We start from the raw sequence: 143,197 nt of genomic DNA on the forward strand, positions 1-143,197 counted from the left end.
AGCCGGACGTTTGACGATGACATAACACGTGCTCAGCATCTCTCTCTCTCTCTCTCTCTCTCTCTCTCTTTCTTGTTTGCTTTATTTTGCAAATATTACTTGCACAAAGCAATCAAGGCCAGAAAATAAAGGAACGGGAGCTAGAAACCGCTTGTACGATATACGTTTAACGCTAGTTACCTTCGCGAGTCGAGAAGGACGCCTCGACTTTACCATTTCCGGCTTTTTACTAGTTTTTGCTAGCTATTATTGTCCTCGTGTCCTTCTTCCTTTTTTCTTTTGGGACGAGGAGGGGAGGGGGGCTCCTAAATTAGGTCATTGTTTATGAACAATGTATGGTGCTGTGAGAGAGAGGGGGGGATAATGTATCGAGCAAACGCAGAGAAGTCAGCCTGAGGTATACAGCCCGCTTATTCTCAAGCGTCCGTCGGCTCTAAACTACTCCTCCAATGAATGCGCTGGAGTAAAGCGAAGACGCGCATTTGTTTTCCCACCAGCGGCAAGAGGTGTCTTTCTCTTCCACTTTCGTTACCGTTATTACTTTCCGCATCTCAATTTAAATAAAGAAAAACACGCAGTTCGCCTCAATGGTGCCCTCGGTTTCGTTGTCTGTTGGTGTCATACGATGGCGTTTTATATCGTTATCGTGATAGCAGTTCGAAGCTTGGAGCTGGCTTTGCTAATCCGACCGCCATTTCCGTTGCGCCGCCATCTTGACTCCAGTATCGTCGTTCTCCTCGCAGTGCCCCTCCTCGCCCTCAGATTAGCCCTCGTCGTATGGCGATGAAATAAGAAAAAGAAAATTACGGACTCTACCACCACAAGGCTTTCGCCATAGCGGTTTCTGGATTGCCACGTGCGATTTCCTTCTGTAACGCGAAAAAAGAAAGCAAAATGCCGCGGTCCTCATTTGGCATTAGCCTTTCTTTCTTTCATTGGCAAAACGAGCACAGCGTGGAAAACGGGCTCGGGTTATAGCTCGTGAACTTGAGTTGTGAACTTGTAGCTCATGTGACGGCACTTGTGACCTACTCGGGGAAACTCGTTCTCGAGGGCTCTTGCGCGGATGTATAGCTGCGTTCTTGCTAGAGTGTTGATCTGTCTTGTTGCACGTCGGAGCAGGCGAGTAGGCGGAGCCTCTAGGAGGTGATGACATCTTCTTCGTACACTTCGTTCAAACAAAAAGAGACACGCACATGGCGCTGTGCCTCTTTCTCTCGTCTACCCCGTCTTCCGCTATGTGCTCGACATGCGATGAATTACCAATTCACACAAACCACTAATCCTGTCAGCTTTCTTTCTTTTTTCATTCGAAATTCCCATTCTTCATTAGTCATGAGCTCTAGTTAACTCGTTTTTAAAGAATTCTGGTATCTCTTCTACTCCTTTATACCTCTTCTTTTTCCAGCTTTCAATTGTTTCTGTTTTTCCTACAAGGACTAACTGCTGAACAATACGATCTCCTTTCTAGTGCTCTATTCTTGAAGGTATCTATTTAGAAATAAAAACAATATTACTAATAAATTCTATAACTATAGGGAAGAGTGGGCGGCTTCATTGTTTTCGATGCTGCTCTTGTGCCTAACCCTTTCCGTTTTATTGATTTCTGTAAGAATAACAATACGTGACAGGGTACGTCTGACCGGGAGAGAAACCGAAGTCACCAGCAGTGTAACAAATAACAGTTCCAACAACACTGACTATAATACTCAATGAAGACTGCGTGCCATTGATAATTACCTTTTCCCGAAGTTTCGGAAATGTCCACACGTTGAGGCCCACCGAGCTCTGGCATTTGAGTTGTACCTCTGTTGCCTACCAACTAAAGCAGCCGACAGAACTTGCATCGTTGCAAATGACCTCCAAAGGATTTGTGACCCTAATTCACACACTTACATCTGAACATTTGAGAGTTAAATATGTAAAATCCTGCATACAATATGCATAGTTCGTGATGAAAGGCTTCAGCGCATTGCGTTAAACTATGCGGAAATTTGTGCCAAAAATCAAAATTCGGGCCATAAATTGTCAATGATGCGTTTTATAACACGTGACATGTGCAGGCATTCAATAATTGACCCAAAAGCCAACGTTTCTTGTCGTTTTATTAAGCGAGGAAAGTCAAGGAAAAGAAACTGCGGAAGGTTCGGTAACGTCAACAGTGGTGAATGTCACTGATAGAGAAAGGAAAATCAGAAAACGCTGCAGTAAATGAATATAAAACAATTGAAGGATAAGAAATAGAAAATAACATGAAATGTGAATGCAAGTCTTGATCGTATGAGTACACACGAGAAAAGTACTTCGGTATTTCATGTAAAAAGAATAAAAAAGACAGACTGCGCTAAGCAGCTCCATTACAATGTATCCCTCCACTCAATCTTGCAACCTTAGTTTAATGACCAAATGAATGTTCATTAAAGAAATGCTCTGAATTAGACTTCATCTGTATACCACTGTGCACTGCTCAGTACCTGTTGTGACATTCGGACCCCTAAAAATGAGGTAAATTCAACCTTAGTCACGGCTCGTGTGAGGCTTGACATGGTGAAATTTGCAGTTCTTCGGTCCATTAAATAAGTGACTCACGGAGAGGCATGCATTCCGAATCTAACGAGGTAACAACTCCTCCAAAGCCCTTCAGCCTGGTTGCTCGCTACTTGAGAAGTAATGAAACTAAAAAAATTGGGTGAGTCATGAGCGTTACGTGCCTAAAGTGCGGCGCGTACAATAGACGACGGACACCGGCGAAGTTGCACGAACTAGCGCTGACTTGCGATTTCGTTTCTTTTTGGGAATCATCTTTAAAAGAAAGTGGCAGGGGTTTGTCATCTCTGGCGTCTCTCGCGCGAGCTGCAGCGTGGCCGTGACGTACTACATCGTCTGTCATCGTATGTCTGCAACAGCTACAAGGAAACGAAGTGATGTTGCGTTACTGCACATTAATGTTCTTAATGCTAACGCGCACTAAAAGAGAAGGTTTCATGTTAACGATTACGTCGCAGTCCACACTTTACACAAGCATCTGAGTAGAATATGGTCTGTTAATAATGACGTGGCGCCTGCTCTGATTAAACTCTGAGCCACCAGGCGGTGCCACCAACCTGGCCGATCACGCTTACGTCTCCGCCAGCAATCTGGTGTTCAGCAAACGGTGATACGTCCACGGGCAAGCTAAAACTGTCGCACACTTCGCTGGCGCGCCAGGTCGCTTTCTTCAGCGGTCCTCGCGACTGACGAGCGACCGCACGATGGCCTTCAGGGGCGAGATGAAGTTCCTGGGCACGGTCCCGTTGTAGCGCGGCAGGACATCGAGGGAGCGGCACGGAGCCGAGTCCTTCTGGTAAGTCCCGCAGATGACGCTGAGTATGTTGCCGAACACGTTGTCCGTCGTCTCGTGCATCAGCTCGATGGCGTCCGGGTCCTGGCAGTGTTCCGCCAGGGCCTCCTCGCAGCAGTCGTAGAACTCGTGGTACTGGCTGAAAACGTGCGATAAAGAAGCGCAAAGCGCGGGAACGGTAATCAGTTGGCTACAGACCCCGTGTTAACGTAATCAGTCAACTACATAGCCCGTATTGTTTTATAGCGCAACTCTTAGGCGGCCGTTCCAGCGGCGAGCGTCGGCGTTGTCCCATGGCGTCGGCGTGACCGAACTAACACGAGCTGCGCAAAGAATGAAAGCGAACGCGGAGTGCAGCGGGAGACGAAAGAAAGGCGACAACTCCGGAGAACGGTGCAGCAGAACCATGAGGCGGAAAGCGGAGGGGAGACGATCCTGCGCATGCGCAGAGTTGCTGGTGGCCTAGGCATCCGCAGCCGCGTGGAGGATCTCATCTGCGTTCACGAGGGTGGCGGGAGGGAGGGGGGCAGGGTGCCGTAAGGTGGGGACGGCGACGCTCATCCTCGGCGTCGGCTGTTCACGCCAGTCCGCGATACCAGTGCGTGTGGCGGGGGTCACTGCTTCTGCAAGGGCTGATGGCGAGCAGCTACGAGTAAGGCTCGCTGTGACGCTCCCTTATATATAGGCGTTGTCGCCGCTGACACAGGCAGCACGACTTCCCCGCTACGAAGGGCGGCTATCGTCGTTTTTCGAACGAAAACGTGAGAGTAAAAGCCTAGTGGCGCGCAAGACGGGCTGTGCGCCAACAATGGCTACGATATGGGGAACGAATGGGGAACCAGCTGCAGTCATCAGGGGTGAGGACGACTTGACTGCCCTGTGCAACTGACCTATTTTGTCAGCGTATCTGCTTGTGTAACGTATTACACGACTTGCAATGGATTCCTTAGGATGTATTACACTCACTGAATTAGTCCGAGAATTCGATAATAAGCACAGGGGTTTTCTTCGGTGCTTTCACTTAAATGTGCAGTCCATTGGAAACAAGGTCGCGGAACTTGAATGTCTTTTCGAGAGGATGAATCACTGCTTTGATATTATCATGTTAACAGAAACCTGGCAATCAGATGACTTGGATGTTTTTCAAATTCCCGATATGAAAACGTTCTTTGTGCGTAGGCTAACCCGACGAGGTGGAGGCGTTTCTTTGTTAGTCAATAGTTCTCTTAAAGCAGTTCTGGTTGACGAGTTTTCTTGTGTAACTGCTGATTACGAAGTAGTGTGTGTTCTTTTTAGCAATGTCGTCATTGTATCCTGTTATCGTCCTCCAGATGGCAACATGCGCTCTTTTCTTGTTTTCTTAGATAACTTGCTTACATTTGTAAATGAAAATCAGTATAATGTTGTCATCGGCGGAGACTGCAATATAGATATGAATTGCAATAATGTAAAAAAATTTGAGTTCGAAAATTTGCTTTCATGTTATAACTGTGCCAACGTAGTAAATATTCCTACAAGGGTTACCATGTGCTCGCAGACCATTATTGATTTGTTTATAACAAATTATTATAAGTCCTTGGTTACAACAGGAGTGCTTTCGTACCCAATCAGCGACCATAGGCCAATATGCTGCTGTATTAAGACCGACAGTCCAAGAGTGGACACTGATGTTGCTTCTGGTTTCCAGCGTGTCTCGCAAGCTGCTCTGGACGCTTTCTATTTGGATATAAGTAACGTGTGTTGGGACAATATTTTTCACTCTACTGATGCCAATGTGGCTTATGATACTTTTTTGAGTTGTTTTTCGGCAGTATACAAAAAACATTTCATCTACAAACGACTGGAAAAGGTGAAAGGCTGTCGAAAGCCATGGATGACACGTGAGCTTTTGCACAAGATTGACAAAAAAGATCGTTTATTTAAGAAGTTTATGCGCACGCGTAAAGAAGTAGACCTAAGTGCATTTAAGCGGTTTAGAAATGCCTTAGATAAAGAACTTAAAAAATCAAAGGAAATGTATTACTTTCATCTATTTTCTTCCTGTTCTAAACGAACAGATGTATTATGGAACAAGTTGAATTCACTTATAGGACGGAGTGACAGGAAGGAACCGGTGACAGAAGTCTTGCACGGTGAGGGAACAGTCAGTGGTGACCGTATGGTCAACGTGTTTAACAACTATTTCGTGCAGAGAGATTTTGACACTGGGCCACGTGCATCCTACACAGCTCTAGATCCTCAAAATGCAAATACATTCTTTTTGGAAGCAACAGTAGAACATGAAGTTAGCTCTGTTTTCTTGGCGTTAAAAAACAGCCGAAGTTGCGATGCTGATGGGTTGCAAGTAAGGCCAGTAAAATACGTAATAAATAAAATTGCTCCTGTGCTGACATATATCTATAACTTATGTATTTCAACAGGTATTTTTCCATCCAAAATGCAAGTGGCTCGTGTAGTGGCTTTATATAAGAAAGGAGACAAAAAAGACGTCTCGAATTATAAACCAGTGTCGATACTGCCTGTATTTTCTAAAGGTTTCGAGAAAATAATCTATAATCGACTATATCCTTTCTGTAAGAAGCACGTGATAACGAAATGCCAGTACGGATTTATGAAAAATCGATCAACAGAACTAGCTCTTCTCGACCAGAAAGAATATATATTGGACAAATTTGAACAAAAACAATTTGTTCTTGGTGTTTTTATTGATTTTACGCAAGCCTTTGATTACATAAATCATAAAATTTTATTTGACAAATTAAGTCACTATGGCATTCGTGGGCTTCCCCTGATGCTTCTGAAAAGTTATCTTTCAGAAAGACGTCAGTTTGTGTCAATGAATGAAATGGTATCTGACAGAAAGCAAATAAGCTCAGGAGTACCGCAGGGTAGCATTCTCGGGCCTTTGATCTTTAATTTATATATAAACGACATAGTCCATATATCTTCAGAAGGTAAATTTATAATTTATGCTGACGACACTAGCATATTTGTTTCGTCTTCATCAGATGCCGAACTTTTTCATAAAGGTAATGTCATTTTAGAGGAACTAAGCACGTGGGCAGATAATAACCAATTAAAGATAAATGCAAAGAAAACAAAGGCTGTGATGTTTCATTCTATAGGCAGGAAGGTTTCAGTAGTACGTAACCTAGTTTATCGCTGCTCAGAGATAGAGCTAGTTAGGTCTATTACAGTACTTGGTGTGCATTTTTCAGAATCGCTGCAGTGGGATGAGCATATCAATGCGATATTACAAAAGTTAGGTGCAATAACGGGAATTCTGAACAGAAACCGCTACCTAATTCCGAAGTCAATAAAATTGTTAATCTATAACGCCCTCTTCGCTTCCTATCTAAACTATTGTCATTTGGCCTGGGGGAATACAACACAATCGAATTTATCGCGGCTATTAGTCATGCAAAAAAGAATTTTGAGAATAATTGAGAATGTGCCACTCCGGCATTCTACTGAGGAGCTCTTTAAAAAATTTAAAATAATTAGAGTACAAGACACATATGAGTATAAATTGTTGCGTGAATATCGCCTTAACTATGACTGTCATAATTCTATCTTCATGGGTTTGGTGAATCTCCATTTGAAGGAAGCATCATATGCCACTAGAACAACAGAACTATGGAATGTTCCATATTGTCACACTAGCTATGGTCGGCAAATGCTCCAAAATAAACTTCCACGTCTACTAAATGAGTTTAATAAAAAACAAATCGATATTCGCGAAGCAACATTATCTGACTTGTACACATTCTTTCTAGCCTAACATTGACCACTAGAGCTGTTTTACGATTACTATTTAATTATATTGTTTCAATGTCACTATTACTAAGCGTACATTGTTATGAAATGTGCTGTCATTCGATGCTGAGGTGAAGTAAAGTATGTTAACGCATGATGCCCTACGTAGGACAGTAACTAATGTGTTTAATTTTGTGGTTTCGTCAAGGTTTATGGCAATGTTGTGCTTAATATGTTTTGTAAAAGTGTACGACCATGTGAACAAGACGTGTGTGCCTCTGCTGTTGTCTTTCCAGCGTGGGGGCGAAGGACTCCCTCAAGCCATCCTTGAATGGCTTTTCCCTTCGCCTCCCATCACATGTATATGTGATAAACCAATAAAGATTCAATCAATCAATCAATATGGCACCAGAGGAGCGTGCATCGTCTTTATGGAAACAGAGCGCTGCATGAGCGGAGGTATGTCTACGGCAGCTTATCGTTACTTATCCTTACTTAGCATTATTTATCCGGTGTTAAAGAGGATATGAGCGTCACACTAAACCTACAAGCCAAAAGCGTTCCATATTTAGCTATTTCTATTTTCGGAAGTTCTGGTCTTCTTTTTCTTCCTTTACACTGCCAGGTATGGGAAGTTCGGCAATGCCAAACTATTACGAAAGAAAAACAGCAGACAGAAAGGCAATGAAATCGCAGAGAAGTGAGAAAACAAGTCTCTATTCTTCGTGCAGAAAAAAATATAAACAACCAAAATTGGTGTCTTGAAGCACAAGAAAAGCATAAGAGTGAACAGGTTATGGGAACATCAGGGACACTAAAAGGGCACGTGAAATACTGTTCACAGTGAAGCGATCAAGTCACTGTATGCTAGAAAATGTCGCGAGCTTTCTGGAGTTCCGATAGATTGCAGGGCTCCAAATTCAGCGTGGTTACGCACAAGCAAAATGAACGTATACATCACCGAAAGAGCATACAAATTCTCGAGAATTCAGTTTTGTAATTGGGAGGAAAGCATTTACTCACGCACCATGCACTTGGCAGCACGTGACTATTTTGAGCGAAGGAAACTTCCGAAATAGGTAACGTCGTGGCAACGTCTAGCCCTTTTCGTCGCATATATGTGCCAGCTTGAACATTGTCAAATTCTACCATATTGTCGAAGTCGCCATCTTGTCGGCTCTGATTGGCTCAGAGGCCTGCTACGGCTTCCCTGATCGGCTCAAAATGTCACCATTGCAGAGTTAATTTGGCATTACGGGGAAGCTTAAAAGTGTGCATAAAAGGTGCTCCAGACAGCACACCGCACGAAGACGCGCTCAAAATCGAGAAAGGACTCCACCCAGCAAAGAGTGAACACAATCGCCTGCCCGGCTGTTGCCAGCTGACGCGACTGCGAAAGATAGCTCGTAAGAGTTTCCTGGAATTACTTACTCCCTTCTCAAATCTTTCGGAAATCACGTACGGCGTTCACTCGCGTTTATACCGAAGGTCTACAAATGCATAAGAAGGTCAATGGAAAGGCGACGGAATTTCTATAACTTTTATTGATACGATACTGTCCTAGACTCTGCACGATGGCCTTCGCTTTGATGATATAGCCACAGTCGATCGCAATAACGGTGTGAGAAAACATTTATCTGCCGACATCTTTTGATAATAAATGGCGCCAAACGAATATTGGATCCAATATCAGCGGACGACAGTTTTGACTGCGATATACATATTGAACCAGCGTGGCTCCTTTGGTGCGCCTTTGATACCGCCGCCCCTTTACCTGCTACCGCCGCTGATTGAACACTAGAGCGTGTATTCGGTAAGGCCAACATTGCGAAGTTAGTTGTACCGCCGAACAGTGCTGGGCACCAGTTTCCAAACGATCCTCAGTGCTGCATCAGGAACGACATAAAACTTGTTCTCTCGTTCGTACACATCAATGTCTTATGCAATTACGCACAAGTGGACACCTAGCGTGACATCTGTCTTACCATATATGTGATATCGCCTTTAAACAAAGGTTCACGTTCTAACGCGGGAGTTTATTGCACCCAGGCTAGAACAAAGACGTTGGCTTGTTTCTAATGAGGTGCCAATCCGCTCCCTTGTCGCCGAAGAAAAGTGAACGAAGCGTCTTATACCGTATACTATAGCGGTACAACGAGCGCCTGCAATCGTTAGATGCGTGCCTACATTGGCATTTTACGATAAGAACGTGAGTTGACTTAGCTGCCGTTGGTCAGCAATGATTTTCTCTCGATGACATACGAAGTTAAGCCAAGAGGGACTATGAGGGTGCATGTCCCACGCTAGAAGCAGCCCACGCATAACGTTTACTCACAAACAAAATAAGGAAAGAAACACCATCGTAGCTACAGGCGCTGGCACTTTGCCACACGACCCATCCACGACGGTAGGCTATCTGTAGCTGCCTGATTGATGAACTTCGCCAATTATCCTGTCCAACTTGTGTCATCGGTATGTTCGCGGCGGTGTACAGAACTTGCGTGCGTAAGACAAATGGCGATACTTCGGCTCTACTGAACATCTTGCGTAACAAGTGTAGTAGGCCACGTGTTTGTGTCACGGAGGCTATTTCTCGTCTCTCTCGGTGAAAAGGAAAATTGTCCTCCACCCGACTAGTACCACGGATCTATTAATAAAATCCACATACAGGTGTTTATTTTTTTCTTCAAAAAGGAAGCTACTTAGTTGAAGAAATATTCATCCTCATCCGGGCATTGAACCCGACACCAACGCCATTCTTGGGTGGTTATGTATCATCTCAGCTAGTCGGAAGGCTTGAAGATAGCAGAGAGAGGCCGAATTTATCGATAACTCGAAACACAGGGCCACATATTATGGCAAATTGGTACTGCAGAAGCCCACAACGTGGAGGAAGCTTCATGACAGGGAAAAATTTTCATCAACTAGAATGTAGCACTAAGCTACAAAGGAAACCTATAGGGGTTGCTCGGAAAGAAAATCCCCATATCCGTATACAAAATACAGATAAAATTCAGAGGTCAGATAGCATTGAGGCGTACAACTGCTTTCTGAAGACAACATTTAAAAAACTAGCATGCCGGGAACGAACATATACGTGAACTTCAATTTGCCCTGTTGTCGGATTTCAGCGCTCAGTATTGTGCTTTTCACAGAATTGCCACATTCGGGCCTCTTTGTCTTACTTGTACGTATGCACGAACAGTATACAAGTATACAAACGTTTACAAGATACAAGATAAACTACCACTCTTTTAATAAAACCGCTTCGCTATGGGTACGCAAATGCTGCTTGTACAGGAACTCTAATTATACGATTTCTCGAGCACAATTGTCGTGAACCAGTCTAGCAAACAAACACATAATTACGGGCTGGGTATGTGCCAGTCGGTCATTGGGGGTCTTCAATGAACCTCTTTAATGCAAACGTCGGTCATGCAAAAATCCTTACATTTCTCCGATGCATAGCAGAATAGAAACCACTTCTCAAGGGTTCCTCAAGGCCAGCAACTCGACGTGTTAGCAGATCGCGCTGGGTATATGACACTCTCAAAGAGCGTCCTTCAGGGCAACGCTTCAGCGATGTGCGCCACACGATACACTGGTATGTGCAGCTCTTCAATGAACCTCTCGCCAGCTTGGGTTACCGAGTATGTGCCACGGAGTGTGCGGTAAGCGAGAGAACAATTCTCGCTGCTCGAAGCCACCGGAGGGTCGTGGTTCTCTTCTGGGAGTCCACGCGCAGGCTTTTCGGCAGTGCCACTGCACGGCGTACCACTCCAGAAAGAAGCGCGAAGGAGGAGCCCGGTTAACGCATGACGTGTGTCTGAGCGTTCGCACGTACCGGCGCGCCGCGCATTTCTGAGGCCAAACGCAGGCTTCGCAGTGGTGGCACCAGATGGCGCCGAGTGTTCTCAGGGAAGCACGAAAGAGGAGTCGTTCATAACACTGCATGCATAGCTCGTTTTGACTGGCAATATGCTGCGTCAGTACAGTGATTCAATGCTAACGTATTTCCTTCGACAGTAATGGTGAGTTGGGTTATGCCGCAATTTTCGCTGATTGCCTATGCTGCTGCGCGACCAAGCAAGCTGTATACTGCTCCCATAATACCAGGAAAATATTAGGGTCTGGTTTCTACGAAGCTTTCTACGAATTTTGTTTAGTGTCATACAGTAGAATAGGGAAAGTAGCGTTTAACCACAAAAGCGTTCTTTCTTTATGGCTGTCGCCTTCTTATGTTCTGTGCTATTGCCGTTCTTGATTGCATTGGTGTTTTGAGAGTTTCTTGATCACTGTGTCATTGTGTTGTCCTGGAGGCCTCACCTTAATGTCATTGTGAAGGCATTAACTGTACGTCTACTCGTTCTTTTAACAACTACGTACATAAATGCGTAAAACTGCGCCACCCATTCAATGAAACCAAGAGTAGCCGGCGCAGTACTTCTGCGGCCTACTCTTCTTCTATCATGTCAATAAAGAAAAACAAACAATAATGGAGGAATAGAGCGACCACTTTACAGAGCATACTGGAGAGGTTATAAAAGTGAGAAATAGTCAGGGTCACAAGACTGTCGCTAATTCGATCGCGCCGCACATATCACAGAGAGGCTCAATCGGTAACTGTCTAAAACCTGAATATCACTTTAGGGAAGGTAAATTTGGCACGTATACGAGGGATATTTTTACGAAATCTGCTAACATAGTTTTCCGCGTGGATCACGCAGAATAAGCACGAGAAGTTAATAAACTACCGAGGGAGATGTAAAAAAATTATCGCTGTGACCAGGAGAATAGATCGAAGCCCAGATTTTGAATAGGTATGGCTGAAACCTATCTCAACAGGTGGGCATTAGACGCCAACTCACCCATTCTGTTACCTTTCAAAGTTACATTAAATATTGCTTGGGAACCTTTAATTAAGGCCACTAGTACGAGCTGCATGCACTCAACTCCGGCAGTAGTGGAGAAGGGATTACACTGATAGCCTGTGTCGTGGGTGCTGAAACTCGGGACTCTGCCGGATTGTTGCCAGTGCTTTATTAAACCCTTTCGGCTATAGTGTACACATATGGAGACGCCACCTACTCTTGAATTCTGGTACTAGTGACGGCAAGATAAAGACCTTGTTCATAGCATTGCAGGTAAGCCTCTGCTGAACAAAAACAATACAAAAAGTCAATTTATTACAGAGGGTGACGCGAAACATTGCCATGTTAGAATGTGCACTGACAGGTTCGACGAGAAGTTGGACGTCTTGCTTTGCATCACTGCTGTTGATCAGTCTATTTCCTTGCATCGCGGGGGCCCTGGACCCAATAATAACCGCTACATCTGCGTGTAACAAATGTTCTTCTTTTCGTGATATGATGCATAGCGTATGGGATGTCAATATCCGTAATCAATTATGTCTCGTAATTGTGAAAGCTGTATGCACGCTGGTGTAATAGTCAGGTTGTAGTTCGAACGTTTTAAAGATAAAGTCTTTCTTGGCAAGTTTCCCGCACTTTTCCTTATTGGGTATGCATTCTTTCTTTTTTTTTCTATTTTGTGGGCCGATTACGGAGATAGTGCAGTCTAAATATAAGTGCCACTGGAAACACAGGGTATGTGACATTGGGTATGTGACACTGGGGCCTCTAGGTATAGGGTGGCTATGATAAGGATGATAAAGATGGTGATGAAAACAGCTAACAAAATGCGGGAGCATATGTAATCTCCAGTTGTCGTCAGTCATTCATTGTCCCTCCAGCATGGCTCTCACGAAAACGTTTATGGTTCACACACCCCGTTCTCAGCCCCAACTCTCTGAGGAAGGCTATCTGCCTGAGCAAGTTGGATGCGAGAGTGGGTGTGGTGTCAGCGTCTAGTTGTGTCACGCCGTCTTTCATCGACGTGAAATAGAGGATGAATCGCCTTCCAAGATTCTTTTTTTAGACAATCTTTGCATCCAGCTTTCCGAAACACATATAAAGTTGAAGTTCTCAAAACCATGCTGTCATATGTCGTGAGTGAAGGAAATTTAGTTTCAAAGGAGCACGGCGGGGCTACATTGGCATGATCCGCTTTGGTGGGTAAGTGCCTTCAACGGTCCTTCAAGCATTGCCCGCGCGCTTAGCTCATTCTGACTGAAGACTGTAATCAAGTAATCTTACCAACAACCGTACGGAATCTTGAGCTTTCGGGGCACACTGTGGGCCGTAACGTATAGGTCTTCCTGGTACTTCGCCACACAGCCGTGAATTTTTTCGCCAGCCTGGTTCATACACTTCACGTGCCGGAAATAGCCTGCGTTGATGCACAGAAAGAAATTGAAAATTCGCTCTTACCACATAACGTAAATTAAGCTTCGGACAAATAGGAACATTTGAAGTTTATCCCATGCTGTAAACGCTTAATCGACACAACTTCAATGTTGTCGGGAAGAGCGTCACGACAATCCCATCTTTCATACTCTCTTTAAAAGGGGATCCATTGTGAATGCGCTTAGCGTCTTCTTACTTTGTGAAAGTTTCTGGTTTTATGGGAACTTGCATAATTTTTCATGTTTTTCATGCTGTGACCCCACAAATAGAGGCATTTCCGGTAACGCACGCGGTGACGTTCATATGTCACCGATACAGAAGACTCTTACTAGGCCTATTCTATGGAAAGTGTCGCGTATGTTAGCTGAAAAGATTTTTGGTGTAAAAGGAAATCACTATCACAGCAGCTTTCTTCGGGCGCAGTCGAACTCATGGTGCTGAAATCGCGGGATTCGTTGCTTGTTCGAACAACAGAAAGGGGTGCAGGAAACCGGTAGGCTAGTGTCCGCTCAGAAACTCACCTGACGTACTAAAGCAATGTGACTGGTTATTTACCTACACCAAGTCCTGCGGTAACCTAAAAACTATTTAACTATAAGAAAACAGGCCTGCAAGGGATTTCTGCTTTCCTCCTGTTCAACAGCCAGCAAAATTTAGCTGGAAATAAACAAAATATTGTTCAGCAAGAGTCCGTCAACACAGGAAACCTCAGATTCGAAAAAGAAATTTCCTGCCACCGCAGCTATAGTGACTAAATTTATCCGCCAATATATGGCATGACGTGAGGATATGCAATTATGCGTGCGTCTAATAACAAAACCGATCACATGCATGTAACCTACTGTCACACGTAGCTTTTAAGGCCATAGTATTATAGGCGAACTGCCCCCACTTTGTAGGCATGCGTCCGATGAAAAGCATGCGCCGATCCCGAAGGCAGTGCAATCTAGCACAGCGCCTCAAAGCACAAGCTGTCACGAGGTAAGAATGCCAGAAACTGTCACGTGACGCACGCGCGAGTCGTTTTCAAAGAGCGGCTTGGACACGGCAGAAGCGCGCGTGCGATCGTGCTTCGATCCCAACATCATTGCAGTGCCATTGCGTCATCGACGACGCATTTCGTTGCAGCATTACAGGCGAACTTCGCCCACCTCTGGAGGCATACCTCACAGAAAACTCGAGGTGCGTTGAGAACACGTGAGCGCCCCCGTCCGAGTGTGCACGGAATCGCAAGTTCGTAAGAAACACGAGGTACGGAAGCATCACTCTGATAAATGAGGCAGTGCAAGGCGGCGTGCATGAGGCACCAGCGCGCACCTGTCGAGGCGTCACAGTGCTCACGATTTAAGTACGTTATCGCGTACTTAGATGCTCAGCAGTGTTAAGTTCTGTGCGCGAAGCAAGCGTACTTCTTCCTCCGCCGTTCTAGTCTGTATCTACTTTAATTTTGATGAAGTGGACTACCAAAACCTTAAAAGCAGGAATTTTCTACGGTTCCGAAGCACACCAATTTCACCAAAAAAAAAAAAAACACTGGCGTGGGCAAGGCTTAGAACCCCGTCGGAGCAGGTTTTTTGGGTAGGTGTAAAGTTAAAAGAGCATTAATTGAGGAGCCGCGCTATACTCACGCTTGTGTGCTGGGTGCGTGACGTCGCACTTGCCTTCCAGCTCTTCCAGGACTGCATTGACGGCCACCAGGGCGGCGCCTCGCGTGAATCCCAGCAGGCACTGCGTCGTGTAGTCCTTGGCGCAGGTGGCGCCCTTCAACTCCTGCCTGTAGAATGCGGAAAAGAAAAGGTTTATGCGCCATGCATGCTTACTGTTCACATGCTGCCCTCATCCTCGATCCTCGATTAGGCGCCTGTGGCGATTCCAGTTAAGCGCAATTGTTTTAGCGTTATCTAACTGGTCGATTCAATTCCAGAATATTTATGCTCCAACCTCGTCACTAACTGACCAGCTGCAACAAAATTTCACATTTGCCTAAATCCGTTATGAATGACCAGAATATGCCACTCAAACAATACTGCCAAAGCCGCAGGACTCGTAGTTGTTTACTTTATTGTTTACTAGACTGCTGTGCTGAGGCAACAGGGTTAAAAACTGACCAATCGGACCAACTTGGATCACTGATTAGATGACAATATGCATACGTATCTGCAGCTGTTCAACGAACCTCAATTACGCAGACATGGGTCACCGGAAACGCGGGACTTGGTAAGCACCGCTGTTCGCAGAAACTCGTTGACGCCAGTATACTTGAAGTACTGGGCAGGTGTCACTCGGTCTGTGGTGGTCCAAAGTGAACCTCTTAGATGTCACCTTGGGTCACTGGGCATATGCGTGTGCCGACCTTCAAGGAACGTCTCTGACGCCAACTTGGGTAACTAGGTATGTACCACTGGGAATGCGCCACTCTACATTGGCGAGACAGATCCCTTAAGTTTATCCGATGTTGAGCGGCATCGAACCCACCTCACAAGGGTTCCTGAAGGACAGCAACCCGAGACGTTAGCATGCTACGCCACAAATGCAATGAGTATGCGCCGCTGCTCAATGAATGCCTTTCACGCCACCGCTCTACAGAGCTGCGCCATGAATGCACACTGGGCAAGTGCCGCTCTTAAATGAAGCTTTCGACAACGTGGGTCACTGAGTATGCGGCAAGCGAGAGAACGATTCTCAACGCTTGCAGGCACCGGTGCGCCACGCTTGTCGTCTCGGAGGCAACGCGCGGACTTCTCAGTAGTGCCACCAGATAGCGCAGCGTGTCCAGAAAGAAAGTGCGAGAGAGGAGTCCGGTTGTCGCACGACGCGTTTGCCCGCGTTCGCACGTACAGGCGCGTCATTCATTTCGCTGGCTACGTGCATGCTTCGCAGCGGCGGCGCCAGATGGCGCCGAGTGTTCTTAGGGAAGCGCGAGAAGAGAGTCCGGTTGCGATACTGGCCGCACGCATAGCTCGTTTCGATGGTCGCAATACGCTATGTCCCTATATTTAATCAATACTAATTAATTACCATCGACAATCATCGTGAAATAGGTTCTGCGGCAATTTTCTTATCTCATACCGCTTCGAGTCCTACTATAGCACTTGGCATGGATCCGACGATCTTATCCCACTACGGCAATGACGTGCGCGCATAGTAGATACCAATGTAAAACCAAGCTGCAACTTATGTAAAAATTACGTTGTCGGTCCTGCAGCAATGTACGGGTGCAATGACGTCACTCACTTGCAACTCTGGGCAAGTTTCTCCGGCGTGTCGGGTATCTCGGGGCCCTTGGCGAACACGACGAAGTCAGTGCCGCAGGCATCGAGGACGTCGTCGCTGCAGCCGGGGTCGTCCTTGAACTGGGCGCGAGCGCACTCTGCGAGCGTTTACGTATTCTGATATCGATCGCCGTGCATACGCCCCGTGTGTAAAAAAAAATAACAACAATAAGTCTGCGCTCACACACTACGCGAGCATTTCAGTGGACTAGGCGACGGCCATATCTGGGCAGGCGTCTAGCCGTTATATGCTGTGTAGTTGTTCACGAAATGGGGAGGTAAAAACATTTGAATAAGTCTTGGTAAACGTTCGTTGGAGACGCATCGAGAGCAGCGCTTAGAGAGTTTCCCTTTGGACTAGTTTGTGCATGCGGTGAAAATGAGAGTCAGAAGAGAGAGAGCAAATGATAAATGAAAGGTAGGGAGGCTAACCAGGACTGAGTCCGGTTGGCTACCCTGCACTGGGGAAAGGGAAAGGGGGATGGAAAGATTAAAAAAAGAAGCGAAAGTCCACTGGGAATATCATTCGGTCACTCAGTCCGGATCACTGACGCTGACTCAATCCGGTAGCTTTCAAATATCGCAGCAGCGCTAAATAAGCGTCAGAAAGTACCAGAAAGGGCAGGGAGGTTAACCATGCAGACGACCGGTTCTCTGTCCCAAAAGTATTGAAAGAAGAAAAGGCCGAAGGAAAAAGCAGAGAGAGTTCGCGTGCATAGTAGGAGACGCAGGGTGCCTTATAAGCGTCTGCTCGGGTTCGTTTACTTTAGAGAAATCGACAGAGTTGGCACATACAGGGTGTTTCAGCTAACTTTATCCAGAGTTTTAAAAAATGCCGATGTACTCTAAGACGACGCGACCAAGTGCTTGTTGCTCACTTTTGCATGTAGTGTGTCACGTTATATTTTTGTATTGTGCCCAATTAGATAATTAGTCAATATTAGTTAACCATCTTCTGAAGCAACGAAGTTAGGCAAAAAAATTCTAATTTGAAAGTTATAGAGCGCTTTGCAAAACTTCCGACTAGACAGTTTATAACTTTCCATCTATTAAGTATTAGTGCTTCTCAGCTTACTCCGGATGCCCATGAAATACGAAAAGATACCACGTGGCATACCATAAGTTCGTTTGTGCGCGGAACGCTTGGGAGCAGTGCTATCAGGACGCGCAAGCCGGCATGTCACGTGGTGTATATATATATATATATATATATATATATATATATATATATATATATATATATATATATATATATATATATATATATATATATATATATATATATATATATATATATATATATATATTTCGCGGACATCAGCAGTAATCTGAAAAACACTGATACTTAATAGAAACTGTTTATTCGGACGTTTTGCAAACCACTCTGCAACTTTCGAATTGGATTTTTTCGTAGCTTCGTTGCTTCAGAAGCAGGTTAAATAATCTTTAGTAATTACCTAATTAAGCAAAATACAAGAAGTAGCGTGACACACTACATACAAAAGTGAGCAACATGCATTTGGTCGCGTCGTCTTAGTGCATCGGCGTATTTTTAAACTCTGGCTAAATTTAGCTGAAACACCCTGTGTAAGCTTTCTTTGTTTATGATGGGTGAGGCCAAGCATCCCGGATTTATGCTTCTGCAAAGGGTCGAACGTCCGATCAGGCTGACTGCGCTCCGAAGAGGCTGACATCGTCAGTCCAAGTGAGTGCAGCGGCAGAAGAGGGGCTTGAGGGCCTCTTCACATTCGCAGTGGTCGCATGTGGTGGAGTCAGCCATTGCAATGAGGGCGTAGACAAGAGAAAGTGGTTGCTGGAAGGTACAGAAGCACCCACAGGTAACTTACACAGTGAAGAGTGGTTACGGGTTACTGGAATTCGCACATGGGTATTCAGAAAGAAACAGGGCGCTCTAAAGGGACGGGAAAGGAGGGCAAACACTTCAGCTGCATGTGCGAAAGCTTAAACAGCCGCAAGAACTTTCACATGCAGTTTCTATGTATCAAACTATGTATGTATGTTTGCACCTAACGTTTTCTCGCTTACCTGAGTCACTGCATACTCAATGGTGGAATGACTAGCGCATCGGACTGCTGTGCTGAGGCAACAGGGTTAAAAACCGACCAATCGGATCAACTTGGATAACTGATTAGATGACAATGTTGTTGCCCCTTCATGGAGACCATCTAGTACCCCGACAACTAAAACGCCAGAATTTATTTAATTAATTTTAAATATTACAAATAGTATGTTTCCTTTCCTTCGTTTGTTATGGCACACGTGAGCTACGTTACAGGAAAACAACTTTTCGCGGAGCTTTGGGCAAATAATTCGTATTAACAGAGCTAGCAAAAGGCAAGGACAAAGAGAGCGGTTGGTACGTTTTTCGTGTCACCTCGTGTTCACCTTCAATTGCTGAGCAATTGGTTGTCCGGTGCGACAAAGCCGGCGATGCAGCAGCTACGAAAATTTCCAATTTCATCCAAATAAATTACTCAGTCGCACAGGACGAGAACTTTCTTTGTACTTGTCTTATGGTCGTGCCGTTAGTAGATTATCATTAATTGCAAGCTATAACCCAAAGCAATACTTCCTTTTATTAAAAGAGACTTTATTTGCAGCTTAGCGCGGACCATGTTTTCTGCCTGCCGCGTTCAAGGGAAAACGTACCTTTCGTTCACAGACACTGATCGAACTAGCCAAGAGACTCGGTAACATTATAAACAGCGTTAGAAAGTTCGTCGGCCGATAATGTGGTAATGTCGTCTTCTAGCTAAGCTGGCGCCATCTTTCGGCGTCGCGTAATTTTTAACAAACAATCAAAGGCCATGCCAGACAGTACCTGGCGAGTCAACGGGAACTACAAAGGAGAAAAGTAAAATGAACACGAATGGAAAGGAAAGCTAAGATGGACGTTAACGATGCACAGAGGCAATGCATTTCCTGTGCTGACATACTAATGGGCTCGAAGTTGTGAGTCAGTCTCGACGTTCTCCAGAATTCCGGTCCCAGTCTTTCGCTCGTTTTCTTTCTTTTTTTTTCGCGGAAAGAGGCCACTCGCGGTCAGAGCTTTTAATCTTTAGAGGAATCTGCCAGCATACTGTTGAGCGCCAGGCAGCTGCTCTCGGTAATGTCAGCTCGCGCCGCCAGCAAAAAACTTTACCGCAGCTGTTTCCACTTGCTTGGCATGCAAGTAGCACGAAAGTTACGTTCGCAAACACAACCTCTACCACTACAACTTCGCTCAACGCTAATAAGAAAAAGAGCGGATTGCTTTCGTGCCGATTCTTTAAATAGGAAAGTATAGCGTTGCAGACATAGAAAGACGCAAGAGACAAACACCACGAAGAAGGCCACTGGACTCGACATATTTGTGCTTAAACTTGGCCGTATTTGTGCGTATTTCGAAATGCGCTACCAGACAATTTCATCCCTCAGTGCGCAGGGAAGGTTTCCTGAGAAATGGAAAAGTGGAAGACCAGTTCATTATCTCGACGCTGTGATCGAGGAGTAGGAAAGGAAGGTAGGGCAGGAAGGTCAACCTGGCTTGCCTTTTAAACTGGTGTTAAGGATGGTGTGGCGAGATTAAGGTAAGGAATACATATGATAATGCATTTCTTTGTTCTACGGAAAGAAAATACAATGATGCACTGAAGTAAACAGACAGAGCTGGCGTGACCCACAGCCCAATCAACATCTGATTAGTGCTTCGACAGCTACACAAGAGCGAGATATATACTTTACCGTCTGCAACCTTTGTCCTAGGAGAGAAAGAGAGAGAGAGAGAGAGAAGCCCTCTATGTACAGATATGGACAGAAGGTACACACGCAGCTCCGAGTTAGCTCTGTCCACAGAACAAGATAGAAGATGCGCTACTGCGTATATCCTCACAGGACATTATTGGTCACGAAAACCCATCTAAGCCAGTGTCAACTAAAACGTAATTCAATAAGATGACAAACCCGCCGTGGTTGCTCAGTGGCTATGATGTTGGGCTGCTGAGCACGAGGTCGCGGGATCGAATCCCGGCCACGGCGGCCGCATTTCGATGGGGGCGAAATGCGAAAACACCCGTGTGCTTAGATTTAGGTGCACGTTAAAGAACCCCAGGTGGTCAAAATTTCCGGAGTCCTCCACTACGGCGTGCCTCATAATCAGAAAGTGGTTTTGGCACGTAAAACCCCAAATATTATTAATAAGATGACAGATTCCTGCTGCAGCTGGCTCGGCATGCCCGAACCCAGTACTTTGTATATAAGCCAAAGTTCCTCAAGCTATGACTCGGCGCCGTTGCTCAATTTGATAGATGGCTCGACAATAATCAGATCGCAATCAGAAGTATTACGTAAACGTATAGCTCGAACGCTACGTTAAATTTCTGATACCCGTCTTCGCTAATGATGGGCCGCCAAAAAAAAATTCCTGTTTAAAAATTTTTGAAACATTTCAAAAACTTAAATACATTCAGTTTTCTTTTTATTCTTATATGGTACGTAGGAGATGTTGTCGCCTTCAGTTCGCGCCGGCCACGGCTCTCCACATGGAGATTTAGAAGAAAGATAATTAACTTAAACGCATAAAAACTAAATATCAACTCCAAATCATAATAAGAGAAAGTCCAGTCACATAAGTACACTAATGGCACACTAAAACTTAACATAAACTAAAACATAAACTAAACATAAGTGCATTAAATGGCACACTCAACTCAGAAACACAGAAACAAAACGTCCAATCACACTGGTGCACTGGCGAAAAGATAAAGTCCGGTCACGCAACTACACTGAAATCAGGGCACATAAGAAAGCAAGGATTGGATTCAAATGAAGGTGCATGAGTCCAGACATTGAATTAGCCATATTCGTCATACTCGGGCAAAATAAACTCCCGTAGAATGAGCTTATCGTATTTAAACACTCTACTCAATAGTTTCCGCGAATATTGCTCGCTTCTAGAAATCCTTGAAGGGCCCGTAACGCTCGTCTTTCCAATGAGTAAAAATGTTGGCCAAGGACCTAAGATCTTCGCGATGCTCAAGGTCTTGTTGTCTAACTTCACTAAATCACGTGCTAAGCGTTACCTGTGTGTGCAGTGTCACGTACATTCCACCAGAATATTATTTGCATCCTCATCTCCATGGCCACAAGTGCACTCCGCACTATCAACTCATGCAATTTTACGTGCAAAGTGCTTTGTGTATGCGGTACCGAGCCGCAGAAGGTGAATGAGCGTTTCAAATGCTCTGATTGTATCTACTGAGGACGGGAATTATAGTTGAAGCGATGGGTCAATGTGAAATAAATCTGAAGATTTCGAGTTCTAATGAAGCCATGCCGCTTTGCAACCACAGGCTGAGGCACGTACGTCTTGGTATGTGCCGCAATTCACCTTACGTTAGAGGGAGATCATCTGTGGCGTTATTAACATGCGCTTGTCCAGTTGTCTTGCCTGCTGCAACATTGCCAGGCAATGTGGCGCCTACGTGGTTGTCTCGTGTCGTATTCCTTCGTACGCCGTTTTATTTGGCGCCTTCGTTCTAATCATGCATAACCAACTCGCCCACCAGTGCGTGCTCAGTTTCCAGGCACATTGCAGTTGGCCAGGCGTCGATTCTAACTTTATTGTGCGATTCCCTTCAGTTGCTTTTGTGAATTCTTTTAGTGTCTCGTAAACTAACGCCATGTTTTGGGAATGGCTGATGTCACGATGAAGTGAAGACAAAGCTGCCTGCGAGTCACAAAGCATGACCCATTGTTCCCCTCTTCGCATTGAATTTATGTATGCATGGTAACAAATACAATATCGGAAATAGCTCTGCTGTTGTTTATGATGTCATGTGAGATAGTTTAGACGTCTGTTCAGGTTTTGTCATGCTTAACAAGATGAATGGAGTATCTGTGATATCTTCAATTTCAATCTCTCCACTGCAAGATATTTGTAGCAGAACATAAGGAAAGAATAAAGGGAAAATCAGACATCCATCCGTTTGTAGCAGTTGCTACAAAAGAAACCCATACGGGTTCCTCGAAAGAAAAGAGTACAGAGCCCGTTTGTTTTATAATTATTATTGTTATGATTATTACACCACAAGTGAAATGGGCAACAATTCTTCTTCGGTGGTGTCTTCTTTCGATACTTGTCTGCAGTCGCATCATGTCGACAAAATGCACTACTGGTGTCGCAAGGACTACTGCAATAAGCCATGCATCCGCAGTCACGACTGCAACGACGGCGAGTCATGTGCCAGCAATAGTCTCGTTTCGCGATTTCTTCGAACGATAGTTGTAGTCGCGCGTAATGTCTTTCCTGTGGCGGTCATCTTTTTCTTTTTTTCAGGCGGCAAGATAAAGTTGGCTCCAAACCAATTCCCGTCATTTGCGTGCATCGAGTGTCGATAAGACGAGCGCTCGGGGAGCGGGCAGCCTTGCACGAGCTCGTCTTGTCGCACTCGCCCATCTCGTGTTCTTGCCTCCTCTGTTTTCAGATGCTTATTTGGGTCAACGGCGTGCGTCCACCGAAGCCTTCGTTTCTTGGCACTTGCTGCTACGTGTGCGGGGCTGGAGAATTTTCTGGCGTTTGCGTCGAGCGTCGCGGAAATTGAGAGTAGCCTCCTGGTGATGCAGTGCATTTTCTGTTTCTGTTGATGCCTTGATAAACATGAGCACGTGTGTGTGTGTGCGTGTGCGTGTGTGTGTGTGTGTGTGTGTGTGTGTGTGTGTGTGTGTGTGTGTGTGTGTGTGTGTGTGTGTGTGTGTGTGTGTGTGTGTGTGTGTGTGTGTGTGTGTGTGTGTGTGTGTGTGTGTGTGTGTGTGTGTGTGTGTGTGTGTGTGTGTGTGTGTGTGTGTGCGTCAGCAGAAACTTGCAATTCCGTTTTTTTATTGCCTGTGGCAGATGGCGCTATTCTAGTAGATAATTTGGTCCACTCCAAGAGGTGGACATTACCTGCACAAAAAATTGCAATTCATAATCGAGTATTCAAAATAAGTCCACTACATAAGTTTTTGACTAATTACCTTGTGACACATTGCAATTCACACATTCTATCGGGTGAGACTGCTAGGCATATCCGCTAGAAAAGAATTGTGTGGATGACAACATTTACGTGATATGTGCCATCAAACTTTCGGCAAAATGCAGTGTTATTCCACTTTAAAAAAAAGCGTCGATTCACGCACTGAAGCACAAAAGTAAGTGGAACGTCAATGCATTTTCCGCAACGTTGGGGAATTGATATCTCGAAACTAGTGTCATTCTGAGAATTCGGTCCAAGTGGATCTGCCTTGCGAACTTCCCGGCTAAAATTTGTAAACGGCAATAAGTGCCATAAGGTAATTAGCTAAAAATTTAACTAGTGAATTTTTGTTAATTAGCCGATTATGCATTCCAACTTTTCTTGCAAGTAGTGGCCGCGTCTTCGAATAGACCAGCTCATGAACTAGAAATGTGCTATCTTCCTCAGGCAGTCTAAAAAATGTTGAAAGTGTTCGCTGAAACACCCGATATATGAAAAAGCAGGCGCAATATCTATGCTTACTAGAAATATTAAATATCGGCATATGAAATATACTGTTAAGTATAGCCTCTTTTGGTGTGGTATTGTAAACTCTAACCTCTGAACTCGACATCGTCTAAAATTGCTTGTAGCAAGCTTAATGTGAGCAAAGCTCACATAGTTCAAGTCCTCAGTGACAGCTGGAGCAAGAACGCACCTCTTTTTCTTCGAGTTCAATCATTGTGCCTTGAATTCCCCATGTAGAGCATTAAAGCAAGTTTTAAGTCTCTATAGACGACACTCGAAAGGCGTTCTGGAGGCCGCACCTAGATGCAGCATTCTGACACATCGTCGGCGCCTACAACTTTACCGCTTTCTCAAAAAATGCCGAACGATCGGTGACCGACGACTAAGGGAACAGTGGCATTAACCTGCAGCAAAAAAAAGGATTTTTTATATGTTAGAATTCTTCGCAGATCCTTCGCAGAGACTTTAGGAGACCGCCGGGACGTACAGGTGCGGTCATAAGTTCCCAGGCCAAAGCGTGTTCGACAACGTTCACTCTCAAGCAAGGTGCGGAGCTCCTGGAGTAATTTTGCCGCTCGGAAGCTGCGGGTGGTGAAAAACAGTGTCCCTTACCCTCTTCACGAAAACCTTGGGGTTCTTATAACCCGTTGCATGACATGCTACATGGGCACGAAGCCAACGTGTTCGCGCAAGTTGTGGCCTGGAGACTTTTGACCACCCGCGTACATTCGCTGGGACGTTAAGTCTGATTCGCGGGCGACGCTGAAGGGAACAGGCGTGCCCACTGAAAGCGCCTTCCCAGCGCAGCAGGATTAGCGCGCGAAAGCGATAAGATTTTGACCTGAAGTTTCGCTCATTTGTTCGTTAGAAGTGTCAGGTTAAATGTGCAATGCGGAAAGAAGAATGATAGGTGTAACGTTAAGGGATAAGAAAAGAGCAGATTGGGTGAGGGAACAAAGGCGAGTTAATGACATCTTAGTTGAAATCAAGAAAAAGAAATGGGCATGGGCAGGACATGTAATGAGGAGGGAAGATAACCGATGGTCATTAAGGGTTACGGACTGGATCCCAAGGGAAGGGAAGCGTAGCAGGGGGCGGCAGAAAGTTAGGTGGGCGGATGAGATTAAGAAGTTTGCAGGCACGGCATGGCCACAATTAGTACATGACCGGGGTTGTTGGAGAAGCATGGGAGAGGCCTTTGCCCTGCAGTGGGCGCAACCAGGCTGATGATGATGATGAAATGTGCAATGTCTCTCTCTCTCACTCAGCTTTCCTTATTAGGCAAGCTGCCCCAAGTGTCCCGGTTGCTTACACATTGCCAACGCTGCGCAGAAATCCGTGCATTACACGGCCCTAGCCCGGACCCGGAGCCAAGGTCTATTCCGCTGGAGTCGCCCCAACCGGGGCCAAGCGTATCCTTCCGGTTATGGCGGGGCCATCGTCCCAGTGGAACTAGGTCCTAGGTAGGCGCCTTACGAAGCGACGACCACCAGACCCAGCTCCGGGCCGTCCAGAGGGCTCACGAAAGGGCGGAGGCTCACGGGCTTCCCGTCCTAACGTGGGTGCGGCCCGCGACCCCTGCCGACCACTAAACCAAGAATGGGTGGGGAGGGGTTCCTCAGGACTCAAAGAAGTTATTTCCTCCTCCTCCTCCTCCTCCTCCTCCTCCTCCTATCTCTCTCTCTCTCTCTCTCTCTCTCTCTATATATATATATAGATATATATATATTAATGCTTTTTCAGTTTCTTGTTCTTTTTCGTTAGATACAGATAGGAAATGAATAATTGTAGTTTTCTTTATTCCATATTTTTCCACAAGTAGGGTTACTTTTGTACGCCGCCTTGTCAGCACAAGATAATGGTGGATAGCAGGCGGAACCCAGGCGTGCGTTGTTCTGACCGCGAGCGTTCCTATGCGCATGCAGAATCACGGTTTCAGTCGGTAGAGGCTAGTCAAACAGGGCTGATTGTCTCTCTATGATACGTGCGTTAGGGTTGCGGCTAGACCACCTGGAGCTGGAGGAGGATAGCTAAGCGGGTTGGGAAGCTAGAAAAAGGAACTCAAGAGTGAGCAGAAGCGGAGAAAGGCGGTAGAAGACGAGTTAGTCGACGTAGAAGTGAAGCCAAGGATTGCCATTCCGCAAAACAATGGTGAACGCTTCGAGGCGAGCACCGCGCGCAAGGCTGGCTCCGAAGGAAGAACAGCCAAGGAAGCCAAAACCACCACTCCGAAAAGCAGTGGTGGACACATCAGGGCTCATCATCATCATCATATGCCTGACTACGCCCACTGCAGGGCAACGGCCTCTCCCATACTTCTCCAACTACCCCAGTCATGTACTAATTGTGGCCATGTTGTCCCTGCAAACTTCTTAATCTCATCCGCCTACCTAACGTTTTGCCGCCCCCTGCTACGCTTCCCCTCGAACTCGGGAGTTATTGGTTTCGAATGGCAGTGCCGCCGGAAACCCACTTTCTTTCTTCTTTCTTTTTTTTAAATATAGAGACGTGTTCTCCGGCCTAGTGTTCGGCTTCTTGCGGGGCTTCGCATTTCGAATAGGGGCACTGTAGCGATTCCTGGGCGTGGTCTTTGGGTGCGCCCTACCCAAACACAGATGTTCGCCTTGGCTGGAAGCGTCCGGTGCGGCTGTAAGGAGGCAGACAAGAGCTGCCTCCTCATATACCCACCGGTAAAATAGGCAGAAGCGAGTTTCCTGCCCTGTGCTTGGCCACGGCGGGACCTCAACGCTTGGAGTGAGGTGTTTCTCCCCAACTGGAGGAATTTCGCGCACGAGAAGTTGCAGTCGTTTCCACTCGATCACGTCGTCGGATACCTTAAGTAAACGTTTAGAGACACAGGGCTAATCTGGCGCAGCCTGCTCTATAGCGAATCGTCAGAGCTCTCTCGGAATATCTTATTTTGTTATAGCGCAAGCTTGACACGGACAACAGAAGGCACATCTGACACACACAGCGCTGTGTGTGTCAGATGTGCCTTCTGTTGTCCGTGTCAAGCTCGCGCTATAACAAAATAGGATATGCCGTACCAACAAGCTCCTATTGCTATCCTCATCGACTCTCTCGGAAGTTCGAATAGCGGGCAAGGCAACAAGTGAATGCAGGCGCGTCCGATTGCGGGTCAGTAATAGGATGGCACAGTTCAACTCACCCTGACGACTCCACAGCGTGAAGAACACGATAATCAGGCGCAGGTATTCCATATCGGCAGAACAGGCATAAACCGCTATAGTACCAGCCACCCTTCTCCTGGAGTGACGCTTCCCTTTTGCACCGGGCTAACGGCCCGGCACATATTCCAACCAGAAGTGACTCTACGCTACGCCTTACTCAGGAACACATTCGTATCGACTGCCCACGTCTCGCGCACTTTCTTTATTCGTCCGCTTATTCCTTAACCAGGGGCCGCTAATATCGGGACGCGATGACACAGTTACGTGACATGGAACCGCCCATTGGATAACGTTCCTTCCCGTGCCACGGCCGCAACCAACTTTCGCCGTCTTTGCGGGCACGCATTACTTTTTTTATATGTATTATTCGCGCTCTGTACTTTATGCTCGCCTTGACTTCGTTCCGAACGCGTTTTTTCTCGAAGCCTCGCGAGACCCGTGCACCGAAGCCTGTCGGGCGCAACTCGCACGGTGTTTTTTTTTTTTTTTGTTGGCAGCCGGCGTGCCCCGAAGCCGCAGCTTGCCTCTCGTCTAAAGCCCGTCCGCGATCGCGAAACCGCGGGAAAACGCGAGAAAGCGCGTCCAAGGTCAACCCCGCCAGGCGCTCGCCGCTTATTTTCTTGCGCTTTGCCGCGCTCTCGCTTGAGCGGTTTCGCGCGCTTTCCCAGCCTTGGATAGAGATTCTTAGGTAAGGTTGTCAAGAAGGCGGGGTATAAAGTGCAGCGCAGTAACTGTCTCTCAAGAGAGGACGCTTCAACCGTGCGGCACAAGGGCTCTCTGCCTTGCCTTCTATTTTCGCTTTCTTTCCCTCGTCATCGTCTTCCCCCCCCCCCCCCCCTATCGCGCCGTTTTCGTTCTTTCCCGCTCATTTTCTTGTTTCTTCCGGCGGGCACGGCGCGTTTTTAGGCTTTGAGCCGGCGACAGTGTGTTTTCTCGCTGTCGTCTCGGAGCGCACGTGAAAATGGGGCTAAGTGAGGACGCCTGTTTTGCCTCAGGCGTGGCGTGGCGGGAGCGCTACGAGGCATTGCAGACAAGATTAGATCTTTTTGTTTTTTTGTCTTTCGGTCTCTTCGACAGCTTACGTCGTTCCGATGGTGTGTCCTAAAGCACTTTTTGGGTGTCCCGGTTAGCAGTTAACGCTGACTTGTAAAACGCGTGCGCTTAGGTACAGTTGTCGTTACGGTCGCCGTTTTCGTCGCTGTCTTCGTCGGCTGTTGGCAGCGTTCAACCACGCTACCGAGACCTGTGCGTTCGTTGGACGGGCTGTTTGCAAACAGTCGCCTTTTCGTCACATGACGCATGCTGCAGGACTCGGCGTGTCGAAACAATATGCCTCGGAAGGCACGTGTTGCGGGAAGTTCATTATTGTTCTTTGTTGCGTATACTTGAACAAGATTCCAGAGCTCCTATAGTTCGTGTTATTCGTGTGCGTCATCTGTCGGTGTGGTAGTACAAAAAATATTTAGGCAACAAGTTCTCTTCCATATCTGCTGACGTGACCTTTGATATTTACTAATGCAAGCAACAATGCTGCATACTATATGAGAGCATAAGAGTTGTTTAGACCCGAAAAGATGCTCTAGGATGTCAGTCTATCCGGTATCATTAAATAAGGGAGGTACGACGATTTTTGTGATATTGTATTAGCTTTACAACTAGTGTATTACCAGAAAAACGTTTCAGTATCCCAGGCAGACGGCAGCGATAAAAGTTCCGCTCAGTGGAAATGCTTTGCCCGCTTCCCTTTCCGAACAAGTCGGTATTATCACCTTGAAGCCCTCTTCACCTGACTTCAGGACATCGGACCAACCACAGCAAGTTAAAATAAGGTTAAAAGGAGTGGTGAAGGGGCCAGTCATAAAAACTTCACCCCAGAACCACACCGCCCTGTTTTAACACTAAGAGTTCTTGGCGTTGCTCTACCCATGTTGCGGGTAGAGCGACAGAGAGGATAGAAAGGAAAATCAGGGAGGTGGACCAGACGCCTGTCCAGTTTGCTACGCTATAAAAAGGTAAGGATGATAACGGATGAAAAGAAAGAAGAGAGGGAGAGAACACTGGGCAGGCCGCTTTGGCTGAAGGTGCATATCGACACAGCGGTTGATCGTTGAGTCAAACCGCAATCCGATGGAAAGTTGGGCGATTTGGTATAACTGGACTCCCTAGACACAATATGCGCTGTTGCTAGAAAATGTTGGTAACTGATGTCTGCAGACTTCGGGAACTGCGGCTTCGCGTGTAGCTTCCCGAGCTTCACACATTGACTGCGAGGACAAAGGTGCCAAGGACAGACATATGTCAAGGACAAGGAAGTTGTGGAGATCGCGACCGCTGATTCTTTGCCTACACTCCCAGGGCGATATCCATTTTCTGGCTTGCAAAGCGCAGCGACAGCATGAAACTTCCCATCAGCTCCTGAGGAACTGCCAGACCAATACCGGGCAAGTGTTGGTCCCATTACAGTCACTAGTTGATGCTCTTCGCATGTTTTACTGCGTAAGCTGTTATTGGTTCGTTCCAATAGCCGTTCTGGTTGGCGATGTCCGTCGCTGGTTTCTGTCGCAGCTATCGCCGGGAATGAGAAAAAGGAAAACACCCAGTTCCTGCCGGGATGGAACCCGGGAACGCTGCGCGGGAATTAGCAACTCTAACACTGAGCCATGCCAGCGCTTGCTAACTTGCAGCGGAAGTATTCCCTACAAATGCGTCCTGGCGCGCAAGGAGACACTCGTTCTCACATGCGTGCCACGTAGCGTCTAAAAGTGCGCCTTTTGCATTGCAGTTGCCATATTACTACACCAGGTGGCACGCCATGTAGCACTTCACAGGTAGCGGTACAAGGTAGGTAGAGAAGTCGTTAGGAAGAAAAAGAAGATCATGAAGATGTATACGCAAGTCCTAGGATGAAGAACGTGTAACTGCATGCAGCGTTTGCATGCTGCATGTAGCTTCACCTAGTTAACTCAAGCAGGTTAGGCGGCTATTTGTCACCGCCCTGTTGAAAGTGCATGCCAATCAATCATCGCCATCAACAACAGCAGCAGCAGTGTCAAGGGACGTGACATGTGCGCCGCGCAGTCTTGGTACGTATGTTTATTCTTCGGTGCACGTTATGGGGCCTCCTCGCAAGGTACGAACCGCTGCTGAAGAAGCGAATCGTGCAGCTACGCGCGCGGCTACAACCTGGCAACGTCCGGCTCAGCAGACCGCTGTGCAGAGAGCAGGACAAGCCGAAGCTCGCCCTCGAGGCCGGGCGGACCGTTCACATCGTTCTCGTGCAAACCACGCCAAGAGACTTCGCCGCGAAAACCCTGCGGTGCGGGCTGCCGAAAATGGAGCTGCTATACAGAGCCGCTCCTGGAGCTTACGCTGCGATTGTGCTGCTTGTGCCGCGCAGGCCTGTGGCTTGGTTTACTAAATGGCTTACACCATCAGCACTCAGCATTTACAAGTGCTAGATGCCGCGGCGCATCTAGTAATTGCATGTTTCCGTTAGGCGTCATGACTCGCCCGCTGTCATCAGTTAGCACAAAAATCATAAGTTCATCGACAAGCCACTATAATTCTAGAGGCATAAGTTTTTGTCTTTCTTACGTCAACAGGTTTACGCAAATCGGCTTCTGACCACACTTGGGAAGTTCATTACGTTGTCTTGCTACGAATTCATTAACTCTTCAACCTGCGGCGACCAGAGCAAAGTTCGCGTTTATGCGTCCACGGACGTCCCATGTGTTCCTGACGCGGTGCTGACCCACGACGAAAACCGCGTTGCGAGGAACTATCTAGCCTTGCTTGGAGCTTTGAAAAGTGTCACAAGGTGGCCCTGCATGCACGTGTAAGGCGAACAATTAAGTGTGTGCGACAAGGGCAAGGCGACGTCACACTGATGGCGACACAGCAATGAGCATCACGATGAAGAGTGATAAACAGTTGCAAGAACGACAGTGACATGACAACTACTCATGATGAATGCGATGGCGTGACGAAGAAGACAACGACTGTGACGTTGTGACGATGACGCGCCCATTACGGCAAGAATGCGGCACAAGAACGGTGGCCTGACGACTTAATTGCAGTCACAGCACCAAAAATTTTGTACATTGAAATAAGTGGACAAAGATTTACAGTGACTCTAAGATGGCTATTAGACACTTTACCAATGGCTTTATAACCAAAAGGGCTGCCCAGCTGATCGGTGAGTTGGACAGCCAAGAGATCGAAATCCGCTGGTTTCCTGCGCACATGGGGTCTGTCGATACATCTCGGAAGAATTTAAACGAGATGGCTAACGCAGCTGCACGAGGACTTACTATCCGTGCACTACGTGACCAGGACCTTAATAATATACAGGAGGTGAACAGGGACCAATTACTTACATATAATGAAATCACGAGGCATTACTACATGAACAGAAGGGAATTCCCAGTGCCACACGCTAAGCTCAATAGAGCTCAAGCGGTGACTCTGAGATTGTTGCAAACAAGAACTTATCCAAGTCCAAACTTTATTAACATGATATATCCTGGAAGAGAGATAGCAATCAATTGCGAGAAGTGTAATGGCATCATTACTCTGGATCACATGCTTTGGCAGTGTCCTGTGGCTTTCACAGACTGTGTCAAGGAGAGAGACTGGTGGCGGCGAGTCCTACACAGTGGAGTTCTTTCCGATCAAGTACAGGCCGTCCAGAAGGCCCATGATACGGCGGTAAGGTTAAACCTTACTGTCCCGACGTGGGAGCCGCCTGCGTCAACCTAAGGGTTGATCTTCAGGACATTAAATAAAGTTCATCATACCATACCATACCATTGAAACATGTCCAGCACATGCATCGTAACAACGACGATGACGTAGCTGGTTGCACGTGATGACGACGACAGCGACGACGTCGATATGACGGCTACAACGTCTTGAAGACGACGGCGTACCAACTACAATGGCGCAACGAAGACGTAGTAACAACGACGATGGCCTGGTGGCAATGGCACGAGAATGACGACCAGGGCATCGACACGGCGAAGACGACACGATCGATTAGTTATGGAGGTGATTGGCGAAAGCGGCAATGAAGCAAGACGACGACAACAACGGCATGCGATGACGTCAGTTAAAACCACAGAAAGACAACAACGATGGCAATAACTTAAAATTATGCTTTAGATAACTTTAAAATTATGCAAATGCTACGTAGCAGGACAGAACCAAGGTAATTTTGTTTGCCGTCGATTGGAGATACCCAGATTATGTTTTGCATTGGCATGATTAGATAATTAACCTTGATTAATTAATCAACTTCTCAATTACTATAATCAACGAGAAGTGTCAGCGAGAAAAATTGTACAGCCACATGAGAAACTCCCAATACAGATTTATGTTCCTCAATACGGGCTACATAAATGCGTTCTTCCGAGCGTGAAAGAAGCCCGCGAATGCACACAAAATGGCCGCGCGACAGGACGCTCGACGCACTTTGCGTCGAGAAAGGAGCCCGGTGGCCGCATGACGCGTGAAGCATTCGGACGCTCCGGCGCTCCTTGCATTTCGGAGGCCACATGCAGGCTTCGGAGTGGCGGCGCTAGGTGGCGCCGTGTGTTCTTAGGGAAGCGCGAGAGAGGAGTCCCCCTGCAGTACACGCCTCATACATAACTTGTTTTCATGGTGGCAATAGACTGCGTCGCTATATTGATTGAACGCTAACGCATTACCCTCGACAGTCATCGTGAGATGGGTTATGCCGCAATTCTTTCGCTTCTAGGGTTTGCTGAAGATCCCTCGCGACCCTAAATTACCTCAACCTTCGAACTTTATCATATAATCGGTCCTAATACGCAATGATTAGGCGGTAAAAAAAAGAGCACTTCACTTCCTTCTCTACAAAGAAGAAATGACTGTCCCTTTTATGGGAACGTCCCAGGGAAAACACAACGTATTTCACTAGACTGCGATTAGGTAGAGTAAGGCAAGTTGTCATTTTCGTTTCGCTTCAGCCTTGATAAGCTCGAAACCTATCCTTTTCAGTCACGACGCACGCGTTTGTAGATGCAACCTATCTTTGTCATTACTGTGCAGTAGTTTCAAGAAATAGACAACGACCATCAAGCTTTGAGTAAAGTGAGAGTTCTGCTTTCCTAAAGTGCGCCCATTTCACTTCTGAGTGAAATGTATCGCTTCAGACGACCGGCCTGGTGAATGCACTACCCTGTTTGACGGGCTTCGTCATCCGATTGACGTCGTGCAGTCGGCCTCAGATCATGCATTCATTCATGATCATGCAGGCGTTTTCAGATCATGAACAGCAGGTTGCCATTATCTCTCAAGAGAAAAGTTTATAACAGCTGTGTCTTACCAGTACTCACGTACGGGGCAGAAACCTGGAGGCTTACGAAAAGGGTTCTACTTAAGTTGAGGACGACGCAACGAGCCATGGAAAGAAGAATGGTAGGTGTAACGTTAAGGGATAAGAAAAGAGCAGATTGGGTGAGGGAACAAACGCGAGTTAATGACATCTTAGTTGAAATCAAGAAAGAAGAAATGGGCATGGGCAGGACACGTAATGAGGAGGGAAGATAACCGATGGCCATTAGGAGTTACGGAATGGATTCCAAGGGAAGGGAAGCGTAGCAGGGGGCGGCGGAAAGTTAGGTGGTCGGATGAGATTAAGAAGTTTGCAGGGACAACATGGCCACAATTAGTACATGACCGGGGTAGTTGGAGAAGTATGGGAGAGGCCTTTGCCCTGCAGTGGGCGTAACCAGGATGATGATGATGATGATGATGATGATGATGATGAGTCGGCCTCAACATCATCGCCATACATGAGCCGTCATCCCATGGTCGTCATATATCATCCTCGTTACGCTGCTGTCATACGATCGTCATCCCATTGCCCTCTGCCGTCGCCGTTATACACCTTTCGTCATAAAGTCGCAGTCATTCCGTTTTCGCCACGCCGTCGTATTGAAGCTATCGTCACCCTATAGTAGTCATCGTGCCGTGGTGAGTGTTTAATCGTCATCATTCCAATGTCATACCCCCATTGTCGTCATGGTGTGATCGTCCTACCGTCGTCATTTCTGCGTTGCCGCACGCTCGGCAGTCACAACTTCACGTTTAGCTACATGTTATTTCCCGATGAAAATAGTGTGCAAATAACTAGGTCGTGTGCCCTGTGCCAGCAAATGGTCGTTCAACTAGAACAGCGTTCTTCGCTGACGCCGATAGCTTCGCTTGAACTGATTCCCACAGAGCGTGGGATCTGCATTTCTTTAACGTACGTTGCGCTGTTCAAGAAAGTTGATTTATGCGCTTGTGAAGACAACATTTCTTTTTTGCTTGCTAGAGGTGTAAGTTTATTAAGCTTAGTTTTTACAGGTCGATTGTTTCCGAAATATTAGGAAAAAGCACAGCTGTCCTTAATAAAAAAATTAAATCAATACGTGTAGTGAGCTCTATGAGCGGTGCCTGTGATGCGGACGATGCGAGCTCCTTCCGCAGTTTTATCAACGTGCCAGCAAATCTCATGCTATGTGGTGTTGCGTCGTTCCCAGAAAGTAGCACACGTATACCTTGAGCGGTGTGGTAAAAATGCAGTGGTAGCAAGAAAAACAACAAATACTAAGCAAACGAATGACAAGAAGGAATTTGGTAACATCTAAGCTCTCTTGTAGGTCGCAGAACACAAAACACAACTCTACAAAAAAATCAAGGACAGGGGGGGGGGGGGGGGGCAACTGAAAAGTTTGTACACATTTCACTGACTGACTGGACCACATTTTGACAGTTCCACATTTCACTGGAACTGACATTTCATGTTCACAGAACTGCAGTGTTCTATAGGGACGTGGCTATGCGGCTCTGGTTTATGATTCCATTCTTCTCGGCAATCACTCGTACCAAGCGGTGTGGATGCCCAGAAGAGTAATCGTCTGGGTGTGGCAAGTACCATCGCTCCTCTAGGGCACGTCGTGTCTCAAGAAAATCGAGTCGGTACAGCTTGTCCGCGAGTCGGTCGGAGAAGTTGAGAGTACCGGGAGCGTCCACCAAATGCTTCCAGAGCATCACTCCCCACTGCACTCTGCGGCCAACCGAGCTTTCGTAGGCGAAGTGCTCGTTTACGAAGATCACTCCTCCCTGGAGCAAGCGTTCTGTCTTGTCCCCGGAATCCAAGGCCACACGTGAGCTAATATTTTCGTGTGCAACATGGGCGATCATGGCGAGAGGTCCGCTCACGTAAGTTTCATCGACGGCGTAACCCTTGGCGAGCTTGGAAGCCCTGGACAGCTTCCGCATTGTGTCCATCGTCATGATCATGCAACGACCAGAACAGTAACGGGAGTACCTCTCTCTGTCGAGGTTGTCTTCCGAGATGCAGTGCGTGTTGGGAAGGTTACGTTTTACGCCCGTGTTCACCCGCACGACGCAGTGTATCGAGCTTTTTCTCGGTGACACCTTTTCGGCCAGGTATCGCCGCAGCTCGAACGGTTGTACGCCGATGTCGTCGTCGATCTTAACGACGACGCGCACGTTGGGACAGTGCTCGGTCACCCACCGCATGCCGCCGACGTACTTGTGGGCAGTGGAAACGTTGGTGTCCTTGTAGGGCACCATCACGACGTCCCCCGCGGCCTCCATTTCAAGTTTCGTCCAGAGGTTCACCAGGGGGTCGTCGTGCTCTTCAACGAAGAAGACGCCCGTCCAGTTGAAAGCGACGCGCGCTGCCTTTTCGAACAGAGTCTCGCGCAAGTGGACACGCAGCTTCCAATTCTTCGGCGCCGAGTGCACGAAGAACAGAGTGTCGACAGGTGGGCTACAGAGGTGGCGGACCGCCCAGCCGCCACTGTACGTTTCCTTGTCTGGTCCCGGCCCGTGCAACGAGTAGACCTGGTCCTCGCAGTGCTCCCGTCGCTCGTCTTCTGCACTGTTGGAGGTAGACAGCTTTATGTCGCGTTCATGTTGCTCGACTGCCAGATGGAACGAGCCAAGCGCATCCGTGATTTTCGCCTTCTGCACTACGGATATGAGGCACAGCAAAGTCGTCGCTCCGATGATGAGGAACCTCCGCGTGTTTCTGCTCTGAGGGAACGTCTTCATAATGAGTCTCATTGAGGGAGACGTAAATCATTGGATGTAGGGCCGCGTTGACGCTCGACAAGCCAGCCGCTCTTCTTCCTCTTCTTCAGCGTAGCTTCTGGCACATTCCCCCATTTGTGGCAAGGAAAATGAGTTCAGATAGAGAAAGAGCACAAGTAAACCAACATTATTTTAATTTATAATGTGAAAAGTAGAAAATATATGAATAGAGTTTTTCATTCCTTATGCTCACTTTGATTCATAAAGAGACTTCCGCGAAAGACACGTCTTATAGTGGACCTTTGTGTTTATTGTCATTGTTGTCTTTAATATATGGCACGTACTCACGAGGGGGCATTGGTCAAGGATAGCCGTGACCCGCCGTGGTTGCTCAGTGGCTATAGTGTTGGGCTGCTGAGCACGAGGTCGCGGGATCGAATCCCGGCCACGGCGGCCGCTTTTCGATGGGGGCGGAATGCGAAAACACCCGTGTACTTAGATTTAGGTGCACGTTAAAGAACCCCAGGTGGTCAAAATTTCCGGAGTCCCCCTCTACGGCGTGCCTCATAACCAGAAAGTGGTTTTGGCACGTAAAACACCATAATTTAATTTAAGGATAGCCATGGAAACATACGAGAATTGGTTCTTTCCCGCCCTGCTAGCTTAAAGATCGGTATTACCTAGACTTAAATAAAGTTACTTATAAATATTAAATATAATTTAAAAGTGGTCACGTCAACTTTTGACGAAGTCCCGCTAGAGCATAAAAAATCTATTCATACGTTAAGAGTCAGGAAAACGTGCTTCACATGTCCGTCTCCCTTTCTCAATCATGTGCTGATAGTCTGGCGTAGTTCCTTTTGGGCCCGACCAAAGTAACCCAGAGCTCGCAACCAAAATATAAAATACTAAGCAGCGAGACCGAAACGTTAATGGACGATAACCCTTCTCCTGAGTATGCCTATTTTCGGTATCACCTGTTCGGAAGATGAAGAAAAGTGTTCCGGTGATTCCACATACCCGACTGACGTACAAAAGTTCGATGGCGTGAGCCCACACCTACTCATCTAAAGGTTTAATTGCGCTATTGGACACCGTAGTAGGCTAATCGATACTTCGCATTGTCGTGGGGGACACGACCGGGCATCCAAAGTTGACTCTAAATCTCTTACAGCCCGGCCTTTCGACAGGTTAGTAAGACTTGCAGACTTAGCTAGCATAAGAGACAGAAGAGAATGAAGATGCGCTGTTCGTGGGGTGCGCACGAGCACGACACGGCGGTCACATGATAGGGTTCGGATAGTAAACGAATTAGATGTCTGATCCTGGTGTGGCTTTTCTACAGTGGTGGCCCCGGAAGCGTACACGAGTTCACCAGACATTCCACCAGCAGGAGACCTTCCAACCGCCTCCCGCGCAAGCCAGGCGGACGTGGCGATGGTCCAACTACTCGTGCCCCCGTTTTGCCGATTGCGGCTCGCTCAGTTGGAGGCGCTGTCCCACCTTTACCTCACTACCTCGGATACCACATGGTACTCCCACTTCCTCTCACCTCTGCCATCAGGTGTGGCTCAAGTGGTGGCCGACGTTATTGCCGAGCCACTGGGTGACATGCCTCTACCAACGCCTCAAGCAGAAGATCGTGGAACGCGCGGTGCCAGCCTAACGTGTGCGCCTACAGCAGATCTCCACCGGTAAACAGCTCGGCAACCGACGGCCTTCAGCGGCTGCTTTTTGGGGTGAGAGTGACGTCAGCGCGCACAGCACCCTGCTAAGGGAGTTAGTTGTTCCTGTAGAGCATGCATCCGTCTGTCTACTGTATCCGTTTGTGGATCATTATCTCGGAGTGTGGCGTCACACTGTGGGCCGCGCACTTAACCTGCGCCGGCGCGATGCGTCTCGAAAGCGGGTAACTGGCCTACAATACCGGGGCGTCGCACAGAGACCACGCCGTCGTCCATACCTTCCTAACGAAAGTCCCTTGCGTCGTGATGAGTTGCGAGTATTAGAGGTTGAAGGTACAGAACAGGGGGTTTATTCACATAGGAGAATTAGGCCAAGCTTATTTACAGGAAAAGGCACACTTCGACAGGCAGATGTATGGAGCGCAGTACATGTTACATCGTAGCACGCAGCTAGATCGCTCTCAGAGTATACTATATCCTATCTGAGCACACGTCGGCATTCTGGCAGAACTTGTAAGGTGGCTTCTCGAACAGCGTCCGTCTTCCCTAGGTCACTTGCTAGGGAAACAGGTCACGTCATCGTAGGCCAGTCCCACGCTCGGTAGCCGTCTCAAAACACCACCTCCCAGGAAGAGAAGATCCACACAAAGCACGCGCGCCGCCCCCGAGATGAACAGGGAAACGGGTAAGCAACTAAACCGGACACCAGCGACGACAAGGGAGAGGCCAGCGACAAAAGCTTCTGTGAAGGAAAGCCGCTCCTCAAGATACCCACCACTTCTTCACTGGATGAATGGCATGACATCAAGCCCGACTCATGGCGATAACACCTTGAGAAGCGCGTACAGCTTCGGAAGGCGGCTTCATATTGACGTCATGGGAGAGTGGAGTGGGTGCAAGAGACGCGCCCTTCTGTGGCGTGCCGAATTTGTCAGCGTTTCAGGATCAATAGAATGCTGTCCACGTCATTATTTCAATGAAGACGGCGTCCACTCCCCGGCTAATGCGCAAAACGTAATAAGCTCGTCTCCTCCGTGGGCCGGAAAATCTCGACTGGCCCGCGCTGACAACTGCTGGGTGGGAAATGAATGACTGGTGACCAAGACGACAGCTGGGCTTCAGTCAAAAAATGCAAACTGGAGATGCTTCCTACCATCTTACAACAGCCTGCACGGAAGAGTCGATCCCGGCAAAGAAACACCACACCGCGCGAAAGCTCCCGGCACCAAGTGTTAACCCACCAGGGTTCGCACTTACATGTTAATATAACCCTCTCAACTGTGACGCGATCAATTCGAACCGAGATCTGGTGCCGCCAAAGCATGTGTTCACGTTCCTTTGAGTTCAACGAGATTAGGCTCGCTCATAAGTTTTTATAACTCATACACAGGCTTTCTTGCTTTATGCCCCTGCAGGACAGTCTTTACCGGAACACCAGAACTAAACCTGTTGCGCAGATTACGCACTCGAGAGACACTTCTAAAAAACTGCGCTTACATGTAACTACTTCAGCATACGCTGTATATGAAACTCAAAATGTGGCCGCCTTCAACACAATAGTTGCGACTTATTGTTTCTTTGTGTCCACGCTGGGCCCACGCAATGGGATGGCAAAACGCTTTTTATTCCATGTTATGCACTCAAACTCGACTCCTAGAAACCAACGCGCTTAACCTTAAAGAAAAAATCGAAAGCACTGCTACCAAAGGTCAACTGATGCACACGCGCGTTACCATGGGCCTTGAGCAAGTAACCGCGCTGGAAAATAATTTACGCCCTTATTCACTTTTAAGCGTGTAAACCATTTTACAGTGTCGCTTAACGTTACAAGCATAGGTATCATACATGCACACACAAAAAAGTCTACGTATACTTGAAAAAGCTCACTTCACGAGAAAAAAAATCTTTAATAGCTAGACGCAAAACGTGTCTGTTAAGCATGAGAACTTCTTATACCAAAACCTATACAAATCTCACAACCTATATACTTACTAAAACAAGGTACTCTTGAAGATTACAGAACTATTGAATGGTCAGAAAATACCAAAGCACAACGATACTGTCGTTTTTTGGAAAATGCCCTTTTTCCTTGCCGTTCCGATAATCTCACGAAAAGTTATTTTTGAGCCTTACTCGAGGTGGTCTTGCTCTGAAAACTATTCTGGCTATCCAGGCACAACAAAAGCCTTGACATTCAATCGACTTTCTCCAGTCGCACTCTCCCGCCAATATGCGTCCTGCATCACCTCGTCGGACCACTTCCCGTCTCTTCGCCACCTATGCGTCGTGGTATACCACCTCGTGCTCCTGCGCCATGCGTACTGCACACGGCGCAGTACGCATGGCGGATTGCCCCGTGTATTCGCATAATGCGTAAGTACGCATAATGGCGGATTGCCCCGTGCATTTTCTCCTCCTTGTCGCAGAACAAGCCTCTCTGTTTGTTTTTGTGCTGACTCGGACGCGCTTGATTTCAGAACATCGCAATCGACGACCGCGCCTTTTGTTTCTTTGGGCAATACCTTCTTGCGGCTTTGGCCTTCTTCGGCTTCGTCACACACTCTTCGCCGTATTCCGCTCTTTACGACGCTTCTTTCTCCGGCCACTCCTTCCTCTTCTGAGTCAACCGCTCGCGCCTGGTGCTGACTGGCGCGCATCTCATCGATCTTAAGTAGCTCTCTTACCCGCACAGCCTTGGTGTTTCGTATCTAAATCATCCCTCTCTTGGCAAGCTCGACTGGCGGACAGCTCATACCGACTCGCGAACAATGCAGCAGTCTCTCTTTGAGCTACGCAACTCGCACTCCTGCGAACTGCCCTCTACTGTACCGTCCAGCTCGCGCTGTACTTCGGCGCACAGCCTCACGGCCTCAGTCGCTCTCTCACCCGCACGGTCTGAATGATTCGCACCTGAATTGTCCCTCCTCTTGCTACCTCGACTCAGTCACCAGGAACAAGCGTGAAGCGTTGCGATCGCTGAGAGAGAGAAGTTGGTCCTACCGCACCGCACACTGTTTTGATGTGACGCAAGTACGATGGTACTGGTTAAATAATAAATTGCCACAATCAAGAAAACAATTTCTTTACAGGCTGCCTAAAAGCGGAGCATTATGCTTAAATGACTGGTAATTCTTGAGAGTGGTGGTCTGCCTGATGCGTACGCCCAGGCATGGGTGCATCTGTGCAGCAACAACTTCGGTATAGTAGTACACCAGTCAGATCTGTATACCCACTCGCATCAATCCTCTCCCTCCACACGACAGTAAGTGCTGTTTTTCATTATATTCGAAGATACCTAAATATAGGACAATTTCTAATGGTAAACTCAGCCCAATACCTATCGGATAGCAGAATCTCTTGCATCTGTATTCGAAATTTAGTTTATTCATACGACCCTCGTAAGAAAAGAATGCGGTTGGCGGAATTTCAAGTTTACTTAGATTAACAAGTATTTCAGCATCGCACTTGAGGCTCTTGCCACAGCTTTTCAGAGAGCATTCGTTCTTCGCTTAAATACTGTTTATCCGAAATCTAGTGGTGGCGATGTAATTCCTTACAATATATACATTTCACCTTACATTATCATTTGACGCTAGACACTGCTTTAGCGCATATTTTGGCATGCCTTCGTATTGCGTTACGAGTTGCCACGCGCAATGTCTCCATGGTTCCAAACTTGTCGTTATTCTCTTTCTTTGACTGCTTTATCAATAGTTGCTACATTGCGAATGCAGGTTATTCAGTAACCATCCCCCCCCCCTAGCTTGGTATCCATGCAGTTAGCCAACAGTCAGAGAGCAGCAGTGAGTGAGGCGACATCCGCTCTCGAGCTCAGATGATGGCCATTTCGCCGGAGTACCACGTCCGCCTTTTAGAGCACTTTGTGCGTCCCGGCAGGCCATGCAGCCATTATCAAACTCCTCCACAGTTCACCTCAAATAAATGGGGGGGGGGGGGGGGCAATCATTCCACAGACAAACGAAACCAGACAAAGGTGCGCACTTCTCAGTTTTGCCACGCGGGTCGTTTTTACATTGCGCTTCAGCTTACGTCAAGTTTTGATCTTAACCTTCACGTTAAATGACAGATTCAGACGTCAACATCGTTCAGCCTTACACCTCTGTGTAATAATCAGTCAGATGTCCATTTCAACGCACACTGCACGACTCGTCCTTTTGGCATTAGCAAAGTTCTACTGCCCTTGTAAATGAAAAACCTAGTAGGTACTCCTGAGAGCCTGTTGAATAGTCTCTTTTTTTCTTACTTTCTTTTCTTGCTCTCTGCCTCGAACATTGAGCAAAGTCAGTTACCAGATAAGCAAGACCAGTTTCAGCAATCAAAAAATTATGCACATTTAAGACGTAGGTTGATAATGTATTTATTGCTTCAAGAAAGAAAAATGCGTACGCTGCAGCTGCTTCGCTCTCTGGTTTTGATTTTCCGACGTCAGTTACGTGTGCTTAGAATGTTCCATTTGAGCGTGATAGCGGAACAATCTAGCCAAATTTGGCTCACTGAGCAGTAGTGAAACGACGTGTTATTTTCCCGTTTCATCTATGTCGATAACATTGTTTTACCTGCATGCTGAGCGTGATGCGTGTTCTCTGGCGCCACTTGGCTTTGTTGGTAATGGTTAAAGTAAAAAACAAAAGAGAGAGAGAGAAAGATACGAAGGTTGGGCATGCAATATTGTAACCAAAAAATGCGCACTACTTTGGCCGACATATCAGCCAAGTGAAAAAAGCAGCGGGCCTCAATCATGGTGGCATCGTCTGCTATACGTGACAATGGAAGGAGAAATCGAAAATCGAAATTCCTCGACGAGCTAAATAATGCTCTTCATTCTGGTCGTTATAAATCTCTTAATGCAGGTGTTTAAGCTTAGCGATGGTTCTCGCATGGCGACGTACGTATGCAAAGCGATGCGTTACAGCCTGAAACGACAACTACAGGCTTAGGGAGTCGGAAATCACCAGCCAAATTCATCAAACACGACGCTAGGTTGCCCGATTTTCCAAGTGGGCACGTGAGCAGTAGGGAAGGTCAAAGCCTGCTGCGTATTTCACTTGCTGTGAGCCTAAGGTGTAATACGATAAGTGGCTAATTCATTGTCAGGCGAGAAGCTGCCACTTGGACGGATTTCGCCATCTCCCTTGATTATGCTGAGCAGGACGCTCGCATTCCGCTACGGCGCTTCTTCCACATACGTCTGCACTTGGCGTCTGGCGCGCAGCAGGCCGCTAAGCACTCAGCTAAAGCAATCACAAACCGCGTTTCCGCTAATTCAAAATGCAAACGTGCGTGTCCGGTGATGCAAGAGATGGTACACGCAGACTGTGATCCCACGTGGGAGCTACGAGAGATTGATTATATTACGAAGTAAGAATGTTGACAACTAGATTGTCGCAGTGTTCTCCACAGACTATTTATTCACGAAGACGTCACCATATCTTGGCAGAAACGGAACATTCGTTTAGAACGACCGAAAGTCGAGCAAATTTGTAAGGATAAAAGGTAAGGAAAAGGGGGCGTGCAAACACGTACACAAGTACGCACTCTAAAGTAAGTCTGCACTCTTGGGTAGTACTTTGTCCATGAAACATTATCGTCATCTGTCTTGCTGGCGTTTCCATTTTCGAACAATCCGCGCTCGCTGTACATTCCTGTCAAGAATGCCGTGTCACGCGGATAATGCGTACGCCGTTCGTGACCTGGAAGAACGGGACGCGCAGCGTCAAAGAAAGGAAAGGCACCAAACATGGATGACGATTATTGATGCAAAAGCGTCAAATGGCCCATTGAGCGAAACGGCCGGCGGCGTTTGTAGTAGCAGCGCAATTTCCCATAGGGGGGGAGGGGGGAGGGGGAGGGCTGCGACGCCACGTCACGAACGTGTTCTCGTGACGCTGGCTCTCGCTTGCTGGCTCGGGCCTCGGCGGAGCAGAGCGGGCTAAAGCGCACACTCGCTGGCCGCGGCATCGCGTGAGGGGAGAGGGCACGGCCGCGACGCCACGTCAACCTCCCTCTCGCACTCGGAAGCCTGTCTTATCCGCGCGTTCCTTGTCCGCGCAAGCTCTCACCTAGGTTTTAACTGCGCCTCGGTAAGGTCAAACCGAAACGTTCCAAGCGCCTCAACGCGGCCGCTTGCCTGCGAGGAGTTTACAGCTAGAACGACCGCTCAGTGGCATTAAGTTGGACATTGATGCTTTCGCATTCATAACTCATAAGAAACGCTTAAGTGTCCCCGGATTTCTGTTTGAGCAGTAGATAAGCTTCAAAGCGCGAAATTTATAACTTTTTTTGTGTGTGTGAAGAACGAGAAAATTCTGTTTGTGTTGTCGTTCTCGTTGTACTTGTGTCCATGTTTTCACCCCTGCCTTTCCTTACCATGAACATTCGTTCCTCCAAGCGGCGTCGTCAAATCTTTCATACTTCTACTTCCAGTATCCAGGCTCAGTTCATAATAGTGCTGCTATCAGCAAAGCAACCTTCCCTACGTGAGTGGCTCGACCTTTCTCTGCTTGGCGGGATCGAAATCGCAGAAAATGGATGGCGTTCGGTGATGACAGCTCAGAAACGATTGATCTGCACCTCATAAATGACGATGACATCTGCGATTACAGCAAAAGCAATAGGCTAGAGTTACTCCCAAAAGGGGCCTTAGCATTTTGGGTAAGAAAGCCCTGATATAAGAGATGATAAGTGAACTATCAAGATAAGGATCAGTGCTGCATGCCCGCAGAAGCTATTTAGTGCTTGTTGCACGTTTGGATCCATTTCAATACCCGCTTCAATTTACGTACGTTACCCCACCGAGTGAGTGAGTTATCGTTGAGTACGCCTACTCGGCTGAGAACTTATTTATCGCCTCTCCTTCACCTATGTGAACTAGTTTGTGCGATTTCAGTTAACAGTTTTAAGCTACTAAACTAACAGTAGTTGCTGTTTACCTCCTGTAGCGATTCATGCAGAACGAGAGGGCCAGGGGAGAATTGAAAACTATACCCCCCAGAACATAAAGCGCCGAGAAGCACGAAGATGGCAAGCCGGAACGTGAGTGTTATCATGATACCCAAAAGAAAGCGTTCACACGTGTTGTAATCTCATGAAGCCGGAAGATTATGTGAACCTTCTGAAAGGTTAACAGCTCCACCGAAAGAATGTTCCCTTTCTGCAGTTCTTTTACTGGAGTCATGCTAAAGTGGTCTAACAAGTTTCATCGGAGCCTTTTCAACGGCAATCGTCGATATGACAAGAGAACTGAAATTTCAGGGGAGGTAAATAATCTGATAGGGTTCAGCATAGTGCAGTGACGAACATTATACTGCCAGTTTTTCGATCAGGCGAGTAATGACAGTCGCAGCATTGCTATCCTCCACATTTTTATGACGGGTGGCTCTGGCTGGACCTTTGAGTCTTGAACAACGGTGGACTGCTTCGAATAAGAGCAGTAGTCAGAAGTGAGAAGCGACAGAACTGACGTAAGATATAAAGGTTAAGTCAGAACACGCGCGAAGTCTTCGCGATAGAAGTGCGTTGTAGTTGGAGTCGAGTGTTTTACGATCGTCGAGTTGCACTTTTCTGCGTCGGCGTGCAGTACTCTCCCTCCCTTCTCCTCATCCCTTCAACACTTTCCCTCTGTGTCGGGTAACAAACAAATTGTAAGGCCAGCGTCAAAAGTTTTGACGACCGCGGCATCTGAGAAAACGTTGAATTTCTGAACAGCGAGCAGAACCGCGCACTACAGTGGTTCGTGTATCGTATATTATGTAGCACAGGCTGGAAGTTGGAATACAAGGCTGCGTGTGCAGGCGGCGCAAATATTAAGCTCTTGCCTTATACCGCGTTTTATATAATTTTGTCGCCGACTGTTCATCCAGAATGCAACGCTATACGCCTTCTTTACAGCTACGTTAGCGTTACCATCTCCGACAACATCAACTCCTTTTTCAAAAATAATAAGGTTGTGATTTCACGTTGTTTTCAGTTCTCGCATCTCAACCCTGACCCCGCAGAAGCTGCCCGAAAGTACTACTCTATTCTGCAACACTCCCGCCGGGTTTGCGTTAGCCACGAGTGATGGTCTTATGGCACGCTGGCGGTGAAGGACTTGAGCAGCAGGATGAAGCTCTTGGGTGCGTTCTCTTTAGAGTTGAGCTCGGGAAGCTTCTCGAGCGCGGTGCATTCGTCGGAACCGCTTTCGTAGCGGCCGCAGAAGACCTTGACCAGGTTGTGGAGGACGTGCTCGGCCGTCTCGCGGACGTACTGGATCGCCTTGGGGTCCTTGCAGTTCTCTAACAGGCTGGACTGCTTGCAGCTGAACAGCTTGCTGTACTCGCTGAACAATATGAGAAAGAAACGGAAAAGAAACAGTCAAGAGAGCGAGGAAAAATATGGTGTCTCGCCTAATTGAGGCTGGCACCAGAGCGTCCAATCATTCTTTGCGTATCTTTTGTTAGTGGCGCATTGTTGCAAGTATTCCTAATGCGTATGGTACGGCCGATGCTTAGCTAAAGCTAGAGAGAGACAGAGAATAAGCATGGTTATTAACACCTCGTCCAATGCCTCATTCACGTGCAAGTTTGAAATCCTGCTAAAGGAATAGAAGAATGCGTAAGTTCATGAAGAAATAGCACCAGTCACAGTAAAACCTGCAATGAAATCTTGGTGTAGTGGTGCAAAATCCGTCAGTTTTTCGGCAACAAGTTATGCAGCAACAATGGGCATCGAGGATTGTTCGATTATCGGCAACGATTACATTCTTACCCAGAATCTTCGGTTCAGTGCTAAATAGACAGCCTTAACAAAATGATTTTTTTTAATTCTGTAATTAAGTAGGCGACTCCACGAGGCATCCCCGTCTATAAAAAATTTTGGGACGAGCACACCGCTTAAAAGATGTTCGTCCATATACGCTATCTCGAGTCTCGCATAATTTTGTCCTGCAGTACCAGCTGGAGGCTCCTTGACACAATTCTGACTTAACCCTGAGAACTGAAAGGGAGAATGTGGAAGGATGTCCCATTCGACTTCTTCAGCTACTAATACCGTTTTAAACTAGAGCAACAATAGTTTTGTGGCATATTTTGAGGGCACATATCTTGAATACAGAATACAGAATAATTGAGAAGGTAACACAGAATCTCCATCTTCACTGTAGACGTCTACCATATTCACCTTTTAATAGGGACGCTGTGGCTTACTTTAATCCCTCAATAACGACTTGTTCATTGACTTGACAAGCGAAAATGTTCTCTTTATTGCGGATGTCACACGGCGCACTTTCGATCGCGATTGAGCCCGATCGGAACACAATTTCTCGATCGTGATTGGCCCCTTTGCGCAAGCTGCGGAAAGTAGCACATCGTGGTCGAGACATTTCCGACCGTGAGTGTTCAATCGCGCGATCGAAAGGGCACCATGTGACACCCGTATATCTAGGTAGAAATGGCACCCCCCCCCCCCAGCACAAGAGAACAAAGATAAGACGACAGGACAAGTTCACATAACAGGAGGCACCTGTCCTGTCATGTACTCTAATTTGTTGTCTTGTGTTTTGTTTTTGTACTGAGATGAGCCTGTACCAACTAGGCAAACAACAAGTCCTGCATTCGTATAAATTGAATTAAATATAATTATTCATAATACTCACAAAGGATACGCATAGTTACACCGGAATTTAAATAGCAAGTGCAATTTACCTTCACAACTGCAGGAGCACAAGAAACTCAAGTTTACAATCGCATTATAATGTACCAGTTCACCGCAGTATGGCAGATCCTTAAATGTACGACAAGAAGACGATGACTAATGACACAGTAGTGGCATTTCATGTTCTGTTTCTGCTATTTCGCTAAAGTGGGTTGCACGCTTGAGTAGCCAATTATCATCAGGAACTTCAAACGTTCGTCAAGCAAGTTCACTGTGTGCAGTTAGGTTTCATGTGAATTCGTTAGCAACATTGGCACGTTGTAGTGATGGTGAAGAACACAGTAGTGACAACTGCGAATCACGTACTTAACACTTCATTGGGCGAACCTGTGCCCAGAAAAATAAGTACCCCTCAGACACAACGATAATGGCGAGCAAAGTCTGTGATCGTCGAAACCTTATCTGCGGGACAAGTGCATCGGCTTTTATACATTACTGGGCGATGGTTCCAACGTAATCACTGGTGCTACAAAATTCGCGTCGCGCATACAATCAGAATACACAAGATTCGGGTGACAACACGCACAACAAATACAATCAACGATAACATTCGAGTAAGTTCCCATACATGCAGGCATGTCTTGCGCTGAGAGATGATTTCAAGTTGTTAGTGGGTGAAATGCAGTCCCCTAGAAAAGGGTAACTAAGTACACGTGTCAATATGAGACATAACACAGAGTGCGTTTTTATACAACAGTTACCCGTCATGCGTGGATTTTAATCAGACATGAACCAAGTTGCTTTCCTCTTGAACATTCAGCCTCAATGAACACTTTCATCCGGGCCAAGTGTGATTATGCACTACGCGGCCCTCTTGAAAGTAATTTGGGTTTCCTCTTTCATAGTGCTCGGGTGGCATGTGATGCTTAATTAATCAAAACTAATTAAAATATGGTGTTTTGCATACGGAAACTACGATCCGATTATGATCCGCGCCGTAGTGTCTGCGGATTTAATCTTGACCACCATGAGTTTTTAACCTGCGCCTAAATGTAAGTACAACCTAAGTATACGTAGGCTTCTTTCTTTTTTTCATTTTTCACTCATCGCAATTCGACCGCCGCGACCGGGACCGAATCCGCGACGTCGGACTCAGGAGGGCTGAGTAACAGCCACTCAACTTACCGCAGCGGGTTTAATTCTCAATTACGTTTTTCGGAGTTGTGCTCGCGCTTAAAACAGAAACATCACTCGAAGCAAATTCCTTCAGGTTCAGAAACCGATCAGACTTCAGACCCCTGCCCAAGCTTCCCAAGATCATTTTCAGATATTTATCGCTTTGAAGAGCGCTTGACTGCCGATCACGAACTACCAGCTGAAACTTCCGCTAAGGCCCGTCGACACATCAGCAAGACGAATACTGGAACTCTAGTCTCTGGTCGTGATCAGCAAAGCGCCCTCTATGTTGTTTTTGCGCGTCCCGGAGGATTTATTTCCATTGCAAGTTATCATGGCCGCTATGCCTCAGCCTCTGCCGAGAATGCCGTGCAATAGTGGATGTGGTTCACGGCGAACCCGGCTGCAGCTCTGGAAACTAGAAACGCACGAAAGTGGTTATAGATGTCCGTACTAAGATTACCAAAGAAAATCATGGTGCTGTAGTCGTTCGGCTACTATGGGACTTCGTTTAGTACAGGTATTTCGCTACGATTTGGCGGGCTTTGTAAATAAGCAGCACCGTGGCTTCTTGTATTACTCCTGGTGATTCAGCTGCATTGAGTGCTATCTGCAAAGCGTTACTTCAAAACAGCTGAGCATTCTATGTTCCCTATTAAACCATTGTATTAAATCATTTTCATTGCAGATCTAAGTTATGTGGGCGTCGTCATTTTTACATTATATTTGTACCATGGCACGCCACCGTGGTTGCTTAGTGGCTTTGGTGTTACGCTGCTAAGCACGAGGCCGCGGGATCGAATCCCGGCCACGGCTGTGCCGAAATGCAAACACACCCGTGATACTGAGATTTAGGCTTACGCTAAAGAACGACATGTGGTCAAAATTAATCCAGAGTCCCTCACTACTACGTGCCTCATAATCAGATCGTGGTTCAGGGGCATAAAACCCAATAATCAATTTTTTATTTGGATAGTTGTGTATGACATTTTGAGTACTTCTTTGTAATTTGCATTGCCCTGAAAACAGTAATGTCTTAGAAATTCGACACTAAAGTGTGCGGCTAGTTATTGCCCCATAACAAAGTTGCAATGGTAGATTAGGTTAACTAAGTAAATAAAGATAGCTTGTTGGCATAGCATATTCATAGTTGGCACGCGGGCTTGTTGGCATAGCATATTCTGCTTTGTTCTAGCGTAGGCAGAACAACTAATGTGCCTTATCTATGTGCACGTCCGCTATGCCAGCGCTGCAACAAATTACAAGGTAAACTGTGACGCCAGGAGGATGTGGAAAGAAAAAAAAACAGGTGAGATAAACTCTTAAATTGCTACGAAATTCTACTAGCATGGTTACTGATACCCCACAGTGACCCCGTGATATCAGAGTTTCTGAGGTGCGTTTCGTAATTCAGGTCTTATTCTGCGTATTTCAAGAGTGTAGTCAATGAGTATGTGCGATATCTTCATGTAGCGCCACCATTCACTTGAGCCCATTTGACTATATGATGGGACACAGCCGGACGTAATCAAAACAGTGCAAGAGTTGCAAGAGTACGGTTACTAACAGTCCCGGATTTCGTGGCACAGTGAAAGCTTTCGTTAGACCGTCATTAATTCTGACTCTGACAGCACAGCAATTTCCCACGCAACGGCATTTCCGAGTCCCAGTGCGGAAAATATGCTCACAGCTGCGCGTGATATTTGGGCATCTTGGGGAAAAAAATGTCAGCCAGAACTGTCCAAGTCTTTTGAAACTTGTTGTTTTCTTACTACACTTGTCATCAACACACCAGGGAAGGACAGTGTTATTTTGTTCAAACACTTCGCAATCGCAACTGGAATAACTGTCGAGCAGTTCGTTTGCACAAACTAGAGTCGACCACCCTTGTCACCGTCTAAACTGCCGCAACTGTGATTAGAGTTTAATGTAGGGTCGTGCATCCTAGCTCTAGATAACCTAGGCAAGTGGGCATAAGAATCTCGAAAGTGGTTAATAGATAAAAAGACGCACTTATAAACAAGGCACACATTTCAACTGCTAAGTTTTCGAGTCGTTTCCATCTAAGCCCTCTAATTAATTACCGTCCTTTACTCCACACCATGGGCGTAGTGGTTGAGGTGCCCACCATCGAGCGAGACAGTCGGTGGTAATAATGATGATGACAATCCTCAAGCACGGCACGTACTCATAATGAGATGTCGGTCAAGAATGGGGCATTTGTAATAAAAGTAATAGCGCTGAAAGAAACAAGAAATGAAGAAATAGAACAATGAAAAAGAAATTGAGAACAAAGAACAGTAGGCGATTGAGTAATCAGACAGGATTCAAGTATATGTAAACGAAAGAGAAGATTCATACAATAATTCTGACCACAAATCAAGTAAAAGTTAATAGTGACAATAAACATATAAAATTAATCAACACGGTAAGTGTTTTGCAGCTTGTTCAACGTCACGTACGGAATCCAGCATACCGCTATGGCTAGAATCCTGCCATGAGGCCCCAGATTAAAGTAAGGCAAAAACACATAGACCCAACCTAAGTTACCATAATTTTTCTCTAAAAATAATCACTTTCTCTTCCTCCTCTTTCTTCTTCGGGACTCTCCACAACTTCCAACTTCGTTAGCTTCATGATGCATGCATGCCTCTCAAACAGTATATAATAAAGGACAGCTGGATGTCATTTATTTTGATATCAGTAAGGCACTTCATGTTGTATGCCCCAAAATACTGCTCGAAAGTTGACACAACTTGATCTGCACCACTCTGTCACAGCGCTCATAAGAAGCTACCTACGCGACCAGTACTGCTACGTTAGCGTAAATGGTCAGTGTTCAGAACTTTATGCGGTTACAAGTGGAGTTCCTCAAGGGTCTGTCCTGGGCCCTCTTCATTTCTGGCTGTTTATTAACGACGTTTCGGCAGTCATTCAAAACTCTTCAATTTTGTTACATGCTAATGACACGAAATTTTTCAAAGTGGTAAAAAATATTAATGACTGCGCCGCTCTTCAAAAGGACATCGAGAATCTTGCGTCATGCTGCGCTGGGAACAAGCTGGTCAGAAATGCATCAAACACGAAATCTGTAGGCTTCACACGGCAGACGAACAGGACTTAATTTCTCTATAGCGTTAAAGACGTTCTCCTGCCAAGAGCCCAGGGAACAAAGGGCCTTCGATATAGCTCTCTGAGTTTCTCGCCCCACGCTCGACAGACGAGGCAGCGCGAGGACTTCGAGCGCTCGGCACACTATGTCGGGTGACGCGAGACTTCAAACGACCTAAGCCATCTGCAAGTTTACATAAGAGCGTATGCATTCTAGTTCTTGGAGTACTCCTCCATCGTTTGGGACGGCACTTGTAGGTCAGATTGCGAACTTCTCGAAAGTGGGCAAAGAAAGTTCACATCTATTTTTAAACGTCGATTCTGTCAAGAGGCTTCCATCTCCATAGAGCTGACACTCGCGTTACCCACTCTCACCTGTAGACGCAACAGATTGGACGTTCTCTTTCTTCACAAATAATAACATGGAAAGACCTGCTGTTCGCACTTGATTTCTAATGTGCGCTTTTACATTCAGCAGAAAGGCACAAGGAAACAGGGCGCCTTTCAGCCTTCAGATTTTGGTGACTCGCTATCTAGAGTGCAGGCGACGCATAACGCCCATTCAGAGTGTCCAGATATCTTCATTCCTAATTTTAACATTTTCCTGAATGTAGTTGCAGAGAAATTTCAATAAATGAACAAGAACTCTCATATCTGTGGTGTTTTCCGTCATTCTGCAATCCTTTCTTCTGTTTTTTTTTCAGTTGTGCTTTGTACTCTCTTTGTGTACACATTTTATGCTCTGTTAAAGTCTGTATTCGCGAAATCGTTAATTTTGTGTGTGTGTTTGTGTGTGTGTGTGTGTGTGTGTGTGTGTGTGTGTGTGTGTGTGTGTGTGTGTGTGTGTGTGTGTGTGTGTGTGTGTGTGTGTGTGTGTGTGTGTGTGTGTGTGTGTGTGTGTGTGTGTGTGTTGAGTGTGCGCGCGCGTGCGTGTATTTGCGTGTGTGTGTGCGAGTGTGCGCTGTTTTTCCTGTGCATTGTTTTGGCGAGTGCGCCAGCACCAAGACCCTCGAGGCTGTTCCTGGGCACTTCAATAAACACGTTTCACTGACTGCTAATCCATACCTTGACTGAGAAAGGACACCACGTGACATTTCAGTGGCCTCCAAGTCACTGCGGCGTCATAGGGAACGAACGTGCACGCCGATAACGCAGCTCGGTCGGCTCTTCAAGGCGACGAAGAGGAGCCGATACCGCAGTCAAGGACAGATGCCGCTAGAAAATTTCGAATGCTCATCCGTGATATCACGTTCCCCTCGTGGAACGCAGGAAGTTTTCAAAACAACCGCCTGCACAACCTAGACTCCTCTCCGTACGCCTTTGTATTCCAGCTGGACTCTGCCATTGCGAAGCTACCCTGCTTTTGCCGAATACGGCTAGGGGTGGCCTTCAAGCTTTTTGCATTCCGAATCGGATAGGCCGACGACGTCTGGTGTGATGACTGTGGTAGCGAGGAGTCTCTTGAACACCTTCTCTGTGACTGTCCCCGCTGCAATTTACAGAGACGATCGCTCGCAATCGCGATAGCGCGCTTTGACCAAGGACATGTAACAGAGGAACTTACTTTAGAATGCCGACGTCACAAGGCCATCGCAGCGAAGGGCGACGAGGGCACTGTTGCAGTTGTCAAGGGCAACAGATTTGGACAAGCGGCTGTAGCTTGAACAGGTGTTTATATTGCTGCACGTGCTACAATGCTGTGCGGTGACGGTATGCGGTGACCGTGACCGACTTTGATTGTATGTCTGTGCTCCTTTCTTTCTTTCTTTCTTTCTTTCTTTCTTTCTTTCTTTCTTTCTTTCTTTCTTTCTTTCTTTCTTTCTTTCTGTGTACTTTGCTATCACTTTACCTTCCCCTCCCCTCTCTCCCCAGCGTAAGGTAGCAAACCGGATCTTCCCATCTGGTTAACCTCCCTGCCTTTCCCCTTTCTTTTGTCTCTCTCTCTCTCTCTCTCTCTCTCTCTGTGATTGACTGGCTGACTGGTTGATTCACTGACGGAATTATTATTATTATTATTATTATTATTATTATTATTATTATTATTATTATTATTATTATTATTATTATTATTATTATTATTATTAACACCAAACTTGATGCTCATTCCCCTCCACAGGAATGCTGCCGACGCGGCCTGCAACCAAACCCGCTGCCTCGTACTAACCGGCAGAGTGCCATCGCCCCCGAGACCCCGCCGGTGTCTCTTCACAAACGAGTTGCAAGGCCTTGCTTGTAGCAAACATCGTTACAGAGCCTGCATAGATCCAAAAGCGTGGCACCGTCCTCCGTCGTAGAAGAGCGAAACCCTGACTCCCCATGCTTAAACGTACCAGCACGCGTAGCGTATCTTCTGCTTGGGCGGTGCCTCGAGCGCGATCCGGTACAGGTCCTGCCGGAAGTCGTTCACGCACTTGTGGATCCGGTCACCGGCCTTGTTCAGGCAGGGGGCGCTCTTCAGGTACCCTGCACGCATCGACAGCAATGTGCGAAGCAACCTCGACGGGGATTGATTGATTGATTGATTGATTGATTGATTGATTGATTGATTGATTGATTGATTGATTGATTGATTGATTGATTGATTGATCGATCGATCGATCGATTGATTGATTGCATTTCTGTCGATTAATCTTTAAAGCTTTGCTGCTACCTCGTTTCGAGTACATTTCGCGGCCTGTCTGTTTGAATGTACACAGATGTAGGGACAGAACAATGCGGGTTCCGCGAGCGGTGTGCCAAACATCATTCTAGCGCGCTTTAACGAAGCTAAGCGCCTCCTGTCGAGTCGTGGCAGTGCGCATGCGCACGCTTCAATCGCTCGTGTGCCGGCCGCTAAGCCCACTTTTTGCCATCGCGCTGTCGGAGCCGCAATATTTTTCAGAAGATGCGGAAAGCGCTGTCCCGTTTCGGCCGGCGAAGCGCGCAGCACATTGTCACACGTCACTACGTCCTATAGCGTGACTGCAGTCGTCGCGATTTCGGCAGCGTCCTTGCAAGAACTGAGTGTAGCGGCAGGCACGCGACAACCGAAGGACACGCATGCGCACTACCGCGTTTCGACAGAAGGCGCTTGCTTACAAGAGGCGCAAGAATGCGGTTTTTTGTACATGCTCGCGGGTCTCGTTATTATTTTGTCCCGCCTGTACTTCGTTATTGTTACGCAATGGCCCCATCACGTCCGATCGACAAAAGAAAGAACATATCTGTATAGAGAAGTTTAAAGCGACAAGGGAACGGAGGGGGGAAAAAAGGAATCTGTTATCTTAGTCTGTGTTTTCTCCACACCCACGCACGGAGTATGATGAAGGGGCCACGTTTTGACCGAGAAAAAGTTTGAGCTAAGTACAGGGAGGACTAGGACTAATTTTGTTTTTTCCCCATAGCGTTGGCTGTGCTTACTGGTATACCCAAACACGGCACACGTAGTCAGCCTTAGTCTTGAACGTCTGTGTGGTACTATTTTTATATGTCTTTCACTTGGTCTCCTACCAACACCACGGTAAGCTTTCTTTTCACTGTGTCGTTACCATTATTCTTATTTTTTTGCCTGGATCTTCCATGAGTCACAAAAAAAAACGATATGAATTTATCTCTTGAATTAAGGTAAAGCCGGTAAAACAGTGAAAAAGAAAATCATGCATGACACCTGTTTGCTCACTAGGACACCCGGGCGCGACAGCAGCATGAGTACTGGGTAGTGCATTCTATACGTTACGCTTGTGCTCCGGGTGCGTAGCGTCGCACTTCTGCTCCGTCTCCTCCTGCAGCGTTATCAACGCCGTGACGGCCGAGCCGCGAAAGAAGCCCAGAAGGCAGCGCTCCGAGTACTCGGTGGCGCACTCGATGCCCTTCAGCTGACGCCTGCGAGGGTTTCGCAACGTGTACTCAGTATAATCAGTACAAAATACCAAGGACAGCCAAGCAATGGAAATATAAAATGTGACTTTTTTTTATCGACATCACTCAATTAGGAGCCGTTAGCACTGTGAAGATAATACCGGCGATAAGCTGGGAATGCTAATGTAGCGCGAACAAGAAGACACAAAGAGAATGCACAAATACACATACACGGTGCGCTGTGCCTGGATGTATATGTGTTTACATTAGATATTCCAGGAAGGCATCCCAGATGGTCGCTATGTGATACCAGCCGGCCACTCCCTTTGAATAGCTCCTGTACTTCCACTCATTTTCTGCAATGGGCTCAGACCAATAGTCAAGCTCTTGTAGAGAGAGGCCTGAACATCGCTGCAAAGTGAAACAAGTTTGATTTTATTTCCGACGAGAAACATAGAAAAAAATCACCGACGACCGCGATACTCCCTAATGCGAAATTTGAGCACAGTTGTTTGCATGTTTTCATTATGCCAAATATTTGCTGGCGTGGACAATCTCTCGTTTGGCACGATGCAAGCGGAGCGAAGGGTGACGCGACTGCCTCGCTAAGCGGGAGATCGCGAGAGGCAGCGCTTCGGTGACGCGAGGGCGCGATTCACAGCAGCCGCCGCAGACAGACCTCCGCTCATGCAGGGCTTTGTTTCCGTATCGGGTATCGATGACGTCATCGGTGGACAGACGACGCGTGCTACTCTGGCGCCATCTCGTAGCTATCGTCACCGCAAAGCCCGTCTTGGGCGGCAACACGCTTTTCTTCTCACGCTTTCGCCATACCCTCCTCCTCCGGTTTCCGCCTCATGGTTCCGCTGTACCCTCCCCTTCTGCTTTCCTCCTCACTCTTCGCTATCGCCGTCTTTTACCCGCGCTCCCCGTTCACTCTTTCGTCCTTCGCTGTGTCCGTTCGCTCGCTTCGAGGACGAGGACGAGGACGAGGATGAGGGCGAGGACGCTACGAGGACGTCGACGGACGCCGCCAATGTTGACGCTCGCTGCATGAACGGGCGCCTAAGAGCTGGGCTCTAATATACTACTGTAATGTCACGTAGGCGGTATGGGTAAAAGGGATAAGTAAATAAATAAGCTTCACAGATGTAAAACAAATAAGTTACAATATGACAAGCACAATAAATCCTCAACTCTCGAAAAGCCACAGCAGTGAAGCACAACTCAAGAGGGCTCAAACGTTATAGCAATACGAAAAAATGTCATGACACAGCAGAGTTGACACATATCGCTGCTTCAGAACGAAAATTCCTCAAAAGACCACAAATGCACACATTGCATCCATATTCTCACCGGGAATAAGCGTACAGGCACTTCTTATTCTAGTATCGCTTTCTGAGCGCTGGTTCATGTTGAGGTTTTATAAGCAGCGGAAGAATTTGCTTGCGGGATAGTTAATGTGGCCACATAATTACGTACCATCACGTCAAACATAAAATGAAGAAGTGACAGACAAGAAACTAGCGCTGCCGTTCTGCAAGCTATTAGCAATGTCCTTGCATGTGCTACACTCTAGAGAGAAAGAAGTTTAATGACACGAAATGCCGAGAGGTCGGCCTGAGGTATATTCCTCTAGCCAGCTACTCGGCATTGGGGGAAGGTGAAGAGGGAAAGAAAGAGGGAAGAAAGAAGTGCATGATGGGTGACGATGACGATAGAAGGAAGATGTAGAACATATGGCAAGCAATTTGGCATGCTCAAAGTCTGCAATCCAGGCCCGTAATTTTTAAAAAGTTCAGTAATGCCTTGATGGCCTTGAAACTCGACTGAGCGTCCGGCCAAGGTCCTGTAAAAACAGTTGCACCCTTTGGGGTGTATACTTGTCCCACAACAATAATCGTCATCTGTCTTGCCCGCGTTTCCTTTCTTTAACGCTGCGAACCCGGTACTTCCCAGTCACGAACGGCATGCGTGTTATCAGTGTGACGCAGCATTCTCGACAGGAAAGTAGCGAGCGCCGAGTTTTCAAGAAAGGAAACGCAAGCAAGGCACATGACGATTACTGTTGTGGGACAAATATACACCCCAAAGGGTGCAAACTGTTTTTAGAGTGTAGATCTCCGCCCGGCGCTATCTGCACCTTATTGGGCATGCAGAAAGCCCCGACTGTCAGGAGTGTGATATACGCAAAACTACCGGACATGTCTTGTGCATCTATCTGCCCCGTAGAACACTCAAGTTGGTCAAAGTTGATCCAAGTTGATGAATCTACGTTTGTCTTGAAAGGTTCTACCGGACCTCAGCCGGACCCGTGTCGTCAGCGTGATGTTGTAAAGGCTCTCATCAAATTCTTGCAACAGAGTGTTCTGGATTTGAGACTTTCAAGAGACTGGCTGTTCGTGTTCATTCACCGCTGTTTTCGTCTCCATCATGAATACTTTTCGCTATATTTACACCTACTTCAATATGCTGTTTAGTAAGTCAGACACTTTATTCAGAGTGATCTCTTCCCTTTTCCTCATAATAATTGTTCTCTCTATCTATCTCTCTCTTTGATTTACTGCTTACAAATGTCGCGTGCCGATCTCTCTGAAACTTCAATGCTAAAAATACGCGCAGATGAGCTATTGTATCTTGGTAGATTGGTGCCGTCATTACGCAAACGCTTGGCTGTTAAAAGGGCAGCAAATGCTAACTACAGCGTCAGGCCATGCTTCTGCATACTGATATTTCCTCTTCGAGTCTGAATTCCGCGAAATTGATACTTTTCCACGACAAGACATTCCAGGTGAAGGCCTAGCTCTTGCTCATCTCTCAGTCTGTACAACGGCAGCAGCGACGTGCTTCTGGCCGGCTTAAGTTTGGTCTAATTTCGGTCTTTTTTTTTTCTTGCATAAAACGTGCCTGCAAATGTGCTTAAGATGCACTCTTGCGTGCATTCTTTGTGTGCGTGTGCACCTGCGTGCGTGTGTGTACATGCACGCGTGCGTTTGCGGGCGAAGGGGTGGCGGGGGGGCGCACTCGTGCGAGCAACAGCGTGAGCGTCGTTACAGAGTTTGAACGGATAACAGGTTCCCGCGTTAAACACGAAATATCGCGTTCCAACGCAGCGCCTCTGTATAATGTAATTTGCTGCCACACTCACTTGCAGCTTTCCGCTAGGTGCGTCTCGTTTTCGGGCACACGTGGTCCGTGGCAAAACGCTATGAACTCGGTCCCGCAGGCGTTGATGGCGTCATCCCCGCAGTTCGGGTCGTCACGCACGTACTTGGCTCCTGTCCACAGTCGAGGATCAACAACGCCATCGGTTAGTTGTCAAGTTGTGGAGCAGATACATTGAGACACAACATTACATTACACAATGGACCACTGTCGGAGGACCTCTTGCTAGGCGCATGGCCACAGAGTTGGCAGACGACAAAGACAATGCGTGCACTTTCACGTTTCCTAGGTGACACGAGCCTGGACGCACGCCTGTGATACCAGTTGTGTAATGTGTCATTCACCTCCTTCTTCCCATTATCATCCCTCATTGTGACCCTTTTTCTTCCCCTCTTCCCCTTCCCTTACGTAGAGTAGCAGGCCAGACGCTCCATTATCCGGCCGACCTCTCTACATTTTCCAATCATTAAAATACTTCTTCTTGCGGAGCAGATTTTCTTTTTTTAAACGTTACGTGGTCTCGAGTCGTGAGCGAAACCCAAACGGGAAAGATCAGACACGAGGACAAGGAGATACAAAGTTTCGTTCATTGGCATCGTATGGGTAGTCACTTTTTATTTTATTTTTTTATCCTTAGAATGTTCTACGTAATGCATTAGCGTTCCAGTTGACAGCTTCCCCAAAGCGTCTTTCCAGCAGTTCGCAAATATTTCAAGTGCGAAGTGAGGGCATTTTTGGACAGGTCTTCGTGCAGGATATCTCAAAAGTGGTCAAATGTGGTCATGGGATCTCTGCCATGCAGAGATGACTTCACTACTGCTTGGCTGGAATTTCGCAACTTATCCGTGTGCTCTGAAGTGAATAAATAAAAAGTTAATCAGTTTGTCCTTTTAATTGGCTACCTGCAGGTTACGTAAGGATTCAACGTACAAGTTACGTTCGCCTCTTCAGGTGATCCAGCTTGATTGTTTCAATAGCGCTAAATACTCGAAGTCATATTTTTATATGTCCAAAAGAAAAAAAACTACTGGCTCTTCCGTAATAGAAAGCAGATGTAAGCATGAAATGGCAACCGGCAAAACGGATTGGTTGGAAATTATACTAGCCACAGTCTTAAAATGGGCGTAGTGCATGTTCGCAACGGCACACCCCTCTATACCCTACACCGCACCACGCCATACTGTGCACTGTTCCATATGGACACTGTCCAGCTAGAAGAAGAATGAATTGAGTTGCGTGGTTTTACGTGCCACAACCACGATTTGATATTGAGGCACGCCGTAGTGGGGGGACTGCGGATTAATTTTGACCTCCAAGGGATTTTAACGTCTCCCCAATACAGGGGACACGGGCGTCCTTGCATTTCGTCTCCATCGAAATGCAGCCGGCGCGGACGGGATTTCAATTGAATTCAATTCAATTTTTATTTCCAGAATTACAAGTGTTCTGGTGGATACCAAAGGCTAAAAGCTGTTGGAAAACAGCTTGACTTGGCCGATGGTCCATTACAAGGCATACATGGTGGTTGCATCAAAATTGTAACATTGTTAGACACTCAGAATAAATTAATTACATAAATGCACAATAACGAGACCGAAAATAATATAAAGACTAAGAGAAAAAACATAATTGATACATCAGAAAAATGGAAGTATGTGTGTGAGGGTTACTAACAAAACTAATACAAGTCGCTCTGATATAGAGAGTAGATAATACAGACTAAAAAAAAAAAACATTCGATACACCAGAAGATAGAAATACATGTGTATGGGTTACAAAATCAGTAACACGTACAGTTGCCTCTGAAAGAACGATAAACAATCACTGATCACATGTTTGACCCCTGATCACATCACGTGACCTCGTGCTTAGCAGCGCAGCACCATAACCGCTAAGCCAGCGCAGCGTGTAGAAACGCCTGAAGGAGGCGCCACGCAGCGTGGCGCCATCTCTGGAGATGACACAAAACCTGCGCCGCGGAACTCGCTGGCTGCTGGCGCTCAGCGCTCAGAGCCACAACATGAAAATTAAGTGTGTTGTGCCCTGTATCTGCCTCTTGAGCGTCGCTATCGGAAAGGGCAAATAAAAGTTCAGCGTGCTAGACGTTACACATTCAGTCATACAGTGAAGAAACATTGCGAAGAACTTGGTAGCAATACTTGTGTAACTTGTTTGAGCAGTAACTAGCTTGTGTAATGCGGGCCTGTACAAAGGGTTAGAGGCCGATGGTGGTTTGTCTGGCTGCCCAGGTAATTTCATTTACGCTGTTACTATTTGTGCTTGCGATTGACCCGTTGTTAAGGCGGTTTAGCGAGAGCCTGCTCGTAAGAGGTCTTCCTATGCCGGGAACCGGGTGCATTAAAGTATCAGCGTATGCGGATGAAATCACTTTGTTTTTACGGGATGGGGAGAGTCTTGTAGAGGTATTTCGTACTTATAATCAATATGCTTCAATGTCTAGGGGCCAAAATAAATATGAGAAAATGCGAAGCATTAAATATAGGTCGCGCCGAAACAACGCTACCAGGGGACATTAAACAGACCGAGCATATACAAATACTAGGTATCGAATTTTGTACAAGTAGTGTTTCCCCTCACACGTGGCGAGACATTGTCAGCTCCATTAAAGAACAGCCGGAAGCAGTGGCTGCGTCGCCACTGCCACTGGCAGAAAAGGCTTCCTTCATTAAGAACGTATTGTGCAGTAAACTGTGGTTTGCTGCAAGGGTAGCTCTCCCGCCGTCACCAACAGTACGAGAAGTAAACTCACTTATTTTCTCATGGTTCTGGCTAAACAAGTCGCAATACGTAGCGCAGCAATTATTGCGTCTGCCGAAATCCATTGGAGGACGGAGCTTGCCGTGCATAGTTACATTCGGTAGGCTGTTATGCACTAAGAGTACATGGGATCTACTTGATGATGATGAGTACCCTGGCAGGCCACTGCTACTTTACTGGCTAGGCTATTACCGTCGAACGCTTGTGCCGCAGAGCACAGGCAACTTGCCTCCGACGGCGGTAACGCCAGCAACGCAGTATGCGGCGGCTGCGCGCTTGCAAAGCCAGCTTGTACAACTAAGAATCACAAAGTATCGTGCGACACCAGTTTCCAGGCTTTGTGAAATGTTGTGTGAGACAGCTGTACCTCCACGGACAGCTACTACACAAGCATGGACAGCTGTGCATTCACCTGATTTGCCCTCTCAAGTGAGGGATTTTCATTGGCAATATCAGTGGGGCATTCTACCTACAAGATGCAGGCTTGAACGCGGGCATAAGGTAGCGAATGATAAATGCATATATTGCGCACAAACAGAGACCAACGCGCATGTAGTAAAGGACTGCGTTGTAGCACGCACATTCTGGAAGTTATGCCGCGTTCAGACTACAGTCGCATCCGCTATAAGTGGCGTATTTATTGCAATTTACGCAACTGCTGGAACGACTGTTTACGCAGCTAGCAACCGCCTACGTTCACATTGAGCATTTCAATAAGACACGTTTTTTACGACTGGCCAATCACCGTTCTGGGACAGCCGCGTTTCGCATTTTTTAACATGGCGCCGATCAGCAAGCGGCTGTTAGCGCAGTTCGAGGCTCTTCAAGCCCAAAGTTTTCAGGCGCTGGTCATAGAGTATCGGCATCTGTCGCACTGCTTCAATTAGTTATTCATCGCTGCACAGCGAAGAAGCTTCCGCACTTGGCATCATCACTAGGGACGGGCAGTGTACACAACACAGTGAGACCAGAAAACCGCACTGCACTCAGGGACACCGCGCGCGTTCGACGTGAACCCGGGAAAGCGCGGATGGCGTCGGCAGCACCAGCAGCAAGGAACAGCGTTGCAACGGCGGATGGCTGGGATGGTGGTCACCGGATGAAAACGCGGAATATGGGGAGGCTGGAAGCTCCGTGACCGGAAGATGCAAACGGAAACTGCTTCGTGCATTGGCGGCGTCGTAACAGTCGTGTCTGTGCCTGTCTTAAAAGCAGCGGGTACTCCAACATTTACGCCCAGGCTGGTTGCGATTGTTGCGTACTTTCCGCTAAATGCAGCAGTGGTGTGAACAAAGTAGTTGCGCTTTTTGCGCTTACGCTTACGTTCCTTGCGAACGATCCGCACGTAGCGCACGTAGTCTGAACATAGCATTAGTTGCAAGAATGTTTGGAATATCCATCGCGCGGCCACCACAGCGCCGATATCGGTTTGCGAGTGTCGTCTACTACAGCCCTAGCTACGTTATGTGGTGCTTCCGCAACATCGCAGAACGATCTCGGCAGTCAAATAGACCAATGTACCCCAGAATGCGAAAACTGCGGGTGATAGTATGGGGTCATCTTGAAGAACAGTTGTTCCAACTCGGTGAAGCCGAGCTTGTTCGCCGCTGGTCCACGCGGTACATAACCGTCTCCCGAGGCAAAGTCTTTCTACACCCAGAATAATGAATAATTCTGCTGCTTGAGTTGAGACTGTATCTGTGTGTGCCCCGGGTACCTTTCATAAATTCGAAGCCGACAATAATGCTTTTGCGTGGACGCTGTAATGAGGTTTGTTGTTATTGTTGTTGTTGTTGTTGTTGTTGTTGTTGTTGTTGTTGTCGTCGTCGTCGTCGTCGTCGTCGTCGTCGTCGTCGTCGTTGTTGTTGTTGTTGTTGTTGTTGTTGTTGTTGTTGTTGTTGTTGTTGTTGTTGTTGTTGTTGTTGTTGTTGTTGTTGTTGTTGTTGTTGTTTGTGGCAAAGCCAGTGTCAAGCAGACACCACTTATTATTCCATTCGCTGCTCTGTTTTGTTTACATCAAGTATGATGTATTACACGTGCTGTACCGTATATTGTACTTTTCGTTCATACCACAGTTGCAAGCGTGCCTACGGGTGAATAAATTTCCTTGTCAGCAAACTTGCCCGGATAACGACTCCGGCTTTTGGGTCAAGCTCGCTTGAGGTTCGCCCACAACGGGAGCTAAAACCATTTATGCTTTAAAGAACCACGCAGAGAGCACTCGGTGTACACAAAGTCAAAGTGCGTTCAATTTGTTAGCACCGCGGAATAATTTTCAGAGTGGTTGGAGCGGAAAGGAAGCTTAATTTACCGTTGAATTTAGCAAACCCTCTTTTTATTGCGATGGCTGCAAGTGTACGAATTTTAAGGGACTGACAATGAATTTTAATGTACCGATTTTAGTTATTGCAACGGAGGCGTAATGTGTGTTCTCAGAACGTTCAATTTTGCAGCGGTAACGCGAGAAACATCGCAGAACAGTATTTCATAGGAATTTTTTATTTGTTGTCACGAACGTGTTTATGTAACCCTATGCTGGAAACAGTGATAAGTCAGCGCGATAACGATTGTAGATAACGATTGCAGAAGATGAGAGAGAAATAGACGACAAGTGGCGGCTCTAGCCGTAACGAATTGCTGTTGTTGTTTTATCAAGCCAATCTTTAATGCTTCCTGAATTGTTGAAATTCAGGAAGCCATTTCAGGAATTCAGGAATTTGTCATTTTTCTGTCAAACTGTTCTGGTCCCATTCAAGTCAAGCCTTGAGCCAAGCCATGTCAAGGTTTCCGAAACACCGGTAGATGCTTTTACGCGGGCGTTTACCTCTACGGGTAGCTGCAGGTCACGGGAAATTCCAAGAGTGACCTCTCCTCCTTTCTCTCCATTAAAATTTACTCCTCCTCTCCTTGCAGCGCTGGCACCCCTTCGAAACAGAGCGAGTGGCACTTTCCATCCCACAGAGAGGCTATACAGAACACGGGGTACTCACTCGCAAAATTGCAAGCGAAATGCAAAAACGTTTGAGTACTTGCATTCACGCGCATGCTAAAGAACTAGGGGCGGTCAATACTAATCCTGAGACACCACTACAGCGTCGCTCATAATCAGATCCTAATTTTGGACCGTAAAACCCCAGAATTTATTTAAGCGACCACCACAATACGTCACTTAAGGGGACACTAACGGGAAAAATTATGTAGCGCATTAGGAAAATGCTTCAACATTACCCCCTCCCTCGCCCCTCACCCCCCCCCCCAAAAAAAAAAGAAGAAAACCAATCCTACGGTGAGAGGTGTCTTGTTGTGCAATAAGACAAAAAAATACGAAAAACATTCACCGACGATTACGACACTTCCTATTGCGAAACTTGAGCGCAGCATTATATGTGTTTTCATTTTGCGATATATTGGCTGGCGTGGACAGCCTATCTCGTACGGCGCATTGCAAAAGCAACGAAGTGTGGCGCGACTGCCGCGCCAATCTGGAGATTGCGGAAGGCAGCGCGTGGGTGACGCGTGGATGCGATTCACAGCAGCCGCCGCAGACGGACCTTCGCTCATGCAGGCCTTTGTTTCCATTCATGGTATCGATGGCGTAATCGGTAAACAGACGACGCGCGCTACTCTGGCGCTATCTCGTAGTCATCGTAGCCGCACTACGCTTTTCGTCTCGCGCTTTCGCCATACCCTCCTCCTCCTGCGCTTTCTGCCTCATGTTTCCGCTGCAGCCTCCTCCTCCGCTTTCCTCCTCCGCTTTCCCCCTCCGCTTTCCTCCTTGCGTCTTTCATCCCTCGCTGCGCTTCTCATTCGCTCTTGCATCGTTCGCCAGTTGCGTAGCAACAGGGGGGGCCGGGGGGCCGTGGGCCCCGGGTGCAAGGGGGCCAGTGGTGGGAGGGGGGTGTCATATACGTCTGAAGACACCCCTCTTTCCGCCGGCTACACCCGGGGGGGGGGGGGGAGGTGGGTGAGGGGTGACACAGAAGACCTATGGGCCCCGGGTGCCAGACGACCTAGCTACGCCACTGTCGTTCGCTGTGCTCGTACGCTCGGTTACGCCGATGCCGACGCTGACGTGCGCTGTAGGAACACGCGCCTAAAAGCTGCGCTCCAGAACTGGTGGCGACGCTGCTTTCAATTTAGCGCGCCGGTCCCCCCATGACGTCACGGATTTTTTACGGCATCTGCTGCACAGTCCGCTCAGGCATCGTTAACATTTTCGATGGTCTAAATCGCCTTCTAAATGAGCCAATGACTTGAACTAGGCGAGCTTCATGAACGTTTACTGAGCCATCAAGTACCGATATGAGAAAAGATGCTTTAAAATCCGTGACGTCACCCTGACGTATGGGCGCTGCGGTTATAGCACGAAAGTAACAAAAAAACGATACTTTGACCTTCATTTCGTTTTCTAGTAATTACCCTTTTATAGTAACATCAATAAAACTGAAGTGGTTAAACCATGGAGCAAGGAAAGCGTGGGAGAGGCCGGCCAGCCGGGATGAGTTGAAGAGTGTGTGGCGGAAATAACCTGGCGTTTTTCGCAAAGGAGCACTGAAACTGGTGAGCCAAACATCATCCTTGCCATAGCAACCGCGCTCGTTCATAGAACTCTCGCTATGACTTTCGACCTCCGAAGAGGGAGAGGAGATTTTTCAGGACTGGTCTTTGTCGCAGCACCTTCAGTTTGCGAGACAAGCTGCGCTCTGCGGGTGGTGTGTGAGCTTCAAAGCGGTGTTTTCGCTCCGTGAGTGTCAGCCAGCAACACGTACTCACGGTGCGGGTCTTCATCGTCTTCCTATACAGAGCCACAGAAAAACACTGGAGCTCGCCTGCTTTCCTCAGACTGCTAGAGAAGTTTTGTGGGTTTTGTTCTGACGCGTGGCCAGCAGCGCACACTTCCAGCGGCTCGTCGCAACGCAAGTTCAAAGTTCGCGCCCATTTCCTCGGGCAAGCTGATTGGAGAAGCAAATGGGGACGGCACACCAAAATGGCTACGCTTCCGGCTCCAAGGACATGGCGTCAGGAAATCTCGTATTTCCGCACCCCCCCCCCCCACCTTTGTGGTTTAAAGAATACTTCGTCAGTCTGAACGGCTGTACTGTTTCTCTTTAATGTACCTTTAATTTCAAGTTAAGTTGCGAAGCCGAGAGAAAAGATTACGTACTTATGCTTAAATATATGCGAAATCTCACGGCAACGACCACGAAACTTTGCCTGCGGTGTCCATATAATTGCTATGGCAATAAAATGTTTTTTTTCTTTATATTCACACTCTCGTGCTCCATAAACTTCTGCGGTTGGGTTAGCAGCGCTGAACATGCGCACGCAGGCGTACACAGCAAAAAACACGCGCAAACGCGCTCACCAAACTAAATAACGAAGCAGAACCACGCGCCTACCGGCCTCGGAAGCGAAATGACGTCTCGCTCAGTTAAGCGCACTAACTGGCCCTTTCACTAACAACCCTTTCACTTTCGAGGGCGCGACCCCCATTACTTCCCTTTCACCGCCTTCGCCGCGTGAAGAGAGCTGGAGAAATTGACCTTTGTTTATTGTGCCTCGTTTCTAGAGCGTGACGGGCGCCGTTGTCTCGTTATTTTTCTTCAGCTCGTTCCACCCTGAGACACAAGTTATTTGGCGAATGACAACACCACGTATCCGGCCCTCTCTGCATGCAGCAGTTATCCGCCACAGACGCCGGGGCCGCGCCCGGCTTTGCCTCCGAGCACCTTGACGATGAACACGTGACACGGATGGACTGTGTCGCAGTGGCACCGCTGAGGCGTTCTTTTCGGACGTGAATGTCCAAGACATGTTAGTAACCAGCGTTTTTCATTGAGGTACACAGCAATTATAGGGACACTAGGGCGCGTTCGCGCCGTCATTCTGTGACCGTACCGCATGCAGGGCTCACGCGTGGAGGATTAGGGAACGTCTCCCGAGACGTGCAGTGCATTTGACTGCAAAAGCGACTAAGCCTAGCGCAAGCACCTCAATCGGCCCTGCCGCAGAGCCAGTGCAGCGTTCTGCACCTTCCGTTAAAAGAAATTCAATTAAAAGAAATTCAATGGTTGCACGCGCCAAAGCCACGATGTGATTATAAGGCATGCACGCCCGTGTAGTGGTGGTTGACTCCGCGATAATTTTGACCACCCGCGGGGTTCTCCTTACCGTGCACGCAATGCGTGGTACAAGGTCGGATTTTTCTTTTTTTTTTTCTGCATCTGCTCCCCGTCGAAATGCGGCCGCCGCGGTATTTGATCGCGCGACCTCGGGCTCTGCAGCGCCACGCCAGCGCCACTGCACGCGCCACCACCACGGCTGGTCACGAGCGGTGTGCGCACGACGCGTTTAGCGTTCCTGCCGAGCAGCTGCGTGCTTTATACCACACCCCGGTGCATGCAGTGGTCCCAACTGGATGAAGGTCGAGCTGTGCATCCAGTAGGGCGTTCTGGCGGGCTAGTTGGTTCATAGCTTCACGCGTTTAGATGCGTCTAGCTAATCCCTTCGCGAGGCGCGGACAAACGGCAACCGCCTTTCCGTCGCTCTCACCTCGTGCACCGCCGAATTGCGACGGTGGCCACGCCGTTGCCGGCGTTGGCCATCGCGCCGCCGCTGTGGTGCGTACACCTGGTGCCTTGCCGGGGCGCCGTACCCCGAAGCGTAGCAGCAGTGGTCTCGGGAGTTGCGTCCACGCCGTGTCGACTCGGCGTAGACGCAACTCACGCCGTGTCGACTCGGCGTATTGTTCTACACTCTAAACACTTTTACACCTTTAAGGGTGTTTTAAGGTTGTTTTTTGTCGCGCGGTAGCACCCTTACCGTCAGAGCCCTAAAATATTTATTGAGGACAACAGCGGATCTCTGGCGAGATGTGCGCTGACAAAAGACGTAGTTGAAAACTATGTAATCATTACGACAGCCTTGGGCTCACAGAAATATCCGACAAGAGAATTTCACAGGGAGAGATAGGAAACTCTCCTGTCGGATATTTATATGCGCTGAAGGCTGTCAGAATGATCACATAGTTTTCAACTACGTCTTTTGTCATCGCACGTCTCGTTAGAGCTCCGCTGTCGTCCTCTATAAATTATTGTGAGGCCCTAACGATAAGGCTGTTACAGAGCGACAAGAAAACACCCTTAAGGGTGTAAGAATGTTTAGAGTGTAGAACACTGTGCGGGGTGGAGGTCGAGCGCGATGCTAAGCCTCGCTAACGCTTTCAAGGCTTCGCCTCACGATCGGGAGAAAGCGCCAATTTTTATTAGCTAATTTTTTTTATTGAAAGTTTTGTTTTCCCCCGCTTACCGGCGATGCACCCGTCGCGGTGGCTCCCTGGCTGTGACGTGCGCTGCTGAGCGCGTAGGTCGCGGGTTCGACTCCCGGCCGCAGCGCCCGCATGTCGACGGCGCGAAATGCGATAGCACTCGTGTATACTCACATTCGGGCGCACGCTAAAGATCCCCACGTGGGGAAATTCAGTCCGCAGCACTCCACTGCGGCGCCTATCGTAGCCCCAGTGTTGCTATATAGAACTTTAAACCGCGCAAATAATTACCGCTACTTTGAGTTCGAATTTCGCAGAAAAGTTTCATTTTTACGTCCATTCTTTTTATAACACCGGGTAGAAGCAGTTACCTGCATTGTGAGAAATAAAGCGCGAAGTTGCTTCGAAAGTTACGATTAACGAAGAATAATGACTCGATTTCATTCTGATAGCTTATTTTCCAAGGTGAACGATTATGCCAAAATTCTGCCTAACTGCCGCATTCTCTGTAACTGTAAACTGTGCAGTCATTCGAAGTGCTTCCTCTGCGGGCCGTCACCTAGATTGAGAAGATGCGTCCGGACATTTTTCCTTTACGTGGGAATGAAAGTATATAGGCAAGAATAGAGGCCTCTTTGATGTCTATACTAGCAACTTAGGTAATGTATTTTCCATAAGGCATTGTTCATAGTTATTTTGTTATCCCTACTGTATGGCTTTCTAACTATAGGCGCCTGTGTTAGTGTAGAGGTGTGCAGGCGCGCCACACGTGTCCACCTAACTGCACTGCTCAGGGTGCTTTGCAAGCTGCGCTCTTTCTCGGCTTGGTGCATTGGCTCCCTACATGTTCTACAGCAAACCGCAAGGTCTCGGTACCGGCACTGAGACTATTCCTGAGTGGTTACTGCCGCCGAGAGCTGAAAGTTATGTGCAGAACCAATCTCCCAATGACGTCGGTTGGCATCCTTATTTTCTCGGCATTTATACCCTTACGGAAAATCCTGAACTCGCATGTAGTTAACAATACACTGGATCACATCAATTGCGCGCTTAGCTTTGAGTGGAGTTCCCTGCTCAGAGGCCAGTGACGGTACTTTTGCGCTTTCTGAGAACGTCCGGTTTGTACGAGCGGCTTTGACTCAAGTAGTGTCCGTGCACGTCTCTATACCCTATATCTCTCCCTCCTACCTCTCCGCCTTCTCCCTTCCCCCAGCGTAAGGTAGCCAACCGAACTCTTGGCTTTGACTGGTTAACATCCCTGCTTTCCTTATATTCCTCTTTGTCTCTTTCTCACTGGTGGGATTTTACTGTCCTCACATTATAGCCGTCCCTGAGGGCCAGAGGTCATGATGCCTAGACCCCGTACGCTGAGCAGCGCCAGACCACAAGCCCACAGGGAGCGGAGTAAACGTATCTTGCAGAAGACGCTGCGTGTTCGTAGTGTACGCTTGTCCTTGCTTACATCGGGGCAAGCGTTTCTAGATTCGGCGAAGGTAGTACAACCGTGCGTTGTGTGCATGACCATGGGACTAGGTGGCGAAGACCCACGAATTTGTTTTAACGGTGCTGGGGATATACAACAATGTTTCGCTTAACGAGTTCAAGCAAACTGCGAAACGGGGGCTGTCACGATATATAACTTGACTCCATGCAATGCATACGAGAGAAAAAAAAAGCTAAGCGAGTGTGCGATGTCCAAGTGTGCGATGTCACTCATTAGAGAATGTGATGATTGTAACGTCTCGACCGGGCTACACGAGCTGGCATGCGTCACCGGTGTGACTGTGCGCACTCTTACTTATCGAAGGGACGTTTGCATACATGGCGTCGCTTACAAACTTCCGATTTCGTGCGTAGCTGTACGCGCAGGCTCAACGCACCCTCGAGGGTTCTCTTAGATACCCCCAAAGTAAGTTAAGTCCGTCTATAATGCCATAAAGAAATGCGCGACCCATGATGAGATAAAACCTAACCGTTATGCCAGGATGACGCGGATGCTTCTCGCCTGCCGAAGTGGCTCTTTGAAAGGTCTGGCGCCTGCGTCACGGGCCATTCCCTCGCATTCGTCCCTCATGAGAACTAGTGCTTTGAGACACTCTGACCTCGCTGGCTTCGGGATCAGCCCGCGTTTTTTGGTCACAACAAACCCGGTAGCTCCAACGAGGGTGAAATGCACCTATAATGCTGCGGCATTAAAAAGAAAGAAAGAAATTTCACCGCGTGTCGACGTCACTCACCGGCGCTCAAGAGCGGGCACAGAGCCGCGCATCCGAGAAGGGTTAGCAGGCGTCGCATATTCGTCGTCGCAGGCTTCACCAGCTCTCCGGAACTACGGAGAAACAAATCCTTGGCGTGCACTCGTCGCGCGTGTAGCCCACCGTATAAACAACGACGCACACGACCAGCTATAGCCGGGGCGGCACCGCGTCACCTGCCGTCGTGGTCGGGCGCTTTTTCAACGGCGAGCCAGGCCGGCGATAGTTTCCTTGATTGGGGGGAGCGTTACCTTGACTCCGTTACGGCGCAACGCCGCGCGCGGAGCAGTCTCCGGGACGAAGCGGCGGCGGTAGCTCCTCGAGCCGCCGGGCCCTTTCTTGTCTTACGATCTCTCTCTTACCGGCGACAAGGCAAGGACGGGACCTACATGGGTCCGCTCGGCGTTTTATATCTCCGTTTGTGCCGGCATTCGAGCGAAGGAATAGCATATGTCCGAAGTTGAAACAGCTTTTAAAAAAAAGGGCTATTGATGACAATTGTCGTTTCCGTAGAGAACGATAGCCCGTCTTTACTGTCGACGCTTCTTCCTATAGTTGGTGGCGACTGTAACAGCCGTAGGTTAACGGGAATGCTGTGTCAGTAATAGTAACAATTCCCGCAATAACCAGTGGAAACAGCAGTAGAAGTAGTGTTGTTCTTCTTCAAGAGCAGTAGCAGCTGCATTGTAGCTGTAGTAGTTGGTTGCTTTAAGGCAGCAGATGTAGCAATAGCATAGTAACTGTAAATGTTGTAATAGTAGTGGTAGCGATAGCAAGTAGACGTAGTAGGGGTAGTATCGATAACAGCCCACCCAGCAGCAGCTGTAGAACAGTAAGTAGTAGTAGTAGTAGTAGTAGTAGTAGTAGTAGTAGTAGTAGTAGTAGCAGTAGTAGTAGCAGTAGTAGTAGTAGTAGCAGCAGCAGCAGCTGTCGCAGTGGTAATGGCAGTCGTATCAGCAACAGCAGCAGAAGTATAAGAAGCAACGGCAGTCTTAGTAGTCGTAGTAGTAGTAGTAGTAGTAGTAGTACTAACTAAGATAGTAGTAGCTGCAGCAGTAGGAGAAGTAGCAGCAGTAGTAGCAGCAAGAACAGCTGCGGCAGGAGGTGCACAAGCTGTCGTGGTATAGTTAATACTTTGCGATTACGTCGGTTCATGTGCTGGAGAGGAAAACAAACGAGCCGCACGCGTGACCCGCAGCCGTCTTCACACAACGAGGACACCTTGAACGCATCGCAGCGGCGAGTAACTCATTAGGCAAGGAGTGTCAAGAAAGAAAGTCTGTTGTCATCACGTAACCCAGCGCAAGCGATTAAAGCCAAGGCTATAGATGCACGTCTCCTCACGTCCCTTCGCTGATCCTAACCACGTCCCACCAAACTAGCTGTAATGCCTGAGGCCGTGCAAAGGAAGACAGCCACGGCGGAGGACTCTCGAAGTAAGCGGGAAACCTGGACGGCCGTACAGCGTCGCTTACTTCCAAATGCGTTGGCGAAAACCGGGAAAACGAGGTCGTTATATAACAGACAGCTGAGTCTCGGTGAAGCGTGGCCTGGAACGTGTAGCTGCAGCGCGCAGCCCGTTGACCCCGTATTTATAGTAATAACGAATCGCGCGTTATCATCCACGTAACGGCCACGTTTGTCACGGCGTTCTCGCAAATCCCGAGAATCCACTAAACGCAAAAAATATTAAAAAGTCGGACGTTCGACCAATTCACTGGTGTACTAGCCAGTGACGTGCTTGACAAACTATAATTCATTATCAAAGCTGACTTACGCAAGAAAGTGTGTTAGCCACACCCAACGACTAATCGTTTCTCCTCGTTACATTCATTTATTATCACTAATCTCTTGCGTTTCTCAGGTTCGTGTAGCTCCAACAAAGACATTGGAAAACCAGCGCAATCGTTTGTGAGACGTACGTGCGTAATTAAGGTGGGAGCGTGAGGCACCCAGAGAACTCCCCACTTATAGACACGTGTTTACTGAGAACAAGGCTTCCTTTTTTTTTTTGCCGTTCTGTGCGAGGTCACCCGTCCGTGAAGATGAGGACAAGGCATGACGATGATGAAGTGTGCGCTTCACGTGCGTACACCGGCTATAGCGTGGCGAACGTCTTGAGCAGCACGATGATGCTCTTGGGGACCCTGGTGTTGGAGGGCAGCTTGGGGAGCTTGGGCAGCGCCTTGCAGTACTTGGACTCCGTGGTGTAGCCGCCGCAGAAGATCTTGAGCGCGTTGCCCAGGATGTGCTCGCCGGCGTTGCGAGCGAACAGGATCGCCTGCGCGTCGCCGCACTTGTCGCGTAGGTTCTTCTCGCGGCAGTGGAACATCTTGGTGTAGTCGCTGTTTTTGCATAGCGTTGGAGAGAGGGAGAGAAGGAGACGGCAGCATGATTAGGGCGCTTTTGCTCTGCTGCGTCTATTTATTTTTAACTTCCCTATTTATTTACTTATTCCTTACCTCCTTACTTATAGCTTACATGGCGAAAAGGTAGACCATGTTTCATCCCGACCAGACGGGCTTCCGTCAAACACTGAACTTCACTTATAGCTGCATATTTATTTACCTACTTTACTTACTGACTGCTCACCTGACTGACATTGATGTAGTAGATAATTGATTGATTGATTGATTGATTGATTGATTGATTGATTGATTGATTGATTGATTGATTGATTGATTGATTGATTGATTGATTGATTGATTGATTGATTGATTGATTGATCGATCGATCTTGGTGAAACTGGAAGCGTTGGCAACTAAGGTTTCGCCATCTTAACCACAAACAATACATATTGATACTTGTTGTGCGCAAACAAACAGGGACGAAGAATAGGGGCAACACAAGGACGAGCGCTTGGCGTAGTAGTAGCATAGTAGTAGTAACAATACATCACCTCATTATTAAAATATTATAACCTAAGGTGGTATGAGAGTGTTCCGGCTATTCAGGCACTATTCGCAAACGCGCACAAAGAGTTATCAGAACAAAATAATGAACAAAAGGAAGACGCGAAAAAAGGAACAAGTTACTCGGGGCCCGTTCAGCAGTTTCTGTGTATAAGCTTCAGCCAATTAATTAAGAAAACTTATACAAGAGACCCGAAAACAAAAGTATGCTAAGTGTCATTACGTATAGACAAGCTATCATTGTCATTAAAAACTACTGTTAAAGTTTTTAAAGCAGATTATTGTACTTACGTGTTACTTCATAGATTCACAAGTTTTTCTGCACCGAATGCGCGATCAAAGTGATTGTGGACTCGCCGGCGAATCGGGAAACACAGGAAAGTTTTAATCAGCACGTTTTAGCGTACTCATTTTCGCGGCATACGTAGCAGACCTAGCAGCGTTTCGCGGTGGCACATGGTGACGCTGCATTCAAGCTAGGATATAATGCTGCAACGCGTCCTACTGTTGTGCGAAACTACTTGGTGCTAAAAAAGAAAGAGAAAGAAAAGTTATACTAGGACGAAGGCGTTCGCCCCTGCATAGACACGTCGGCAAGTGTCGAAGGAGCAAGTTATGAAGCTTTATGGCAGCGGAATTTTAATAACTACCATGACACCTTCGGCATGTTGCGTGTAAATTTCCGAAAGTAGCCCTAACACCTAATCGAGAGAGCACCTAGGGAAGCGCATTGCATTTTAGCTACGAGGTTCCACAACTACATTTAGTTTTCTTCAGGCGCTTTTCCCAATAGAGGACCGCGTCTGGCGTAGAAATGTAGTCCCTGAACGGGAGTCCTTGGTTAGAAGATATCCCTGCTGCTCGGCTAACGCGCAGGTATGCGTTTGTCTTTTCTTTGTCATTACAGCCGAACTTATGTCTTAACGAGACGGCTTTCCATGAATAGTGGAAATACCGGGGTATTGGTAAGTCCAATTTCTATGCACACTCGTGCTCGTAAGATGTCCTTTTAATGAAACGAAAATTATCTTTTGAATGATATAACAAACGCTCTCTCTTTTTTGTACAGAACTACAATTAAAGGTATTTCGTGCTGATTAGGCCCTAACCAGGCGAGACGTAACGGGAAACGTGCACCACACAACAATGCGGGGCTACGTCCATTGCTTCCTCGAGCAGAGCACCTTGCTTCTTGACAGAGTTGCCCAATCTGTCGTCCGGTGTCGCGAATAAGTCGGCCGGAAGTGACGACGTAAACTTGTTACAAATGAACTTGCTGACCGCATGACCGCCACCGGTATGAGGGCGCACGGGTTACTGTCGTTCCGGATCAGAGACCACTAATGGCCGTGTCCCAACGGTCGGGCGCTCAGTCTACCGTGAGGACAGATGTCTTTGCGACGTTGCGGCAGTGATCGTATCTACACGGCAAGAATAAGTGGAATGGTAATTTCTATATCACCGAAACACAGGGACGACAAATCATTGATGCCGTCACGTGTTGCCACTTCGAACCACGTGCGACAACGCGTTCGTGCGCATACGCCATTGGCAAGAACGCCGAAGTCGTTTTGGCTTGAGTACCGAAGGGTACAATGAAATGCGAGAATTCTTTAACGTATAAGAAAAAGGAAAACATGTGTTGGTGTGTGTGTGTGTGTTGGTGCACGTGTTGGTGCGTGTGTTTGTGTTTTGGTGTTGGTTTGTGTGTTCTTGTGTAAACAAGTGTGCGAGATCATATCGTGGAGCAGCGACGACTGTTGCTCACGTTTACTTGCCATAAAATAAAGATGATGTACTTTAAACGCATTGATGTACTTTAAATGCATCGCATAGGGTATTTGCTCAGTAAATCAAAAAGAATAACACTTAAAAAGAAGTATGGCTTGTCGTAAAGTAACACCTTCGAGACGAGTGGGAACGATTTTGCACTGAGACGTTCTTGCTTTCCCAGAGCCACTGTCTACAGGCCCCGTAATAGCGACAAATAAATTAACCTTACCAGCAGCCGTAGCGGATGCGGTTCTTCGTCTCGGCATTCCTGGCGGTGGTGAATAACTCCTTCTTGAAGTTCACGATGCACTTGTGGATGGAGTCACCAGCCTTGTTCAGGCACTTGGCGTGCTGGAGGAAGCCTGCGGGAACACGTTCCAGCGTCTCAAGTTTGACGCACACTGCTGACAAGGCTACAGTCGCAATCATTGTTAATGATCGTGTGTAAACACACATCGCTTGTCATTTTTCATTTCAGATTTGTGCGGACATATCAGGAAATGCCGACGAAGAGAGGCAAAAGGAGACTGTCGGCTTCCTGACAAGGCCTAATAACACCACGACAGCGAGAGAAGCGGGTTAACAGTTGTCTCCTAATGTATGTGCAACAAAGTATATGTAAATAAATAAATAAATAAATAAATAAAAACTACACCATGCACACTCGCTTCAAAAGGACAGAGAAAGAAAAAAACAGAAAGATAGGAAGAAGCTAAACAACGAAATAAAAGGAGAGAAAGGGGGGGGGGGGGGGAGCATACCACAACACATCACATGAAACTCAGAGTACGAGCATTACAGACGAGAGTCGATAGTCACGTGGGTGACATGAATTCCAGCGTAGCTTTGGGACCCTCACCTCGAGTTGATCGTTGATCAACTCGAGTTGATCAACGATCGCAACCTTTGGGAACAGAGATCGCAACCTTTGGGAACAAAGAAATCATTAAGCGCAGTTCCAGCTCGAATCACTTGCTGGAACTTTCTCAGCGGCACACAGCGACAACTGTGGTAAGTTATGCATTCGAATAGCAAGTACTCAAGCATTTCTCTGCGCTCTCCGCAAGTGGGCCACAAAGGGCTTGGCCACACATCCTTGTCGGCGAAGACGATTTGCTACACACACGCATCCACAATCTGCCGTCTTGAAGCAAAAGAAAAGAAAGAAAGAAGAAAACCTTCTCGCAAGAGCAAGCAGCATTTCAGGTTTCGATGAGTGTGTGTGAACATGTGGTCCTCAACTGTGTGTACTGCATAGCGGGGGTGCAGGCGTGTTCTTTATCCTAGAGCTTGCTCCACAATTATCGCTTAGTTTTTGTTTGCGCGTATTGAGTGGTTAGAGCAGTGGCACGAACCAGAAGAAAGTTTCCCGTACATAGAAGTCGCGTGTACTATTTGTTTCGAAATATCTCATGAATCTAATGCTCTTCAGACACTATAGCCTCACTGCGAAGTGTGAACTGCACGGTACAAAGTGAAAATTGGGCAATGTGCGATTGATTACTGTCTTCGTTTTCTTTTTTCGGTATTGACGGCAAACCTTAGAGAACGGGCTAGTGAAGGACTGGCCATCTGAACAGAGGTAGAAAAATGAAAGGCGGGGAGGTTAAACAGACGGTCAGGTCCGATTTGCTAACCTTCACTCGGGGAGAAGGGATAAAGGGATGAAAAAAGAGAAAGAAGGGAGAGAAATGGGTGTGGGTGCGTATACTTTGCGCGTTTTCGCCCCAGATCTACGTATCAACCCGCCAACTCGCGCGTTTCATAGACATCATTTCAAAGACACCCGCGTACTTAAGTATAGGTGCACGTCAGAGAACCCCACGTGGTCCAAATTATTCCGCCGTCCCCCCACTTCATTCATTTCATTCCTTGTAAGTTGCACGTGCACATTCTTTACAGTTGCTTAACTTCCATTTTATTATTGCTTTTAATAATGTTGATTTTTTAAAGTGTAACAGTACATATTCCCCTGGCGCTAATGTTATTCAGCCGAATTTCACTGCGCTCGTACTGATTATGCATGTACGAAGATCTATTCATACCCAGGGAAGTGGATTTATACCACGTGTTGTATTAATGAAGCTGCTTACGAAAGCTTATTGTTTGTACAGCGGATGTGTGTGATGCCGATGTTGCCTGGTCGTGGCCCCCTGGCCTCGTCACGCTGTATGTTTACAGCTTTCTTGCCAGGGTGGCCTCCAACACTGTACTTTGTACATGTTGTAAATAAACTTGACTTGACTTGACTACGGCGTGCCCCATAAAATCAGATCGTGGTTTTGGCACGTGAAAACTCATAATTTAAGATTAACGCGATCGCGTTCCAGGCGTACCTGCGTGCTCCACGTGGGTGGTGTTGCACCGGCGGTCGTTCTCCTCCCGCATGGTGTTGATGGCGGTGAAGGCTGTGCCTCGGTAGAAGCCGATCAGGCACCGGTCGGTGAAGTTCAGAGCGCACTGCAGCGCCTTGACTCGCTTCCTGCATACAGCGGAATAGGCGGCGGCATGCGGTGGATTACAACGTCTTATACGCGCACGTTGCTCGTTTAACGGCTTATACACGGGGTATCTACGAACACATTACCGCGCCCAGGCAGGGCGAGGATAATCCCTTAGCGGATAAAGATCAAGTCACGTTTCGGCGCTGCCGCGCTAGCTGGGATCGTCGATTAATGCTCGCGTATATTTTTTTTCTTTTGTAACGATAGGAATACTTTGTGCAAACTTAATCAAAAAGACCAAACCATTTCACCTGTTGAAGTAGCATGCTGTAGCGCCAACAACGTTCTTATCGGTCAATCTTTCGTTTATTTGTTCCGAGAGAAACGAAGGTAGGATACATTTCTGAGTAAAATATTGAAAATCTAGAATGTTATCAATTTCGCTAATCCGTCAGTGTAAGAGTGAGGTACAGATCGAACGTCCATGTATATTGACCCTTTCGCAATGTCTATAAATCTAGCACCAGGTTACCTTGCCACCCGGGTTTCTTTTTCTGTGTGTTTTTTTTCTTCTCCTTTCATCCTGGCTAACCAAGCATCTGTGTTCCTCGCTAAGACAGGCCTGTTGATTCAGTACTTTGACAGCCCAATCTGACAGTCTGTAGCTTTACTTAACTTTTTTTTTCCTTTACTCCCTCCTTCCCCTTCGAACAACACTCGGAACCTTAACACACAGATCAGCCTCGAGTTGCGATGACGTCACTCACTTGCAGTAGTCAGCCATCTTGGAGGCGGTGTCTGGCAGCTTGGAGCTGAAGCCGAACGTGAGGAACTCGAGGTTGCACTTCTCGGCATCCGCATCGCTACATCCTTTGCCCAAGCTCACGACCTGCGCCACGGCTAGCAAACGAGAGTAGAAACGATGGAATATGTTCACAGAATGTTATCAATGTTGCTCTACGCATGTAGTTTCTCTCAACTTGCGACAGTTAAGCGGGGCCTTACATGGAACTCATTTTGGATGTGCTTTAAGTGTGTTCTTTCAAATATTTCTGGCATTCCGGCATTCTTTTTTTCATTTGGAGTGTTTTCGATTTCACTCCAGTGCTGAATGCCTTTTTTTTTTGGCGAATTGTCACCCGGCGTCGGTGTGTCAGATTTGAACCGCCCGATAATCGCACCGTTATCATGGTTGAGTGAATCGGTGGATTATCCGTTATGACAACTGTTGCTAATGTCTTAACAATGTCGCCAGGTCGTGATCCAAAGTACTCCCATTTAGCAAAAAGTCGTTAAGTTATGATGATTATGATAATGGTAATGGTAATGACGACGACTTGCTGGGGATTTTTGTATTTCTCATGTCTTAAGTGTTTTTAGACGTCTTCCTTACTATAATGGCTCGCAGGACGTCGAAGTAGACGTACGTCGGATCATTACAGTGTGTTAAAAACTAATAATAAAGTTGAGTTTTTGTGGTACTTAATTGCCCGAGTGATAGTAATACAAAGGCTGAGAAAGGTAACCCAGGCTGAAGCAGACAGGCTCCAGACAGCAAAGGCGATTATTTGGAAGGTTTTTCTGCACGAAAAAAAAATCTAAACTATTTTCGGGCCACTACAGACGCAGTGTAGATTAGTTGCTGCTATTTCACTGGACTTATTTCACCTCGACACTTTTTTTTGTTCCCTGGCACATCGAAGCACCCGCTGAAACCATCTAGCTCCCGAGACATTGCTGCTGCTAGCGTTTTTACTACTTCAATGCCATAATGGTGCCTTGCTCGTTTTTCCGAAAGCGAAAAACGATTTTCCGTGAATCCCACAGTATGTGTGAGTGTCTTCGTTTCAGATCACGACGAAAAGCGCACTGAACCACGCTCAAGAAACGTTACAGCCGTCCCCTTACGACAAAACAAAATGCTTGGAATCTGGTCACAGCCGACGTCAGCCCGAGCTGTTCTAAAAACAGTACTAGTGCGTGTTTTTTTTTTAATCATCGAGATTGAATGAAAAATTCCATTCGTTGTCAGTAACCTTCCTCACGTTTGGTCGGACAGATTTTCTTCGTGCGTTTTCTGTTTTCTTCATCCTTTCTACGCTTTCCCCAGTACAACTTAGCCAACTGGGCAGTTACTCTGATGAACCTCCCTGCCTTTTCATCTCTTTTCTCTTTCATGAATGCATGCCTTACACTAAAAGGCCACCACGTCACCAAAAATGCCTACCAGTACAGTCGAAAGTAACGATCAATATACACATCTTTTAGATGGACTATCGTTTCACTGAAATGTAGCCCTGGAGAAAAGTGACCGGTTCAATGGTACATATTCTGTAATGGTCATTGTGACCGCGGAGGAGAATGCCACAAGTGCATCGTACCTGGCCCGAGTATGGCTTAGTTTGCTAAACCTAGAGGTCCATGCCTTCTCTTTCCAGAAGAGGGGGATAGCGCCGGAAAAACACAACAGACAGCAAGCGAGACGGGATGCGCCGGTCCCGTCTCGCTTGCTGTGTGTTGTGTTTCTTCGGTGCTATAACCCACTTCTGGAAACATGCACCAACTAGCCCCCCCAACAAGTATTACCCATGTCTTCTCCTTTGTACTCGCTTTGCACTTGCTATATGTCCAGTAAAACTTTCATACAACTACAGTAGCAACTATGAAAGAGAAAAATCACGTCTTTTGGCGCATTTAGCCAGAACTTCAATTTTTCAAAGTGAACGTTCGAAGTTTGATAGCGACTGAAGTGCCATGTTTTCCTTGACCTTTAAGTTTTAACTTTGGTTTTAAGAAACACTTGAGATCATCACCTATTACAGGGAAGTTACTAGGAGAACAGCTTATGACGACGCAAGAAACTGCGCTGGAAAACCGGCATGACAACCGTCTCCCTACTAAAGAAAGGTTTTGCAATTTTTTAACGCGCGCTCGCCGAACATCTTCCACTTACCAGTTCCCACCAGCGCAATCCCAAGTAAACAGAAGAGTGCCGACTTCATGTTTGTGACTCTCTGTAACTCCTGCGTTCCGCTCGTCCGCAGGTGTTTGAGTCACACGAACAACTGTGGTTCTTGGCAGGTCAGCCTAAGAACTCGCCGATCTTTTCAAGGAGACCTCCGCCAGCAAACCCTGGCACAGGATTGGATAATAGTTGCCTTGGATGAAGTAACGGAGGCGGGTTGGCCCTCGACTGCCTGCGGTTTTTTTGTCGCACTCTGAAATCTCATCTCTCGGTGAGCAAGGACAGAAACCACGAATCTCGACGACCAAGGCAAGCGGCTGCCGGAATTGGCTCTTTCGTGACCCATATCTGTTTATCGGAGCGATCCCCACGCAAGGATGTTCGTTTATGCGATATTTATCGATATTCGTTTCTGCTACCTGCATTGGCTAACCTTTACTGCTTGCACCTGAGCAGGCCTTGCTGCGCAGAAAGAAAAAGTCAATCTAACGCCGCCAATAGAAAAAGGACAAGGTCGAAAGAAGGGTAACGTATCTTTATTCAAGGTGCAAAGAATAATTCGCTTACTCACTTTCTGTCTCCTAACGTCATTAACTGAACTTCGCAATTGCTGGACTCTAAACCGCAATTCCTGGGTTCAGCTAGAGAGATCGCGTTTTCGCAGAGAGTCGTGCCAAAGGAGTAAGCATCTGTCATAGAGTGTAGGCGCGGAACGATAATACCTTAGCTAAAAGCAGACAAACGCCTGTTCTCGCGTGTTTTCTAGCATTAATAGCATTCTGATAACGCGGAAAATCAGATAAAGAACCGGCTCTAGATGAACTAAGAATTAGCCGCAAAGCCTTGAATTCACCGCCTTCCGTACACTTTGTTAATGCGTAAATATGAATCAACAATAAGCTCATTGCCAAAGCGAGCGCGTGCGATTGAATTAAATACCTGAATGGAAGCAGTCAATGTGGAATTAGCCTCCTCGCGAGCAGTGAGAAGGCAAGAGATTGTGCAAACATGGCTGCGTATTGCTATCACAAACGCCTGGCAAAGATAAAAGTATATACAAAGTATGGGTTCCGACTAGATGAGGAAAACATATTTGAAGAACAAAAGATACAAGGACAAAGTTGAATTTCGGTTGTTCTTATTTTTCAGGCTGGGGACTTTCTTTAACGGGAAGCATTGTTTAACCTTATACCCCTGTTGAAATAATCTCAGCGCAGTCTCGGATTGAAGAAGAAGCGCCTCCTTCCTGGAGGGAGCCCGTGCTCACGAGCACGTGCAACCAGGGGCTACCTGAACGGCAAAGAGTAAAAGAAGGTCTAACGCTTTGAACCCCGCTTCTTGTCAGTAAACCGTACGTCATCTTAAACATTTGATGCCGAAGACCCGGGATCTACTACCGGAGACCACTGAAGGCTCCGAGTGAACTGACCATCATGGAGAGGCTGCGGTCGAAGCAGACGTCGAGACGATCTCTGAACGCCAGGCTTATCAGCGAGGCAAGAGCTCTTCTCAGCGATGAAACAGCCACCGTAGATCAGCTTAACACTATTTACGGACGTCTCAAGGTGAATAACGATGAGCTGAACAATATCAACGAGCACCTAGAGAGCCACATAGTTGATGAAGAGTTTGAGCAAGAATACAACACCGTTGTGGAATACGAGGACAACGCTACCAGCGTCATGAGTGAGCTACTTAGCAAGCGAGACCGTGTTGTCACGTCATCAACACTGGAGCTTCGGACTTCGACAGTCAGTACAGCGGGAGTCTCTGGAGCCACGCTGCCCAAGCTTACCACCGCCCCATTTGCTGGTGATTTATGTCGATGGAACGACTTCTGGGAACAAATCGACCAGATGATTCACCGCAACGGAAGCCTCACAGCGACGGACAGGTTTAACTGCCTGAGGTTCTTCCTAAGAGGCGACGCAGCCTCAGCTATTGTGGGACTGCCTACAACAGAAGCTTGCTACAAGGACGCCATCGATATACTGAAGAAACGCTTCGGCGATAGAACGAGACTCGAACAGGAGTACTTCTCCAGGCTTCGTACTTTGCCTTCGGTCCGTTCAAGTGACCCGAGAGCTCTTCGCAAGCTGTACGGCCAGATAGTCATCAACATCGGCGGACTAGAGACCTTGGGGGTGAGCAAGATGTCCTTTTCCACAATGTTGAGCAACCTGTTACTTCGGGCTTTACCACACGATATAGTGGTGCAGTACCATCGGCCTTTCGCCATTCAGGCGACAAATTATAGCAGTAATGCAGCGTCTATCATGGAGCTGGAACGCCTATTAAGTTTCCTGTCCATCGAGTTGGAGAGCTTAAAGAAAAGCCAGTTTGCGAATCCAGGAAGGGAGAATGCGCCAAACAAATATCGCCATTTTCGTGACTGGAAACCCACGTCTTCAGTTCTCCACAACAACACTACGAAAGTACCTGAGAACTGTGTGTTTTGTAAGTCGAGTCAACATTCCACGGAAGACTGTGCACTTGATCTTCCACTATCGCAAAAGAAGCAAATTTTATCAGGAGACATGAGGTGCTTTCGATGCACGACTAAAGGTCACAGGGCGTGTGATTGTAGACGCAAGGTTGCCTGCTCTACCTGCCAAGGACGTCATGCGACGAGTGTGTGTGATCCGCAAAAAGAAAGTCAGAAGACACGGGAAAACGGCAGAACAACTGCCAGAATACCAACAAGGAATCCAAGCACAAACACGATTGTGTGCGCATCTTTATGGAAAGATCCGCGTACCATCGAGGATTCATCGAAGAGCGTCCTCCTGCCGACGTTCCGAACTTGGGCAGTAACAGTCTCCTGTCGATATATCAGAGGTGTCATAGACGGAGGCAGTCAGCGCACATTCGTCACAGAACGGCTATCACGAAAGCTGAAGTTGCAGTGTGTGAGCTCTACCATCACTGGGCTCAGTACGTTTGCAAGCAAGTCGAATCGAGCAGCGCAGAAGCGGCGTGTTGTGCAGCTCCGTCTTCGGAGCCAGTTCTCAGATATGGAAGTTGCCTTGCAAGCGATAGAAATTCCACACATATGCCAAGATATCGAGGCAAGTACAACCAGCTCACCGTTCGTCGGGGGAATTCAGAGGTCTGGAAAGGATATCGCTGATCACCTTCTCAGACAGTCATTCTACGTAGATGATTTAGTGGTTGGAGCAAAGTCAGATGAAGAAGACCTTCAAATCTGCAGCGAAGCCGAAGAGATTATGCAGGAGGCAGGAATGACGCTAAGGAAATGGACGACCAATTCAGGTGGTCTGATTAACGCATTGGAGCATGAGGAACAGTCGGCAGGCAAAGAACTGGCTGTCCTCCACGAGACGAGTCTGAAGCTACTTGGAACTACATGGAATACGTGCACAGATACTTTCACTTTTTCTTTGAGGAGCCTTCTCAAATAATGAAAGAAAAAGGTGATACCAAGCGGTTCATTCTTCAAGCTGCTTCACGGATATTCCACCCAATGGGATTTGTTGCGCCGTTCACCATTGCCATCAAGATATTCTTCCAGAAATTGTGGACACGTGGAACAGGCTGGGATGAGCAGCCAGCTCAGGATCTGCAAGAAGAATGGCATGAATGGGTGAGCCAACTACCACTCTTGCAGAATATTTCCATACCACCTTATCTTGTCAGCAGAACCAAATCGCCCCGAGTGCTACAGGCTCACGTATTTTGCGACGCAAGCCCTTCGCCACACGGCGCGTCGCTGTACATCGTACCGAGCTGCTCAGCGAGACCCGAGTTGTTGATCGCAAAAGCACGTGTGGCACCTATCAAGACAACGACACTGCCACGGCTGAAGCTTCTAGGAGCCTTGATCAGCGCAAGGCTACTTAGTTACGTTACGTCTCAAGTTCCCTCACTGACTTTGAGGTCCACTGTGCAATGTTGTTGGATTCCGCAATTACGTAGTCATTGATGAAAGGGGACGCAACGAAGTGGAAGCAATTTGTGTCGAACAGAGTGAAAGAGATCAGGGGAAAAAACGATCCTTCTATGTGGAAGTATTGTCCAGGACAGACGAATCCTGCTGACCTACTGACACGTGGAGTTCCAATGGATAAGTTTGTGATGTTCCGGCGAAGAAGAAGAAGACAGAAGAGACAAGAACAGCAGGGGGGGAAGAGAAAGAAGTGATCAAGATGGATACCTGTAAATAAATGAGTGTATTTTAACTCGTACTTTATATTTGGCGCAGCCGACCATGTGGCTCGAAGTAACGTTGGCAAGAAGAACAGATGGGCAGACGACCGTGAAGACCTACCAGCTTGACGGCGAAGATCCAGTGCTTCTTCAGGAATCAGCGACTTCATCGGAACTGCTTCGCATCATCGCTGAGAAGAGTCAACTGAACGAAGCAGCCCTCGTTGAGAAAGGTGTGGTAAGAATCGATGCTTCTATGTCTGAATTTGAGGTTATGTTTCCGGGACATTCAAGGATAGATTCCAAGAACGAGACTGAGCACTCGCATAACGCCTTGTTGCAAGCGCTGTTTCAGCAGCAGACCACGCAGTATGAGCAACAGCGACTGATTTTCGAAGCAGTTAGCGACTCACTAAGAGCACAGGAACCACATCAAGAAGAGTTCAAGCCCGATAGTTTCGATGGGGTGTCTAATGCCGCCAACTTGTGGCTCAGATTTTATGAATATGCATGTGCGCAAAACCACTGGACGTCATTGGACGACAAAGTGTGTAACATGCGCCGTTTTTTATCTGGCAATGCCAGAACATGGTGGGACATGCGAATCGCAAGTCAATGCCGTGATTCATGGCAGAAGTGGAAAGATAGTTTTCTTTCTGCTTTTGAGCGAAATCCGGTTGACAGATGGGACGACGCATTAGCTTTCAGACACAGAGAAGGGACAGTCATGGATTATTTTTTCGAGAAGAGACGTTTACTCTACATTGCCGACCCTAATCTACCAGACTCTGCAATCCTTCCCCTGATAATTCAAGGCATGACTAACGAATCGCAAAGAGAGGTTTGTGTACACCGTCCAACCTCCACGGATGACTTACTTGCTTGCCTTAAGTATGTGTCCAGTGATTTTCTGATTCACGGTCCCATCAAAAGGCATAGTACTCTACCACTGAGCATTGACGCACATGGCGAAACGGTAGAATATTTTAATACCGAGTCCGACCAATGTGACACGATGGAAAATGTATACCTTCTGAAGTCAAATCTCCTATTTGTTAAAATGATGGTAAATGGAAAATGTCTGGACTCCCTGGTTGATACTGGAGCATCTGTAAGCCTGGTAAATCAGGAAATCATCCAACCGAGCAAGGTTTATGAAGGAAGAATAGTTAGTGTTCAAAGCTATGATGGAAAAACTAGAAGGTTGCAACACTGGGCAGAAGTAGAGGTTGAATTTGGTGGACATCACCTAAAAGTAGATGCCCTTGTCATGCAGGGTGTTGATTTCCTGTTTCTTTTATCTCGGCCTGATATGAAGCGATTGAAGATGAATATTTCTTGGAGAGACGAAGTGACTATTGACGGATCATTTAAGCCTAACTTGCGTGGAATTGAAAATTCACATCGAAGAGTTAGAAATGCTGATGAGATACTGACAAATTTTCCCGAACTTATTTGTGTTAAGACGTACCCGCCAGCAGCAGATGTCTTCGAGGTACCGTTTAAGCTTCGTGACGTCACAGTAGTGCGTAAAAAGCCGTACAGTCTTTCCCTCGAGAAAAAGACCTGGCTAAAGGCCGAACTGCAGCAAATGCTAAATGCCGGTATTATAAGGCCATCAACATCCACTTTCGCGTCACCAGTCACCATAGTACCGAAAGACGATGGCTCATTTCGCCTTTGCACAGATTACCGGCAGATCAACGGCCAGACTGATTTGTTTCCTTTTCCCATGCCCCGAATAGACGAGATCATCAATGAAACTGGTGGATCAAATGTTTTCTCTCGGATCGACCTCTGTAAAGGATACTGGCAGGTGCCACTACAAGAAGATTACAAGCAGTACACTGCTTTTGTAACACTTTTCGATGTGTACGAGTACAACCGCTTACCATTCGGTTGGAAGAATTCTGGAGCTTGGTTTCAGAAAATGATGAATGGCATTCTTGATGAGTTCCTGGGAAAGTTTTGTAACGTATACATTGACGACATCATCATATACTCACGTACAAGAGAAGAACATGAAAAACACCTCTCGTCCGTGTTAGAAGCCCTCAGCAAGTCAAAGTTAAAGATTAACAAGAACAAGAGTGAATTTTTTCAGACAAATGTTGTCTTTCTAGGAAGAGTTTTTGACGGCAAAACTAAAACAACCAAAGAGGAGTCTATACAGAGGATGAAGAAGCTCGTCAAGCCATATGACCTACACTCACTCCGTGTTTTCCTCGGACTCGCCGGTCATTTTCGTGCGTTCATTAAGGATTACGCTGCAAAGACAAGATGCCTCACCAAGCTGACGCAAAAGGATGTGCCATTTATCTGGAGTGAAGAGTGCGAGAAAGCGTACGAGTACCTTGTTGAAGCTATATCGTCGGATCCTGTGCTTGTGCTACCTGACTTCAACAAGCCTTTCGAGCTGTGTACGGACGCTTCACAATATGGTACAGGGGCCGTTCTATATCAACGAGACACAACGGAACAGCAAGGACGCCAGCTCAAGGTGATTGGCTATTATTCTTCTACGTTCTCAAAAGCTCAAGAACATTACACGACCACAGAAAAAGAGGCTCTGGCTGTTGTGATGGCACTCCGGTATTTCAGAAGCTACATAGAGGGTCGTCATTTCCGGCTTTTCACTGACAACCGAGCGTTAACCTACCTCTTGGGATTAACCCAGCCCAAGGGCAGAGTGGCGCGTTGGATCAGTGAAATACAACAGTTCACTTTCGATGTAAGCCATCGACCTGGTGATAAGCTTCCTGACGTAGATGCACTTTCCAGGCTTCACATCACAGAAGTGAGAACATCTGATCATGAACATGTTTGCAGCTTGTGGGAAGGCACCGAAGATCTGACTTGCAATAATGGCAAATTTTGTGTGCCAGGAACTTTGGTGAAAAAGGTTTTGAAGCTGTACCATGACAGCCCAGAGTCAGGAGGGCATGATGGATTCTGGAAAACTTATTGGAAGATAAAAAGTCGATTCATCTGGAAAAATATGAAGGAAGATATCAAGAACTACGTGCAAACATGTCACCAGTGCCAAATTAACAAGGCCAAGTATCGTCCAAGAGGGAATCAAATGGTCATCGCTCATCATTCCCAAGTCCCATTTGAAGTAATTCATCTAGATTTTGCCGAACTAAAAAAGCGAGGAGAGGGAGTCAGTAAGACTCAGGCATTCCTTGTCGCAATAGATGAATGCACACGCATGGCTGCTGCAAAGCCAGGAAAGGAAGACGCCAATTCTGTTTTGACGTTACTGGAGCGGAATATGTTCAAGAACACCAAGGTAGTGGTCTCCGACAACGGGCCAGCTTTCCGCAGTAAGAAGCTTCAAGAATGGGCCCGTGATAGAGGAATTGCCCTGAGATTTGCCACACCCTACCATCCAGAAGGAAACGGCCTAGCTGAGAGGCTCATTCGGGATTTGAAAACATTCATCGCAATTTACCATGATTTCCATGGAGGATGGAAGTGTGCCTTGGAAGCAGCAGTCAGGCACCACAATCATTCTCATACCATGGGATTAGGATGCACGCCTAACTTTGCTGCATCAGGCGAAGCAACTTGGCTACCGGCCGACTACGACCTTGGAATCGTTGGGAAAGTAGATCTGCAGGAAAGGCGCAAAACAGAAGAGGAGCTTTCACGCTACAGATCAACAATGAAGAGACACTTCGATCTGCGACATAGCCCAAAGATGCCTGTAATAGAGCCTGGAGATACAGTTTTAGTCCGGAGGAGTTTAGATGGACCGAAGTCCAAATTTTCTGGGCCCTACACAGTGATAAAGACCGTCAAGCAACAAGGAATCTTGAAATCGCTACACTATTTGGGACCGGAAGGAAAAACTGAAATAGCAACAGTGGGAAATGTCATACCCTATCATCCCAGGAGGGATGAAAACCGAAGTCCGGGAGGATGTGATGTTCCGGCGAAGAAGAAGAAGACAGAAGAGACAAGAACAGCAGGGGGGGAAGAGAAAGAAGTGATCAAGATGGATACCTGTAAATAAATGAGTGTATTTTAACTCGTACTTTATAAAGTTATTGTATAACCGTACGTGGCTGCATGGACCAGACTGGCTAGGCGAGTCAGGTTGTAGATGGCCACTACTATCCCCAGAACCTATCAGCACCGACGATAGGATAATCTGTGACATGACTGCCGTTCACGTTGCGATCTCCGGTGCGACAAATTCGACATCGATTCTGGACATTGGCAGTTACAGCAAAATCGAAAAGCTGCTCAGGGTCACGGCATGGATATTCAGATTCATCAAACACTGTCGATTCAAAAACAGAGCGCACACTGGTTTTCTAATAGCCGAAGAGATCACTGATGCAGAAAAATATTGGATCAGACATGTACAGCAGCAAGCCTTCAGCGAAGATATAAGTTCGATTTCAACAGGTGCGTCAGCAAAGACAACCTCTCGCATCAAAGACCTCAACCCGTTCTTGGATGCCGACGGCATCCTCCGGGTGGGCGGGCGCCTGTTGCACCTTGACGCATCTGAGGAAGTAAAACAACCAGTCATCCTCCCACACGATCATAACTTTTCTACGTTACTGACATGGCGAGCACATTGGGAAATACTACACGGAAGCGTGAGAGACACCCTGTCACACTTGCGAGAGCACTATTGGATCTTCTGGGCAAGAACATTAGTGAAGAAAGTCATACACGGCTGCTATACGTGCAGACGTTTCAGAATTGGCCCTGGCGACGCTCCAACTGTTCCATAGCACTTCAGTGTGTAAGGCCGACGAACTCATTCGAAGTCACTGGAGTCGGCTTCGCAGGACTAATATTTGTTGTGACTCAAGACGGAGAAATAAAATGTTGCATAGCGCTCTTCGCATGTGCCACATCACGAGCAGTGCACCTGGAACTGGTTTCCAGCATGACCTCAGAAGCATTCCTCATGTCTTTACGACGCTTTGTAGCGCGAAGGGGCCTACCTCGCGTGATTTATGCAGACAACGCAAGAACATTGAAGAAGACGCCAAAAAACTTCGAGAAGCTTTTCAAGTTGCTTTCCCAAGAGCCCGTAACGGCATACTTTAGCCAGAAAAGTATCACTTGGAAGTTTATTCTTCCCAGCACATCATGGTGGGGCGGCTGGTGGGAGCGTCTGGTCAGGACGATCAAGCGTCCACTGAGATAGGTTCTTGGCAAAGCTCGACTCAACTTTGAAGAGCTGACGACTGTGCTTACAGAAGTCAAAGCGGCCGTGAACTCCAGGCCTCTCCCCTACGCTGAGTCGGACAGCGAAGAACCTGGCGCATTAACACCAGCAGACCTCATCATAGGACGGAAACTAGTAACGCTACCACTGGGCAGCGACGACGTGTCCGTGAACTGTACGCGCACGCAAGCTGTTCGACGACACGCCTACAGGAAACGCCTGACTGATAACTTCTGGAAGAGGTGTACGAAGGAATATCTGCTGCAATTTCGATCAGCGCACTTTTCCCATGGAAGACCCACCAACGAAATAAAGGCAGGAGATATCGTTATAGTCCACGCCGAGAAATCACCTCGACAAATGTGTAAACTCGCAAGTGCTCTTGAAGACTACGAGAGTGTTGATGGCCATGTACGCTCTTACAAGATTCAACAACAGGGAGGAGTTATTACCACCAGACCAATGCAAAAACTTTATTCGCTCGAGCTCAACCACTGATTTGGTGGCCGGGAGTGTGTTAATTTAATCTGAGCACAGTCTCGGATCGAAGAAGAAGCGCCTCCTTCCTAAAGGGAGCCCGTGCTCACGAGCGCGTGCAGCCAGGGGCTACCTGAACGGCAAACAATAAAAGAATGCCTGATGCTTTGAACCTCGCTTCTTGTCAGTAAACCGAACGTCATCTTAAACACCCGGCACTTCGCGGTAGGTGTTCCTCTGACGCCTCGTTTCGGACCTCTTTCAGAAGCAAAAGAAACTAAGAGAAATTACCCGCTGAATGGTGGGATCGAATCAAGGTAGCCCAGCACGCAAGCTCCAATGGCCTAACCATTCGGCCGCAAGCGCTTGCGTACCTCTCTTATGGTAACGCGACTATAGATAGCGCTTTCAAACGATCGGCGCGCGCTTCAAGTCGCAGAGCAACTGCTTCCTTCAAGACGTCAAATGTTGTGCGAGCTGGTTCCTCACAATTCAAACATGCAACGGTGCGACTTGACAAAACCGAAAGAGCCTTCAAGGACAAGCGCTCGCTAAAAAGAAGCCAGAGCATGTGGGCGAGCCCGCGCCATGGACGCTTGATGGACCGCGCGCATAATTGTCAAACAAGCCAGCGCCTTCCACGTGTGCCAGGTCGCCTGGAAGACGGGCTCTGCTGATGGAAGTGAGAGCTTGCCTGACGGTCGAGCGCGTTTTATAGCAAATTCTCGTCTCCTCTTGACTTTTCTCATCAAGGGTAGACGAGGCAGGCGTATACCCCTGGCACGATTCCCCTCGCTTTGCAACGCATTCGGGATCGGCTCAGGTCGCAACGTCTCTTCGCCGGAGTGCGCCAAATAAGTGCTGACGTCATATCCGTCAAGGGGCGTACTGTCGTCGACGTCTTGCTGCGCACACATGCCCGCGTCACGTGACATGAGCAATCGCTCTCCTTACACGAACACGTTTGTCCATCCGGTAACGCACTGCAGAACTCCAAACGGGTGTCTAGGTAAACAAAACCAAAAAAAGCTACAGGCCTGCGCGGCACACCCAGCACAGTCACAGAGCAAGCTGGAGGAGCGGCTCCATATAGCAGCTCCATTTTCGGCAGCAGACACTAGAGGGTCCTCGCGGCGAAGTCTCTTTGCGTCGTTTTCAGGTGAACGATGTGAACTAGCTGTACGCCCGGCGTCCTGTACGTCCTGTTCTTTGCACAACGACCTGCTGAGCCCGATGTTGCCTGGTCGCAACAGCGCGCATAGCTCTAAGATGCGCTTCTTCAGCAGCGGTTCCTAGATTGCGAGGATGCGCAATAACGTGTACCGAAGAGTAAGCACCGGTATCCAGACTACGTGGCGCACATGTCACATCCCTTGACCCGTTGCACGATGCAATGTTGTTCGTGATGATGATTATTTATTAACATCCCCTTTGACACAGGGCGGTGACCAATAGTCACCTAGCCTGCTTGAGTTAACCAGGTCCAGTATTTGCAACTGCTGAATGTCGGGGCACCTGGCGCAAGACAACGCAACAAAGGATGCACGTATCGATGCTACGCGGCGCGCATGTGGCAAGTGGCACAGTTAGATTCTGAACAAGTGGCACAAGTGGCACAGTTAGATTCTGAACATGTTGATGATGATGCTTAATTATTGTTATCCCCTTTGAAACACGCCGTTGACAACCAGTCGCCTAGCCTGTTTGATTTAGTGAGGCATGCCATGCACTTTTTTCCTTTTAGTATTTATGTATGCATATGCCTAATCTTCGTTTTCTTCCTCAAAACAATCCATACATTTCTTGGCCAATCTCCCATAGTGGGTAGGAGCACATACTTGATAGGAAACACAAACTACGTTGTAGCGCTACCTATGCGACTTTTACATGGCATGCCACCTGGTGCAATATTATGCAACTGCAATGCAAATTGCACGTACAGACGCTACACGGCAGGCATCTCACGTCGCGTGATAAGTGGCGCGGTACGATGGTAATGATGATCATGACTATTATGATTTATTGGCATTCTCTTTAAAACAGGGTAGTGACAAACGGGCACCTAGCCTGCTTGATTTAATCAGATATGCCATACTTGTGTTTGATTCTAGCATTTTTTATACATCTCGTTAACTTTATTTTTCTTCCTCAAGACAATCCAACCACTTCTTGACGGCGATAGCTGCGATAGCTGCGATAGCCCGGCGATAGCTGCGACGGACACCGGCGGTGGCGGCGGCAGGAAACATCGCCAACCGGAACGGCTTTCGTAATAATCCATGACAGCTTACGCCGTAGGAATAAGAAAGACACGTTTCATCTTCAGATAACTGAATTCGTTAGATAAACAAATCAAGCTTATACCCTCTTGCACTTATTTTTTCATTTGCTTTAACGTGTGGCATATTTTTGGCAAGTTGTACTTGTTACAGGCCCGCACATGTGCAATCCTTCCGAAAGCAAGTGTTCCATTGAAACTCACCGTGTTGCTCGTCTATTTCCTTGGCCAAGTGTCTTTTCGTGTTGGTAAGTGTCATAAAAATTGGCACTTTCGCCTGAATGGCGAAGCATCAACAGCGACAGCAAGGTCTAGAGTAGCGCTTGAGCTGCTCGGACGGTGTTCTATAACTACAGGCAGGATGTGAATATATGCAGATGGGACATACGCGAGTATGCCAGAATGTCTGGTTCTCTGTGGCTATAAGCTTTAACACCCCATGAAAGGCCTGTAATGAACGTACCGTACACTGCATTGTATTGCGCTGTACACCCTCGAATATGACTCACCAACTATCCCAAGAAAGTACTTTGCTATGTAATCACATGGCACTGCAAGGGCCGAATCTTTTCGCCCGAGCACGAGCCGGGCCCGTGACTCCAAGCTCGGGCCCGCGACCATATGAACGAGCTCACGAAAGGAACGTAGTCTACACATGCCTTAAAACTGCAGTTGCTTTGGTGGTATATTCTAAAACACTACAATAAAACCGTATGCAGTGAAAATAACACATTGCGGAAGAAGTTCGTTCGACCGAATGCGCGTACGGGTAACATTACAAAGACTACAGAAGCCAAACCTGTGTTGAAAATTTCCGGTAAAGCATCCTGATTTAAAACTCCTACGCAGCACGTAATGTTGCAAATTCCAAGAATTATACAGACTCGTAAAATAACTGACAGTTTCACCCGAATGCGAACCATTGGCAGCGACAATGAAGTTCAGCGTTGCGCTCTATACAGCTCTTCGTAAACGGTGCTCTGACAGTACGTATTGTCCAAGTCGACGCCTCATTGAGTGGCGCCCTATGTATGTTAAATGGGGATCTTGAAGGCTATGCTCTTGCTCGTTTAATGCGGCGAAAGCGAATTCGGGAGCAGGAAACCCGTCATGTACACGCGGAAACGCGCCACCTACCCGCGGAAGCGACGTATTCACCCTTTAAATTAGTATCACAGTCCTCTCTTTCGAAGAACCCAGCACTCTATGCGTGCTTCTGGCTGTCCAGCTGGGAATGGCATTGCCTGCTTGTACCAACTACTATAAAAAAAGCCTCATTCAATTACACAACGTATACCTTCCACAAGTTCCTATAGTTCTCTTCATTTAGTCATGAAATGACTAACTGGAGCAGTGAAGTACAGGAGAGTATAGCGATGTGATCATGGAATTACTCGATTCGATATCTGATCGTCATTTTCCTCTAATATTTGTCTCCGATTCCGTTTCAAATTTGCCCTTTTCGAACATTCCAACTGTAATAATATTCCTGTTATCGCTATGGGCCGGCACGTGCCCCTACGAACAGCTCAAGCGAAAGTGCAGTTTGGTGAAAGCCCGATGGGGCCCGCACTCGCAAAATGCTCTAACGCCAAAACTGCTCGTAAGAGAAACCGCCGGCCACTCGTGATGTCCGACATACTATAGCGAATGCGAGCGGCTAACAGCAGACAAGCTTTACGAACGAAAAAACTTAGTTAATTAGTCCCCTGTGACCGCGTTCACTGAAAATTCCAACTCTAAAACGTATCGTAAGAGAAGACGCCGAACAATCGAGATGTCGGACATTTTACCATCGCAAAGGCCACCGGCGAATGAATGTCAGACGGCTCTTACGATGAAAACCGCTGGTAATGCGACCCCTGGGATCATTTTATGTTTTTTGCTCTTCTTTATTAGTTTTTTTTTCAGCCACGTTCGTTAAACTCTGCTCGTTTTTAGCGGTCAGGCACTGATTTGTCGTAGCCAGAGGAATAATCTGGCCAATAAGCGTGATTTCATAACAAAACTAGGCCAATCGCTGACCTTCGAATGCCTCCCTTCGCGTAATGTGGCTGGAAGAACGGTACCGGCAGTTCTATAAACGAGCATAATTACACGAGCCCCGATCGTCGAGCGTGATATTGCAAGTTTTATGCTTGCGCCAGAGGGGTGGGGGGGCGCAATATTAAACTTGGGTGTTCAGGGGAGAACGGACCTGGCGACTGCGAACGTCGATTTGCGGTGTTCGTAAGAACGGTCGCAGGGTTCTGCTGCCTTTAAAGAGTCGGGAGAAAAAAATAAGGTTTGATTATCTAAACTTTGTGCCGAGCTAACACTTAAAGGACCGTTTAGAAACGGTATCTTTCTTCTCTCTCTCTCTCACTTCTACGGAGACGCCATATTTGTAACTGCGCCAGGCCTCTCGATGCCTGCATCTCCGTTCCCCATCGGCGCTCTGGCAAAAGTGATCTGCGCGCTAAGCACGACGCGCGGTTGCTGAGAGCAAGGTCGTGATCTGAATAGTCGCGCTCGTGATACGGGCGGTTAAAAGAAAAAAAATAAAGAAAGCACTCGCCAGAAGGGCTGTACTGTAGAGAAAAAAACGGGCGCGCGCGAGCGTGTGCACGTTTAGCGCCTCAGGCGCAGCAGCCAACGAAGGAGAGAGAGAGAGAGAGAGAGAAAATACACATTTATTTCGCAAAGCAAGTAGAAAATTTCCTCGATGAGTGGGGCCCTCAGTCCAGGGCTCCATTGCCATGCGCGACTTCGCGTCCCGCTGGATCAGCCGTTGCTGTTCCTGCTGGCTTGTGCTGAGCAGCGCAGACTCCCAAGAGGAAAGGCCATACGGTTGGGTATAGGAGGAACACCTGAAGGGTTAGGGCATTCCCATACGGAGTGATACACCATGGGTTTGGCCCCACAGTGGGGACAATAGGAAGGGTACAGGGTGGGATGAAAGATATGTAGCATGTGGAGACAAGGAAAGGAATTGGTCTGCAGTTGCTGCCAGACAGCGGCACCTGCCCTATTAGGCGAAGGATGAGGAGGGGGATAGTTATGGCGACTTTGTCGACATTTCTCCGGCACGATCGCACGTTCCCGACGCTTCCAGAGCGGCTCGGTTACGTTTTGTTTCGCGTCGCGCGCGAATCGCGGAAGTGCGACGTGCGGAATCGAGGGACCGTTTAAACGGCGCTGCTCGAGTGTAAAGCGGCATCGACGAGTACGGAACACCAGCGATATACCGCATGTGCGTACTCACGTATTTGCAGGCGCCGATCTGATGATGATGATGATGATAGCCTCATATTATGGCTCATACCCACACTGGGGGATTGGCCAAGAATTGCGTGCTGAAACGTTCACCTATTTTTTTTTTTTTTGAAGTGCCACTTATTCGATGATGAAAAAAATATATATAACGAAAGAGAGATAAGAAAACATACAAAAACAAATAAAATACAAGACAAAAGTTAAAAATTTATTCGTTTTGTTGACGTTATGTAACTGCAAACGGCATCAAATACGTCCCTGTGGCTGACCCCTATAACTGACGCACCGAAAGATAGTATGGTTTCTGGTGATAACATTAACCCTAATTTTGCGAACGGAAGTTCTAGATGTCTTTTTCTTAACAATTTGTATCGTCGACATGCCAAAAAATAATGATCTAGTGATTCTGTTTCTTGACAGTATGGACACAGAGGTGATAGCGTCAGACCAGTCCTGTGTAAATATAGGTTTAATGGAGGGACACGGCAGCGTAATCTCGTGACCGCTACTTCTCATTGTCTTGATGGACACCACTGGATTTTCCACGGAAATTTGAGGTGCTGATATTCTGTCCATGTTGTTATTGATTCACTGACATCTGTATGAATTGAATATTTTCTATATCTGATTGCTGTTATCTGGGCCACCAAAGGAAGAACCTGCATTATAGGTCCACTCAGGGATGCTCGCGCTAATGCGTCTGCCATTTCATTTAAATGTAAGCCACAATGTCCAGGTACCCATAATAGTTTTAGAGAATTCAACTGCGGAGGAACTAATGTTAGAAACGTCTTTATTGGTGGCGAATTGGGAGAAGCCGTAAGCGAAGTACAGACCGAAAGGGAATCTGTTATAATAACCGCACTTATTGAGTTCGACGGTAGTTTCCGAAGCGCTAATAGAATTGCTAAAAGCTCGGCTTCAAAAACAGGTGTGAAGTCTGGCAGTCTCAGGGAGAATGACCAGCCAAGCGGAAGCGAGAAGATGCCTACGCCCGCCTTTTCGTTGTTCACTGAAGCGTCTGTAGCTATTATGTTATTTGTTTGCACGTGTGCTAGGTAATCTTGCAACAGGTTATTTAAAAAAGTGGCTGATTGAAACTTAGAGTTTGGGGGGAAAATGTCATCAAAATCTATCTTAATATTCTGATGTGATTCGGTTGACGGAATTACCTCTCGAATGTTCACATTCAGGCTATCTAATTGTTTTTGAACAAATATGATCTGTGGAGTGCGAAATCGAGGCCAATGAGCAAGGAAGAAGGAATTTGGATCATTAATGAATGCGTATTCAGATCGTCTAAGCGGCAAGCTGTAAAATTTCAGGAATGCTTGAACTGTTAAGATGCGAAATCTGCAGGGCAATGTTGGAAGGCGCGCTTCTTGGTAGATAACATTAATAGCCACAAACCTGGGGAGTCCCAGACACAGGCGTAGGGCCTCACGCTCCAAAAGAACCAGAGGTTTTATTTTATAAGCAGGGCCGCCTGAGAACAAGACACACCCAAATTCCAATATGGGGCGCACGTACATTTTATAAATCATCAACAATGTATCCCTACGTAGTCCATATTTCCGGTTACTCATTCTGCGCAGAATACCTAAAGCACGTTGTGCCTTACCTGCTACACTCTCTATGTGTGGACTCCAGTTGAGTTTTCCATTATATGTGATTCCCAAATATTTTAGAGATTCAACCTGTGGAATGGGTTTTTGCTTATAAGTTATAGAAATTGAAACCGGATCTATGACCGAGAACACTAAAATGGCGCTTTTGCTTACGTTTAATGACATACAAATTGTCTGAAGCCATACTTCTAGCATGCTCATGTATCTTTGTAATTTTTGGTATAATGTGTTAATGTCAGTGTCGGCAGCAAAAAATGCAATGTCATCTGCATACACGTAAACGTGCACGTCCTGACAAGTGGGGATAGAGCTCATTAATATATTGAATAATAGTGGGGATAGCCCCGCAGGGGCGTCTGCGCAAGCAGGCGTTTGGTGGGTTGCGACACCACGGACCCGAGCACACGAGGGTTGGACCCTCCCGCGTGTAGCCGTGCGCGGCTTAGCCGTGTCTGGGGAAAAGGGGATCCTGGGGGTTGAGCCGAAGCTGGGTGTTTGGACCTTTAAGGCCCCCCGGCGGAGGCAACACACCTCTTCGGCCTCGGCTTCACATAGACGGCACCTCCAGGCTGACCCACCTGGAGGATATCGGCAGTCGCCTTTTCCTGTCCTCCTCTCCAATCTTCGTCTTTCTCTCCCACTTTTGCATCTTTCCTGTCTTCTCTTCACTTCTTTTACTTCCGTATTTCCTGGCGGCAAGGGTTAACCTGGTGTAACTATCCAAACTTGGGTATCTTATAGTAGGTTATAGTGGCGATGCATGGCTGGCGTCTTCAGGCTTCCAATCCTGTAGCGTCCCCTTGTTGGGCTCGGTGGTGGGTGGCCACCATCGCCGCCGAATTTTCCAATTTTTTATGGCAGAAGCTTTTCCCCCATTACCTGATCGCTCCCTGAAGAGGGGGCGCACCGATGAACAATTCAACTTCTTTATGCAACCGAAAGTGTCCTTCCCTAAATACCACGTTGTCCACAGTCAGCACGAAAAGAAGACAGTCCGAATGATATCACCATTTCTTGTAGCAAAATCCATCACTGAAGCAATAGGCCCAGGTTATAAAGTAACGAAGATGGGAAGTGGCGATCTTCTACTCGAAGTTCGCGACAAGCCACAGTACGACAAACTTTCAAAGCTTGTAGCATTTGGGGACATTCCCGTTTCTGTAGGCCCACACAGGTCGATGAACACAGTGCGCGGTGTCATCTCAGAAGATGACCTTCTCGAACTCACCGAAAGCGAATTATTAGAAGGATGGCAAGAGCAGAACGTCGTCAAGGTACAAAGGATAAAAATACGGCGAGATGACAAAGAAATACCAACCAGGCATATAATCATCACTTTTGGAACTAGCAACTTACCAGATGCAATTGAAACAGGATACTGCAAACTGCGGGTAAGACCGTACATTCCTAACCCACGCCGATGCTTTAAGTGTCAGCGGTTCGGGCACGGTTCGCAAAGTTGCCGAGGGCGCACTACTTGTGCAAAATGTGCATCAAAGGAGCACTCGTCCGAAACTTGCACTTCCGCCGCACGTTGCGCTAACTGTGAAGGGGATCACCCCGCATACTCTCGTTCTTGTCCATCATGGAAAAAAGAAAAACAAATCATCGAAATCAAAGTAAAAATGAACCTTTCCTTCCAAGAGGCGCGCAAACGCTTCTCCATCAATCACTCTAGTCCAACCTACACCGATGTGGCGCGCCGGGGGGCAGCGCTACATCCTTCGGCGGCCGCCCAAATCACACGGAGTGTGACGGCGGTCACGCCATCAGCCCCCCCGGCTGGAACAGCCAGCGCTGTACCGGCCCCCACAAAGGAGGACCAGCAGACCCTCGGGCCTGTTGGACCCAAGGCCACTGCAGGTGCAGATAGGCCCACCACCACCGCGAACGTGCCCGCTGCGCAGGCACTATCCACCGCCTCAGACGAGGTGATGGATACAAATACCAATCCGGCGTCTCAGATGCCGAAGGAACGGCGCAGCTCCCTTGAGCGCGCCCGGAAGATAGAGAGATCTCGTTTCACGGGGCCTGGAAAGGTCTCGTGAGATAATCTAATCCATATTTCTTAGACACACAGCACAAAACACATACATTATGGATACACAAATAATACAATGGAACGTCAGCGGTTTACTCCACAACCTAGACGACATTAAGGAACTTTTACATAAGTACAGTCCAAAGGTGCTGTGTGTCCAAGAAACACATCTTAATCCTTCACGCACGAACTTTCTCCGGCACTATACCGTTTATCGAAAAGACCGCAACGACTCCCTCACCTCGTCTGGCGGCGTGGCAATAATAGTAGATAAGGGTGTCGCTTGCCGGCAACTACAGCTTAAAACAACTCTAGAGGCAGTTGCAGTCCGTGCGGTACTGTTTAATAAACTGATCACAATTACCTCTGTATACATCCCCCCGAACTACCAACTTTCAAAAACAGAATTTCACACCTTTATTTATGAAATGCCCGAACCATACATTGTCGTTGGAGATTTTAATGCACACAACACCCTCTGGGGAAGCCGTCGCTGTGATGCCAGAGGACGCTTAGTTGAAAACTTCCTCCTAACTACAGATGCTTGCTTGCTTAATGGGAAAGAACCTACATTTTACAGTATCGCAAACAAACATTCTCATCTATCGATTTAAGCATCGCATCGAGTTTACTCTTGCCACATCTGGAGTGGAACGTAATTAAGAACCCCTACGGGAGTGATCATTTCCCCATTGTCATAAAACTAACAAAAGGTTATGAGTGCTCTCCAAATGTCTCCCGGTGGAAAGTCGATTGTGCCGACTGGACACGATACAGGGAGCTGACACATTTGACTTGGAACGATATCGGTAATCTTTCTATCGAAGATGCAGTGGCATATTTCACGGCGTTCATAGTTGATGCGGCGTCAATATGTATCCCCGCAACAAATGGATCGCCCTGTAAGCGACGTGTTCCATGGTGGAACGACGACTGCAAAAAAGCGCGTAGAAATCAAAATAAAGCTTGGAACAACCTTCGAGACTCTCCAAATACAGAGAACTTGATAATTTTCAAGAAAATAAAGTCTGAGGGTAGAAGAACGCGGCGCCGTGCCAAAAGGGAAAGCTGGCAGAGATATATTTCTAGCATCAACTCTTATACTGATGAACGAAAAGCCTGGAACAGAGTGAATAAAATCAAAGGTCGGCAAACTCATCCTCTACCGTTAGTAAACATGCAAGGAAATACTCTTCAGGACCAAGCGGACTCTCTAGGGGCACATTTTGAAAACATTTCTAGCCCATTACATTACTCCGATGCATTCCTTAGATACCAGAAACAAGCTGAGAGACTGCCTCTGGACCTAAAAGGAAAGAGCAATGAATCCTACAACCGTCCTTTCAATATGGCTGAATTTCAGGCTGCACTACATAGTTGCAATAAATCAGCTCCTGGAAGCGATCGAATAATTTACGAGATGATTCAACATCTGCATCCTGAAGCACACAAAACACTCCTCTCCCTTTTTAACGCCATATTCTCTGCTAGCTACATCCCGTCAGCCTGGAAGAAAGCAATCATAATCCCTATTCTGAAAGACGGCAAGGACCCGTCTTTGGCCAGCAGCTATAGGCCTATAGCCCTAACGAGCTGCCTATGTAAGTTTTTCGAGAAAGTTATTAACCGTCGCTTGATACATTTTCTTGAAAGTAACAAGATACTAGATCCCTTGCAGTGTGGCTTCAGGGAACATAGATCCACAACAGATCAACTCGTCCGTATTGAGACAAATATCCGGGATGCCTTTGTGCACAAACAGTTTTTCTTATCGGTATTTTTAGACATGGAGAAAGCATATGATACTACTTGGCGTTTCGGAATTCTTCGTGATCTAGCTGGAATGGGCATCCGAGGCAACTTACTAAAGGTGATTCAAAGTTATCTGTGCAACCGCACATTTCATGTTCGGATTGGTAACGTCCTATCTCGTCTATTTACTCAGGAAACAGGTGTGCCACAAGGTGGAGTGCTGAGCTGTACTTTATTCCTTATAAAAATGAATTCGCTCCATACTATCATACCACGTACAATGTTTTATTCCGTATACGTGGATGATATCCAAATAGGTTACAAGTCATGTAATCTTAATATCTGCGAGCGACAAGTGCAGCTTGGCCTGAATAAGTTGTCTAAGTGGGCAGAAGAGAACGGTTTTAAACTAAACCCTGAAAAAAGTACATGCATTCTCTTCTCCAATAAGAGAGGCGTAATACCGGACCCCGCTATTGACCTTAATGGAGAACGACTATCTGTGAGTCATGAACATAAATTTCTAGGCCTCATTTTAGACTCCAAACTAACTTTTATCCCACACCTAAAATACTTGAAACTGAAGTGCTTGAGGACAATGAATCTACTGAAACTCTTGTCCTGCACATCTTGGGGAAGTGACAGAAGATGCCTCTTGAGCTTGTACAAAAGCCTAATACGGTCACGCCTTGATTACGGAGCCATTGTTTATAACTCTGCCACGCCTAGTGCTTTGAAAATGCTTGATTCCGTCCACCACTTGGGTATCCGTATCGCTACTGGTGCGTTCAGGACTAGCCCCGTGGAAAGCCTGTATGCTGAATCTAACGAATGGTCCCTACACCTTCAAAGAACATATTTAAGTCTCTCATACGCCCTCAAAGTGAAATCAGATTTCCATCATCCATGCCATTCAGTTATTTATGACCTGTCTACGGCTAGGCTTTTCCGTAACCGCCCAGGCACTAGACCTCCTCTGTCCCTCCGATTGGAAGCATTGTCCGAAAAAACGGGCGCGTCGATTGTAGAGAATGTTATAATGGCAACTACGGGCCTTCCACCACCCTGGGAGTGGAAGACTATCGAATGTGACGTGTCGTTTGCAGAAATATCAAAACGAGCACCTGAGGCACACATACGCTCACATTTTCTTGAGCTTCAGGAGAAGTATTCTTGTGCTGAATTTTACATGGATGCCTCTAAGTCCCCTTCTGGTGTTGCCTACGCAGCACTAGGACCAGCATTTTTATTATCCGGTACATTGAACCCACATACAAGTATTTATACAGCGGAAGCGTATGCAATACTCTCTGCAGTAAAGCACATCAAGCAAACGAATCTGACTAGGGCTATTGTGTTCACAGACTCATTGAGTGTAGTCCGAGCCTTAATGAATGTTCGTATACATAAAAACACTGTCTTTAATGAACTCTATACATTGTTATGCTCAGCTTATAGTACTAAACAAATGATCATCCTATGCTGGGTACCTGGCCACTGTGGTATAAAGGGCAACGAAGCTGCTGACGAGAAAGCTACTTCAGTAGCTTTTAGTGACACGGACATAAACCTACCCATCCCAGCCACAGATGTTAAAGCATACTTGCGTCACAAGCTGAAAGTACACTGGCAGCAACAGTGGAGTACCCAGATATCAAATAAATTGCACTTGATAAAACCCAAATTAGGACATTGGGTATCGGAGAGAACATCACGATATAACGAAGTGCTTCTTTGCCGATTAAGGATAGGACACACTTACGGCACTCACTCTTACCTCTTGACTGGGGGGCATCCCCCTACTTGTAGTAAGTGCGGCCAAAATCTCACCGTGCTGCACGTCCTTATCCAATGCCCTGCAATAGAAGCACAGAGGAAAAAGTATTTCATTTCTGCATATCGAGAGAATATTCCTCTTCACCCGAAATTTTTTCTTAGCAATGAACCGCTTTTTAATCCGAAACTAGTTTTAGAGTTTTTAGCTGAATCAGATACGCTGGAAATCATTTGGCGAGGGAAGTTTTAGCGCGCGTATGCCAGCCCTGGACTCAAAGGCTTCCTTGAAGCTAACGTGTCTATGTTATGTTGTATCGCATCATGCATTTAACGAAACCCCATTACCATAGCTCACAGCACTACTTGGTCAGTGTCATTATTTTAACAACTGTATATTTTACGCCATCCACGGCAACAGATTTTAGGCCTTTTTACAGCCATGTCACATATACCATGAGAAATGCATTGTATAATTCATTGTCTACACCATTCACCATGCACTGTTAACATTATCTTTGTCATGGCGCTCTTTGGCCAAACCTGGCCCTTGCGCCATAAAGCACCACACATCATCAATAGTGGGGATAGGACAGATCCTTGGGGAACTCCGCGAGTTTGTCTGAATTTAGACGAAGAACATCCGTCCTTAAAGCAATAAAATTCTCTTGATCGCAAAAATTCTGCCACCCACGCGGTTATATAATTGGGGAAATTACGACGCTGCAGAATATCAAGTAGAATTGAATGTTCGACGCTGTCATAAGCTTTAGCTATATCTAATTTCATCAAAGCAGAATATTCTCTCCTTTTCCGTGCAAGTTGGATGCGGCTCTCTAAATCAGCATGGGCACACCATATTGAGCAATTAGCTCTAAAGCCTATTTGATTTGGACTTAATATTAAATTATCCGTCATCCAGATAGTAATTCGGCAGTGTAATACCCTCTCTATGACTTTGACCATATTAGAAGTAAGTGAAATAGGTCTGATGTTTTCTATGTTATAACCTAGTCCTTGTTTTTTAGGTATCGGGATTACTTTAGCTACTTTCCAATCGTTAGGTATCCAGGCTTTGTGTAAGGAATAGTTTATAACGTTTAGAAGGTCTCCAGGAGATAGATCAAATAAAATTTTTATCATGTGCACGGTAATTCCATCAGGACCAGGGGCTGACAAAGGTAAGTATCGAATCACTTGGGATAATTCAGGCAATGTAACTTCAGTATACACTAAGGATGGGGCTACTTTTTGCAAATTGTACGACATCGATGACGTGAATCTACTCTCCAAGCCTTTAGCCAGGAGTTCAAGAGATTTTCTCATTTCATCGGGAGACAGATTGACATAATCAATATAAGCTGGCGATGGCAGAATTTTTCGATATCTCATATATCTAAACAACGATTTTTTGTTTTTAGATTTAGAAAGGAAATCATAGTGTTTCCTATCATAATCCTCTTTAGCTTTAGCAACTGTACGTTTAAAGACTGCAGCTTGAAACTTGTAATCAAACCAATTTTTGGGGCACTGGTTGTAGAGGAGCTGCTTCCAAGCTGCCTGTCGGCATCGGTGGTCTCGCGTGCAGTCTGTATTCCACCAAGGGTTGTAAGATGTTTGCTTTGCAGATGTAACACTGAATTCAGCCTTTTTGTATGTTCTTTTAATTACCGCACAAAGTTTCATAGCCTTGGTATCTTCCTGCTCTTCAGAATGAGAAGCCAAATGTACCTTAAGATCGGATTTAAATTTAACATAATCTACAAATACGCGTACCTGGGAGCACGCTGGCATAATCGGGCAAGCAATTTCAACCATTATTGGAAGGTGGTCACTGTTGGTTGCACAGTCCAAGGCTGTCCAGGATGAGTTAATGAAGGACGAACTTACGAAGCTTAAATCCAATGCGGAGCGGGACTGTTTACAAATATATGTAGGAATTCTAGAGTTCAGACAACACAGATTATTATCTATTGTCCAATCCCACAAGCGTTTGCCACATTGGTCAGTTCGAAAGCCCCAGCACGTGTGATGGGAGTTGAAATCTCCAACCAGAATTTTATCCTTACACCATGAAGTCACTGCTGAATTCAAACATCGAGTGTTCTGTACACCCGCAGGAAAGTATGCGTTTACTAAGGAGAAAGGTAGGCACCCTGGCATAGTTATATCTAATGCGAGAATTTCACTTTCGGGGGACATATGTTTATATGAAATCTTTGCTTTAAGGCTAATTCTGTTATTGATAAAGAAAGCTAAACCTCCGCCCTTCGATGGACGGTCCAGTCGGAAAGATCGATAGTTCGTCAATTGAAAACTTTGATGTACTGAAAGCCATGTTTCTTGCAAAGCAATAATATCCGGGGAGAATTTCGATGATAGATACAATAAATCTGTTGCTGCTGAGTAAATTGATCGGCAATTCCAATGAATAATTTTTAGGAGACCTATGGTTGCGTAAGTATGGACTCAGTAACTGCCTTACCTAAAATGTTTTCCTTTAAGAAATCTTCCTTGGTAAGGCTGTCTTTCTGATACTTTTTTGTCTTTGCCTGAGTTAGAGTCGTAGCTTTTTTAGACAAAGGGGACCTACATCGTTTTAACGACCGAGGATCCATGTCCATTTCCTCTGCGCCCTCTGTATTATCGTTGGAGCCTGTACATTGGGTCTGGTTAACATCGACTGGTGGGATTACAATTGGGGCATTTTGCGACGTGTAATTGGCGGTTACTTCCTCGTTTGAAGTAGGTAGACACTCAGTAGTTCGCGAAGTTATACCAACTGCTGTTGTTGCTGCGAAGATCTGCGCCATCTGGCTAGTTAGAATTTGTGTCAGGGACTCACAAAGGTTTCCAGCTAGGCGCTCCATAGATTTTTCCATTGCCCTTTCGATGGCATTAGCAATAGAAATTGAAAGAGCCGCATCCGTTGCTGTCACCTGGCGTGCTGTGACGCCGGCGTATCCCTGTGTCCTAGAATGAATTTCCGCTACGGCTTCTCTACGCGAACAACGTCTTCGTTCAATGATTTCCAGAATTTCAATTTCCCGTGCCTTTGCTGAGCAATTAGAATAATCTGCAGGGTGCGCGTCATTGCAAAGGCAGCACCTTTCTTCCTTGCTTTTGCATTCGCTGGCATTGTGTTCTTCACCACAAATTCGGCATCTGGAAGCAGATCTACATCCTTTTAACGTGTGTCCGTAGCGCCAGCATTTCACACATTGGAGGGGACGAGGGGACAGAGGTTCCAGTCTGTAGATTAGAGGCCATGCCTTTATCTCTGAGGGTCGAAGTGTCCCTGCAAATGTGGCTATGATCGACTCCGTAGGGATCCTGTTTTTCTCGACCACACGTCCACACCGATAAACTGAAATTACACCCGCCGGTGAAAGCATCTCTAATACCTCTGTCGGTGTCATGTTCACGTCGACGCCGCGGACAAGCCCTTTCACACATGCCAAGTGGGGAGGAATAAATGCGCTCACCGGATTGGCGGCAAACAGCGAACACTTTAACAGGTCTTGTACACAGGACTGGTCTGCCGAAAAGCAGAGGACTCCACCTCTGCCAAACTGGCGGACCTCGGAGATGGTCTGGAAATGGGCCGTCGCCGAGCGCAATTCCGCCTGAATCGCTTTCGGATTCTTCATCCGTATGACTCCTTTGTTGGTAGGGACAAGAGCCACAGGAACTGATGAGATGCCGTTGCGTAGAAACAGATCCACAGGTAACTCCTGCGGAGGAATAGAAGCGGACCAGGGGGAGGCCCCTGGCCCTGGTGAAGAAAAGGACATCTGCGTGGTCTTATTAGCTAAATAATAATAGGACTAGCAAAACTGATGAGAAGCGATAAAAGAGAAAAAAAACAGCTATGCAATTCTAGGCCAAAACCCTGCGAGGCAAGAGCAAGAGCAGACAGAGCAGCGGTCGTAAGCGGTCGTAAGCGGTCGTAAGCGGTCGAACGCGAAGAAGGCCGATCTTGACGGCCTTCTTCTTTCTTGTCCTCTTTTCGTTTCCTCTTGTTCGTTGAGGCTTCTTTGCCGTAGCATCGCAGTTGCGCGTAGAAGAGGAAAGAAACTAATGGCAGAAACCATCTACGATGATTATCTGTGTTGAGGCGAAGCGTTTCTGTTTACAGTGAAGACGCGCCAATATAAAGTTTAAACTTCTTATTCATTCCGTGCTGTTTTCGTTGTTCCTTTTGTTATTCTGCTGTAGATGACGCACAATAAGGAAAATAACACTCTCGAGGGTGGACTGGATGCGGAAAGCTAAACATTTTAAAGTGACTGTACTCCTTATGTAAAGGGGTTTATATAAACTCCCTCATCTAAAGGGTGTTTATGCAAAGGGGGTTAACGGGGAAGAAACACCTTTAGTGCCTACTTTCATTGTTTCTATTTCAGGATGCTAGAAGCGTGTTTTGTGCGAAAAAAATGCACTTTACAGAATGTAAGGCTGCTCGGGCACTTGAAGATTTCAAGCAAGTAATATGGCTTAACAGTTTATTTCCCAGTGGTTTGCGGCAAGTCATTGTTCGAGCACGTCATATGGTGACAGCAGGCTACGGATGCCAACCTGCTGCTTCATATAACAGGCATCCCTTGTGGTGAAGCACAGAAACCAAACTGTTTCGTTTATTTCGTGAAGCAGAGAAACCGGGCTTCACTAAGCCTTTCGCTTTTTACGACTGGCTTAGTTTGAACTACTTAAGGTCGGTGTTGTTTTATAGATCAGCTTCGAAACGTCAGCCAATCTATGGTCCTTCAAGCGCACGTTCTTCCTGGTACAGTGTCGGCACTGGAAAGCTCGCATCCGCTTTTTATGACTGGCTTAGTTTGAACTACTTAAGGTCGGTGTTGTTTTATAGATCAGCTTTGAAACGTCAGCCAATCTATAGTTCTTCAAGCGCACGTTCTTAAAATTACGGGGTTTTACGTGCCAAAACCACTTTCTGATTATGAGTGGAGGACTCCGGAAATTTCGACCACCTGGGGTTCTTTAACGTGCACCTAAATCTAAGCACACGGGTGTTCTCGCATTTCGCCCCCATCAAAATGCGGCCGCCGTGGCCGGGATTCGATCCCGCGACCTCGTGCTCAGCAGCCCAACACCATAGCCACTGAGCAACCACGGCGGGTTCAAGCGCACGTTCTTCCTGGTACAGTGTCGGCACCGGAAAGCTCGCATTATGTGAAACAGGCTTCGCTCGATGACGGCGGAAACTCGCTGTCAGGACGCTGGAGTGAGGAAACGCGGCAGCAGCAGCGAGCGAATCGACCTTCGTGCTGCCTCTCGCTTCAACGCGAACTGAGCGATGAAAACAGCGCACACGAAGCTATCAGCACTCGGTGCGCTCCGACCCCATCGCAGATCGCTTTCATAATAGAGCACGCGCGGCTGTGCCATACGCAGCGGCGGCCGGATTAGAAACCCCCTCCTTCCACCCGGTGCCTTGCGCGCGACGCAAGAGGGCGTGTTTCCTCACTGCCTTCCCACCTGACGCGTGCGAGGTTGAGCCGCCGTAGAAGCGTAAGTTCGAAATAGAGTGCCAGCGCTTTGTGACAAACAACGTCAGGCAACAACGCCCGCGCAAGTGCCTTGGAAATTTCGCGTTCCCATGGTTCCGACACATCGTCAGACCTGCGCAAATTTTATTGCGATAGCACTTATACGGGTGCTACAGGCGCATTTTTTTCCGTCAGCGTTGCCGTCGCCGTGATGTTCCGCATAAAGACCAAGGGCGATAACATCGTCGCCGTGTGCCGTACGCAGTATGTGCGAGGGAACGCATGTGAGGGTGAGCCGCCGTCGTCGGCGTCGACCCTGGGTATCACCTCCCCGTCACAAGTGCAAAGACTGATGCTGCTTTCAGGGACTGGCTTCCAATCTTTGGGTCTGCCTCCCTTCTCTTTTCTGTAAAGCAGAAGCTCCGACTTGGCGGGGGAGCATCGAAGTCCGGTGGGGCGGAGATACTCCTCGATCACGTCGATCGCCTCCTGCATGGATTCTTCGAATCTGCCCTCGCAGCCGCCGGAGCACCATAAGGTGATGTCGTCGGCGTATATGGTGTGCTTGACGCCCTCTATGCGTGCCAACCTCTCGGAAAGACCAATCATACAGATGTTAAACAGTGTGGGTGAGATGACGGCGCCCTGAGGAGTGCCCCGCCCTCCGAGGGGCACATCGTCGGAGCGGAAGTCCCCAATGCGAAGCTTGGCCTTCCTGTCCGTTAGGAAAGAGCTGACGTAGCTATGGAATCTGGAACTGAGACCCAGGTCTGAAATGGTCCTTACGATGAAGCTGTGGAGCACGTTGTCGAAAGCTTTCTCGAGGTCCAGACCGAGTGAAGCCTTGACTTCTCTGGAACGGCCATCCACGACCTGATGCTTTATTAGCTTCATTGCATCCTTCGTCGAGAGTCCGGCGCGGAAGCCGATCATGTTGTACGTGTAAACCACGTTGTCTTCGAGGTACCCGTTGACCCAGTTGAGGGCGACGCGCTCCATGACCTTACCGACGCAGGAGGTCAGAGAAATCGGTCTGAGGTTCTCGATGTTCGGAGTCTTGCCGGGCTTGAGAATGAGCACCGTGCAGGCCGTCTTCCATTCTGCAGGAACAACGCCGCTATTCCAGGACTCGTTGATTTTATCGGTCAGAAAGACGATCGACGTGTCCTCGAGTTTCTCAACATTCTGTTGGTGACTACGTCTGGACCCGGCACAGACTTGCGGTTGAGCGCGAAGATGGCCTGTCTGACCTCGGCAACGGAGAAGTCTTCGTCGAGCTCGGGGCGTGGAGGGACTCGGCAGTCCGGCAGATGAGGCGCTGCAATCGTTTGACAGTTGGTGGGATTGGTTGGTTTTTGTGTTTCTTAATGAGGTTACACACACGTTGGGCTGTGACGGAAAGAACGTCAGTGACGGTATGCCCGCAGTCCCCCGTTGTCGCCTGCGTTCGATCTCTCGAGTTTGCTCGGTGGCGTAGTTAGCAGCATCCACCCGGCATTGCTGCTTGCGGCTCTTCAAAATTAAATCTGTCCGTCACGCAAGACAATGTATGGCTCATCATCACCACCATCAGCCTAGTTACGACCACTGCAGGGCAAAGTGCTACCCCATACTTCTCCAACTACCCCGGTCGTGTACTAATTGTGTCTATGTCGTCCCTGCAAACTTCTTAATCTCATCCGCCCACCTAACTTTCTGCTGTCCCCCATGCTACGGTTCCCTTCGACTGGAATCAAGTAACCCTTAATGATAATCGGTTGATCTTCCCTCCTCATTACATGTCCCGCCCATGCCCATGTATGGCTCATATCCCCGTAAATGCGGCCTCTCCATTCCGATGACAGAAGTGAAATCCTACGCTAGAATGACGAGCGGCATTGGAGCCAGCTGTGGAAGACGACGACAACGACGAGACATTGCTGATGATGATAGTTTTAGCGAACTCCGACGACGGCACGAGGTCCACACGAACACCTTTGCCGTGAGACGCCCGTGTACCATGCGTTGGGTGCACGTTACCAAACCCTTGAGGGTCAAAATTCACCGGGAGTCCCCTCCTTATGGCGTTCCTTACAATCATATTGCGGTTTTAGCACGCAGTACCAGAGGATTAAAGCCACCGAGGACCTGAAACGGTTAACTCAACGGTCCTTTATGACGTAGCGGGTTAAGTGCGCATTAGTGCGGCATCAACCCAACAACTAACCGTATAGACGCGGTGATCTGACTAGATGCATGTAATAACAGCATAAACAGCACGCAGATATTACGTTTTCGACGTGTGCCGAAGTAACTATAGTAAACATATTCCGACGCAGTAAATACTTGGGGCAAACAAATCGAGCCGACTGCACCAACGTTATCTTTCCGCATGCCTATTTACGGAAAATTGCGTCTCGCCACCACTTTGAAATGACCATTGTTTAGTACTCGTAATGACCTGAACTGCTTATAACACTTCAGATGAACCATAAATAGACACAAGAAAACACTTGGCGAGGCAGTTCATCGGTGGCCATGCAGTCATGCGCTACTCCTGAAGCCTTTGCTGCTACAAGTGCTTTGAACAAGATACCTTCCCAACATAGAATACAAAAAGCCAGGGTAATATAGCGCTCTCAGACTAAATATCCCATAGTCTGAAAGACGTAAACTATATAATGAAAACAAAAGAAAACCATTGGGCTTCACCAAAAGCCAATGCAGGATCCTGAACGGTATCGCTGCTGTTAAGGCCGAGGTAGGTCTCGCCGAACTTCAGACAAGTGCGAACCCTGTGCTGCAATAAATCAGAGCGCGCTTCTACAAAAGGCTAAGCTCGGCAGTTCGAGAATAATGCTTAAATACAAAGCGAGGTTACGCACACGAATTCAGTTGCATCCAAGCAAGGGCCTCAGCTTGGCTACCAAGGGCGCTGGCGGAAACAAAAGAGGAAGTTCGAAACAAAGGCAAAACAAGAGAAATCAAGAAAAGCAGTACTAAACACTGACAAGACCCAACGTGAATAAAGCAAACAGTAGAAGAGCGTAAGTCTGTCAGCAACCATTTCGTGCGCAGTGTCTCACTTTACAGTTCCCGCCTCTCGCAAACGGCTCTACACGAGGAGGTACTCGCACGTCAATCGAGTCTCCGTCTACGCTCGTACGCGTAAGTTCTGTCGGCCGAGACAGATCAGGCGGGACAGGAAAACGCCTGCGCGAACGGATCGAAATTTTTCACCGCATTGTAGCACACCAAGGAGTACTTTTTCTTGAAGTCGTTCGTCCAGCAAGTGCAGTGGCAGAAGGTGGCAAAAAAGACTTGCGCGGGGCTATATTGGGGCAGCCCTTTCAGGCGGAGGTCCGAGGCCTCGTCTCTGAACCGCGTGTACGCCGTGTAGGCGACATCCAGCGCGGATAGATGCGGAAACGTTATCGAGTCTTCGCTGCTGTCGGCACAACACGAGGCGTTCTGGAACTCCGACGTCGTCACCGCAGAGTCCGTTGGGTTCATCGAGCCGCTCCCGTTTAAGAGGTGCGCCATAGCGTTGACAGCCCTGAAGATTCCGTCCGCGTAGAGAAACCCGAGGCCAGCGTAGAACACGGCGCTCGTGGCATCGCGGTAGTAAAACGGCGGACTAAGGGCGGCGACACCGATGGAAATCACGTTCCGCACGGGATTGTACGTGGTCAGCGTCGGCGCCTCAATCGAGAAGGCTTCCGAAGCGGCCACGTAGTACTCTCCGCCGGCCGCCTTGGCACTCCGGTTGTACATCTGCCAGCGGCTCCATTCCCACTCGCCGTAAAAGCCGCCCTCTCCCGATCGGTACGGTTCGCCGTAGTACTGCTCAAAGCCGCCCGGTCTTCCAAAGTCGTCCTCGGGCCAGATGACAGTCGACATACTTTCAACGGCTGCAGCGAGCGCTTGCCTAGTCTCGGCGCTGAGCTTGGAATACGCGCGCAGTTTCTCGACGGCGACTGACCGGATCTTGTCCAGCCGGCTGGTGATGGCGAGCCGCTCGCTCGTCGACAGCATTGCTTTGTTGATGGACGCAAGAAGGGCGTTGTAGGTCGTGTCCACCTCGTGGAAGCAAAGAAGTCGCCTAAAGTACGCACCTTCCGGAATACTGCCCATAGAGACAAGCAGCCTAGTGTTTACCATGGCGCCAACGGATTGCACGAACCACCAGATCGTGTGAAAGAAGATGTCTTGCGCGGTGTTCGAGGAGAAAATGGCGCGCGTGGCTTTGATGAGGCCGTCGTTCGTAGCCAAGACAAGGTCGCTGGCGGTGATGTTCGCCCCGACGCCGTACACGGATCCAAGCGCTCTTACCCAGTCGTTCGCGTTCAATTCCCTCACCAGCTTCGGCAGGGTTCTAATTTCCACGAGCCTGGGGTGGGAGTTGGGAGCGTAGAACGCGGCCGTTAGCTCACGAAAGACTTGTGCCTGTACGGCGGCGCTTCTATTCTTCAAGAAGATCGCGAAGGACTCCGACAAAGGTCTGAGCTCGAATAGCGTGTTCATGAAGAAGCCCGTGTAGATGGAATAAGCGTCTTCGTATTTGGATATCGCCTGATGGATAAAGTGCCAGAGTAGCGGCGGCGTCGACGGACTCAGGACGATTGCCCGATCTCGCTGAAGATGCGCCGAAGCCGCCGCCGGGAGCAAGCGGACACGAAACCACAGAGGCAGTGCCCAGACGACGGACAGTTCCAGGATCACCTTCAAGGCTCGGCCGTAGTCTACGATTCTCTCCGTGTCGTTTTGCGTGGGCCAGGCGAAGCTGCGTTCGCTTACGAAGGCTATCATCATCCTCATGGCGTTGTCTCCGTCGCTGGCCGTGGCCATACACTTTCGCATCATGCTGAGGGGTCTGTTGATCACGGCCTGGCGGTCGAAGTCGCTGAGGCTCAACTTTTCGATGGTCGCGATCCACTCGAGAACGACTTGCTCTCTTACGGAGCCATTGACGTGACGATAGGTGTCCGTCCAGCCGGGGCAGATGAAGCCAGCGAAATCTTCGCAAGGCGGTGGACTGCGTCCGGTGTCGATGTTGAGCGCTCGGACGTGCTCGATACAGTCCAGCGTGCTGCACAGGTCATGTTCTTCGCCGTTTACTTTGCGCACTCGGTAGAGAGCGAACACCACCAAGGTCAGAATGACCACCAAGAGCGCCGCGACCGAAAGAAGGATTCTGTTTGTCCACGGCCGGACGGCATCCTGTTTCCCAGTCTCAGGCGGCACCTCCAGCAGGTCTTCGAGCCGATGCTGCTGGCGCCGCAGCGGGTGAAAAGATGATCGAAGAGTTAGCAGATTGAAGTCAATATTTCCCCGATAAGGCAGCAATCTATGAGCAATCTATTATTTACCTGGGGACACCGAAAACCAATAATATCACTTTGCAGAGCTTAGCTGTTATCGTCTCACGCGGCGTGGAAGGGGACGTTTTATGACGCTCACGGGTAATTCAATGTAGCAATTTCATTTCGTAATGCAAACAACATTCTTATGTTTCCTCTTTTTTAAATAGATATTTCTGAAGAGATCATCTATTTCTTAGCCCTTCACGAGGTATACTAAATTGTCGTTCCTCGTTCTTAGATAGCTTTGTTAGGTCAACTCTTCTTCCTTACGCTAAACAAGTTTATCAAACATATCGTTACTATGACCTGGCCACTGCTTCAACCAGCGACATTTAGGTATTTCCGAAAAGCAGAATTTTTTGCAGCAATTATGTAAACACTTCAGGCGCATTTCTGCCATCGGCGTTGGCGTCGCTGTGATGTTCCGTATAAAGTCCACGGGGGATAAAATCGTCGCCGCGCGCCGTATGCTGTATGTGCGCGTGAAAGTGCGCGAGGGTGAGCCGGCGATCACCGCTCGATCTCGTGCACGCAGCGGCGGAACGCGGGAAGGGAGCGCGTCGCCTTTCGTCGCGCGTAAGGATTTGGGGAGACGCTAGTGAGGGGGGAGGGGGAGCGCGTTCTACTCCAGGCGGCCACCTTATCTTGAAAGCCGTCTGCGACGGGTACATAGTCCGCCCTGCGCTGTGTTTTCAAGGCGCAGTTCGCATTGATGCGAGCGGCTGCACGACGGTCAATTCGCTCGCTGCTGCTGCCGCGTTTCCTCACTGCAGCGTTTTGACAGCGAGTTTCCGCAATCGTCGAGTGATGTGTGTTCATGTTGGTTTGTGCACGCGGGACACCATGCCTGTTAATTTAGCTATGCTCGCGGACAACTTCCTGTAGCTATGAAGGGGAAGCGACGGAGGCAAAGCGCGCACAAGTGAAAGCGCTCCTAAAAAGAGTCACGCGTTTTCATGCACGTTAGTTCAGGCCGGGGAAGACAAAACAAACACCTTTTTAGCAACAGATAAAAAAATGGCTGTGGCTTAGGTAAGGTTAAGCCCAGGATGCGAAGCATACTAGCCTTTATTTTAGTTGTTGAACCACTGTTTAGCCTGGTGAACTGCTGTTGCTTGGCTATATTTGGTTCGGCTAGACGAAGAAACAACTCATGCGTTACTCTGCTTCGCCTTGGACGCCCCGCATTGGACGCGGTGAGCGTCGAGCAACGCAGCGTTCGGCGCGGCAACGAAATGTGCGCCTGAGCAAGCGACGCACGCCTGAGCCTTAGAAACAGCTCGTTTCTAAGGCAACACCGCATTCACTAGAGGCACTTTTGTACCGCTTTGAAGCATCGTACTCGTGGCTCAGTGGTAGCGTCTCCGTCTCACACTCCGGAGACCCTGGTTCGATTCCCACCCAGCCCATCTTGCAAGAGTTGAGCCAAAGCCACTTCTCCTCTGTCGTGACGTCACGGTGTCACGTGGTATTCAAGGCGACACCGCCGCGCCTGAGGAGCTGGGTTGAGCTCTCGTAATATGCTTCGCATAAAAATGGCTGTGGCCTAGCTAAGGTTAAGCCCAGGATGCGAAGCATACTAGCCTTTATTTTAACGCGACAACGTTAAGGAGCTCGTGTCGCAGAAAAGCCGGTGTCGTCGGCGTCGGCTCAGGCGTGCGTCGCTTGCTCAGGCGCACATTTCGTTGTCGCGCCGAACGCTGCGTTGCTCGACTGTCACCGCGTCCGATGCGGGGCGCGTAGTCGCTGTGCCATAGACCATTGTCTTACACCCCTTGGCGAGTCGATGGGAACGCTGTCGCGTTCCACTCTTGAAGGCGAAGCTTAAGCGTCCGCTTTGCAGCTGTTATGACGTCATATGGTAGCTACGCAGCCGTGCGCGGCGCAGCAAGGAAGAGCGTGGTTGTGCGGCTAGTATGCTTCGCATAATAATACAGAACACAACACTAAGCACAGAGGTTTACCTATTTTGCGGCTTTTTCCTTCCGCGTCTGGGGAAACGCGAAACAGCTGCCCGTAAAAGCTGCGTCGATTCAGCGTCTGTTCGGAGCAACCAAAAACATTGCCAAACGCTGCCGGACTACTTGGCGCGTTAGCACTTGTGCTGCAGCCACGTGCCCGTAGCTTTCCCTTCATAGTCACAGAAATTTGTCCGCGAGTATAGTATGTCTATGTTTACAAGTTTACACAGACGAGAAAACCGCCATCCTCGTACTTCGTGTAGTTTTCCACTACTTTGCTACCGCATTCATTGCTCCGCCTTTCGGGCGATTACTGCGGCGTTTTATTTGTATTCACGCCATGCAATCTGCTACTTGGTAGAACTATCAGAAAACGGAGCACCATCTTTTGAGTAAGTTACTGTAAGACTAACAAAGCGTGGATATGTCTCTTTACTATTCATATTATTGTACGCATTATAAGTCGCAGGCGACACGGTTATTCGGTGAAGACAAGTGAATTCATTGGTAGTAAGGTCACTACAGTGTGTGGCGGTATCGCGCCGTGCGTAGTCGTTTGAAACATAGGTCTGCACCAACGACGCGTGCGGATTATTGATGTACAGAAGCAGTAATGCGGCAAGACTGGAATCTAAAAACAAAACGATAGATACATGACCGCCGTCAACAAAATGAAACGGTTACGTGACACGGGCTCCGCTTTAGGGACACGCCTGACAGGCGCGTGCAGTCTGGGTTGTCCCAAATTCCAGTAACATCACGTGCGTGTCCACTCTCATAGATGTCCGTGCCTTTCCTGCGGCTGCCACCACAATAGAAGCAGCCCGGCACCCGAATAAAGAAGAAATCACAGCTTCGAACGTCAGCCACCTTTGCTGCAAAGGGTTGTCGTCTGCTACTGCTCCCGAGCCTGCTTTCGAAAGCCGCCGCTAGGTGGCCATCAGTTGAGCCTTCTACAGGTGGTGCACTAGACGTATAGCGCAGTGACAATCAGAGCATGGACGAATACTTTAGATCTGTTAAATCATTTTTGTTTACCTTCAAAGCGTTATTTTTATTCGTAATTTTCTCAGAGCAGCACGATCCTAGCAATTACAGGGTAAGTGGAGGTAATCCTTACCGCGTAGCTAAATTGAATTCACAATAGTTATAATAAAAAGAGAAATCAGAAGGTTGTTTGAAGCCAAAGCCACGAAATATACACGCACTGACGGAGGAGAGCGCAAAAAACAAGGGACGAAAAAGATCCACGATACGAGCGCAGATAAGTGCTCCTATAGAGTGAGTGAGTGAGTGAGTGAGTGAGTGAGTGAGTGAGTGAGTGAGTGAGTGAGTGAGTGAGTGAGTGAGTGAGTGAGTGAGTGAGTGAGTGAGTGAGTGAGTGAGTGAGTGAGTGAGTGAGTGAGTGAGTGAGTGAGTGAGTGAGTGAGTGAGTGAGTGAGTGAGTGAGTGTGAACTTTGTTATCGAGAACTTGCGATGGTCGCGAGTGCTCGCGACCATCGAGCAAACTCTGTTCACGCGTTTTCTTGCACGCGTGACACCACGCTTGGTTATTTAGTTAAGGAAATGGTTATCGCAGCACACGCTGTCCACAAGACTACGACCCCTTACTTTGTGTAACAGACAAAGACTCTGATATCGCTTTCAACGCCTCGCCTTTCGAGCTAAACTGCGACATTTGTTGCATGTACAATTGTTTTGAGACTCCTATCGCTCGACTCGCACAGGTCCCCGCTAAAAATTCGACGCTATCAAAGACACTTGAAGGATAAAGCTGCAGCCTTCTAATTATTTTGGGGAGCGGACGCAAGATTGAAATCACTTCTACAGGTGCGCTTGATATTTTTTTTTTACATGTCGAACAACCGATACATCAAGGTACTTCGCTATGCGCTTCACAGAGTGTGCTGTCAAGTTCCCTTGCAGGTAAAAAAAATACTTCTGTCATATGTATATGTCCAATTAAAATGGTTCTGGGCATCGTAACGCAGTACGTGAACTGCGACTGGACATAAACAGAGCAATTAGGAACACTTCAACTGGGAGTGCTCTGGCTCTCGAAACGTAAGGCAGGCGTAAAGACGGGAACATTTACTACGGCACAAATCGGTTGCCAGCACGCGCTTAACAGGGGCAGCGTCGTTCTCACATCGGAATATAGAACTATTGTCACGGAAAACACGACAGCAGTGGCGTGGTATCCAGTACCACAGACCGGTGGCGCCACACACGTTGGCTTGCATGTAATTGGTCCACATAAACGCACCAGCTCTGTAAGCCTTCTTGGACCAGCGCTGATATCGTGACTGCCACGCGCTGAAGTGAACCCCAGGGTGGCACGGCTCAACGTGGAACGCGGAGGCTGTGCGGAGACCGTCCTCGCTGACGCCTCCGCGGTATCTGCTGGTTCCTTCGAGGTGGACGGCACAGGTGCACTTGAGCTCCGTACCGGTTTGGCGAGAGTACCGCCGTTGTGAGGAGCTGCACGGAGCGGGTCACACTTAAGATAATATAACCAGCTTCTCTTATATATATATCATCGTCATCAGCAGCAGCAACCCATTTTTACGTCCATCGTCATCATCATCATCAGCAGCAGCAGCAGTAACCCATTTTTACGTCCACTGCAGGATTAAGGTCTCTCCCGTAGCGAACTCCAATTGCCCCTTTCTCACGTTAGCTGATTCCGACTTGCAACCGCAAATTTCCGGATTTCATCAACAGACCTAATTTTCTGTGGTCCTCGAATGCGCTTCCCTTCCCTTGGCACCCATTCTGGAACTCTAATGGACCAATTACGTGGCTGACCCAATTCCGTTTTTTTTTTTTTCGTTATGTCAACTAGAATATTGGCTATCCCCGTGGCTCTCGTTCACGCCACTCTCTTCCTGTCCTTTAACGTTGGGCCTAACATTTTCCGTCCCACATTTCTTTGCGCGGTCCTTAACTTGTTTTCGAGCTTCTTGGTCAGTCCCCAAGTTTCTGCCCCATATGCCCCACCGGTAGAATCCATTGAATGTACACCTTTCTTCTCAATGATAATGGTAAGCTTCCAGTCCGGATCTGGCAATGTCTGCCGTATGCGCTCCAACCCATTTTTATTCTTCTGTAAATTTCCTTCTCGTGAACAGGGCATGGGTGCAATCCATAACTATTGCAACCATGCCTGGCTATTGATCCTTATCTTTATCTTCTGCATATTAATATTCAACCCCGCTCAAACTCGCAAAACCGTATATATACAGTGTAATGGAACCGCGTCAGCTTACGAGCGGAAAAAAATCCAAGTGGTGTCGACACCAGCTGACATTTACGTAATTTACGCGAATGCCACCCTTCAGGAGTTGTTTCTTGTTGCTGTGTTATTCAGTGTACCCAAGTTGGCGTCAAGAAGATTCATTCAGCACATGCCCAGGAGCACATCGGTCCCCATTTTTAGACTGCGCTGTCTTCGAGATCGGCCCATTCCGTGAAAACTTGCCGAACTTTGTCATCCCCTCCATGCTTGTAAATCGTCACTAAGCAAGAACGGCCTTCCTCGAAAACATCAAGGAACGCCTCGCTTAAACCTATTCCCGCAGCTTAAGGAACCCGCGTAATACTCGTACTCTACGTCTAAAATCACCGCATTCTATTTTCCGGATGGGAAAGGGACTGTCGCGATTATAAAAACTGCACTTGGGAACAGTATGCGGATGCCACTAACTCGGGAATTTGTTCAAGTGAAGCTTTCCTTGGTGTCCTTTCCGCACCCTCATTCTCTCGCGGGATCCACGTGTGCCCTTAGTCGCCGTTATAGGGACACATCAAAAATCGTCCGTTTTCGCCCCGCTGATGTAAAGCCCTTGCACTCCGCGGTCCCCCTACCAATCGGTGCAGATAGCCCGCGTGCAATCATTGCACATCTGAAAGCTCCCCTTCTACGTGAACCCAACTTTTTTTCTCTACGCCTAAAGCTCACCACCTGGCACCGGTCCTTCGGCGAGCGGTCTTCCGTGGGTGCCTCCGGAGTGCGGTCTCCGCCCGGACGAGACAGGAGCATCGACAGTCGCGGCCATACCCGGAGTCGACTCGGCGGGTTCTTCCTTCGACGTCGTCTGCGTCGTCGACGTCGACGCAGACGACGGCGTCGCTTGACTCGGCGTCGTTTCACTGAGGTTCACGGGGCCTTCGCCCAGCCTCTGCTCGCCAGGCTGCCCGGGGACGCGATCAGTCGCAGCCGCATCAGTAGCGGAAACAGCCACGAACGGGGCCGTTTCGGGTTCCTGGTCGTCGGGCAAGTGCCGAGAGACGCGTGCCGACGTACGGCGGTGCTTCCGGCCAGCCTGGCGACGCCGCGAGATCGAGGACGGGTCTTGGGACGGCGACTCGTTAGGCTTAGGCGGAGCGACGAACGAGCTAGAACGCCTTCGGCGCAGTCGCGGCGGCTTGGCGGCCTGCTGCGCTGTTCGGGTGAGGTTGCTCGTTCGCGAAGCTTGGTCCGAGTCGCGGTCGCTGGAGTGACCGCCGCCGTCTAGCTCGAAGTCGCTGGCGGTGGCCGGCGGATGCTCGGGCCGGGAGTCAAGCTTCTTCGGACCTCTTACGCGACCTTGGCGAGAGGCCTTCATGGACATGGTCGCTGCTCGGAGTACGTCGAGTTGATCGGCGCGACGGATTCCGCTTCGCTTCCTCTTCTTAATGCACGCGGAGGGCGCGCGACGGAATGCGCTTCGCCAGAATCGCCGTCACTTCCTCTCCTTCATCAGTGATGCAGAAACGAGAACGCTGTTTAGCATTGCGAATAGCATTCTTTGCCTACTTTTAACAAGCTTTCCTCTAATTTATTTTAATAATACAATTTAGTATTTAGTACTAATAATTTAATAATTTATCTGTATTATTTAATTTATCTTATTTATAATTTATTTTATTCGAGCTTCTTTTAACAGCATGCTTGGGCTATATTTTAAGAAGCTTCAATTACCGCTAACCAACGTTACAACCTTAATTTCTCCTTAAATATTTGCCAGGAAATTGTAAATGGCGCGGCCAGTTATATGGCTCATTGCTACCCTACTAATTCTCCCTATGTAGCAAACTGGACTAACCTCCCTGCCTTCTTCCTTTCTCTCTCTCTCTCTCCTTATGATATCCGACCCGAGCGATTCAGAACACCGCTATTCAGAACCATTTACGGAAATCATACACTGTTGTACCGAATACTTAATCTTCTCCACAACCATAGTTACATCCACGAACCTATCGAACAATGTAGTTCTAAACTCAGTTGAAAGAAAATTATTAAAATGTACTTACTCTCTGAAGTTTGAGTTTTAAAAATAGTTTTTTATTGTCCTATTATCTTTGTACTTTGCGTAAGGTTATACATTATATAGGTTATAGGTCTCTCTATTCATACATTGTTGCAAATGGTTCAGTTACATTTTGTACAGGGCTTGCGTCATCTTGTACTGCTTATATGTTGCCGGATGTATTTTTTTTTCTTTTTTGTGTGTTTTTGTTCTTTTGATAGGCTACTGCTGTGGCACTATTGTGTGATTCTGTCACATAACTTGAGATGCCTGTTCGCGATGTTACTTCTTCATCTGAGCTATTTTTCATCATGTTCTAATGTAAAAGGCAATTGTTTTTTTGATTATTTTTTTCACTGCTTCTGAGCAAATGTATGGATGGACGGACCTAGTCAGGCAGAGTTTATCTGCCATTAGTCCTTTCAACACAGGCAATGTATGTCTGAATAAACTGAAACTTCGACCGTTTTGTGATTGTCTATCTATCTATCTATCTATCTATCTATCTATCTATCTATCTATCTATCTATCTATCTATCTATCTATCTATCTATCTATCTATCTATCTATCTATCTATCCATCTATCCGTCTATCCGTCTATCCGTCCGTCCATCCGTCCGTCCTCCCATGCCGACCCAGTGGCCCAACTTTGCTACCGGCTAGGGCCACTAGGTATGGGCTCATGGTCCCGATGGCACCATGATCGTTGCGTCGTCGTAACTTCAGCTTTGTCATCTGACACCCGCCATGCCGTCTTAACCACGCCATCGTCGCCATACAGTCATCAAGCATTTGTTGTCGCACGCCACAGTGATGCCCTGGCGGTCGTTCAACTGTTGTCATTCCGGCTTCGGGATCTGACTCTCGTGCTGCTGTCGTTATCAAGCCTTCTACTTCGACCCAGTGGTCAACGTCGTCTAATAGCTTGGGCCACTAGGTATGTGTTCGGGGTCGTGATACCGTCGTGGTCGCTGCATCGTCGGCATTCTAGTTTTGTGATCCGACTGTAGTCAAGCCGTCTTCACCACGCCATCATCGTCACACAGTTGCCAAGCCATCGCTGTCGTTTTATCACTGCCATCACTTCAGCAACGTCGTACCGTTGCCATCGCCCCGTCGTCGTCCTACAGCCTTCGTCGTTCCATGGACGCCAATCTTTCTGTCATTGTATTGTAATCAGACCGTAGTCATTCAATCGTGATTATGCTTCCAGCTTCGCTACGTTCGAGTGATTGATCCCTTTTCCTTTCACGAACTTTTCTCCACCTCGTGGCATTCTGCATAACTGATTCGTCATATTCAGTGTACCAGCTACTGCTTCGAGTTGTCGATTGATTCGCCCTCGCACTGCAATGTGCTAGCCTCCTGGTTAGCTCAGATGGTACAGCTAGTGGCCCGGAAGGGCGTTGGTCCCGGGTTAAAATCCCAGACCAGGAAGAATTTTTCCTCAACTACGAAGCTTTCTTTGAGAGAAACGCGTAGGGGTTTCCTTTGTAACCTCGTGCTACATTCAGGTGGATGACACTTATCTCTGTCAAGAACCTTCATCTTCTGGGATAACCGCCTAGAAGTGATTTTCCAAAAATAAGAACCCTGGTCGACATTGTTCCCACGTTATTAAGACCACGGATTCGTACAGGTGATCGTGCTCAGGCGAGAGACGGACGATCTGAAGGTTGACTGAAGGTAGCGCTGTGACTTCGGCATTGGTCCCGCCTGTAAACAAGTACCTCACCCAGAGCAGGCGAAAACGTTATCATGGCCCTAGATATCAAAGGGGCCTTCGACAACGTTAGCCACGAAGCCATCATGGAAGGACTGAACAACGCCAACTGCGGCAAGAGAATCCACGACTACGTGAGGGCCTTTCTGACCAAACGCACGGCAACGGTGGGATTGGGGGACCTGCGAAGCGACATCTTTACCACCCCACGCAAAGGCACGCCGCAGGGCTCCGTGATCTCACCAATACTCTTCAACATCGCAATGATCGGACTGGCTCGAAGACTCAGCAAGATTGATGGCATCCAGCATGCAATATATGCTGACGACATCACGGTCTGGGTCAATCGAGGCTCCCTGGGACAGAAGCAAGAAAAATTGCAGGAAGCGGCCGAGTGCGTGGCAGAATACGTCAGAGAAAGGGGCCTGGCGTGCTCTACCGAAAAATCAGAAATCCTGAGAGTGGGAAGAAACCCCACCAAGGAAGAACTAATAGTAAAGCTAGAGGGACAAAACATACCTGAAAGGAGCATGATACGCGTCCTAGGCATGTGGATTCAAGGAAGCAAGAAATGCAGCCACACAATCAGCTTACTACAAAAATCGACAGAACAAGTAAGCCGAATGATAACGAGGGTGTCTCAAAGAAGAAGCGGAATGAGAGAAGAAGACACAATCAAGCTGGTCAGAAGCCTAGTGGTCAGCAGAGTCACGTACTCGCTCCCGTACCACAACATGACCAAGCACGAAAAAGAACAGACGGAAACGCTACTAAGGAAAGCGTATAAGACGGCGCTACATCTGCCTAGAAACACGCCCAACGATAAACTGTTACAGATGGGCCTGAGCAACACCTTCGAAGAACTCGCGGAAGCGCAGCTCGTTGCACAGATCGCCAGGCTCCAGCAGACTGCCACCGGCCGCAAGCTCCTAAAAAGAATAGGGCATAACACAGACGGAATAGAGGATCGGGCTGCTAGCATCCCAGACAGCGTTCGCCAGACACTGCAGGTTAGCCCCCTACCGAGAAACATGGACCCGAATCTCCACGCCGCCAGAAGGCAGGCACGAGCAGATTTCGTGGAACGAAACCTAGCCGCACTAGAAAACACCGTATACACAGACGCGGCCGTATACCCATGGGACCGCAACACTAGAATGTTTAGAGTCGCGGCAGCAGTGGTAAACCACACGGGAGAACCAATTAGCTGCGCGACCCTGAGAAACTGCACTGTAAAGGAGGGGGAGGAAGTCGCCGTAGCTCTAGCGGCGGCTGAAGGTTACCGCAGGAACAAATCTCTGATAATTCTAACGGACTCCAAAGCAACATGCAGGAACTACACACAAGGCAGAGTTAGTAAGGAAGCACTGAGAATCCTCCTCAAAACAGAGCCTCCTAACAAAAAGATAAAACATAGGATCTTCTGGATACCGGCACACACCGGTATAGAGGGCAACTCAAGGGTGGACCGCCTATAGTTCGCGAACTCACGCACCGAGCAGGGCAGTCGGAAACCCTAGAGGCCCCCTTAACGGTGGAGCCGACGTATGCAGAAATACTTAACCATTACAGAGGAAGGAGACTTAAATACCCCCCACCCCACACATCGCTCACACAACATGAGGCAGTAAGCTGGCGAAGACTGCAAGCAGGTACGTTCTTCAACCTGCACACATTACACAAAATGTTCCCTACCCAGTACAGGGATACATGTCCGTGGTGCGGAACAACCCCCACGTTATATCACATCACGTGGGAATGCAAGCGTAATTTCGCATTCCATAAAGTAAATAACCCAAGTGCGGAACAATGGGAGGGTCTGCTCACCAGCAGCGAGCTCGCAGCCCAACGGGAAATTGTGCAGCACGCCTGCGAGGCAGCAAGACTCAGCGGTGCCCTGGAATAGGGGCGCCGACCTTGTGAAGCGGCCAGGACTCAAAACATGAAGACACCGGCCCACCGCCAATCTCTCTGAGATATAGAGAATTAAAGTTTTTCCATTCCATTCCATTCAAACGCATTAGGCTGGTTGGGAGTGGCAAGACATCACAGAGTCTGATCGAAATGACCAAGAGTTCGAAAGATATTTGCATTCCGATGGCGCTGAAGAGATCGGGAGCTATTTGAATGGTGGGAGACCTGTTCCAAAAAGATATTACTGGGCTGTTTTCAGTTGTACAAAGCATAATTCGTATTACACCCACAAGCGGGATTATTGACACTAGTTTGAGTACAGCTAGTTACATTTTTCCAGGCCAGAATACTTGCCTAAAGGCAGAGTCGTTTACGATATCTTCTTACCGCACAAGAATATGTAGATTTTCTGCAGCAGTCATTGATATGACGATTGGCACAGGCCTTATGCCTTTGCCATAATGTGCCATTTCAATCTTTTGGTGCTAGTAATGTCCGCCTGTTCGATCATACCAGCTCGTGAACTAGAATTGTGTCATCTTCCACAGGCGACCTCTAAAATGTTTGACATCGTTCGCTGAAACACCCTGTATATTGCCATACAACCAGCTGGGGAGTCTAGTACGGTTATTCACAACGCACTTTGAAGCGCGAGCGTGGTGCTAAATTACTTTGTTTAGTAGCAACATTAGCTATGATGCAGGAAAATGTGCCTCTTGCAAACAATATTCAACTTTTTAATATGTCGTCATTCTTAAAGAGTAAGCAGGAGTTGCGCCACTTTATGAGGTAGCTTCCAGCCCCGATTCCTCCACATTTTCTTCGCCGGCCATCGCATAATTAGCGTACGTTTGGCTAGCAATGAAATGTTTATTTCTCTATAAATTAGAATAGCCAGAAAGAGGACACGCAGGGCAAGAAAAGATACTTTGATGCCGCTAAATACCGCCCCATCATCTTCACTGAGCCCTATTATATCCCATTTACTGCCCTCTAATTCCTCCAATAGCACTGCTAGACTCGCCTCACTAGATAACGTTCTAGCGTTAAACGTTGCCAGGTTCATATTCCAGTGGCGGCCTGTCCGGAGCCAGTGATTCTTAGCACCCTCTGCTGCGTCGCAGGTCTGACCGCCGCCATGGTCAGTTGCTTCGCAGCTGCTGGGGACTGAGGGCCGGGGTTTGATTGATGCGTTGATGCGAATACCGCCCCAGCACACGTTTATCACACAAAAGTATCGTCGCAATAAGTGAGAACTCGACCTGGCTTCGTATAGGTACAAGGGCCAATGGGTCGGGCCGGAACGGGCCTAAACATTTAGGACCCAGTCCGGATACAGGCGAGGTTCCAAATCACCGGGCCGGACTCGAGTGCGCCAAGGCACGACACTTTCGGGCTCGGGCCGGGCCCGAAAAGACGGCTCGTGCAGTGTTCTAGACCCTACACGGAGTCTGATAGCTTTCAAGGGCCTCAAATGTGTGCGCACCCGCGTAGGTCACGTGCACGTTTCTCGGACCCGCGTATACGTACAGTTAGAACACCGTCGGAGAAGTTCAAGCGCAACGCGAAACCCTTTTCATCGCAGTCAGGGCTTCGCCCACTGGGCAGACCTGACATCTTTTGACGCGTTCACTGAACATAGTTCGCGGGCCACATAGTTCGCTCATAGCACATTTATTTAGCCAAGGTGGCAGCTGGTCTGATAAGAATAACAGCCATGGGTTTACACCGTTAAAAACCCCACTCCACCAACGGTGCCGAATTCGATCTGTTCTTGACGTACATATCCAATAAGCGTTTGCATAGTTAAGCTACGCGATTTCCTTGCATTGTAGCGCAGGCGGCCACGCGAAGGGAAGTGGGATCATTCTTTACGTTGAGCTTACGTCAGCACATCTAGCAGGTGCCTCCCACGATAAGCTGAGGAAAAACCGTTGAGTAATTATCGCGCGCTCATAGTATTTAGGTTATCGAGAACTTTCCTCGAAAGGGACCCTGCGCACTGCGACATGCGCGTAATATTTAGCGGATAGACGAGACGGCTAAATTCACGATCTTACAGTGAGCACGTCGACGCCATTAGGACAAAATTCGGCAGGCCGACGTAATGAATTCTCAATTCGCGTTCGCTTATCGTGGTATAGCTAGTCATGGAATGAAAGCCGAGTAATAGGCGACCGATGTATAAAATACTTTATTCACCAGTCAATGACTCACTAAAACACATGCATGATGATACGTAAGAGGTGGACAATGTCTATGTACAAAGGTCTGGTCAATGAATGGTTCATGGAGCGAGAATGGCATATGCACGCGACAGATTGTGACAGGCACAGAGCCGTGCTTGACATTGGATTTTTCCTTGAGACGGTCGAAGGCGTTGCGCACGAAAGTCGTACTCACATGTTGCCCTTCTGAACTGCCTTTTGTCAGCTCGAAAAGAGCTGCCCTCGACTGGAACATCCAAGGCCAGGTTTGCCGTATGAAACGGAAATCTGAATCACACGTGAAGATGACAGATGGTGACAAGAATGTGTGATGGCAATGCTTGATAAATGGGGTCTCTAAAATGAATACCGAGCGCAGTGGGCGACAACTTAAGTCCGAGAAACGCGCGCATGCGCAATGCAATCGGGGCACGTCTTTCAGACCGACAGTGGCGTGGTAGCCGAGCAAGCGAAGGAACGGTAACGCCAAGCTGCTATCTGCGGTATCTGATGGCAGACGTCCACTGGGGCAGCGGTACCGAGCCGTAGCAGACGATATTGCAGAGAATGGCGAAGTCCTCGCGGCCATCGAAGATGCGCCATGAGGAAGGGCCCGCGATGAACTCCTGCGGTGTCAGGGCCAGGAACCGGAGCTGGGGCATGAAGGGCTTCATAACTGTCTTGACGTCGATAGGCGGGGTTACGTCGCCCTCATTCGCTTCGACAGTCAGGCTCCTGAGCACCTTGGCCCGGGCCCACTCGTGCAGCCTGTGCACGACGCAGGTCTCGGGAACGTTGCGCACGTTGTTGAGCACGTACTCGACCGTGCCGTCCAAGGCATCGACGAAGCCGTCGGAGCAGACGACGCCGACTCCGTCGTGTCGCAGCAAGGACAGGACCGCGTCGTCGATGGTGCCACCGTCGCTCAGCGATGCGTAGTCGATGAGGCGGCACACGTTGCGGGCGCTGATGTGCGACACGATGTACTCGGAGCAGATTCGCTCCAAGCCAGTCGCCATGTACTTCACGGCCGCCGTTCTCGTGTACATGGCGTCATCGACGCTCTTTAGCCGCGGCTTGCCTGCGTAGAAGTACCTGCAGCCAAGGAGGAATTCGTCAGCTGGGAACTGGAACCACCTTAGCTTTCCCAATACACTATCGATTAAAGGATCGCTGGATCTTACTAACATAACGCTAGGAGCCAACTTAATACAGAATTTCACAGAACGATGGATGGATGTACGAAGTGAATGAACTGTGTAGAAATGAATGTTCCCGAAGGCAGCGGTTCGACAAGAGGACATTTGTCAGAGCAGCAACGCCTTAAATGTTGGCTCCAACCACAATCCACATTTAACCACTGCTATTTACCGCTGTACAGGGTGATCATTTCTAAGTGCTACGGAACGTTGAAAAATATGTTGTAAATGCCGTAATTGAAGTCCTTGAGCTGGATTATTCAGAGGTTGACATTACTTGCACGATAATTCTAAACATATTGAACCAATTAACAAAATTTCTCTGGTTAACTTATATTACGTGACACTGAAATTTAAGAATGGTAGATGGTGAGTGCCAGGCGTATCAATTTGGAGATATAAGCCATCAAAGTCGCCGTAAAAATACAGTGTTCCGCTTTCTTTTTTAACAAAACGTTATTTTTTACACTGAAACACAAACGTAACTGGTACGCCGATGTATTTGGTACCACACGTTGAGAAACACGTTGAAACTGGTGTCATGGAAATTCGATCCAAGTGGATACGCCTTGCAAGCTCGCCGGCTACAATTCGTAAACTGCAATATGTGCTGTAAAGTAAGTAAGTCAATTAGTAATTTTTTAATTGAATATATGTTGGTTTCTTGTTCTAGAAATGTCCGCCTCTTCGAATAATCCAGCTTAAGGGGAATATGCTATCTGTCACAGGTGATTTTTGAATCCGATCCAACCAATCGGTAAAACATTGGATTGCTTTGGATTAGTGGTTCTGCACATTCCACCCCATGCCACATCTATGGGAACACCACGAGAAGTGCGTACTCTTGAGGAAGAAGCTGCCTACCGCGAGCGTCAGCTAAAGTTGGCTCGTGCATGGGCTCGTCCCATAGGGTCTGCCTCACGCAAAAAAAAAAGAAAGCACTGGTAGATCCGCAAAAAAATGCACTCCTAAAGCATGCTCACCACGCGAAGCACGCAAAACCGAAAATGGGGTGAGAGAATGGTGAAACAGAAGATTCACAATATAGACTGCTTGCGAAGTTTGACTTTCACGGTGTAACACTCGGTTTAACTAACAGCTTCGCTGTTCGACCGTCTTCACGGACTGGAAGGGGCGCCGATTTTTTTTTTTCTGATACAGCTTTTAAAGCGAGCCCTATAAAGTATGCATCCATTTGTAAACTAAAATTGTTACAATGGTAATGCTCGTTTCAGCGCTGCTCGGAAAAAATGTCTACGAAATAACTTGAACTTGGTGACCTCTGTTATAGCTTTGTGATCAAACTCGCGCCAATGGCGCACGCCTTTCTTTATAGAAACTTACGGCAACGGCTACGAATCTGACGTCACGCTCGTCAGACTAATGTAAATGTGGACGAGGCGATCAAGCTGCTCCTTAGAATTTCACACTACAATTGGTTTCAAACTAGCATCAAAGATATATCTTGGAACGCTGTACCTCGGGGTATGAAGAAATGGAATACGAGTATACGTAATGCGAGAGTGGCAGCTTCGTTAACAGTCGAAGTATCTTTTTTTCGCCTGGGCCAGTGTGAGCTTGCCGAGACTCACGTTATTCAAGAACGTCGCATCATCCTGCTGCGTGCTCATGTTATTCATACGTCTACGTGCTCCGTCACTCTCGTGCTAAATAACGGGCGTCTTCAATGGTCCCGGCGTTGGCTGCGAGATATTTTTCATGGAGTGTAGATATGCGCTTTCCGTAGGGAATCTCATTCCTTGAAGCTATGTCTACAGCACAGGAATCGTTTCAATAAAATGGTAGCTTGTTTCTCGTTGAATGCTGTCCATGTGCGTCGCTGCGAATTCCTATGCTATAGAAAACATCAACAGGCAATAAAATGCGTCTACACCATGATACTACGTAGAGTACCGAGCCTGACAAGTTCAAACAAATGCCACTAAGTATTCGTCAACGAAGGGCGGCACTGGGACGGCCAGCGAACGTAACTTACCTGAGCATGCAGGCGAATCCGTCCGGATGGATGTCGGTGACGATCACCTGGTCCTTCTCCGGAAGGCTTCCGAAGAACATCCTGCCGAAGACCTCGTTCATCATGGCCAGGAACTGCTTGTGCGCCTTGAAAGTGCGCGTAACAGGAAACTTCTCCGGAAGCACCATGAATTCGACGTCGGCGAATTCACCGCTGTCGAGGAACTTGAGAAATTTGAACTGGACATCGTGAAGACGAAACAGTGTGTCACTGATATTTTATTTTTTTAGAAAATGTGAGCACGTACGAAAACAATAACATAATTGCAAGAAAGACAGCGCAGCAGCAATATCAGTGATAAACGCAAGAAAGAACACAAACAGGTACTGGCTCTTAACTGTTCGTTATTCCCAGGGAGGACTTATAAACATACATGACAGAAATATATGAGAAATAGCCATATGCAAGCCCTTCCTGTGAATAAACTTGCAGTTGATAGCCGGTACCTGTGTTTTGTCTCATTGATACGGTTACTGCGACGTTTTTCTTGCAATGTCGCTCAACCAGCCAGCTTCTAGCTTCTCATTCTTGTACTGATAAGTTGCGCACGAATGAAAGCTCCCACTGACAAGCCACTACTTCTAATAAAGCTAGTTTCGCATACCTTAAAGGGTACACAAAGTGCGAGGAACCTCGAGTATTGCAACAAAAAGTGATGTGACTGCCATAACTACTTGGGACTAACACGACTAATGGTAAGAAGACCGCCTTTGACAAATACAGGTTCATCTATCGAAGCGTCAGTGAGCCTGTCTGAGGCAGTTTACTATAACTCATTTAATATTGCTAGTGCTAATCGAAGATGTCGGCATTTGTATTTAGTGGGACGTGCCCATAAGCGGCCCTTGGCCGACCCAACATCAAGCTAGGACGACGATGCGCCTTGCTTGATGTTGGCTGTCTTCCATGTTGGCCAGAGCTTGCTACTCCTTGTAAATACACCTCGCAAATAGTGTCCCTATACTGTGCTTCCACGTAACAATACATTTCACAACATATATATAGAATGTATAAATATAATTCAGTACCCCCTTTTTGATGTCCAAACCACATGTGAACTGGAATGGCCCGAGCAGAGTGCCCTGCCACTGTGCTTCGTGGCGTTCGAATGCCTCCCACGCCTCCTATACATAACCCCGTTTCATTTCTTTTTATTCCAATGCACACCTTTCACGCTTCTCTGCCTTCCTTTTCTGCGCCTTTCTCGCCCCTCCCCAATGGGGCAGCGTGCGTTGTGCCCTTTGAGGAGGTAGCTGCAAGCATGTATTCAAACATTCAGTCCCTTTTGACGGGACCATTTCACACATGTTGCACTTTAGAGAGCGTGCCACTAAAACGAACGGCAACATTACATGGAATTCTAACGCAATGAAACCGCCCTACAATATGACCCGGTCAAGCTACTCCGACCGAGTTAATATCAAACCGGCTCTCTTAAACCAAACAGATCCGTAAGTTGGAGAAGAGTTTTTGTCAAGCGAAGTGCAAGTTACAATAAATGCTCGTTGATAGCGGTAGACCATTATTTATTGTTGCCAAAGGAGGGTCAGTCGGCTTTGAACGACCTGGGGCAGTTTTAACAATTTCTTGAAGCTGCTGGACCTCGACTCACTAAAAATACTGTTCTCATGTGGAAACCAGATAAACTTTTTTTTGTTACGCGCCGCGAATGCGTGGTAGATTTCGTATCGGTCACCATGACAACGCAGACAATTAAAAGATTTCATTAAACATGGCCTATACGATTGGGATCTCTCCTACCTTGTCTTGAGGCCATTAAACCTAAGCCCATCCCCGCGCTTCACGTCTGTTCGCGTCACTACCCTTGGCAGGAACCCTACGTGTCAGGTCTGGTGGTGAAGCATAGGAAAGGAATTAGAAAAGCATATAGGAAAATTCAAGGAGGAAAAAGATCTAACAACGCAATTTTTTTTTAAATTCATGGCTCTCCCGTAATCGAGAATAGACGCAAGCATGAAATGGCAACTGGCCGAATGGCTTGGTCAGAGATGATACTAGCCCCAATCTTAAAGTTGGTGCAGTTCGCAACCACACACCCCACCACACCATACCGCACCACGCCATACTGTGCTCTGCTCCATATGGACGCTGCGTATCCAGAAGAAAATCGGCTGAAGGCCGCACGACAGGCGGCGAATGACGCCAGAGAGATAAAGCACACTGCCTACCTACAAGGAGAGTGCCACAAGGAGAGCGCCACGCAGTGTGGCGCCATCTCTCGAGGCGACCCAATATCCACACCGCGGAACACACGGAATGCTGGCGTTCAAAAGAGCACAGACAGCCCTGTCCTCGGTGCCAAAAGATGACAATGATGTGTGTGGTGCCCTGTATCTGCCTTTTGAATGTCGCTATTGCAAATGGCACAGAGTTTCAGCGTACTAGAAGTGACAGCTTCAGTGACAGCATGAACAAGCGTTAGGAACTCGGAAGCTATATATTTTTTTAACATATTTGGGCAGTAACTAGCGTGTGTAAGGCGGTACTGTAAAAAGTATTGGGTGCCACAGACCACAGTTTCATAATTTTTGACTGGTTGCCCTGATCTCATTTTGTTCTCGCGACTTGACGAGATGTTCTCGTTTGAGTGCCCGGATAACGGCTCTCGCTTGTGGCTCAATGTCACTCGAAAGTCACTTACCACGGGAGCTAAAAGCATTTCATGCTTGGAAAGTCCATGATTCAACACGTGATTCGAACCGAGAAACTCCCAGGCATGAACTCAACACTGACGCGGCGCCACGAAACCAGAGCGGATAGCGCGCTTAATCCCAAGTATTTATCCGCTGTTGCGTACTGCAGCTTAGCTAACTACAGAGCTAAACGCGTTCACCCCGTGGTACTGTAGTACTTGGGGAAAGGCAAATACCACGAGGCGTAGTCCTTAGGTCGCTCACACAACTCACGCATGTGTAAGATGCTCGGGTGAATACGAGAAAGCAGGTCTTCGATGGAACCACACAAACACGTTTGGTAAGTTGCTTATTGAGCTTTAAATGTTCAGAAGACGAAAGCCTGTCGTTAGTACAACATCTGGTGATACGACGAATGAGCGTGCTTTTACAGAAATACTTACGGGGGCCATCGAGCAGATTCTCGTGTGCAGCGGACAAAAGCAGCGGCAATTGCGCAGACACTATGCGCAGGTCTTCTTGTCTAGACCAAAGAGTGGGCAAAATAAAGCTATCAGAACAACGAGCTGCACAGCGTCAAAACAGAAGCAAGAATGTTTACTACCGCAATGTAAGTGACGTGACGTAACTTAAGATACGTTCAAGCACGTGGATGTACAGCTTTCCAAGTACTTAATATCAAGGCCGCGTTGAATGGCGTGACAGTCAGTGCCGTTTCAGGTAGCGCAGCTGAGTAGGCGCATGCTCGCAGAGTATCCTCCCGTCTGAGCATCATCTGCTCAGCGACTCTCGCACTTTTGTTTCAAGCAACGAAGCGCAATGCTGTCGACGTGGCTGGCTTCAGCACGAGATTTGTTCTCCACCTAAAAAGTATTTTTTGACTTGTTCCGGGCAACGAGTGCCCCACAGAACTCCCGATTCAGCTAGAAATCAATTAAAGCAAGCATTTAAGTATTCTGTATTACCTGGCAGACAAGCACTTGGAATTTTTACTCACAGAAACAACTTTAGCAAAAAACATACCGAGTAAATAGTATCGTCAAATGAACGTCCAGATTAACATAAAAATAAATGCGCATAAAACACAATAAATGCAAGCTTTCACCATGTACAACGACCTGTAGCAATATGCGTATGCATGTCCATGTACATTGTAAGCATAGCCATATGCGGAAGCATTCAATACGTAATGGCGTGTGTATGCACGAAAATTGCCTCGTTTTTTTTTTTTTAAGCGAAGTTGAAAAAAGCAACTCGGAAGGAGGAAACTCGAAACGAGAGCAAAAGTAAGATTAGTCGGAAATATTAAGCGACTAGGCGACCACGGGTGTACAGTCTCAGTACAACGTGTGGTATTTTAAGGGAGCTTTCTTCAGAAAATTAAAGCACCAATTTATGCTAATCTCGCACTATCCCCTAGCACAGTCGGCTCTTGCTGGTAATTATTTCTACGCCAGTTACAGAACATTTTGCGCACCTACCAGGGGCGCCGTCTAATGTGCAATTCATTTCATGTACAGTCGCGATCAATTTGAAGGTTATCGCGCGAGCGTCGACCGGCGGGCCTTCCAAGCAGCATAGCGGCCGATTTCGGAACTGCGAAGATAAAAATTGCGCTGCCTTCCCCTATTATGCTCTTCCAGGCTACAATCATCACCCCCAAGACCAACTCGCCATATTTTTGTGTTTGTTTCCCTTTCATGGCAGTGATCTGTGTGCGTCGCTTCCTCATGCATATCTTGGCTAACAATGACGCCTCTGTACAAAAGCTCATAACGCAATCGAAATGAATTCGCAGGTTATGCCGTGAACGGTGACGGGAGTGACAGCTTTTCAGGGAACACCAAAAGAGAAAGAGGGGAGCTATCTGATGTTTCCCTCTCGACCGACGGTGATGACGTAACGTGGCGCTACTAGTTTTGATCGCCGCTCGAGCGATCACCTTCAAATTGATCGCCACTGTAAGTTGTAAAGCACCGCCAGTCATTTAGTTTTGCTAAGGTCACCACATTACAAATTTCCATTCTTTTTTCTACAGTCAGCGCATGGTGACCCTGTTCCATTAGGCGAAAAGCACCGGGCGCCTTTTCGCCTTTTTTTGACGAATAATTCTTTTCTATTTCAACACCCCCTCTCCCGTCCTTTCATTTGACAGCTGCCAACCGGTCCCGACCATAGTTAACTTCCCTGTATCTCCTTATCTTTATCTCTTGTCACAAGTGCGCGCAGACTTTGTTCGTTGGGATGTGCAAGAAGCTTTTCCGCGATTCGCAAGTTGGGATAAAAATACACACGTTCCCCGCGTGGCGCCAAAATCTGGCGCGTCACAGTTGTCAGGCGGTTGTGTTGGGCACAATGTGACGTGCGCGTAAGCTATCACACTTGAAGTAACGCTGACACAAATGACGTAATCACCGGCGGTTGCCCGACGGTCGTAAACTTGGGACAAAAGGATTGCGAGCTCTCGGACAGCGAAAGTAAGAGTTAAGAAAATGTATTAATTGAAAAGGTGCGCGTTGAGGTCAAATGTAGCTGTGCCTTGGTTGAAGTGCCGAAAGTCCAGTTCACTTTTGTGCCGAGCGTTCAGGGGATACGTTTTTCCGTCACAATAGATTTCCACCGATCGATATACCTCTGCGCTTAACGCTAACGCGAGTAGTCCAGACTCGACCTTTGCCTGTACGACATGTTGCAAGGCGCAGCGCAAATAAGACACGCGAGATGGAGAAAGAACAGGTCGTTGGGCACGTGTGATCTTTCTACCGTCTGTTTTATCAGTGCTATTTCCCGCAATATAAAAAATAAATAAAACCGTGTTCCGGGGTTCTACGTGCCAAAAACGCATGATAATGAGACATGCCGTATTGTCAGATTTTGACCACCTGTGGTTCTTTAACGTGCACCCAATGCAGGTACACAGAAAGGTTTTGCATTTCGCCCCCATCGAATTGCGACCGCTATTTCATTCCGCGCCTTCGTGATTATCAGCGCACCACCATTTACCGACTACGTCACCACGGTGGGTTTCTTGCACCATAAGCGAACGGTGAAAGGATTCGCCAAGATTAAGCACTAGGATAGGTCAAGTAACCATCCCGTTACTACGCTTACATTGTTAAGCAGAACAGGGTGATTAGCAGCGACGTATAAAACAGGAGCAGTTAGGTGTGCAGCGCTCGGCGATGCGGCCGGAGCTGTTTGCGCTGTGTGAAACGCCGAAGGGCGGAATGCAGTCGCGATGCACCACAAAGGCTCTCGCTTTAACGCGATACAAAAAATGCGTCAGCTCGGTGTCCGCAGCGACAACCCATGGCGCAAGAAAAGTGCCGGCAGCCACACACGCTCCAAGCATCGCGTTTCAATCGGTGAGCAGTTCACGTATGCACAGTTATGCAAAGCACACTTCGCACGTATTCGCCTAAGCGTTCGCGCGAACGCGGCAACTCGAAATCGGATTCAGTGCAAGTTCTCAGCGAGCCGCGTACTACATCGTGTCCGACCAGAAGGGTTAGCGGACAGTACAAAAAAAAAGGGGAAGAGACATAAAACGTAGCAGAACGGTGCAGTACACTTACAGAAGCACGGTATAACAACGTTGAGCCCGCAATATCAAGTGGCGGCCATGCGGGGTGATAGAGACGCTGAGGCGAGCCTCTCTCGCGGGTTCTCGCGAGACTGAATTGGGCGGCGGCCAGACGAGGAATGGCGCGACGTGCGCTGGAGGCAGTGACACCGAGGGGCGTCAACCTGATCCTACCACGTGAAGTGGATGTAACGCTGACGCTAAACAAAGTTTGCCTCTATCGGGGCGCATCTAGTCCGCGAACGGTAATCGTCTTGTCTTGCTTATCTATTATTTAATCATAAGTTCGAAGGCCGCTGCATTCCTGTCAAGAAGGCTGTGCAACGCTGCACAAGATCACGTGTCGTCGGTGACGTCAGAGTACCGGGCGCGCAGCCACGGTGCTTCCCCGGCTAAAGAAATGAAAACGCTTGCAAGAAAGCTGACGTTCATTGTTTGGGCACAAGATACACCCCAAAAAGTACAAACTTTTTTTTACGTTTACAGGCCAACCAAGGGAATAGATCAAGTCTGGTGCAAGTTCCTGAAGGAGTACTTCAGTTAAGATTCAAAATTTTTAAAAAAAGTTGCGCTTCGGGTGCTGCTCGGAGACGCTAAATGCTACGGCGCTTAACCGTGGTATGCCCAAACACAGTTACACGTTATTTGCAATACGTTCTACTTCTGTATTTCTGTTCATATAGAAGCTACGTTTGTAGAAAAAAAAAACAATGAAATGGTATTAGAGTTATAACCTAAATAGTATAATAACTCTGGAATTAGTAATTTGTTGGTTAAGCTATCCGCGGCTTGCGAGGCCTTTGATATGCTGGACTGAATGTCCAGCATATCAAACGAAACTATAGGCTTTGCATCAAGTTCTCCTCGCTTTATTGAGCATTTCGAGGCATCAAACTCGGCATATTATACATGATACGTTGTTAAATATAAACGGTTAAATCTGCACGGCTACTTTAGTTCAGCCGCAAGGGGGCCAATCGGCTGCGTTACATGCCGGCATTCAAATATTTCGTGCAGGCTTCATTTCTCGGTTCTCCTACAGGGCAAGACGATCGAAGCGACCCCACTCGCTGTTTTCACGCCGTCGCTGTCGATTGATTGATCGATGGTGTTTAATGTTCCCGAGGACGAAAGTGGCCATCAAAGACTCCGTAAAGAAAAGCTCTTGATTAAGTTCTGCCACCCGGGGTTCCTCGACTTATACGAATAACACGGAACGATTTTCCTTAAAAGGAACGAACATAGCCCACTGCTGCCAATAATCGTGGTCGTTCGGTTAACTTGGCCTGGTTGGCTCACTTGTCAGAATGACTGACCATCTGTACTGCATAGCGGCCCAAAGCGAGAGGGCTGTTTCGGTATTCTACAGCACCCAACGACTGAGATGGCCAACTTCTTATCGGAGGCTGCATGTTGTAACATTCCATTGCATTCCATTCCATGCCATTCCACTGCCTATCATTTTCGTGATTGGCTCTGATGTCGCCGTTATCGCCAGTATCGGTCACTCAGCGTGACGCATTATACGAAAAGGAGAATGGAAAACAACCCGCCGCGGCGGTTATGGCTTTCCGCTGCTGAGCACGAGGTCGACGGTTCGAACCCCGGCCGTGGCAAGGCAGCATTTCCATGGGAGGCGAATTGCAAAAACTTTTGCACAGTTAAGATTTAGGCGAACGTTAAAGAACCCCAGATCGTCAAAATTATTCTAAAAACTAGTTTCGCATGTAAAACCCCAGGATTTATTTAACATTTCCCGAGCGCCTAGGATCCCATTGTAGGATTTTGCTGCAGGAAATGGATTCCCGGCAAGAGAGAGAGAAAGCGAAAGCGAAAGAGACGGTCTAATGAGAGGAAATGAGAGGAAATGCAGGGAGGTTAGTTGAAGGAGCGTGCTTCTGTCCTGCTATACTTCACACTCGGGTGAAGGTGATTGGTAAAGCAACGGAAGCTTCGTTTATATTTGGCCAAGAGAAATGGGGTGGTGTGGAGTATATGAAGGTAATTACTTCAAAGGCACGGGACTTATTATGACATTTGCTGTAAATTACACATGCAAGTGATCCGGAGCTTTATGAATGTGTTTTACGAACAGAGCAGAATTTATATCGCTGCCTTGGGAGAATGTGAACTCAATCGATGTCAAATCTAGATAAAGTTGGGTGGGGTGAGAAAGGGAGAACATTATGGTAAATGTTATGGTGAAGTAGTAGTAGTAGTAGTAGTAGTAGTAGTAGTAGTAGTAAATACTTTAGTAAGAAAGAGAGTGGGGAAAAGGAGTCAAAGAGCGATGCGTGGCTCCCTTGGTCCAGGGCTCCACTAGCCTTGGCCACCCGCTGGACTTGCTGGAGGAGTGTCCTCTGCACCCCCAGGCGCGAGCTGGTGAGCTGCACCTCCCACTGGTCCACTAATGATTGTTGTTTGTTTGTGTTAGCCTGAATAGCTAACTCCGGCGGCATTATTTCACACGTCCACGAAATGTGGGAAAGGGTTGGCCTACCGCCCCGTCTACGCCACGGGCATCTAGCTCAATATTGTGTAGGGTAGAGCACGTGAAGTTTTAGGAGGTGCGGATAAACAACGGTCTGGATTTTTCTGAGGTTTGTGGCCTCTTCCCCGTTTAGGGATTTGTGCGGGGAGGCGTATTTTTGGCATGTCAAACGCTGGTGTCCCAACATTTCACGTGGGCGTTTCGGCATAGGCAAGGCGTGAGCTGGGCTGCTCCGCTCTGTTGCAAAGATCACGAGCTAGAGCATCAGCCCATTCATTGCCTACGGGGCCTGAGTGTCCTGGGGACCATATTACAGTGTGGTAGTGTTGCAAGTTACGACCTAGCTACCTAAAGGCAGTAGACGGTAAACGGCCTGTCATAAATAAGCGACGTGCCTCTTCATCAACACACACGTTACTTCACCATGCGAATGATAGCTTCTACTTGGTAGTCTAAAGAGTACTAAGTAGAAGCTATCCTTCACATGGTGGAGTAACATGTGTGTTGATGAATTACTGGCTTTTTAAAAGTTATAACAATAAATGCACCAAAGCATTACACGCGGAAAAGGTTTCAAACGGTACAGTCATATGCACGGGCAACTTTTTAAAAAACATCACCACCAAAGCGCTTCCTACGGATGCTTAACCAGCGAAACTGAAACGTGTGGCCCCGGTGTTTATCGCTGGGTTAACCACGACGTTCATTCTTTCGTTCACGACGTTCATTCATTCTTGTGCCCGGGCTGCAGCATCGGCACGGTGTACACGAGCTCGTTCCCGGTTGTGCACGTGGCCTTGCTCATCGAAAGTTGCCTGCTCCTCAGTAGTACGTTTAACGCGTGGCCTACCCACTTCGGAGCCGAAGAGAAACAGCTGCGGGCGTGCACGGCTGCCACGGAGAGCAATGAAGTCACTACTGGCGCAGCGAGTCGCGCGCTTCTCTTTCTCTTCTTCTTTCGCGCATGCGCACGGGGTCGCGCCGGAGGAGTTTTCCGCGTACGGGTGACAGACGGACGAACGAATCGGGTGGCCATAACATCGCTATAATATGCGATATAATTACAGCAAAAAAACTTTTGCAACTATTCCAAAAAAAATAGCTTCGTTGGCAATTGCTTTGTAATTCACCAAAGTAGCGCACATCTGCATGTTGTCTTATTTTTCTTGCAAATATTGCAAGTCATTTACGTTGATTATACTTTGTTGTGCATAAGTTCAAGTTCTAGTTCAAGTTTATTCATCAACGATGTCGTTTTACAAAGAATTGTATACAGAATTAGCACTACACAGGGAGTCCCAAAGTTAGAAACTGTCAGGGGGACTCCCATACATGAACAAAAGAAAACAAATACGAGATACAGATCAGGCATTGGTTACGGTTACTTTACAGACAATTTCATAAAAGAAAGAAACAGTGCGAAAAAAAACAAAAATATAAAGCTGTAACCTCGACAATACTATTTCCTAAACTAGCGGTGCTCTTGAGATGAAGACTTAAACCCCAAGTACAATTCATCGTGTAATCAGTCAAATTGTTTGTAGCAGCACATGTTCATTGTTTATGTGCCCTGTACTGCTGCTATTAGGCACTCAGTGCCTTTTTTGTCTCTGTATTGTATAGAGATTTCATATATTTTCAAGAATGAAAGGCAAATTTCATTTAGTTTTCGGGCCCCTGACGTTCACCATGTTGTTTTGATAAAGCGGTGTATGTCTGTAAAATATAAAGATAAGGGATAGGCGCATCTACAGGCTTTTTCCCTTATTGCAATAGTAATTCGCAATATATACGTATATACAGTCCGCTTTCTGGCTGTTACATCGAAAAAAATTTGCGCTTCGTTAGGTATTTATATATATATATATATATATATATATATATATATATATATATATATATATATAGAGAGAGAGAGAGAGAGAGAGAGAGAGAGAGAGAGTCAGCTCGTTTGCGTTACCCCCACCACATCCGCTATCGAAGATTGTCTCGACTGCCCAGTCTTTATTTTGCATGGACAAACGAAAGTTTTAAGGGTACTAGCCTGCCAGTCTAGACGACGCCTCGGGCCTGCGACCCTCGACGACTTCAGTGTGAGCTGTGCATCGACCCTAATGCATGGTCGCCGACCTTTGTACACGCAGCGCTGTGCATACGGCCCCGTTTTCTCAACTTCTGTGCGTCGTAATGGCTTTTTCCCTTTTGACGTCTTTCCTTCGCCGTGTTTTCTCGCCTTACTGCACATCCATCAGCCGTTACGCGGTGCGCTACAAAGAAAAGGGGAACCCGCCGTGGTTGCTCAGTGGCTATGGTGTTAGGCTGCTGAGCACGAGGTCGCGGGATTGAATCCTGGCCACGGCGGCCGCATTTCGATGGGGGCGAAATGCGAAAACACCCGTACATACTTAGATTTAGGCGCACGTTAAAGAACCCCAGGTGGTCGAAATTTCCGGAGTCCTCCACTACGGCGTGCCTCATAATCAGAAAGTGGTTTTGGCACGTAAAACCCCACAATTTTAAAGAAAAGGAGACGCAGGAGCTCAGCTTCGAATACAGCTCGAGGAGGCGTGTCGCGAGACGACAATCAGGCATGCGCAGAGCGCATGACATAGAAAGTTCAATGGATGAATGAAATAATTAATAACTATTTACCTAATACATAATGGTCAGTCCCGTATTAAAATTCCGCAGTAATAAGCAGAAGCTTCAGAAGCAGTAATAAGCAGAAATGGTTCCACGTAAAGGTGTGCCGGGAATCATGGATTACTGTCAGCTTAGCTTTTTTTGGAGCTATGATACGTGGGATAGTTCATGTGGTTACGTCTATACACATAGGGTGTGTGAGTGTGTATAGTTTGTTTGTCTGCAACAATGTGTCTCACCTTGTGAATTTGTGAGAGGCACTGATCAAATCAGACTGAAATGACAACAGGTGCTTATATCCTGGGATTATTTCGTCATCACGTCTCAGGCTCCCGTACATTCCTTCGTTTTACCAGTCCCCTTCGCCCCAGTTTGAAGCGACAAATCAGAAGTACGCTCCCCCAACAATCCTCTCCGCTTCCACTGCCATTAAACCTTCTCTCTCTCTCTCTCTCTCTATCTCTCTCTCTTGCCAAGCATCCAATTGCTGCAGCAGAACCCTACAAAGGTAGCCTACGCGCCCGGGAAAGGTTAAATAAATCCTAAGCACGGATACCGCGCCCCTAAAATCCCAAATCATCATAAATAAATCCCGGGGTTTTGCG

The 143,197-nt window shown here is 47.6% G+C and overlaps 6 protein-coding genes across 8 annotated transcripts; 1 reads left to right on the plus strand and 5 right to left on the minus strand.

Moving 5' to 3' along the window:
- Positions 1-2,085: 2,085 nt before the first annotated feature.
- Positions 2,086-27,666, minus strand: LOC135912657 (uncharacterized). The gene is made up of 5 exons (XM_065445146.2): positions 27,363-27,666; positions 16,636-16,771; positions 15,030-15,175; positions 13,252-13,384; positions 2,086-3,479 (listed from the first exon to the last, which is right to left on the minus strand). The coding sequence occupies exons 1-5, from the start codon at positions 27,412-27,414 to the stop codon at positions 3,218-3,220; spliced, it is 729 nt and encodes a 242-aa protein (XP_065301218.2). The 5' UTR covers positions 27,415-27,666; the 3' UTR covers positions 2,086-3,217.
- A 14,834-nt stretch (positions 27,667-42,500) lies between these two features.
- On the minus strand, positions 42,501-71,740 carry LOC135912658 (uncharacterized). The gene is made up of 5 exons (XM_065445147.2): positions 71,361-71,740; positions 59,062-59,191; positions 55,792-55,937; positions 54,407-54,539; positions 42,501-46,476 (listed from the first exon to the last, which is right to left on the minus strand). The coding sequence occupies exons 1-5, from the start codon at positions 71,416-71,418 to the stop codon at positions 46,224-46,226; spliced, it is 720 nt and encodes a 239-aa protein (XP_065301219.2). The 5' UTR covers positions 71,419-71,740; the 3' UTR covers positions 42,501-46,223.
- Positions 71,741-73,192: 1,452 nt separating this feature from the next.
- On the minus strand, positions 73,193-81,619 carry LOC135912660 (uncharacterized). The gene is made up of 5 exons (XM_065445148.2): positions 81,461-81,619; positions 79,275-79,407; positions 78,400-78,545; positions 76,293-76,425; positions 73,193-73,723 (listed from the first exon to the last, which is right to left on the minus strand). Exons 1-5 carry the CDS (start codon positions 81,507-81,509, stop codon positions 73,477-73,479), a joined length of 708 nt encoding a protein of 235 aa, XP_065301220.1. The 5' UTR covers positions 81,510-81,619; the 3' UTR covers positions 73,193-73,476.
- A 1,286-nt stretch (positions 81,620-82,905) lies between these two features.
- On the plus strand, positions 82,906-85,080 carry LOC135912643 (uncharacterized). Its single transcript, XM_070521976.1, has 2 exons — positions 82,906-83,616; positions 85,027-85,080. Exons 1-2 carry the CDS (start codon positions 82,906-82,908, stop codon positions 85,078-85,080), a joined length of 765 nt encoding a protein of 254 aa, XP_070378077.1.
- Positions 85,081-112,145: 27,065 nt separating this feature from the next.
- LOC135912661 (endothelin-converting enzyme 2-like) lies at positions 112,146-121,547 on the minus strand. Of its 3 annotated transcripts, none has more exons than XM_065445151.2 (3): positions 120,816-121,547; positions 119,118-119,332; positions 112,146-114,797 (listed from the first exon to the last, which is right to left on the minus strand). In XM_065445151.2, the coding sequence occupies exons 1-3, from the start codon at positions 121,462-121,464 to the stop codon at positions 112,719-112,721; spliced, it is 2,943 nt and encodes a 980-aa protein (XP_065301223.2). In that variant the 5' UTR covers positions 121,465-121,547; the 3' UTR covers positions 112,146-112,718. The 3 variants fall into 3 exon arrangements, with proteins under 3 accessions (XP_065301223.2, XP_065301222.2, XP_065301221.2); XM_065445150.2 differs by having other exon boundaries at positions 112,146-114,794; positions 120,813-121,546; XM_065445149.2 differs by having other exon boundaries at positions 120,813-121,546.
- Positions 121,548-127,956: 6,409 nt separating this feature from the next.
- On the minus strand, positions 127,957-137,630 carry LOC135912663 (BTB/POZ domain-containing protein 6-like). Its single transcript, XM_065445153.2, has 4 exons — positions 137,451-137,630; positions 134,319-134,398; positions 131,183-131,400; positions 127,957-129,082 (listed from the first exon to the last, which is right to left on the minus strand). Exons 2-4 carry the CDS (start codon positions 134,325-134,327, stop codon positions 128,482-128,484), a joined length of 828 nt encoding a protein of 275 aa, XP_065301225.2. The 5' UTR covers positions 134,328-134,398; positions 137,451-137,630; the 3' UTR covers positions 127,957-128,481.
- Positions 137,631-143,197: the final 5,567 nt, after the last annotated feature.

The sequence above is a fragment of the Dermacentor albipictus genome, chromosome 7, assembly GCF_038994185.2.
Source record: "Dermacentor albipictus isolate Rhodes 1998 colony chromosome 7, USDA_Dalb.pri_finalv2, whole genome shotgun sequence".
Taxonomy (NCBI): Eukaryota; Metazoa; Arthropoda; class Arachnida; order Ixodida; family Ixodidae; genus Dermacentor; species Dermacentor albipictus.

What these genes read in the sequence shown, in the direction of transcription:
- LOC135912663 (XM_065445153.2), bottom strand. An exon ending in GGATTCGCCTGCATGCTCAG is followed by an intron (nt 129,083 to 131,182) that starts GTAAGTTACGTT and finishes CCTTGGCTGCAG; the next exon opens with GTACTTCTACGCAGGCAAGC.
- LOC135912660 (XM_065445148.2), bottom strand. Translation starts at nt 81,509, where the DNA reads ATGAAGTCGGCACTCTTCTGTTTACTTGGGATTGCGCTGGTGGGAACT. An exon ending in CACCCACGTGGAGCACGCAG is followed by an intron (nt 76,426 to 78,399) that starts GTACGCCTGGAA and finishes GTGTTCCCGCAG; the next exon opens with GCTTCCTCCAGCACGCCAAG. An exon ending in CGCATCCGCTACGGCTGCTG is followed by an intron (nt 73,724 to 76,292) that starts GTAAGGTTAATT and finishes ATGCAAAAACAG; the next exon opens with CGACTACACCAAGATGTTCC.
- LOC135912661 (XM_065445149.2), bottom strand. Translation starts at nt 121,464, where the DNA reads ATGTCCATGAAGGCCTCTCGCCAAGGTCGCGTAAGAGGTCCGAAGAAG. An exon ending in CGAAGGACCGGTGCCAGGTG is followed by an intron (nt 119,333 to 120,812) that starts GTGAGCTTTAGG and finishes CGCTCCGTGCAG; the next exon opens with CTCCTCACAACGGCGGTACT. An exon ending in CAAGAAGGCTTACAGAGCTG is followed by an intron (nt 114,798 to 119,117) that starts GTGCGTTTATGT and finishes CTGCGGCGCCAG; the next exon opens with CAGCATCGGCTCGAAGACCT.
- LOC135912657 (XM_065445146.2), bottom strand. Translation starts at nt 27,414, where the DNA reads ATGGAATACCTGCGCCTGATTATCGTGTTCTTCACGCTGTGGAGTCGT. An exon ending in CACGCTGTGGAGTCGTCAGG is followed by an intron (nt 16,772 to 27,362) that starts GTGAGTTGAACT and finishes AAACGCTCGCAG; the next exon opens with AGTGCGCTCGCGCCCAGTTC. An exon ending in AAGATTCCGTACGGTTGTTG is followed by an intron (nt 3,480 to 13,251) that starts GTAAGATTACTT and finishes GCACGTTTTCAG; the next exon opens with CCAGTACCACGAGTTCTACG.
- LOC135912643 (XM_070521976.1), top strand. Translation starts at nt 82,906, where the DNA reads ATGGAGAGGCTGCGGTCGAAGCAGACGTCGAGACGATCTCTGAACGCC. An exon ending in GCGGACTAGAGACCTTGGGG is followed by an intron (nt 83,617 to 85,026) that starts GTGAGCAAGATG and finishes CACGTGGAACAG; the next exon opens with GCTGGGATGAGCAGCCAGCT.
- LOC135912658 (XM_065445147.2), bottom strand. Translation starts at nt 71,418, where the DNA reads ATGCGACGCCTGCTAACCCTTCTCGGATGCGCGGCTCTGTGCCCGCTC. An exon ending in GTGCCCGCTCTTGAGCGCCG is followed by an intron (nt 59,192 to 71,360) that starts GTGAGTGACGTC and finishes GACTGTGGACAG; the next exon opens with GAGCCAAGTACGTGCGTGAC. An exon ending in CACCTAGCGGAAAGCTGCAA is followed by an intron (nt 55,938 to 59,061) that starts GTGAGTGTGGCA and finishes AAACCCTCGCAG; the next exon opens with GCGTCAGCTGAAGGGCATCG.